Genomic DNA, 144,179 nt, shown 5'->3' with positions numbered 1-144,179 from the left:
TATCAAGCCCACCATGGTCTATCGTTTACCCTTGTAAGGTTGGCTCCACAGAGTCTCAATACATGGTTTGCCCTCACCTTCTGGGTGTTTTTTAACATTCCTAGAGAGAGAGACTAAAAGGGGATGTTTTCACAGCAAGAGAGGCATTTCCTCACAGGTTGTCCAAAATTTATTGGAAGGAGCAAAATTCATTGTGTGCCAGAAGCCTTTGGGAAATAACAGGATAGTATTGATTTTGGCCCATTTCTCTTTCAGTATGAAATGCAACACGCATTATACAGAAAGAGAATAGGAAAATTTAGATACACAGTAAACAAAAACATTTACAAAGGTCATATCTCTTTAATATGATCTAAATCCATTAGTAAAGTGATAGATTGATATATTGGAAAAAAAACTGCAGTGGTCAGGTACTGTTGCAACTGTAACAGATTGCTTCAGTGTAAGAAGGGCGAGATTGTTGTGAAAGGTGCTTCCTGCCCTGCTGAGAAGCAACAATGGGTAGTTTCCACACTAACATGGAAGTGCGCATGCCGACAGTTGCGAATATAATTATGCTCTTACCGGATCTCATAAACTGCACAGTGTTATTACCTGAGGTCGACAAATGTGTGTCTGTGTGTGTGTGTCCCAGAATCAGCTTGGGATGCTCAACCATACAGTTTAGCTTTCCAGCGAAGTAAAGTGAGTTTGTAAGATGTGCCACAAACTATGATCGGCCTTTCTGACAGTTAACCTCAGTGCACCATTCAGGCCTGATTGATGAGGTGGTGACAGAAACATGGACATTGTTGCATGACACTGAGAAGCTACGATGGATGAGCGTGTTGCGTGCCATCTGTGTGACCCCATTTACACAAAGGCAGACCGCAAGAAAGGAGGGCGGGGTGGAGAGGGTGACAGGAATTAACATAAAGATCGAGGGGTCATTAAGGTAACATGAGAGGAAGATGAAGAGAGAAAGATGGAAGGATGGAGAATGGGTCAAGGTGAGAACTTCTACTTAGGACGGTACTGACTTGTCTTCACTCATCTTAAATAAAAAAGAGATTCAAGTGTCAGAGCATCTGTCACTAACTATTATAGCCCTCCATCTTCCTCCTTCTGGCCTTTACCCTCCTTTTCCTGTGAACCAGCCCCTCATTTTCCTAAGTCCGGCCTTGCATGCTTCTTTTATTCTCTCCTCATTTCCGTATCCTTTTCCTGTCTTCTCTTCCTTCACCTTCTTTGCACCTGAAAAGGCAGTATGGCCATGGTAATGCATGAGAAACTTACGTGAGGCTAAATCAGCTGTTAAATTGAAATGAAAATGTTTATCTCCTTCAGGTAGGAAATGTTTACTTTCTAACGCTCATGTTTAAAATGAAAAACACATTTCTAGCTCATGCGTCTATCTCCATCAAGCTGTGACTCCTCTGTTAATTCCACAAACATTTCTTTACCACTACAGTTTCAAAGAGATGAGACACCTACTGCCGTTATTTGTCACTAATTTAGAGTAATAACAGTAGGAACTGTGTGATTTTAGTATTCAAGTCCTTAAGATTATTGACTCCAGTACTTTTTCCTCTAGGGAGTTAAGAGTATTATTGACGTGTGTAAGAACTTAGCCTATTTCTCAAATCGTCATTGTGTTATTTTAGAGTAATTTGAAAGACTTCTGCTATTTTATTTATTCCTTGAACTCTTTGGTCAAATATAGGTCTCCTTAACTTTACGTAGTCCTTTAAAGAACTCAGTAATTGCCACTTTTTTTCAAATTCTTTGGGTCTTTAACATTGTTCTCAAATTTACTCTTTTGGGTTCTTGACTGGCTGTCATCTTTTTATGTGATCTTCTATTTTACTGCAGGAGGCATTTATTTTCTTATAATCATTGCTTTTTACTGGTATTCTGCTTGTGCAGGTTTAGCTCAGTTTCCATGTTATATACAGTAATCTTTCTATTCAGTTTTATTTTGTGGAGCTCGCATGTTGTTGAACAGCTTCTTACAACGTCTTCCTGAGTTTTTAATGGTATAGTTTATTTATTATGTATTGCAGTTCTATTTTTAGATTATTTATTTATAAAACACAAAGCTCTTTGAGTTATGTAGAATTTTATCAAAGTATATGGTTTTAATTCTTGTTAAATCACAATGATCCACTTCATCTTGATTATAAACTGTAAACTAACTGCTTTTTTAAAGCTGCCATCTTTAGCCAGTTGATGTCCAGTGAACCAGTAGAACCAGTACTGTATGTGTGTGGAGCCTCTGCTCAACAGCAGATCAGATTTGAAGGCAGGAGGCCAGAGGAGAAATTGCCTCAGCTCCAGCTCCTGTTTTCTAAAAACAGGTCAATAAAAATAATTACACATTTCTGCTATAACCTGGTTGGGCAACGCAACCTCTCTGTATATGAGAACAGAGTCTAGTATCAAATGCAATTTGTGTTACGAGAGGAAAAGTGTTTTACCTTCTTCTAAAGTATTGTCTGTAAAATATGAACAGGTTTATGAAAAGTAGAAATGTGTAATCAATTAATATTGTAGGGTAAAATATGAAACACTGAAAACACTAAAGAACTATTGCAAAAATACTGATCAATTTCACCTAAAATCCATTTCGCTATGCTGAAATATATTGTATAAGATAACAAATACTGTCAGACAGACACGGTGGAGTAAAAAAAATTATTAAATTAATAATTTTTTGGAACAAAAATGTCAAATTTGGCCTTAGAAACTTACCAGAGAGAATATTTTTCATCCAATGTCACCCTGACTGTTATTGATTAAGTTAAGATAAATAGCTTTCGAAAATGTTGTTGAAAGAATGAGCAGATAACTTTAATCTCATAAGCCCAATTTAATGTAATTAGCCCCTGAAACTTATTTAGCCCCCAAAATAAGTTTCATGCAAACTTATTTTGCATGTCCAAAATAATAATCCTATGCAAAAATAAAGCATACTTATTAGATTCTATCAAAAAAGCGAGAGTCAGGAAAAAAACTGTAAATTAAGAATGCTACCTCCTCCTCTTTGAACCTAGCAAGTTACACAAAGAGCCTTCAGCTTCATAAAGAAAGACTCCTTGCAAATGTGCTTCATCACGGCTCAGTTTTGGACCTCAGTCACTAGAAACCTCAGGCATGTCATTAGCAATATGTTCTACAGGAGATAACTGTGCAGTGGAATGTGGACAGCGAAGAGGTGTTACACACGATAACCTTTTGGGTTGAAATTTTACCACTTTTAGTGCACTTTAAGAGCTTGATGGTAAGGCTTTCCTTGAGACCGTTTTCTGATCACTGTGTTGTTTCTCTCAGTGTTGCTGAAAAAGCATCTCTTCTTGCTCCCGAACCCAACAGCAGCTGGGCCGGGATGCCAACAGATTCCCCGCTGCTGATGTCACCCTGCTGGGCAGACACTTGTTATGTATCATGGTCACACTATTAAATTCTCACTGGAGTCTATTTAGGCTCTACTGAGCCTGATGTCTGCATCATGTTACTCACTGGGTAAAATGAGAGGACCGAGGGACTGAAGCTGGGTTTAAAAGAGAAAGCAGACAGGTGACCAGAGGGCAAAGGAGAAGGAAAACAGAGGAATGTGAGCAGTTACTTAGCCAAACAAGTCTGGCGTGTACACACACACTGAAAAAAATTTATTCAACAACAGGATCCGGGAGAGTAGACAGGAAGGTGAGATGACTGTGTTTGACTCATCTGTTTTCCCTACCCCTTACAATATTGCACGTGGTTCTCTGTAAAAAAAAAAAAAAAAGAGAAAGAAAGAAAGAAAGAAAGAAAAAACTCCTCTCATATCCGCCCATTTTGTACATGTGTGTGGAGAAGCAAGCACATTCTGGTGGTTTTAGAGAATCAGCCAAACGCGTGCAGGCTGGTTGAGTTGGCTGACACCACAGCTTATGACAAAGGAGGGGCCGTTGGATGTCAGGGAAAGACAGCAGGCTCATGGAGCAAGCTCCATGCTATCCTTCTTCATTGTGTTTTCTTTGCGGTTCAGCCGTGTTTGTAAATTCATAACCCTTCGACATCGTTCCTCACCCCCAAGGCAAACACTTTTAAGAAATCTTCATGGTCGTGCTTTGATCCTGGGACTAAAGGAAAACAAAAAGTGCAGGGATTTTCCTTATGGAGAAATACATCTTCATACCTAAACTATGACTATGACATAGGCGGATTGTACTTGTCTTGGCTACGAGTCACTAGAACAATAAATGTTTCTATGTACAAAACTAGGATGAGACAGACTATTCGGTGAGCTTATCTAATTTCTTACTCTTTTTCCTTATAACATCAGTAGCTTTCATGTAATAGGCTAATCCATTCATTCCTGTTTCACTTTGATATTTAAAGACAACATTTAGGACTAAAAATATTTGTATTCAACCAAGACGTTTGTTTCCTATAGGAAATGAGACAGGCATCTTTAAAAAGATAATAAAACAATTTAAAAGTTGGGAAAAAGAAATTCTGTTTTTATTAGTATTTTATTAGAAAACTGCTTGTCAAAAACTATTTACACCCTATAACCAGTGGAAAATGTTTTGTAGGTATTACAGCAATGAATGGTAAATGAACTGAACTTGTATAGCACCTTTCCAGTCATACAGACCACTCAAAGCACTTTACACTAGAGCCACATTCACCCAATCACACTCACTAATGCTCCCACATTCATACATTGATACACAGATTGGTAGGCAACTTGAGGTTAAGTGCCTTGCCCAGGGGGACATGGCAGGAGGAAGCTGGAATCAAACCCACAACCTTCTGATTGGAAGACAACTACTCTTTCTACAGTCACCTCTATCAATCAAGCCCTTCTTAAAACTGCTGATCAGCTTTGGTTATGATCTCCAAGTCTTTGAGGTTAAAAGGGCTCCTAGCCTTCACCTTAATTTTTAGCTCCACAGACTCTCTTTTGCATTTCTGGGCCACTCCAAATGTTAATATTATTTCCAGTCAGAAGAAACTAAATTGCTATTTTATTGCTAAAATTAAGAGATTTCTTTAAACCAAAATCTGCCAGAGGAATGATAATAATAATTAATAATAATGGGAAAAAAATACAAACAGTTAACATTGCTTACATGTTTCTGACACCAAACAGGAGTAGCAATGCTTTAAAGATTCACATATGTTTCAGTATCTTTAAAATATTTGGGATGCTGAGGAAATTAAACTCATCCCTAATAGATGAAAAGCAAACAACTCAACATTGTATTCCAGGAAGAATATTTAAATGATCTAAAAGTAAGTTACTCACAAGAACTATCTGATAATTGTGGGAAGTTATTGTAAAGAAGGTGCTTGAAAACCAACCAGTTATTTTTGAAAATAAATAAAATGTAAAAATTAGTAAACTGAAGTACATGAGGCCTATATTTCATTAAACTGTGTATTGGATTAAATACTTCTTTTATAACGATTTCACCCTGAACACATCTGTTCTCCTGTCATCTCTCATGACTTGACGATTACAATCATTTTACCATACATTTACTTTCTCCTTGTTCCTTGTTGTCATTATTAATTTAAAGAAGAAGGCAGAGGTGTGATTTAAAGGAGATCTCCAGTGGTCATGGGAGAATTGGAGCACACCCTGGACAGGCTGCCATAGGTCAACACAGAGAGACACAGGACAAACAACCATTCACACACACATTGATGCCAGAGGGCAATTTAAACAGGCATATCAACATAACAGTTATTTTTTAGAACTGTGAGAGCCTGAGTTCCTACGAATGCAAAGGGAAAATATGCAAACTCCCAGACCGAGATTCAAACGTGGAAGCTTCTTGCACAAGGCCACAGCGTTACCAACTGCGCCACAATGCAGCAGGAAATCAAATTTTAAAATTTCTTTTTTTTTTTTTTTTACTTTTATGAATCATAAATCTTCCTACACTTACAAAATGCACAGAGCTGTAAATTAGTCAAATTCACTTCTCTTCTGTAAATTGTACTATCACCCCTCTCAACAGATTTCTTCTGTATTTGCTTTTTTGTCACAGCAAAATGTTTCAGGCAGTGAAATAAAATTTTATAACAAACAAAGATGAATACAAAAGGAAATTTTCATTTCACTGCATCTCAATCAGATTACATTTCCAGACTTAGACTAGGCCACTCCAAAATGTTTATTATGGCCTTTTTGTAGCATTCAGAGGTGATCCTGCCTGTATGCTTTGAATCATCGTCCTGGGGCATTACTCAAATGGGCTTAAGGCTTAAGGACACAAACTGATGACTGGACATTGCCCTTCAAGATTTTCTGCTGGAGAACAGAACTCATGGTTCTATCAATTATGTAACTTATCCAGGTCCTGAAGGCACAAAGCAGCCCCCAACCATCACCCTACCACTGCCATGTTTAAATGTAAGCAAGCAAGAATCAGTTAAATTTATGCCAAATATTACCGGTGCACATGCCTTCCACTTTTTCTGATTAGTCCACAGAATATTAATGTCTTGTGGATCATCAAGATGTTTTTAGCACATTTCGGGCCAGGCTTTATGTTTTTTTTGGTCAGCAGTGCCTTTTACTTTAAAACTTCCCTTTGGGGGCCATTTTTGCAAAATTTCTTTCTTAGTGTTAAATCACGAACACCGCCCTTAACTGAGTTGAGGCTTGCAGTGCTTTTGATGTTGTTTTAGGTTCTTTTGTGACCTGGATGAGTTGCAAAAGTACTCCTGGAGCAATTTTGATGGGCAGGCCACCCTGGAGAAGGTTTGGTGCTGTTCCATGTAATTTCCACATGTGGATAATGTCTCCCTCTGTGGTTCACTGGAGTCCCAAAGCCTTAGAAATTACTTTGTCACCCTTTCTGTCACAGTCTGTTGTTCAACCTGCCTGTTACTAACGTTCTCTCACCCTAAGAGGCGCTGGAGCTGCAGACCGGAGTGTTGACAGGTGTACGTCGTTGCTTCATCAGCTGGAGGACTATATGAGGGTGGTTCGCTGGCTTTTCTACGCCTGAGTGTTTGCCTACCGTGGTAATGTCTACCTGGCCATTATGTGCTGAATTCTGGAAGCTCCACTTGTTTTTTGAGCCTTGATTAATTATCCGTCTTGTTTCCTTCGTCATAGGCTGTTCACGCCAAGCTGGGGTTTCCTCCTGAACCCACCTCCTGTCAAGACTGGAATCTGCTGCTGCCCTTGCGAGTCCTTCAGCTGGAGGCGCAACCTGTCCACCACTTTGTTACCTGGAACATCAGATCGCTCCAATCGTTTCTGTGCAGGCACTACCACAGCTTGAACTGGTTTCTCCCCCTGGCGGATTGATCGCCTTCCGGAAAGTGAGCATAGGTCTTTGTTTGAATATTCCAATCTGTTCCTCCGCTCACCTCTGTTCTTCTTTTGCAGTCTGTCTCCTGATCGCTCTGCCCACCTCGTTCCTGAGTCAAAAAGAAATAAAAGAAAAACTTAATTTATTCTTCTCTGTCTGAGTGTCCTCTGCATGTGGGTCAAGTCGGCCTTAAAAACTATGACACTTTCCAGACTGATTGACGTCAATAACTTTGTTCCTCTTCTTTTCTTGACTTTTTTTAGATCAGGGTGCGATCTGATGCTTTCTGAAATCATTCAGTTATCAGGGATGGGTTGATTATTCTTTCACAAAGGGCCAGTTTAGTTTGGATAGGATTTGTATTGCTTTTTGTATTTACCTTGGTTATCTTCAATGTCAGTCAGTCATTTTCTACCGCTTATTCCATAGTGGGTCACGGGGGAGCTGGTGCCTATCTCCAGCAGTCTATGGGCGAAAGGCAGGGTACACCCTGGACAGGTCGCCAGTCCATTGCAGGGCAACACACAAACAACCATGCACACACTCATTCATACACCTAAGGGCAATTTAGAGTGACCAATTAACCTAACAGTCATGTCTTTGGACTGTGGGAGGAAGCCGGAGTACCCGGTGAGAACCCACGCATGCACGGGGAGAACATGCAAACTCCATGCAGAAAGACCCTAGGCCGCGAATTGAACCCGGGACCTTCTTGCTGCAAGGCAACAGTGCTACCAACTGCACCACTGTGCAGCCCTATCTTCAATGTGAAATTTTATATTTGATTATCAAAAACACTCAAGATGGACAAAAACCTAATAATAAAAAAGAAATGTGGAAGTCTGGAATTGTGTAAATCAGAAACTTTTTGTATGTGATTGAATAGGCTACAGAGCAAAGGCGCAAGAGTGACTATATGAAATTAAGCATATTGTGACATACAGCAGCAAACCTGGCCGCAAATCAAATCCACCCCTTGTTTATACACTGACAAAAGGACAGTGGATTAACTAAATGGTCTCATGAAGTTACATTAATAGTGGTGCTTTTCTTTGCACTGACAAAAAAACATTACTATTTTTAAATGACTCTTCATACTATAAGAACAATAATTTTAGCATAGCACAGAAAGCGATGGCTATTCTAAATAAATGCATCTTAAACCTACTTAGCTACAATTGCTGTGTTCGGAATGCCTTTTATTCCAATTGTGTTAAACATTAATTTTGAGTAGACCCACACTGATGAGTTAAAGGTTAAATATTTTGGCTTTCATATTACCTAAATAAAACAAACTTGAATTTATCATGCATATCCACCCACCCTCACAGCTCCACTGTGACCATTTTACACTAAATGGTATAATGAGCATTCATAGAAAACATAGGATTATTCAATAAACCCTTGTTATTGGTGTTCCTGCATTTTTGTTGCTGTTCTCTTGAAGTCTACAGCATCATTCTTTGTAGAACATGACCACCAGTAAGTTTTGAATTACCTTCATCAGTTAGAGGGAATTACAGAAGGTTATTAGAGGTTATTACAGAACATCAAATTTAGGTTTAGTTAGACTACTAGTGACATCAGCAATTAACCTCCCTCTGAGTATGATGATTATGTGCATATAAAACCTGCAAATGATTTCATTTGTATTAACAAAATCTATAAGCCATAATATCCTGCTTTAGGCCTAAACATAACTACCCCAAACCCCATGCCCAAAATTGTAATAAAATAATGGAAAAACAACATTGCAGCTGCCTCAGGCTTCTCAGACAACTTAAAAAAAATCTTTTTTTGTTGTTGATAGAATATAATATTTGATATTAAAGAATGCATGCTAGGTTATTAAATGTGTCGCCACTGGCTGTCCAGAATTTGACCACAGAAAACTCATTGTGGACTCAGTTGGTAGTCAGTCATTAAAAGAACATTAATGGCTGTTTTTGTGTGTCCATGCATCAAAAGGAATCCCTAGTAGTGCTTCAATGGTCAGTGTTATACACAATACATCGAATCACAATCATCATCTCAATTTCAAAGTTTGTGCCATTGCAATTTTAAAGGACTGGTTGGATGCAATATTTGTTTGGATATTTTATTTCAAGTGCCATGCACTCACATGTTTTCTGGACAGCCCTTGTCAATATTGTTATATTTCCAGAGAACCTTGAAATTGTGCAATAATATATCATTGCTTATCACAATAAGACACTGTAGAAATGTAGCATATGGAAATTCTCGAAAACAAGAAAAAGTGTCTTTGATAGATTTGCGGGATATTCGGTTTACTTTTGCTCATTACATGATGGAACCATGAGCCAGTCACATGATTTTAAGCTCTTTGAATTTGCCATTCATTTGCCTTCATCTCTCTGACTCTGACAGATTTACACTCCCCTCTAACCCGCCTAAGCAGCCACAGACTATTAGAGGTCTGTGACCTCAGCAAGACTTCTCCCTCTGCTGCTCCCTGTCTAAACATCTACTCACTGAAACTGTGTGTTGCATCTTTCTTGCCACAGCCTTGGGACAGTGTGGGAGCTGTTCAGAGAGCAGGAATGCAGAAGTGCTCAGCTTCTGGAGAAGAGAGGAGAGAAAGGCTGAAGAGGGGGATTTTTCCTTGCATGAGATCATGGGTGATGGCGCTCCCATAGCGGGAGCTGAGCTTGTGGCAGACGCGCCCCTGACCTCCCTCTGCCAACACACACAACACACACACACACTCTCAGTGACGGGACCGGCAAAGCTCATGGGAGCAAAGAGATGACATCTAGTATTCATCTCTGTTCATTACACGACAGCAAATCTCAAAATCCAGATTGTCATGTCTTTATAAGCAGGCCACACACAAGAGCCGGCTTTGCAAAAGTCCCCAGTGGACCACTTTAGGGGGCTCAGCCATGCGAAAAGCTCTATTATAATCTACCCCATTACGGGCTGAGAGATGGAGGTGATTAGTAAACCATGACAATTAGCCTGCTTAGCGTGCACATGTCCTGGCACAGCTGAATCAACAGCAATATTGTCTCGTCTTGAGGAGTGATCTGATATGTGGTTCATAAAGGGATGAAGTTCATGTTCACACTGAAGCACTGAAGCAGTTAAGATGGCAGGATGATGCTTCTTGTGATTAGTCAGCCACTTCTTATCAATGTGTTAAACATGGAGACTGGCACTCGTGGCTTTGTGCCTCGGTGTGAAAAATACCTCTCTCTGCTCTCTCCAAACGTGGATTTTGGGAATTTAACAAACCACAGCCATGTCAGGGGACAATTGGGTTTCTGTCTGAATGTGACACATCGCTGTGGGAGGGATTGTTGTTTTTATACATCTCCTGATCGTTCTTCTATGAACTGAAATAGCTAGAACCAGTGTTAACAATTGATTACAGCATGACAGAGGAATAACTATGTGTCTAAACTGACACATGAAGAAGCAACAGTTTCCTCTTCAGCAATATGCTGCTGATTAGCTGCGGCTGAACATTGTCAACAGTTAGTGGGTTGTGTCTGTCACTGTGGTCAGTGGACTAGCGTTATGATGATGAATCATTTTTGACAGTGGATTTCACTGAAACGTCCAGGGTTGGATTAAGGATTGGGTCATTTTCTGTGGAACTGCTCTGTGATGCAATGCCACTTAGAACACTGGGGCAAAGCATTATATGTGGTATTAGCCAACCAAAGAAGTAAGCCATTATGCAGATGATACTGCGCTTCACCAGAAATATCCGCTCAGAACATAATATGGTGTATGCAGGGTAGTGTAAGTCCGCATATTTGTATTTTTATATGAGAAATCTAATATAATTGCTCAGCATTTTAATACATAATAATTCAATGCTTTGCAAGTTTTACTTTATCAGCTTTCAGCAAGGCTTTATGGTTCACTGCCATCCTTTGACTCAGTAATCTACAACAGTATTGCTTAATCTGTTTACTATTTTTAGCATTTTATCTATCTCCAAATCTTCTTCTGAAAAACTGTTCCCTGACAACATCAAAACAAAGCCAGCAAAAGCAGTTTAGTAAATTATTTATTTGCCAAATAAAATTTTATCTTGTCGCATATTTTTGGACGCTTTGTTTTCAATAAGGTTAAAGTCAGATCCGCACCTCTGATTGACATCATCAAGATTGGCCTTTCAGGTTTCAGTTGTAGGTAAACAGATGCTATTTTTGTTTTCAGATCCCAGGAATTTAAACCTTCTCTCACACACATTAACATCAGATTCCTACCTACGTAGCTGGCTTTGGTCTTCTTCTCTAAGACAGTGGAGTGATTGTTCGAGAATGCAGGTGTGTTGGTCACCATGTGAGTTTCCTTGCAATAAATATAGATGCCAGACTGATATCTTTATGCTAATGTCTCTTTGCTGGCAAAAAAGACATAAACTCTTCAACTGGATCCAAGAGTGTCATACGATCATTGATCATTTGCACTAAGATAAGTACAAATGAATCACTGTCTGTGTATCCGGTAGATTCATTCATGAACGGGAATTAAGGTACAAGCCTGGCTTGACTTTCTCTCTGAGGCCTGCAGAAACAAATTGTGTTCCCAATCGGAAGGAGGACAGCATCACCGTGGTAACGTGCAGTGTGGTCAGCGGACAGAACAGGCCGCCCAGCCACTGCTTTGGAGGTTAACTGGAAGCTAACCCTTTGTTCACAGAGCTTTCTTCAAACTTCATTGTCGCCCGGACAACTTTTCCTCAGCATGGGTCAGAGGTTAGGTTTGGGAAGAGTAATAGAGAAAGATTTATGATCTGAACGTTTTTCATTTTATGAGGTGTGGTTTTGTTTGTGTGAAACTCTGCTATCTTGGTGCTAGCAGGCCATCTGCAGCGCATGTGCTCAGCTTTGTGTTTTTAAAAAAAGTTAAGACAAACTTTATTTAAAGGGTGATTTTAAACACAGAAGATTGATCATAATGCGCCATCCGCGCTCATGCATTTTAACCCTTTTATTAACGGTATTTTAAAGGTGTGTGTTTGATTCTGGTGCTAAGCTATCAGCTTCTTTGTTAGCTTTAACTGCTAACGGCTTAGGACACATGCTTGTTGCTAAAGAATATTTACCCAGAAAGGTTGTTAGATTTCAAGCTAGTAAATAATAGTTCCCTAAACATTATTTTACTAAATCTGATAACTAAGTAAACACCATTAAGCCCCATTTCTCCAGAAAGATTTGGCTCTTTTCCAAATGCTACCTTAAATATTTTACCATCTCATTAATATTTCTTTGAATATTATTTTAATAAGTAAAGGCAGCTAATGAGACCCCGTTGAGAATTAGTCATCCAGAAGGTTGGTTTTATTCAGCAGATTATTCTTAAAACATTATTTTATTAAAATTATATTTTATCTGATCTTGCATTCTCTAAATGTTTGCTGATTATTGCCTAAGTTGGTTCCAAGACTAACTTCACTTCACTTCCAGATTCTTCAAGATAATCCTTGGTTCTCAAACATAAACATTGCATGGTAATGTTGCATCACTCTTTTGGTCATGATTTTCAGTCATCTTTAATCAACTTGTTTATATTGTACATAGCCCATTAGTCTTCTTTATTCTTTAATTCTGCTTGGTAGTTTAGTTGGATTGTTTTAGCATAGTAAAGAGTTTGTTGATTGAAATATGTTTGACTGTGAGTTGACTTATTTTTGTTAATAAATTCTTGTATTTTAAGAAATTGTGTGAATTCATTCCATGCGTGTGCAGAGTTTTGCTGTTCAATAATGTCAGAGCTCGTCTCACACCTTTCTATTTTGTCCTAATACCATCGCCTTACTGGGCTGGTATTCACAGGATAACCCTTAACAGACCAAAATATTATTTGATAAAATATTAAAATATTAATATTAAATATTAAATAATATTCTCAGATTCATAATCACAACAGAAACTGTGGAGCAGCTATGCGTCAGTGCAGCAAATGCCTGGGAAAGGAATGAGTTGGGTAAACCACAAAACCGCAGTCCAACTGACCTTAACATCCTTCTGCTTCTGTGTGCATAAAAATTGTGTTTTCCAGCTTATAGTGGGGTATAACATCACCCCTTTGTCTACCAACAAAGACCCCACATCAGTAAGAATAAAAGCTTGCCAGGATGTGATCCTGCCACATCAGTAGTCTTTGTTTGAGAGCGTTAGATCACCATGAACCTATTTAAACTGGAACTGAGATTAACGAGAGGGAGACTGTTACTAAGTAAGTATTGGCTACAGTCCACAACAATTTTCCTGTAACAGATAGGAACAGTGAGTGTGAGAGTCTGGTGTGATAAAGAAACTTCACTGCAACTCCTTAAATAGAGATATATAACGGGAAACTCAAAGTTTACAACGGTCAAAGTTTCTTCCCCTACTGTAATACATGAGCACAACATTATTCTCTAGTGTTTAGTGCCACTCTGCTCTGTCCATCTCTATAGTAACTACAAGCCATGCCAGGCAAGGAAAACAACATCATAAAAGCTGACTGTAGTGCTTTACAGTCATTATTGGATGCTAGAGCGAGCTGTGTGGGAGTAATTGACTGCAGATGTTAGTGAAAGAAAGTTTGTGCACGTGTCTGCCACTGTTGCTGTCCATCGCCCTCCGGAGCTCCAATATCATATTTCCAACAGTTTTTATTTTCTTGTTGATGTGATGTGGGAAATGTTGTTTTAAAAATGTTTTAGCTTACTGCAAATATATAGGATACATTTTATTGAGCCCCTTATTACCATCCCAGCAGGTCAGATGGGATTTTACATGACTTTTTGGTTTTGCCCTTAAATTTGTTAGTGCACAGTGAAAACATATAGTAAAATTAGAAAACTGTCAGATTCTGAAAATTGAAGGTGGAAAACAAGACAGACGCACTCACATTTTCTTGACAAATATACAGTCATGTAATCAAAATGATGCATTTGGTCAGGGGGGTTAACAACATGAAATGTTTTTTTAACTTTCTTTCATTGAATTTTTAGCTTTAAGTTAAACTTCCCATCTTCAAAAACTGTTCTTAAAATTTTGTGAAAACCCTTGAAAACGTTTTTCAGATCAGGATTGAGCTGGATTTTAATTGTACATGGAAATCAGTATTTCTGAGTTGCAAGTCCCAAAAATCAATTAGAAAGCATCCTGAAGTTGGAATTCCAGCTTAGAAAGGTTAGAGTTATCTCACAGGTTCACTCTTCATAATTCAAAATTATGGGCGAAATTTACTGCCAAAAATCAAGAGAACATATTCTCAATTTGAGAGAAGGATTTCATTCTGCTTGCACTCAAACTTAGTAATGCTTGCACTCAAAATGTCTGCTTTCTTTCAAATATACACTGTTCTCTTTGTTTCTGCGCTCTCATCTAATGCTTCTTGCATAGATAATTTCTCCTCCTTCTTGCTTCAACCTCCATGCACGCAAACTTGCTCTCTGCTCGGATCAAAACTGCGCTCTCAAGTTTCTTCCCTGCTCGCAAATTCTTTTTGCTCTCTCTCAGATTAAAGTCGTATCATCTCCTAGCAACCATATCAGCCAATAGAATGACAATGTGCAACTGCTAGTTCACAGGCTTGGTTGGGGTGCGCTTGTTTCCTTCTGCTGAGTGTACATGTGTTGCTTCTTCCCTGACACAGGTCATACGGAGCAAAATCTGGAAGTGTTTCTAGGCATCTGGTGCATGCCGCATTTTCATGAAATAGGTCAATCTACTTCAATGGATAGCTCAACTAGGCAATGTACAATGACAATGGATAATTCAAACTATCCTGAAGTAAGTGATTTTAAACATTCAGTAGTTTAATATGTAAGTCTGTTACTATCAACATAAACATTAAAATAAAATATGACAATCAAACACATCTTTTCATTGAAATATGTATTTTTAAAGAATTGCATTGTAAATTTGCTAATTCATCTAGTATATCAAAGAAAAAGTTAATAATTTACAATATCACTGTTGTAATAATATTTTTTGTAAAATGTTGACAAAGCTAACCTTACATTTTAAGGGTTTGGTCCTTGTTAAATTAAACACTTTCTTTTTACTTATTGGGATGGCTATTTATGATATCTGAATCATACATTTGATAAATAATAGGTTTTTCTTCATTTTCCATAATTTAAGTGCTTCACAATAAAGTAACTATAATGTTATACTTTCTACCATTGTTACAGACTCTGCTGAGGTGTCAAATTCTGGAGCAATTGCTGAGCCAAATGCAAAATGTTCTCAGTCATCAATCAACACAGGCACAGTCAGTAGAAGGAAACAAGCACACCCCAACTAAGCCTGTGATCTAGCAGTTGCACATTGTCATTCTATTGGCTGATATGGTTGCTAGGAGATGATACGACTTTAATCTGAGAGAGAGCAAAAACAATAGCGAGCAGGGAAGAAACTTGAGAGCGCAGTTTTGATCCGAGCAGAGAGCAAGTTTGCGTGCATGGAGGATGAAGCAAGCAGGAGGAGAAATTATCTATGCAAGTAGCATTAGATCAGAGCCCAGAAACAAAGATTTTAGAGAAAACAGAGTATATTTGAAAGAAGGCAGAAGTTTTGAGTGCAAGCATTACTAGTTTTGAGCGCAAGCATTACTAGTAGGTTTGAGTACAAGCAGAATGAAATCCTGCTCTCAAATTGAAAATATGTGCTCTTGATTTTTGGCAGTAAATTTCCCCCATACAAAATGTCTGCCTTGTGTTCTTCCGAATATTTTCATCTCACTTACAGAATGTCATCAGCAAACTCTATTGCTAGTGGGTTTCAATAAAAAAAATACAGAGAAATACATTTTCAGCTAATAATACAGTTAGTCTGGTCAAAGAGCCCAACAACAAACAATGGTCATTGGTTTTCAGACGTACAACTAGTAAGGTACCAAAAAGTTTCGTATGACATTCAAGTGTATCTGAGACCCAATTACTATAAAAATCCAACAGATTGAATTTCTTACATAGGTTAGAATATCTCAGTTCCACAGCTACATCATCTTAAGCCAAAGAAGACAAGTGCTTTGATCCCCTCACCTGAGTTGAAAAATTTCTGGTTCCTAATCAGCCCTGTCCTCAAAGTCAAATTTGGCTATAGTGTGTATATAAAACATGGTGATAGCTGCAGGAATAGCCTGCTGATATTAAATCCCACTCATAGAGCTTTTCAATCTCTGTTTGCTATAGCTTAATTGCATAAAGTGCAGCATAACACATTGATATCTGCTTGGGTTGCTGTTAGCGGTTAGTGTGGTCAGTGAGCACAACAGTAGCAATCCCATTTAGGTGTTAGACAAATTTATGTTTGATGTGACATCATTCCTAGATCAGAGTTGGAACTTCCTATTTAAATGGCATGCAGCTTATGTACCATTTGTACATTTCTATTTAGGCTCTTTGTTTTCTATAAAAGCATTCATCTTTTATATTTTGGATTTCACACTTATGTAAATGAGCTCTGGGGTTGTGAACATATTTGGTGAACAGCCATCTTCAAAAACACATTCACTCAGCTCTTGTCAAAGGAGCCAAATGTTGTCTTGAAAATGTTGGCTAATACTTTCGAAGACAATAAATGTTGTATTTTAGAAGGGCTAGACATATCTTTTTGCATCCTTTATTTACATGACACTTAGTTACCTAAATGGTATCATTGATTATATAAACGAACATGGATTTGCTTATTTATTAAAAACAGTAATGACATAGCTGCTATCATAAGGATACCTTCAGAGTTATTTTGTGTTTTTACTTTGCTGACATTTGCGTCACCCTTTTCCAGTTCTCGCCCTACACATTCCTACATTTTTTCTTTTCTTACAGAGTTTTCCATTCTCTTATCTTGACCTCCAGTGTGTTAAAAATAACCCTTCTGTCGAGATCATTGTGCCTATTTATGCCACAGAAAACAGTTCAACAATGTTGTCTCAATATTACCCCTTTCTTTTGCCTAAACGTTTTATTATTTTCTTCCTGGTATTTTTTGCACTTTTGCAATCTAAACCCTCCACATTGTTGCCTCTGTGCTGTAAATGACAGCAAAAAACGCACGTATGTGTATGTGATTTGGGGGCTTTTGAATTTGATGGTGGGTGGATCCTCAGGCAAAGGGAGATACGCTGTCTGCACTTAAGCAGACTCTTCCTCCTGGCTGATTACTCTGTTGTAAACGGAAACCCAGACTGGGACACCAACACACAGACAGACTGACGGCCACAACCTCACTGACGATCCACCGCTGACTCTACAAGCCCAAGAAAAGCCCGGTCTTGCATAAACACTAAGATTGTTCATTGTTTTCCTTATTTTTCCAGCCGGCCTCTCCGTCACGCACGGTATTCTTCCACTTGTCTGTCAGTCGAGTTATTTTGAGAAACTTTCTGTTAAAATGGGTGTTTGTAGCCTAGCATTTGGTGAACATGCTAAATATATAATCTTCTCAGTGAGCTCAAAATAAGCAAAAAAGGGAAGCAGAGGAAAACGAGGATGTGGAGGAACAGAAACGGATGTCTGAACATTACTCAGAATTAGTGTTAACAAGATATCATCTTGCTTTATATGCAAAGGAACACACATAGGTCACGTGAATAGAAAATGGATGATGTTTATCAATATAAAAAAATTAAAAGCTAAAATGTGTGTCATGTATTTGTACTCATTACTCTGGTACCCCTAAAAAGAATCTACTGCAACTAGTTGCCTGTAGAAGCCACCTAATGTATAACCATCTGTGTGTACTTCTTCTCAGTATAAATATAGCTGGTATGTGGATATCTCAGAGGTTTGTTGGAGAGCATAAGGAAACAAAAAGCTTCATGAAGACCAAGGAACACAGCAGACAACAAAGTTGGGAGAAGTTAAAAGGGGGATTAGGTCATGAAGCAATTTCCCAAGCATAATGGAAGAGTGGCAAGACTACAGCTGTTCTTTAAAGGTATATTATATAAAAGTGCCAATACAATATAATGAGATAGTGTAGCTGGGTAAATAAAAAGTATTTTTCTAACTATGAAGAGGTATGTCAGCATTTGCAGTTAAGTTTGTTAAGTTTTACATCCTTTATGGTGACTGCATTAAAATAACTGCTATTATATATGTTTTTGCCAAACCTTGGAGAAATTGTAAGTAGATATTGTTTTTGTCTAAATTAAATATTTGTTTAAATGGCTATTTAGAAATTATATTTTCCTCTAAGTACCAAGTACAACAATCATATTTTGACAAATATGGCATCCCTCTCTCTTCTAGCTTAAATGCCAATGAGGCTGAGAAATGAATTATGGGCCCCTTTATGAACTTTGTTTTTACTGAGGTAAGAGGCCAGTTCCTGTAAAAGTTTCAATAAAGATTTATTATCTGTAAATCTGTGCAGATTTTATCTTCCACACATTCTTTCCAGGTGCAAACAGAGGTCCGCTGCAGTTTCTGTGGTGATAATAGAATAGTTTACTCTGATATTTACATTATATAACCAAGAGTGATGCAGTGTAAAAATCTAACAGGTTAATGCAACGAGACTACCGAGAACAGTAAGTGAAGATTGAAGACTATCTTTAAAAAAATTTATCTTTTGCTATTTCAAATATCTTATAAACTACAAGACAATTTGGAAGGAGTGGTCACAATTCATAGAAAATGTATTGGTTTACACTTTTACTAAGTGCTTATTTGGCAGGATGTCATACCTTTCTCTGTATAGAGCAATGCAACTATGTAAGCTGATGTTAGCTGGTAAATTAGTCAGGCTATCTGCATGGTTAGTCAACAGGAAGTCAACTGAACAAAGATGCTGCTCATAGTTTACCAACTGTAGTTTTAAAACAGCGCCACCTTTATAAGAATGATCTCACACTGCTACAAAAGAAAAGGGGAAGGGGAAGCTTTAGACGCCTGAGAACAATATCTCAGTTGTAAAGCATGGGGGTGGCAGAATCATGTTGCGAGGGTAGACTGGTGCAGTTCCCAAAATTAATGACATCGTGAGAAATGAACATGATGGTGAAGCAACATCTTTAGACATTAGCCAGGACGTTAAAGCTTGGGCACAAACCAAGTGGACAATGACCCAAATATTGCCCCCATTAGTGACAAGATATCCCAGGGACAACAAAGTCAAAGTTTTGGAGTGGCTATCACAATACCCTGAATCACATAGAACATTTCTGAGCAGAGCTGAAAAAAGGTACTGGATACAAATTTCTGGTTTAAACTGTATTTTCAAAAATACTTAGAAACATTCTTGAAAGAGAGATGCAATTGCAGTAGCCTTCTTTCAGCCAGCGGTCAGGCAGTGTGTAGCAACAAGTGGGGGAGGGGCAGCACTGTGAAAACATATTCTGGCTGGCAGTTGAAGAAAACAATACTATCTCTAGTGGTATGATGAAAAACCTTTGCAGTTCTGAATGGGACCTTTTTCAGTGCTTTGTGACAAAAATCCAAAACATCTAAAGTTCACATTTATGTCTGTAAAGCCTTTGAGTTGTTCATTTTTGTGATATTGGTTTATAACCTGGCAGGTTTGTTCTGCCTGTGCTGTGTTTCCGTTTCAAGATTCCTCCTGGTCATGAAACTACAGGTCCTTCTCAAAATATTAGCATATTGTGATAAAGTTCATTATTTTCCATAATGTCATGATGAAAATTTAACATTCATATATTTTAGATTCATTGCACACTAACTGAAATATTTCAGGTCTTTTATTGTCTTAATACGGATGATTTTGGCATACAACTCATGAAAACCCAACATTCCTATCTCACAAAATTAGCATATTTCATCCGACCAATAAAAGAAAAGTGTTTTTAATACAAAAAACGTCATCCTTCAAATAATCATGTACAGTTATGCACTCAATACTTGGTCGGGAATCCTTTGGCATAAATGACTGCTTCAATGCGGCGTGGCATGGAGGCAATCAGCCTGTGGCACTGCTGAGGTCTTATGGAGGCCAAGGATGCTTCGATAGCGGCCTTTAGCTCATCCAGAGTGTTGGGTCTTGAGTCTCTCAACGTTCTCTTCACAATATCCCACAGATTCTCTATGGGGTTCAGGTCAGGAGAGTTGGCAGGCCAATTGAGCACAGTGATACCATGGTCAGTAAACCATTTACCAGTGGTTTTGGCACTGTGAGCAGGTGCCAGGTCATGCTGAAAAATGAAATCTTCATCTCCATAAAGCTTTTCAGCAAATGGAAGCATGAAGTGCTCCAAAATCTCCTGATAGCTAGCTGCATTGACCCTGCCCTTGATAAAACACAGTGGACCAACACCAGCAGCAGACACGGCACCCCAGACCATCACTGACTGTGGGTACTTGACACTGGACTTCTGGCATTTTGGCATTTCCTTCTCCCCAGTCTTCCTCCAGACTCTGGCACTTTGATTTCTGAATGACATGCAGAATTTGCTTTCATCCGAAAAAAGTACTTTGGACCACTGAGCAACAGTCCAGTGCTGCTTCTCTGTAGCCCAGGTCAGGCGCTTCTGCCGCTGTTTCTGGTTCAAAAGTGGCTTGACCTGGGGAATGCGGCACCTGTAGCCCATTTCCTGCACACGCCTGTGCACGGTGGCTCTGGATGTTTCTACTCCAGACTCAGTCCACTGCTTCCGCAGGTCCCCCAAGGTCTGGAATCGGCCCTTCTCCACAATCTTCCTCAGGGTCCGGTCACCTCTTCTCGTTGTGCAGCGTTTTCTGCCACACTTTTTCCTTCCCACAGACTTCCCACTGAGGTGCCTTGATACAGCACTCTGGGAACAGCCTATTCGTTCAGAAATTTCTTTCTGTGTCTTACCCTCTTGCTTGAGGGTGTCAATAGTGGCCTTTAGGACAGCAGTCAGGTCGGCAGTCTTACCCATGATTGGGGTTTTGAGTGATGAACCAGGCTGGGAGTTTTAAAGGCCTCAGGAATCTTTTGCAGGTGTTTAGAGTTAACTCGTTGATTCAGATGATTAGGTTCATAGCTCGTTTAGAGACCCTTTTAATGATATGCTAATTTTGTGAGATAGGAATTTTGGGTTTTCATGAGCTGTATGCCAAAATCATCCGTATTAAGACAATAAAAGACCTGAAATATTTCAGTTAGTGTGCAATGAATCTAAAATATGTGAATGTTAAATTTTCATCATGACATTATGGAAAATAATGAACTTTATCACAATATGCTAATATTTTGAGAAGGACCTGTACATCCTGACCAATGTTTACTGTAAACTTTCAGACTCGCTCATACTTACCTCTCAGTCAGATGAGGTGATAAACTGAATGAGGTCAGCTTCCTCTCAACTCATGACACACCAGTTACTGGATGGGAAGAGCTCAAACACCAGTTTATATCTGCAGCTTTCTTGGTTTTGCTGTACATCATTTACTAATAGTATTAAGCTTTAGTATTATACCATTCATCCTGCACAATGTATGATTTCAGACTGCAAAAAACCTTCAAAGCTGCTTCACTATGCCATCTTATGACCTACAGTACAGACTAAAAGTTTGGACACACCTTCTCATTCAAAGAGTTGTCTTTATTTTCATGACTATGAATATTGTAGCTTCACACTGAAGGCATCAAAACTATGAATTAACACGTGGAATTATATACTGAACAAAAAAGTGTGAAACAACTGAAAATATGTCTTATATTCTAGGTTCTTCAAAGTAGCCACCTTTTGCTTTGATTACTGCTCCGCACATTCTTGGCGTTCTGTTGATGAGCTTCAAGAGGTAGTCACCTGAAATGGTTTTACAACAGTCTTCTGTTCCCAGAGATGCTTAGCACTTGTTGGCCCTTTTGCCTTCACTCTGCGGTCCAGCTCACTCCAAACCATCTCGATTGGGTTCAGGTCTGGTGACTGTGGAGGTCAGGTCATCTGGCGCAGCACCCCATCACTCTCCTTATTGGTCAAATAGCCCTTACACAGCCTGGAGGTGTGTTTGGGGTCATTATCCTGTTGAAAAATAAATGATGGTCCAACTAAAGGCAATCCGGATGGAATAGCATGCCGCTGCAAGATGCTGTGGTAGCCATGCTGGTTCAATATGCCTTCAATTTTGAATAAATCCCCAACAGTGTCACCAGCAAAGCACCCCCACTCCATCACACCTCCTCCTCCATGCTTCACGGTGGGAACCAGGCATCTAGAGTCCATCCGTTCACCTCTTCTGCGCCGCACAAAGACACGGTGGTTGGAATCAAAGATCTCAAACTTGGATTCATCAGACCAAAGCACAGATTTCCACTGGTCTAATGTCCATTCCTTGTGTTCTTTAGCCCAAACAAGTCTGTTCTGCTTGTTGCCTGTCCTCAGTAGTGGTTTCCTAGCAGCTATTTTACTATGAAGGCCTGATTCACACAGTCTCCTCTTAACAGTTGTTCTACAGATGTGTCTGCTGCTAGAACTCTGTGTGACATTGACCTGTTCTCTAATCTGAGCTGCTGTTAACCTGCGATTTCTGAGGCTGGTGACTCGGATGAACTTATCGTCTGCAGCAGAGGTGACTATTGGTCTTCCTTTCCTGGGGCGGTCCTCATGTGAGCCAGTTTCTTTGTAGCACTTGATGGTTTTTTCGACTGCACTTGGGGACACTTTCAAAGTTTTCCCAATTGTTCGGACTGACTGACCTTCATTTCTTAAAGTAATGATGGCCACTCGTTTTTCTTTACTTAGCTGCTTTTTTCTTGCCATAATACAAATTCTAACAGTCTATTCAGTAGGACTATCAGCTGTGTACTGTATCCACCTCCTGCACAACACAACTGATGGTCCCAACCCCATTTATAAGGATTGAAATTCCACTTATTAAACCTGACAGGGCACACCTGTGAAGTGAAGACCATTTCAGGTGACTACCTCTTGAAGCTCATCAACAGAATGCCAAGAGTGTGCGGAGCAGTAATCAAAGCAAAAGGTGGCTACTTTGAAGAACCTAGAATATAAGACATATTTTCAGTTGTTTCACACTTTTTTGTTCAGTATATAATTCCACGTGTTAATTCATAGTTTTGATGCCTTCAGTGTGAAGCTACAATATTCATAGTCATGAAAATAAAGACAACTCTTTGAATGAGAAGGTGTGTCCAAACCTTTGGTCTGTACTGTATGTTACTCAGAAAAATGACATCTGGAAATGGAAAACACATTAACCACTTCCCTTCTTTATTTGAAGCACTGTGGTCACATCACCGTCTTGACTTCCTTTGCAGTGTTGATGCCCACAGTTGTTGCGGTTGTCTCCTTTAATTATTTTGTATTGTAATGTCAAAAGTTCCCCACTGACACATTTCTGCCCCCACAGCACTTTTTTCTCAATATTTTCAGCTTTCTTTTGCTATGTTTGAGTTTGAGTGGGAGCTCTGACTGTGTGACCGCATTCCTCCCAGGCAAGGTCATGCAATGCCCCAAAACTGCACTGAGAGGAAGAGCAGAAGGCTGAAAGTGGCCAAGATGACAAAACGGAGAGACATTAGTGGTGCGAGGGTGGCCCTGTGAGATCAACCATCCCGTGATGCCATGGGAATGTGGCAGGCCACCACGCAGGTACTGCTGGATAATTTAAACCTGTAAAAACAGATAAATGTAACACGGTTAGTGTTTATAGACTATTTGAGTTGATGGCGTGTGGTTTAAGAGGATGTGGCCTCATCATCTTCAGGCCTTCCCGGTTAGCCACGGAGAAGCTGAAATAACAGTGTTTGAAGTTTATGAGGAAGTTTGTTGTGAGGATAAAGGGGAAACTAAGAGGTGGGGGGTGGAGGCCGAGTTAGATGCTTCAGATTTTTCTCCACTGGGTTCATTTCAGAAATGTTTCTCGACTTCAATGCGCGAGTCTTGACCTTTCAAATGAATAAATGGAAAAAAAGAAACACTGTCTGGCTTCACAGTACAAAGACATGCTCAGAATGCCACAGTGGGGAGCGATTCACACTTTCACAGAATTCTCTTGGGTTTGGTCACACCTGATGGGAAGCCTTTATTTCAGCGGTTATTTCAATTTCATCTATTTTCACCAAACATACTTCCTAGTTGCTCCTGGTTTCCATAAAAAGGCTATGTCCCTCCTATACGTTTATGAGCTGGTCCTAGTTTTAAAACATGTATTGTTTTTAGCACCTGCTTTGTTTCTATGGAATGTGTGTAAAATTTCACAACAAGTTTACTGTTCTCTGACATATGCTCCCACTTCATCAGATGACATGCAAGGTCTCATGCAAGGTCTCATTTAACAGCACTGCTGTTTCAATGGGAGACATCAGGGCACCTGGCCTTTTAAACCTAGATATAAATGTTTTAGTAATGGTCTATCACTTGTGCATTTAAATGCAGTTATGGGTGTGTTTTAAAGACCGGCCAGTGGAAGAAAGTGTAATGGACACCATTAAGCAGTATCAGAAGTAACGTTGCACTCCCATTAGTGTTTCATAGCATAGATGCAAAAGTTTATTTTCATGGTCCACTTCAAAGACTGAGCCATAAATAAGAAGAAAGTATCTGAGCTTTGTTATTAATTTTTTTTCTATGACTATTAGAGCTGGGTCAGACAGAAAAGTGTATTGCTATTCAAATGGCCTAAAGGAAAAGAAACATCCAGTTCTGCTGGCCATTTAGCCACTGCTTTTAGGCAGTCTGCCCTAAAGGCAGATTTGGTCTTTTTGATCACTTAGTTTTTTTTATTTATTAAGTTGCTGGAAAGCTTGTTTTTCAGGAAATGAGGCCATTCCAGTAAAAATAACAATCAGTTGCAGAAGGGAGACTGGACTTCTCAAAAAGAGAGTAATATCCAGTCAACTAACAAACCAGTCAATCAACCAACCAAGACTTTGTGAATCTGTAGTATTTTATTTACCTAGCTAAGATATGTATCAAAATGCTTACACAAAATTCTTTAGTCAGAGAACATAGAAAAACTGTGGCTGCAAATGAGTCATATTCCAGCGCCCCCTTAAATTTAGTTAAACCTCTACATTTTCCTTGTTCATACTAAATGTTAGAGATGTTTTGTTAAGGTCGGTGAGGTTATTATCAGTAATAGTTCCCTTACTTGTCATATTGAAATGAATTTGTTGAAAAATTATTTACTCAGAATGGTGAAAGTCTAAGAAAATCAAATGGAGCCCCTGTTTTATCTTGTAACTATTTTAAACAATTCTAACTAAAACCTTTACATTAGTACAGCATGTTGTGAGGTTAAACCAACCAATGCTTGGTCTACCTGGTCAGCTGTGACTTGTCAGACTGCTCAAAGTTCTCCAAAACTGGAGTAAACATTTGAGTTTTTTGACAAATAGTAATTTGTGCAACATCACCAAAGGTGGTATGTTCTTCTGCTTTCTGATAATAAACAGAAATTATCCTGTTAGACTCACTATCAGTTATTCAGGCAGATCTGCTGATGAGGTGGACTGATTTAGCATGTCACAACTGGCATTACATTGATTATTTCAATGTTTTTTTAATGTTTGGTATCATTGCTGATCTTCCTCTACCACATAAAACAGTAGGCTTGTACGCTTCTACCTTTTGCAAACCAGATTATTAGCTTCACTGCATGTTGGAACTCTTAGAAAAACACATTGCATTTGTTTATTCTGAAAGGAAATAGCTAAAAGTATGTCAGCTTTTTGAAGTGATATTCCCTTTCATAGTAGAATAATTTATCCACCTCTCCTCATGACTTCGAACAGCTAGGGTGAAAGAGCCCTCCCTTCATCAAACCCCCTCAGTCCAAAAAGCAATATTATTCTGAGGTATAAATAAAGAAAACAACCATAGAAGTATGTAAGAAACTGACAAAATCTGACCATATGGATGAGCCAAACAGTAAAGGGAACTGTGAACTTGTAGCAAATAAAAGTTTTTCATATTTTATGACATTAGGTATTTAAATTCTTATTGAAATTTTACAGTTTACTGACATGTGGCAGTACTTTATAAAAATTGTGAAAAGCAGTGTTATCGTGGATTAAATAGCATAATGATTAAAAAGATTAAGACAGTTTATCTAAAAAATAATTTCCGAACCACATGTTGGAACATGTAATTGAGATTTCTGTAAAATAAACTTTGGACATTTATTTATCTTTTCACTCAAACTTAAGTCTGCATAGATCACTCATCATTATTCACAAAGCAAAACAATTCTCTCTGACAATGTTTGAGTTAAGGCTGCAGGTTGTGTCAGGAAAGCGCAAGATTGAGCTGAGGTATGGTGGTTGGAGAAGGGGCAGCAAGGGAAGTGTGCCAATTGTAGCCTGGGGCCAGCTGCTGCTACATGTTGTCAGGTACTGAATCGAACACGGTATGATTTACAGAAGAAGGTGTGACTCACAGATCTGACACTGTTACAAGGCTTTGTGCTCTCTATTCACTGACGGTCCAGTAGAGCTTAAGAGGCAGCTGCATGAACCTGAGCAACCTGAGTACACCTTTAAAAGGCAGCAGTGCTCAGGTAACTTCAAAGCTCCTATAACAAAGGTATCACTTTGCACTGCTGGAATGTTCCACTTCAACATACAGTAAAGGCTTTCATCAGCATTCAGTTGTAAGTTGAGTTTAATGGCTTTTTTGAAGATGACGGAGAAACGTTTGATCGCTGCTCACACACCACATTCAGGGTTTGAACGCTAACAGAAACAAAGGTCAGAATAAGAGTCTGTTGTCCATATGTTGGGCTTTACAAAGACTTGATCTCAGGGCTTATAACAATTTTACATTACATTACTCAATTTCCTTAGTTTTTATGCCATTATAGACATTTCTGTGCAAAATATTCTCTTAGTTTGGTTTTGAAATAGGTAAAACCCTGGGGGTTGAAGTAAGGATATTTTTCTCGGTTTCCATATTGAAAACTTGCTGAAAAACCTTTGGTCCAGTTTAAATTCCAGAAGTAAAACGATCTAGAGCCCCAGAACACAGTGAAATTGGCCTTTTTGATTTTTTATATCTGTGTTTATCTGTTGGTACCTTAGAAACCAAAATGATCATTAAGTTGGACAAAACTCAAGTTCCATTGTGCCAAACCAAAAATGAAGGTCGGTCGGTCGGTCGGTCCATTGTCTTCCGCTTAGCTGGGGTTGGGTCGCGGGGGCAGCTGCCTAACTCCAGTGTGGAGTTGCCCTTGGTGAGGTGGACACTGTTGGACACTCTTGCCCTTGGAAGAGTGTCCATCCGCTCTCAAGGAGATTGGTTCCAGACCCGGAGCCGTGCATCGAGGTGAGCCCAACTATTTCTAGCCGGAACCTCTCTACCTTGCACACCAACACAGGCTCCTTCCCCACCAGAGAGGAGACATTCCACGTCCCAAGAGCCAGCTTCTGCAGCCGAGGATGAGACCGCCAATGTCTCCGCCTTTGGCTCCATGGGTGAATGCCAATTCCACCAGGGGCTTGCCAGCGTGCCCCACCTCCAGGCCTGGCTCCAGAGTTGGGCTCTGGTGACCCGCGTCCAGGCGAGGGAACACTGTTTTCATCTATGGTTATCGTCATAAAGGGTCCTGTTTGCCTTGGGTGACCCTACAAGGGGCATAAAGCTCCTGACAACATAGCTCCAAAATGAAGTTGAGCTTCTAAATAAAAATCTATATAAAAGTTGTTTTTTATAACATACTCTTTTTACAAGTAAATAGGGAATTAATCCTGAAAAAGTAAGTTATAACTATCCAGACTTGAAAAATATACTTGGAAAATAAAGAGCCAGTCTAATTCCATATCATTTTAGGCTTTTCCAGATTGAAAAGGAACCATGCAATCTCACTCTATAGCACTGCTGAGTGTAGAGGAGGTCTATGGTTAAACATAACATTTACATGCATCTACTGTGAGAAACCACAGCATTTTTGATTTGAAAGGTTGGAATATTTTTGCAGGTTGACAGCATAACAGAATGCAGTATGAGCAATATGAGCTGTAAATGATCTGAATTGTTTCCAGTCTGCGTGTTTACCTTGGGCCTGTAAATGTATGTCAAAAATGACTGATATCTGCAACAGGCACAGCACTGAAACCAAATCAGTGACACTGTCTGCAAAGCCTGGTAGTCATTGCACGACAACAGGACAGAGAGTGAACATGATGCAAAGCTGTGCTACAACAGCTTTCAGTGACTTTGCACCTAAACTAATCTGATGCAACACTGAAAATATTTGATAATGTTCTGATTTCTTAAATAAACTGATGACAACAGCTCTCAAATATAATTTATTTTAGTTTTGATTGTTTATATTCAATATTTCTAGCCTTGACATTATTGAGTGTGGAATTAATTAAAATATTTGGACACCTACACAGAAATATGTGCCTGCTACTTTCCTATATCGAAAACAGTCCCTTACTTTTATAACCCCCTTTTTTTTAATCAGAAAATCCTTCTGATGACTAATAGTAAATTCCTTGCATTTGTTTTTTAAGTGAATGGAGGTCAAAGAATCATAGGTGGGAGATTCATAATGACTAGTAGGTAAGTGCTGATTTGGCAGCTGGTGCAAAAAGCTGTCTTCACCTTGTGTTTTTCAGATTACCGTTTAGGGTTGGGCCGAGCTGAGCTGGATGTCCCAGTGCTTCAGGTAACCTAAACGAATAAAACACACCTGTTCAGGAAGCATTTCTCATCATCTATACCAGTGATTTCAAAAAAGAGAATAAGCGTAGACAAAGTTATAACAGACTTTTCATTGCCTTGCCAAAGTATCCATGCTCCTTAGGCTTTTCCAGATTTGGTCACGTTACAACCCCAAACCATGTAAACACAAAATAACACATAATTGCGACGTGAGTGGGAGTAAAATGTTAAAAAGTTTGTTCTTTTGAATATCAGCCTCCTTTCATCTAACAACATTAAATAAAGTCAACTACATTCAGAAATCACATAATAAGTATATAGAATGTGCATTGTCTCTTGATAATAATCCCAGCTGTTCTGTGAAGGCCTCAGAGATTTGTTTGAGAACATTAGTAAACAAACCGCAAAATAAAGTCCAAGGAACACAGCAGACAGGTCAAAGAGAAAGTTGTGGGGAAGTTTCATTTAGGGTTAGGTTAGTAAACAATATCTATAGCTTTGAACACCTCACAGAGCTCTGTTCAATCCATCATATGAAAATATAAACAGTATGGCACATCTGCTATCCTACCAAGATTTGGCTGTCCACCTAAATTGACAGACTGAGCAAGCTAAACATTAACTATAGAAACTGCTAGAATGCTCTTGGTAACTCTGGAGGAGCTACATATATCTACAGCTCGAGTGGGAGAATGTGTCCCCATGAAAGCCAACGTAGTCCTATGTGCATTTTTCTAAAAGCCACAGGAGATACCTTAAATATGTGGAAGAGAGTGCTCTGTTCAGCAAAGGTCAACATTTTCATTTTTAGCCTACTGATAGTGGACAGAAAAAAAAGAAAAGAAGAGTCAAATAGATCAATGAGTCAAATATGAAAGAGAGAAAGATAGAGTTGGTGCAAGGGCATCTTGCTTTGCCCTCCTTGTGGTTTAGTTACTTACTAAAGGAGAAAACATCAGTTAGTAGGTCACCTCCTGACGTGCAATATGACATGAATCTCCAGTTGGATTTAGATACAATGCGTCGCACAATTACTCCTACCCATTGAAAGTTTTTAAGTTTTGCCTTCATAACAACCTAAAACTTGTATTCTACTGGATTTTCTATGATTGCTCAACAGCTCATGTAATCAATTTAGTAGGGTATTAATCACCACAATGAGTGCACAATCATAAAGTGAAAGAAAAAAATACATAGTTTTGACTTTAAAAAAAAGCAAAACTGGAAAGTGCGAGGTGCATTTGCATTCAGCTCCAAAGGCCAAAGCTTGTGGAACCTCCCTTTGCTGCCATTACAGCTAAGAATTTCTTGAGGTGTTTGGATTTTGATTTTCTTTTGTGTGTATTTGATCATTTCTTTGCCTTCAGTTCATTCCCTATTCTTTCATTATGTGTTTTGCTTATTTGTTCATTATTTTGTGTTTTACTTCCTTCTAGTGATCTTTGTACATTTGTCTGTTAGATATTTTAGCTATATCTGTGTTAATTAGTCCGCCTCCTTCAGCTGCTCGGCCTTCACTCTGCCAAAGCTGCACCACATTTCCTCTGACATATATAACATCTTGCATGTAGGCCAACAAGTTTCTTTTTGATCTTATCTGCCCAGAGCACTTTTTTCTACGCATTTGTTGTGTCCCCTACACGACTTGTAAAAGACTACCAACAATTCCTCGTTGACCAAAGTAGCCAGGTTGTGACACAAGTCTTTGTGAGAGCATTCAAGTAGATCAAAGCCATTCCATTAAACACTTTGTAGGGGTAATGTTTGCTCTTTTAGGCTGATTGAAAGACCAGACGTGTAGCTGCATTATGGACCATCTGCAGAAGTTTCTCAGCACATACTGGGAGACCAGTTAGGAGGGTGTTGTGTAGTCATGGCAGGATGACCAAAAGAGTGCACCAAGAGCTGGGTGGCATGTTTGGTTTGGTACGGCCTAATCTTTCTTATGTTCAACAATGCGAAGCAGCGCCATCAGGCAACGGAGGCAACGTGATCTTATGCCTCCTATCCACGGGTTCTGCTTGGGTCGGATCCACTCCATTCAGCCCTTTTCTGTTACTGGTTTTTCCTGTCTAGTACTGGCTTTCTTGTTCCCTTCTCAGGAGCAGGTACCATTGGGTCATTAGTGGGCCAAAATGTGACGTGAACATACTGCTGTTCACTAATTGACCAACGGACGAGAAGAAATTAGATATTTTTCACAGAGGTAGTGCAGAAAAAAGTTTGAAAAAAAACTCAAGAGTGACTACAATAATATTAAGGACCACAATGGTCAAACCAAAATATAATTTCACTATTTACAAATCATAAACCATGCATGAAGGCTGGAAGAATAGAAAAGGTTTTGCACTTTAAAGTCCGCTCACAAGCACTCAAAAATAATCAGATTACTTTAAAGTGACAATGTCACACAGCAGCGGTTAATTGTGGCACAGCACATGGCACTGGAGGCTGGAAGTGGAGATGCAACAGGTTCTGTATGGAGTAGCGCGAGGATAAGTAGAGTAGAGTAATACAGAGCCAGAACCGTCGATGGGAAAGAGGCATTAGAAGTCAACAGGTCATCGTTCATGACACCTAACATTCTGGCTACCTCCGATGGAGCAAGAGACGGGGAGATAGGCAGATATTTTGTTGTACAGTCAGATTGACTGGGAGGACAAGTAGTTCAGTTTTAGAGAGGTGTAAGTGGAGATGATGGGTTTTCATCCGTGTTGATATGTCAGAGGGACAGTCCGAGATTCGAACTGAAACAGTGTGGTTGTCAGGTGGGAATGACCGACAGAGCTGGGTATCCTTAGCATAGCAGTGGTATGAGACCGCATATGATCAGATGAGGTGGTGAGGTGGTGTATGTGGCAAAGAGCTGCCAGACCTGAGCGTTGTGGGACCCCTGTGCTTTGCGTGATGTTTAAAGCTCTGGATAGTGTTTTACAACCTGACCCTGCCTTAAACCTTTTCACAATTTTATCCCTCACCTGTTTGATGATGTTTTTTATTCACTAATATTATCTAACAAGCCTCTGAGGCCCTCACAAAAAATATTAAGATTAAATTACACACCGGTGGACCCTATTTACGAATTAGGTGACTTCTAAAGGCAATTAATGCTGCTGAATTTTATTTATGGTTATCCACTTCAGAATTATCCACTACGTTTTGGCCATCTTCCACATAAAATTCAATTAAACGTTGTGGCTGTAATGTGATAAAATGACTGCTTGGCAGTGTGTAGTCAATTTTGTTATTTCCTATAGTTTGGTAAAAATTGTGATTACGATTTACTCAAACTCTGTCTCTCTCCAATTTAATAACTACTGCAGGTCGGTCGGTCTACTGCATTTGTGACCTTCCTGATGTGATCTTGTGTCACCTTTCCAAGCTGATGGTATCAATATGATTTACTCACAGTTTCTATACTTGGAAGTTGAGTTTCAGGTCTCACAGGTCTTCCAGCCTTTCAGTCACTTTAATTGAAAGGGATAATAGGCAGTTTGTGTTTGTTGAGCATGGGTGGGCCTGTTTGAGAAGATGTGCTTTGTATAAAGGAGTCATTGTTAGACCTGTTGTCCTTGTTGTTTATCTTTGATCAGCATGCAGTCTTAAAATGATGAGAATTGATGCAGTCACTGTCCATTTAACAGCTCCATATAGAGGCACACACCCATCACATTCCTCTGGTTTCTCTGTAACAGGATCTGTCTGTTCAGTGCTTTTGGGGAAAAGGTGAGCAATGCAAGGGTAGACTTCCATATTGAAGCCTCTGCTGACCTTTCAACAATGCTGCTTTTGAAACTAAACGTCTAAGAGGAGAAGTGTATGTGTGTGCATTTATTTCAGAGTGTGTGAGGTTTAAAATGGGGAATCACTTAGACAAGGCCTTTTTAAACAAACTTAGCAATTCATTGGTGGATTTTTCCAACTTTTTCTTCTGTCAGCTGATTTCATTTACCATTTCACAACTTATTATAAAATGAGAGTATGTTCTGAGCAATGCAGCGTGCACTTGAAGAGAAGGGTGAGGAAAAAAAATATAAAATATGAGGTCGGTCAGTTTCCCTGACTGAGCACTGCTTCCCATGATGAAAGGCCTTGTTTATTTTTCTGTCACAAACTAAACTCCCATCCTACAAGGATATGCAGACGGCCATCAGCTGTGCCTCATAGATTATGTGTAAAATGCAGAGGATGTGTGGGAGACAGACATATTCTGGCTGACACTGGAAATAAAGCCAATCTGAGCAGACAGGCAGTCTTATGGCACTGCTGACACACAGGATCTGAGAAGCGAGATGACTTTTCTGAGAATGAGTGGAAGATCAGACGCCTCTCAGATCATATCAGCATTTGTATTCGTTAGTCCAGATGTGTAACTTCTCTGGCTTCAGTTTTAGTGTGTTAGATGCAGCAAGATCTCTTTCAAGCACCAAACATACAGCACACTTCTTTGTCAGAGGGAAAAGCTGGTTTGGCGTGTTTGGCACACATCTACAAACCAGAATCTCCTGGTGTTTTAACACCTTGCAGCCTAAATACAATAAGAGTTAAACAGTTGCTGCCTACCCATTAAAAATTTAATCTGCCTCAAGACATCAACTTACTTTATAGTGAAGTCAACAAAACAGCGAAAACATTAATTCCCAGCCATAAATTTTAACTCACCTATGTGCTGAATTATAACAAATCCTATTTTTTTTCAAAACTTTCTATTCCTTATTTAGTAAAACGGGGTTACAGCATGGTGAGATGAAACAATATTACAAGGCTTACATGCATTAAATCTCCAAAATGTTGGAGATTCTGGAGTACTTTTGTGATAATTTGATGTCAACTGATTTTTCTCTTTAGGCACAAAAATGGAAGAAAAAGGAAGATTTAAAGCATGACCATGCAAACAACGGAGAAAGCTAACTCAACGCAGTTGGAGAATTGCAGGATAAGGGAACTTCTACAGACTAAAGGAACAAATGCAGACAATGCACGAAATAACAAGGGGACGGAAGGACACCGTAAAGAGAACAACTGCTCTGCAAAGCAAACATGCACCCAGGCAGGCAAAAAAATCCACCTTACACAGTACCTTAGACAAAATGTTTTAAGTTGGTACAAAAATATTTCTCACGAGTTTTAGAGAGAACTTTCTGTGATTTGCATGTCCTGACTGTACATATGTTGGTTTTCTCTTAATAGAGTAAACAGCTGAGAAGCATACATGTTTATCCATTTACCTGATCATCCTGAACTCAGATTAGAAGTGAGTGTGAGCGTACATATCTATGTGTTGGATAAGTGATGGAACTCTGACGTGGCTGAGGTTTACCCTCACCTTTTTACCACTGAATGGGTTTAGTCACAGTCTGGATAAGATATGAGTTTCAGTTGTCCCTTGTTTTTTTGGAGGCAGTTTAAAAGCTAAATTGAGGCACTCCAGTCCGCCCCTCTCTTCCATGGTGTTTATCTCTTTAGAGACTGCACAGCTTTGATTACTGGATAAAGTTAAGGTAATCACCCTTGAAACTTCTTTTCACGATATCGCTATATGACAGAGCTACTGCTCACTTCCACTCTTAAAGTTTTGTTTTCTTCCCCTAAACTTTCATTTCCTTTATTTGATCTTCATTCAGGGTTAAAGTACTGTTCCCTCTTTTAGGCAACAGCGTCTTGCAAGTCTAGCATTAAACTGGCTCAAATAATAAAACTACACCACTGAAGTAGGATAATGGCAAACGTGGACTTGCCTTAAAGTTCATTATTTGGGTCCGTTGTTTATATGGTCACCATTTAATCAGTGTTTACAAGTTGCTTGAAACTTCCTGTTTGTTGTCTGTGATGCATTCATTGACAAATGGAAATTTCTTCCTCACTTGTGCACCAATCCAAAGAAAACACAGGCAAAAATTTAGATTTACAAGTCAGGAGGTGACACATTAGACATGCTACTGGTAGAGAATCATTTAATTCACATATTAAGGAAAAAAAATAATTTTCAACAAGAATCTTTCAGTTACCAGAAATGTGAAATACAAAAGCAAAAGAGTTTCAGGATCCCGTTTCTGTATTAGAGTGAATGTAGCATGAACTGAGGTCAGGGGATTAGAGATTGACATTAGTCTGCATAAATCAATGTAGTTCTCCATTATGTAGTTTTGCAATGGAACTTATGTTTTTGAGCGGAAGGATGGGAGTATATTGCAAAGGACTATTAAAAAGTATAACTAAAGGAGGAAGATAGAAAAAAAACTAATTCCATGGTTTCAAAATTACCTCTGACCCAGGGCACAATGCTGCAGAGCCCCTTGTGGTTTGGATTATTTAATGAAGGACAAAGAAAAATCAAGGACTATGTTATAGACCACCACACTTCTCTTAAAAAGGTCTCTGTGCCAGGATTTTGGTGTGAAGACAGTTTGGAGCAATTGGAGCACATTCCCCTACAAGTTTGAGATGTTTCCCTACTCCAGCAAACTTGATTTCAATTAATGGCTGATTAACAGGCTTCACCTGAATCAGATATGGTAAAGCAAGGAAACCTCTTAGACATACAGGGCAGTGGGCCTTGAGGACCAGGGCTGAAAATTACTGATATAGAGGATACAGCTAAAACATGGTAGAATCTGCTCTTGACAGATGAGAGCAAAACGGAACTTTGTGGCTTACATACAAAATGGTATATGGCAGGAAACTAAACTTGCACATCACTGTTTACGCACCATCCTCTTCTAAAACATTGTGGTGGCAGCATCATTCTGTGGGAGTGTTTCTGCCAGGACAAAGGTCAGAGTCGATGGTAAGGTGTATAGAGCTAAGCAATTCTGTAAAGACAAAAATACTGTTAAATGCAACAAAAAACTGTTTACTTTCCAGCAGGACAACGACCCTGAGCATACAGCCAGAATTGCAATAGAACAGTAATAATCAAAGAATGTGTTCAAATAGACCAGAAAAGATCTAGGCCTAATGTCAAATGAGAAACCTCAGAAAGAACAACTGCAAGAAAAACAGTGATAAACACAGGCACTCTCCTTCCTATCTGACTGGGTTTGAGCTAGTCAGATAGGACTAGCCCCCACACACACACACACACACACACACACACCCACCCTGAATGTTTGGTGAACTGTGTGTGACCAAGCATGTATAAATAAAGAGGGAGGAGTGTTAATACTTCGTAGTTTTGCACTGCAGAGTGTGACCTACCCTTGCCGCAAGTATAACTGACTCTGTGTCGTTCCTTACCTCTGAGTTGACTAAATAATACCTATCAAAAGGGCAAACAATTCAGTCTCTAGATGTGCAAAGCTGGTAGAGATATACCCCCAAATACTTTATCGTTAGAATTGTAACAAAGGGTAGTCCTACAAAGTACTGACCCAGGGGGTTGAATACAAACACATGCTAAACTTTTCAAATTTTCATTTCAATAAATGTTGAAAACCATTTGTATCTGTTTATCTTTTACTTCACTCCTATGTGCTATTCTGTCTTGGTCTATCACATAAAACCCCTATAAAACACACTGAAATTGCAATTGTAACATGACAAAGTGTGAAAACGTTCACAGAAAGAAAACTTATGCAGGCACTGTCAACCTCACATAACAAACCAGCAGGTTTCAAACTAACCATTCTCAAAGAATACAGTCATCTTGTAATCCTAACCGCGCTGGTCATGAATATGTAAATAATGGATGTGATGCTGTAAAACTCCCGATTTCTACAGTGAAGCAGCTGAATGTTATTCTAAACCGAGAGGTTGTTTTACAAATGATTCTACAGTGAACCTGGAACCAATTTAGCTGATGTGGAAGATGAAAAATTGGTCCAGCCGCATAAATAGAAAAATGGTAAGCTGAGCTTTTAGGAGTGTGCGGGAGTTTACACCTTAACCTTGGAAAAAGATCTTTTATGGTGGACAAACTGATGTAGCTTTTTTCTTAATATAGGTAACTTTAGACTAACTTTAATTAGTGGTCACAGGCTTTAGATGTGCTTCTTTCCTAACTACATCTGCAATCCTATTAAGAAACAATGTTCTTATCACACAGCGGATGTACAGAGAAAAAAATGTACCCGCCAGGTGAAGGTGTGTTTGTATCGACATCGCTCTCTGCCTGGACATGTGTATGAGCGCAGATTGTGACATCATGTTGAGGGATTACCCGCCAACACAGGCCTTCTTGTCTTCCCAGAAGCTGCTTGTGGTACTTTTCCAAAATAGAAGTGGAGTGTTATTCCAAAATAACAAACTTAATGCTCATCTTTTATTTTTACATCTCAGTTGGTTTTGTGTTGTAGCCCCGTTTCTTTTTACATTTTGGTTTTGTTGGTGGATTGTGTAGCGTCATCAATATTGCACAAACCTTACACACCTTACAGGTTACAGCTAGCAGTGCTTGGATGATTTATGGCACCTTTCAGTGTGCCACTGAATCTATTATCTCTGTGTGCAGCGCAGAGGTCATTAAACCCAGAGTGAGGAGACTGGAGCATACGTGATCCAAGTTTACTGCCTTGAATATTTGTTGTCTTGTACTTGTATCCAGGAAACACACAAAATTCAGCAATTCAGCATTCACCAGGGATCCCACACACTTTTAGGTCTGAATTTTCATACCTCTTCAGACAGAAACTAACAGATCTCTCAATCCTTTATTTGTTGAAATGTTGAATGTTAAAAGTATATATACAGAGGTTCACAGTGAATATATTAGACACATCCACAGAAATCAGGCTTTAACACAGAATATGCAACAAACAACTGTAAGGAGTTGTTTGTATGTCATTATAGATGTATGGATGGATGTATGGATGTATGGATGTATGGATGGATGAAAATAACATTTGGACAATTGAATAGTTAATAAACTGTTGTTTATTAACTATAACTGTTTATTAAATATTTCTCCATACTCTTTTTTTCATACTTATCCTGACCTGGTAAATACTGAAATCAGATTCTTCAGTTTTCCAGTCTTCAGAAAAATGCAATGAGGTATTTCAAGCAATGCACAGAGAAAGATGGCAAAGGTATGGGAATTAAAAATAGTATACAGTGCAGTCATTATGCATTGCCAGCATTCTGCCCATCCTCACTCTGTATATAGCAGCTGACGACCCCTGCACCCCAACTCCATGATAAGGATCTCCAGATCACCATGACCTCATTATCTAAGAAGGTCTTGCATCCACATGATTGGGGATGGTTGGTAGCCAACGGTGTTCATTTACAATTTTGCATGATGTCATTAAACTAGATGTAGACACAGTCTTTTCATGGTCCAATATTAACAAACATCTGTATAAGAACTGTTTTTTTATTCACAGGTAAGACAAAATTATACTTTATTGACTTTCCGTGTCCAGAGAACCTGCTTAAACCCACAGCTTTTTAAAACATAGATTGCTGTCAGTCCTTATTATTTGTTGGAGGTAGGAGTGTTTATGGGTATGTGTTATTTATACCCCAAAGGCAGTCAGATGGGGAGATTTGGGAGGCTTCTTGGGTTTCAGTATTTCTGAGCTCACAGACAAGTATCCATACATGGAGTGTTTCATCCAACATGTTAACCAAAAAGCAATCCCAGTGCACAACAGCTTAGTGCAACCTGCAGAATCCTTAGCCTGGGTAAGCATACATGGACATATACGGCAGCTGGCATGCATTGCAGATGTTGGACAAAAACTAGAAGCTGAATATAAAGTAAACATGTGTCAAGAGTTGGCTATGAATGGGTTTTAGGTCCCAAGAGAAGCCAACAATCTCAACATGGAGTGAATGACAATGGCTGTCAACCACCTCAACAATGTGGTAAACAAAGTGCCTAACCTTTGGCTGGTTTACTGAGACTAAAGTTCAATCAGCAGCAGAAAACTGCAGTTGAACTGAGTGGTTCATTGAAATGAAGTAAAACACAGAACAGTCCTTCAGATTTTCCTTAACCAAATCAATTAAATGCAACAATATTACCTCTAAATATGCACAAATGGGCAACTGGGTTAAACAGAGCTGTTGCAGCTACGTTTCATTTTGTTTTTAAGTACTTCAAAATACTGTGTGCAAAAATGTTTTTTTCAAGAGAATGCCTTTTCAATCAATGCATTCATTCAATCAATCAATATGTTGATTGAATGCATGCATGCTTTGGTTTGTTCAACTCAATACGCAACTGTTCAGTCTTGAGCAGTGATGCAGCATGTCTGTTTATCTGCCACTCCGTGACCTTGTCCATCTGTCTGTCTGCTTGAACTTGCTTGTCTGGAAAGCTATTTGCAGAAGCGGACTGTCTACGCCGGTTGTATTGATAGTTGACATGATGTCATACAGGTGCAGGGTGCCAATGCAGAAAGCCCAGGAGTCACCATCAGCTGTTTCTGCTCCTTGTTTTTCTATCTGTTGCTGGACAAACTGGACACCTGCTGCTCTGAAGATCCTGCAAGAGCTGTAAGGTGGCTTTGAGTCTTTGCTGTTTTGAGAAGATCAATTGTGTTTTTAGGGGAATTAAGAAATCTAAGCTTTAGGAATAAAGAAAATATTAGCTTCGCACAAAGCATAGTCGATGCACAAAAAATGATGCAAAAGTAATTATACCCCTTTAACCTTTTCTAACTGTATTCAATTTATTTTTGTTGAAAATGTATGTGATATGGAGCGCAGTTGGTAGCACCTTTGCCTTGCAGCAAGAAGGTCCTGGGTTCGACTCCTGGCTGGGGGGGGGGGTTTCTTTCTGCATGGAGTTTGCGTGTTCTCTTCTTGCATGCGTGAGTTCTCTCCGAGCTCTCCAGCTTTCTCCCTAACTTGACTGTTAGGTGAATTGGTCTCTCTGCATTGCCCTTAGGTGTGAATGAGTGTGTGCGTGGTTGTTCGTCCTGTGTGTGTCTGTGTTGCCCTGCGATGGACTGGCGACCTGTCCAGGGTGTACCATGCCTCCCACCCATAGACTGCTGGAGATAGGCACCAGCTTTCCTATGACCCACTACGGAAGAAGAGGTATAAATAAATTATGACTGAAATTATGTGATAGACCAGCTCAAACATATGCAGTGAATAGGTATCCAGCCCCTTTACTCTGCTACCCTTTGATAAAATCCAGTATAAACAAGTTTCTTTCCAGGATACATGCAAAATGCTATGCAATATACTAGCACTGCACATCCCCTTGAACACAGCATCCACAGGGACATATGGCGATGGCACCATCATGCTGGGGCAAGTTTTACATAAATGGTCTTGGCACAATAATTTTGCATTGCTTAGGAACATTTGCATGCATACAAATAATGTATGCAGCAAATTATAGTACAATTTTAAAGCATTTATTGTTACATGTACAGGAAAACAGTACAATTAAATTGAGCATTAGGCTGCATGGTGATTGTAATCACTGCAGTTTTGTAGCAAGAAGTTCCTGGGTTTGAATCTCAGCCAGGGCCTTTCTTGTGGTTTGCATGTTCTCCCTGTGCTTTCCCAGGTTCTGTCCAGGTACTCCAGCTTTTACCCACACTTCAAAAACATTCATGTTAGGTCAACTGGTCTCTCCTAAATGCTCTCAGGAGACAGCGTGTGTATGCATAGTTGTTAATCCTATGTGTCTCTGTGTTGTCACTGGGCGAGAGGCAGGGTGTTACCTGCCTCTCGCCCAGTGACTGCTGGAAACTTCGATGGCCACAGATCAAGCATCTAGGTGTGCAGACTGTTTTTCCAAACACTTGTGAAGAATAGGTTGCTCTTAGGAGCTCAGTGAATTCCAGCGTGGTTCTGTAATACAATGCCACCTGTGCAACCAGCCCAGTTGTGAAAGTTTCTTACCCCTAAATATTTCACTGTCACTGGTATTATAAGAAAGTGTAAGTGATTGGGAAAGACAGCAACTCAGCCACAGAATGGTATGCCACATAAACCGATGGAGCAGGGACAATGGAAGCTGACAAACAAACAAAGTGCGCAGAGGTCATTGACTTTCTGCAGAGTCCATTGTTATAGACCTCCAAACTTCAGGCCTTCAGATTAGTTCAAGAACAGTGCGTAGAGAGCTTCATGGAATGGGGTTCCGTGGCCAAGCAGCTGCATCCAAGCCATACATAATTAAGTGCAATGCAAAGCGTTGGATGCAGGGATAATGTCGCGGCGTTGTTTATCAGGAGCTGGGCTTGGCCCCTTAGTTCCAGTGAAAGGAACTCTAAATACTTCAGAGTACCAAAAGATTTTGGTCAAATCTATGCTCCCAACTTTGTGGGAACAGTTTGGAAATGGCTCCTTCCTCTTCCAACATGACTATGCACCAGTGCACAAAGCAAGGTCCATAAAAACATGAATGAGAGAGATTGATGTGGATGAGCTTGACTGGCCTGCACGGAGTCCTGACCTCAACCAGATAAAACACCTTTGGGATTAATTAGAGTGGAGATTGAGAACCAGGCCTTCTCATTCATCATCACTCTATGACATCACAACTGTCCCTCTGGAAGAATGGTAAAAAAATCCCCATGAACACACTTCTAAACCTTGTGGACAGCCTTCCCAGAAGAGTTGAAGCTGTTATATGTGCAAAGGGTGAACCAACATCACTATGGATTAAGAATGGGATGTTACTTAAGTTTATATGCAAGTCAAAACTGGTGAGAAAAGACTTTTTGCCATATACTGAATTTGTTTTTTTTTATTGTTTTTGCAACCATATTTTCAGCAAGGACATCTTGCTGCTTTCCACCATGCATGAGGAGTGTGTGTACAGATATGCCGAGCTGCAGGGTGAAATGATGCAGATATTTAATACTGAGCTGTGGGTCGACTGGTACAGCATGATCTCTTGCACTGTTGTGGCTAAATTGTGTGGGGTTTTAAATAAGCAACCCCTGAGATTGGACTGTGGTGACGGATTGGCTACACGTTCCCTTCCTCGCTCTCTGGCTGTCTGTGTGCTTTCACACCACCGTGATGGATACCCATCCCTCTGTAAATATAGCCCTACCCTAGCTAGTTAGCATGCCTGGCATGCTCCAGGCCTGTGGTCACTAGCTAAATTTACATCCAAAAATATATACTTCCAGATTCGATTCTCAACTGTTGTTTAGACTGGCTGTTGCATAAATCTCAAATAAAAGGAGCAAAATAACAATTTAGAATGAAGCAAAACTCATGGACCAATGCTGCAAAACCACCAAGCGATGGAGTTTTAGAGGCCATTGGAGGGGATCATGGTGGTTCTGTAAAAGCCGACTGATGCTTTGCCCAGTGCTGTGGTGACTGAGGTGGCGAGTCACTGCTGCGGTCACAAGTCATTGCCATGGTTTCCGTCCAAACTTCATTTTTTTCCACTTCAGATGCATTGATACAGTAGCGTGGATGGTGTGGTTGTGCAAATGAAGCAGCCAGCATGCAGTAAACCACACTCAGTGACGCAAATCCTGAGACCATGGTGTTTGTTTCTCAGTATAGTTTTCATTCAGGTATGATGCACTAAACAGAAATGGACAACCACAACTCAGAAAGTTGCCACATGATGCTGAAACAATTATGACAAAAACTAAATGTAACAGTTAAAAAATGCTATAACATTTATCCAAAGGTTTGTCTTGTTTAAACCATAAACTTTGATCTATTCTACTGGGACTTTGTATGTTAGAGCTCCACAAAGAGCTGCATAATCATGAATTGAAATGAAAATGAAACACGGTTTTCAAAATATTTTACAAATAAAAACCTAAACAGTGTGGTGTACATTAGCCCCCCTGAGTCAACACTTTGTAGAACCACCTTTTGCTGCAATTTTAGCTGCAAGTCTTTTGCGGTTTGTCTCTACCAGCTTTGCAAATTGAGAGGCCAAATTTGTTTGCCCAATTCTTCTTTATTAAATAGCTCAAGCTTAGTCTGGTTGGATGAAGGGAGTCTGTGAGGAGTAATCTTCAAGCTTGTGGCTGATTCTCAATTGGATTCAGGTCTGGAGTTTTGGGCCATTCAAACAGATGAATATACTTTGATCTAAATTATTCTAATACAGAGCTGTATTAGAATAATTTAGATCAAAGTGGCTGGTGTGTATGACAATTGTCCTGCTGGAAGGTGAACCCCTGTCAGATGTAAAGGCAGAAAGAAAAGCCATGATTAGAACAAAGTGGCTAGGAGATGTGGGTTTCAGTGTATAATTCAGCATCATCTGAAAATGTTTGTGTCTTGATTAAGCTAACTAATGGGTCACATACACAAGGGGAGCAATAATTGTCTCTTAATGGAATGACAAAGACAGTGATGTGATGGATAAAGTTTTCTCGAACTGAGCCTCATAACAGCAGTGCTATAAAATCTACAAAGACATATTACATTTGCCTGCTGTCAGCGGTGGAGCATGATCACCTCCACAACAGCTGTTTCTGTATTGTGAAGTAACTGGATAATCTGTCGACACAGATTCCCATCACATCAAACTGCAGTCTCTGCATTTCATTCACAGGCCTGGGACACTGTGCCTCCATCGGCTCTGTGAAAGCACGCCATCGGGAAATAATTTCAATCTCAGAGAACAGGACAACAGATTCTTTGAGATTGGTTCGGAGGAAGCTTTTCAGAGCGCTGAGTCTGTGACCACAGTGGTAGGATGGAAACTGCCAGAATGAGACTTACTATTCTCTGCTCAACAATAGAAGCCCTTCTCCGCCTGCTAACTCCAGGCTGACACTCTGAGCTCTAATCATCCAAGCATGACCTCTGTGCTTCACCCCTGTGGGTTTTTACAAAAGTTTTACATGAATCATTATGAATACTTGATGTAGTCTCTATAATTCCTATTTCTACAGTATCTCAATAGTTCATCTTGTGTCTGGTCATGTATTTCTGTGCCCATGACCCAATGACAACTCCATTTTGGTTGTTAGGTACAGTCCAGCAGATTTTTTCTAATAATATTTTAAGTATTTCAAAGAGTTTTGTCACACTCTAAGGTTTCTAGGGCTGTTATGATCTGTTGGACTTTAACTGTAGTTATCTGAGTGGTGAGGTGTACCTTGGGTTTATGTTAGTTGTTTGGTGCACTGTTTTTTAATCCAGGTCCTTAGAGTCCACTGTCCTGCGTATTTTAGGTGTTCCCCTGCTGACACACAACTGACTTAAATGAATGGATGCTAAACAGTCTTGTGGAGCACTTGAAAACTTACTGAGAAGGTAATGCATTCATTTAAGCCAGGAGTGCTGGAGCAGAGGCACATTTGAAACGTAAAGGACAATGGGCACTGAGGACCAAAACTGAGAACCATAGGTTTGTGCATTGCTTTTATAAGGTACTTACCTGATCCTTGTTCCAGTAACCACTGTGCCTGTGTATATGTTCCATCCTGGCCCTTTCTGTCCTTGCCAGATCCTACAGTATTTACAATATACCTCAGCTTAAGTCCAAATTTTATACTTCAGCTCCAAGACTTTTGGGATATGTTTCTACCAACTTTGCACATCAATAGACTGAGATCATTGCACATTGTTCTTTAAAAAAAAATCTCTAGAACATATATTTTTAAGTCTTGCAACAGATTCTTGATTGGATTTACGTCTAGGCCATTACACAACACATGAATATAGTTTGATCTAAACCATTCCATTGTTCTTCTGATTTTTTTAGGGTTGTTGAACCCATCTGCAGCCTGTATTTAGCTCCATGCATCTTCCCATCAACTCTGACCAGCTGTCCTGTCCCTGCTGAAAAACAACATAACCACCATGCCACAATCATACTTAATAGGTTGTGTTAATTCCTTCAGGGTGTTGGTTATAAGTCACGCCTAATTTTTTGCAGGCTAAAAAGTTTGATTTTAGTGTTATCTCACTAGCGAACCTTCTTCCACATGTTTGCTGTGTTCCTTACATTGTTAGGGGCAAGCAGTTAAAGAATCTTTTCATTCTTTCTATTTTCAGATGATGGATGAACAAAACTCTTGATGATGCTCAAAGATTGAGATATTGTTTTATAACCTAACCTTGCTTTAAACTTCAGCACTTGTTTGCAATGTATTATATTTAGGGGTGAAGAGGTACAATATGCTGAATTAAGGGACTCCTCATTTTTCAGATTTTTTATTTTAAAAACATTTATGAACTATTTGTGTTGGTCTGTTAATAAAATTCCATAAATACGGCCCAGTATTTGTAAAATGATATTATGTGAATGATTTAAATTATAGGTGGTTTATGTTCTGTTCATATTTTGTGTTTGGCGTGATAATTCTAATCTAGTTGGTTGAAATAAAAGAATTATGGGTGTTTTGGGGCAACCCTCTGATTAAAGAGGAGACACATGAAGATATCTCATACGGATTTTACCACTACATTTGTTTCAAGCTCCACTGTCAGTGGAAATATTATTCCTTCAATCATTTGTAGATTTCTCTTCAGATTAAGTTTCAGCCAGCAACAATCAATTATTGCATTTAGTCTGATATAACTGTTCTGCTGTAAATTTGCTGTCTTAAAGTCTTAAAACCTGAACTATCTTTGGAATTTGACTCATGAACTGCTGCTGAAGTCTTTAAACCTTCACCTATATAATCGCCAAATCCCACAAATACAAAGTCCACGGCTAGTGCTTACCTCACCTGTTAATATTTGCATGATAATATATCACCATGTGTTTCTACTGCTGTGTTTGACATCTCTTTGAAGTTGACCAGGTAACAATGAGGGGCTTTTCATGCCTTTTTCAGCCTGATCTGGGCTGTCTTGGCAATGAGATTCTATAGACAGGGTGACATAAACAGTAATGAGGCTCATTAGGGGTGAAAGATAAAAAACAGAAAAATCATTTAGCAATGTGAAAAAATTTGGAGAGTGATATATCAAATTTACAGACTCTTATGTTAAAGGTTTAATGACCAGTGTCTGTGTGAGCAGGGCTGTCCTAATTTGACTTTTAGGTTTACATCATGCCAGAGGAATTCAGTGACCCATGCATAAAACCTCACAGCAAACACGTGCGCTCAAAAAAAACTTAAGACGGATTCTCTGGAGAATCCCTCCTGTTAATGTTTGCCAGACCTCTCCGCAGCCGACCTGAGCCCTTGTTGGGCTATCCGTCAAAAATGAAGAGAATAGCTGACATGGTATGGTATCAAGAAGAATGCAGACATGTCATCAGCTCTGGGTGATTCAGGATTGGAGACGACGAAGAACCTGATTCCACAAACACAAACACACACACACACACACACACACACACACACACACACACACACACACACACACACACACTCAGACGCCTGTCATTCCTTCCGTTCCTCATTGATCTGGAGTCCAGCTCCTCTGAGGAAGAGGTAAAAGAGGAGGGCAGATAATCAGCCTATGACATCACTCTCAGTCTACTTAATTATTATTGGCATAAATTGTACTTCCTCCTTCATGAAGATGAGGGCAGACTCATACTATAAGCAACAGTTTCCTGCTCAGACATGAGGGGTCCTGGGACACACAGAGAATTAGTCAGGTCTAGATGAATACTTTCCACTATAAACAAAAAAATCTTTCTGGGCTGGATTCAAGCTTTCTTCATTTTGCTAAACCAGAGAAAAATTATCTTGCGTTTCTGTGTATGATTTAGCACCTGGCATAGATCAGTAACCAATTAAAACCATACTGATTTCTAAATGGATGAGTCAAGCTAGGTTTGATCACTGCTGCCGGGTGAAAAGGATTTGCCCTTCAGTGAAGCAATCACCAGGCGTGACAGGTAGACCCACACCACCTGGTGGAGAGAAGGAAGTTTGTATGACACACACAGGTGTAAACATGGTTGTAAGGCTTTCTACAACCTGAAGTCATTATTTTGCCGTGGATTGCTAGGCAACAAAATGAATGCCGATAGGCATGGCTTCACGTGTTCCCTCATGTCTCAGATAGCTTCTCCTTTCTCTTATCATTGATCTTGTTGCTTACACGTTAACTGACCGTCATAATTAGCTCCCCCACACACTTTACCTGTCCACTTCCGCCTGAGTTGGAAGGAAAGCCTTTTAAGGACATGGGTGTAAGTATGCAGGTAACTTCACAAAAGGAGCGGGTGACCTGTTCTCCTGTTTTAGTTCTTTAACATACACCTTCACCAAAGTTTACGAGGTTTAAGTGGGAGTGACAGAAGAAAACCAAAAAAGAAAGCCTGCTCAAATCCTAAAAGCATTATGATATATATATATAGTCAGTCAGTCATTTTCTACCGCTTATTCCATAGTGGGTCACGGGGGAGCTGGTGCCTATCTCCAGCAGTCTATGGGCGAGAGGCAGGGTACACCCTGGACAGGTCGCCAGTCCATCGCAGGGCAACACACAAACAACCATGCACACACTCATTTATACACCTTTTAACTCTGATATAGAATAATATGCAGTGCAAACAACTAACTTGTTTAGCAAAAAGACTCCAACAGAGTGTGATTTAATCTTGGTATAAATATAGCAGTTGTGTGAGGCACTCAAAGGTTTATTTACAGAACATTAGTGAACCAACAGCATAATAAAGAAAAGAAACACATCAGACGGGTTAGAAATGAGAAATTTGTGGATACGTTTAAAGCAGTGTTAGATGAGAAAACAAAATCCAAACCACCATCTAAATGGAAAGGCTGGGCAAATAAAGTATTAATTAGAGAAGCAGCCAGGAAGCCCAACATAACTCTGGAGGAGGTGCAGGGAGCAATAGCTCAGGTAGAAGTACCTGGTCTGATAGGACAAATATTTGTTTTGCATTCCACAAATCTGGCCTTTGTTATCCCTCAGTATATTAGTTGGTTTTGTGTCATTGTTTGGGGTGGTTCCTTGTGTTTGTCATACCCCTTTCTCAACCCACGTATTCGTGCTGAGTTTTTTCCATGTGCCTGCAGAACCTCTTGTAATTTTTGGGATCAGGACTTTGTTTGTATCTGCAGTGCCTTGTTTGGTTTCTTTTGAAAACCTCTGGAAATAAAGCTAAAACCTTTTACGACATGTTGCTGCCCAGCTCTTGTCTGCACTTTGGTCCCCCATCAAATCACACTGTGACAAGTTGGACTAATGTATATATATATATTTTTTTATTTGGGATAAACAGTAGGCAGCGGTGGTTTTGAACTCAGTCAGCATGGTCAGAATAAACCTTTTTATTGTAAAAGAGTTGTTTTATATTAAGATTAGGAGGGAGTGTAGATTTATCTTTTTGAACCACTCAGAATGTTTGAAATCGAACTACTGGTGTTCTTAGATAACTCAAACTTTCTTGGAATACTCCCAGGGAAGGAGACCATTCAGACAGGGGTTATGACCACTAATGTCCGGCTAGGGGGTTAGATATGCCCTCATGATCTAACTTCTTCCCCTTTTACATCACCTGCATTCACTGATAGTCATAGGAGAATCAAATTTTCCCATTTACATCTCTCTAAAGAAGCAATAAAGTCATCATGACCAACAGCTTTAATTTTATAAACAATTGAGGTCTAATATCAGTCAGAACAAGCAGAGAGAATTCCCTGGAAAATCTAAGGAAGCATATATAACAGCTCATTTTTACCTAAAAGTTTGTCTCTTATCTGCCAGGCCCATGCCACCCACTCTTCCTTTTCAATGTCCCTGATAGCAGACAATGCAGAGAGAACATTTTCCAGTAAATAATCAGCTGTGCAGTTGGTCCACATCAAACGTGGCTCCAGGGTCGAACTCACCCACACACTCTTGGGTGTGCCACGCCTGACAGACCTCCTGGGGTCGACACCTTGCAATACAAAGAACAGATCACAGAACCACAGTAAAAAAAAAAAAACAGGCGCCTATGGAGAGAGAGACCACTGGCCAACTGATGATCTCATAGTGACCTTTTGTGTGCTTGTTTGAGATTTTTTGGAATGAAACGTGATGGGGAGGATGAGTCTTAAGATTATGGATTAGTTTTCACAGAAAGGCTTAAAAACACTCTAATCTAATAAACATTACTGTTGCTAAAAATATTTTGAGAAAATATTAGGTTCTTTTACTAGGTTCACAAACTTTGATTGTTCCAAGAAAAAAAGCATTTGTTGAATTATCTGCAGAGCAGGTTGTTTCAGTCCAGATTTAAGCAGATTCATAGAAATACCACACAATAAAAACTAATGGGGCAGATCAAAGGCACATGGAAATATGTAGATTTGTCTGATAGTCATTTTGAAAAAGGTGTGTCGGGAGGTTTAAAACGGATTAATGTGTTTTCCTAAGGTGTGTATTTAGTCATTCTCTAGGTTGTGAAAATGTAGGTGTATGACAAAAACTTAAACTTTCATCGACGCTGCCAAGTTAGAAGATGACAGTCTGTTCCCCTGTTTGCTTTCTGTAAATGATTAATGTATATTTTGAATGTTGCTATGTAGTCATAACATGCTGCTTAGTTTCCCAGGCAACTTTTAAAGCTTGTCACATTTACACAATGTTTAGTTTATTTAAATGCTTTGTAGTGATAAGGGGAGTCATGTATAGAAGCATCTCAGTGTTACTTTTCTGGTTCATATATCATAAATGATTAAGCAGATTAATATATTATTTCTTTTCCGCATAGGAATGTGCATGCTTTTAAGCTTATTTCCCTCCCATCTGGCACTCATATGTACTAATACACCAAAAGCCACCTCCAGCTCATAAACTTTACCAGCAAGTGAGCTCCTGGACATAGTTTATGAGAGAAGGTTTAAGAAAAGACGTTATACAACTGTCTTCATGTGGTTGGTTCTCCTTACACGAAGTAAGAAGTTTCAATTGCAAGTCCCTTCTGTGAATATTTTTCCAGCTCTGGTCAGGGGGTCCCCCTCGTGGTCATAAATGATGTTCTGCAGAAGCACAATGTACTCCCATTGTGCTTCTGCAGAACATCATTTATGTATATTTTTCTGTGTTTAAATAAAACGTAACTCTGTTTAAATAAAACGCAACTTAAAATGATAGTCTACTTTGAATAACAAATACATTATTTTACCTTGTGGCTTGAAATTATTACCCCTCCTGTAAGCACGGTAACATTGAGCTGTAATTTGGTGTTGCACAGCGACCCCTAGAGGTTACAAAGAAATATATTTTATATCAACAGAAATCAATAACGTTTTAAGTTGGTGAAGAGAAGTTTCCACTTTCAGTCCCAAAGGACGAAGCACAGGTAATCAGCACATTATATCTATCTATCTATCTATCTATCTATCTATCTATCTATCTATCTATCTATCTATCTATCTATCTATCTATCTATCTATCTATCTATCTATCTATCTATCTATCTATCTATCTATCTATCTATCTATCTATCTATCTATCTATCTATCTATCTATCTATCTATCTATCTATCTATCTATCTATCTATCTATCTATCTATCTATCTATCTATCTATCTATCTATCTATCTATCTATCTATCTATCTATCTATCTATCTATCTATCTATCTATCTATCTATCTATCTATCTATCTATCTATCTATCTATCTATCTATCTATCTATCTATCTATCTATCTATCTATCTATCTATCTATCTATCTATCTATCTGTCTGTATCGTGTGGCGTGATTAAGATGGGGCTTGAGAATCCCATTATCTTTAATGTTTAAAAAGACATACACATCCTCTTATCGCTGCTTATTACATCACTTTTCATGTAGATAAGTGCAAATAATTAGGGAAAAAAGTATAGAGAAAGGAAATTGACATGAATTTGAAATTTTATTGAAAGTGCTGCATTGAGTTGAAAACATCCCAACAACTCACTCAACCCATGTTGATGCATTATTAATATAAATATCAAGTCTTTTCATATTGCATTTTCAAGTGTCTGCGGCCATTAACAGAGGAAAAACACATCAGTAAATCAATAAACCAACAGATGTCATGCTCCAGTGCATCACTTTACATATAAAAGTTTAGATAATAGTCTATAGAGCGACTCATAGAAAATCCCCACAAAATGTATTTTCAAGGCCACCAACCTAAAAATCTTTTTGTAAAAGCAGCTCAGCAAAAAATATGGCAGCATCAGCAAATAAACAACAACCAAAGATTTGCTTTCTTCTGTAGTAATGTTAAAACTCAAATAACATCAAACTAACATTAGGTACAACATTTATACACAGTGTATTTTAAACTCTACAGGCTCCAGGAAGGCGGCCTCTTCCCTCTATTTCAGGACCTTTTCCCCCCAGTCGGGGGTAAGTTAGAAGGATGCCTGTGGTAATAGTCAGGTGGGGTGGTATTTGGGCTTGCATTTATCATACTTGGGACATAATACATATTCTCCAGGTACCTTTGGTCCAATGGTGGGTGGTTTTTGGGCTCTGTCTTAGATCCCTGTCCTGATGCATTCCTGTAGCTTACCCCACCTGGATGCATTGGAGGTGCAGCAGAGGCCTCGGAATACTGGGCTGGTTGAGACTGAGTCTGAGGGTGGGCTAATGGAGGAGGAGCAGCACAGGGCATATACTGAGTAGCTGGGGCATAAATGTTGGGGTTGTGGAGAGGTGGGAACGGGGCTGCAGCGGGAGGATACAGGCCTGAATGTGACATTGCTTGCTGCGGGATGAGCACTTCCACATACTGGCCAGTCTCTGGGTCAAACAACATTTTCCTAAGAGGCTGCACAGGCACCTCAATATAAAAATACTTTCCTGTTTCAGGATCCAGGAGCACTCTACGTGGTGGATGTGCATAGCTACTTTCTGAATATAGACTAGAGCTATCGGCACCGTAATCTGAACCATAGGAGGGCCCCATGCTTTGGGGGCCACATAGGTATTGAGGATCCATAGGAGGTAGGCCAGGAGAGTGATTGTGTCCTGGATCGCTGTAAGGAGCCCCGGTTAGGCTTGGTGGCTGCTGATGGGGAGACCTGTGGACAGGCGGCCGTCGAGGTCCAATATGCTGCTGTGGTGGCAGTGAGCGATCAACAGAGCAGGCCTGAATGAGTGAGGGATGGGAAGTGCAGGCAGCAGAGTGATGGTGAGCCTGGTACATTGAGGATGGTTGGTTTGTGCCAAGAGGGGTTGATTTGGGAGATCTTGGTTGGTAACCCATTGGCTGAGGTTCAGGTCTAAAGTGGTGGGGTTGGAGAGGGGGCTGAGCCACTTGGTAAGGTAATGCCGGGCCTGGGGAGTGTGGCGGGCCAGGTGGAGTGAGGTTATGGGGGCTGCAGTGATGGTGAGAAGAGGTAGGACCATAGTGAGAGGGGTAGCCAGTTGTACAGGAACAGGGAGGATGGGATGAAGGTTGATACTGATTTAACCTGACTGAAGTCAAATCGGGGAGCAAGAGTGGACTAAAGCTCTCTCTTTCATCATAGCTTGGTGGGTCATCTGAGGCATAAAAATGTTGCTCATCGATCCTCTGAACATGCTCACTTGAGACTGTTTTACTGTATGGTTGACGAATGTTCCTTTGTGTTGTGGAAACAGAAGGCAGTTGTTTTACATTGTTAGAAGTTACAGGCATAGTTTGCTCATGAACACATGTCACCCTGGAATACTGCAGTTGACCGTCTGGATCTACTGAAGTCGACTGGTCGGCTTCAGGTAGGGTAGATCCAGTGTTTTGGTTTGGATTTGGTTTTGGAACAAGTCGCGGGGCTACACCTAAACCAGTGTCTGATGTTGTAGTTAGGGATCCAGGTTTGTGTGCATGCATGGAGCTTTGAGGAGATGCAGATTGTTGGTGCTGACCTCTCTCAGTAACTGCCTCTGTGTCTGAAGATGCTGTTGAAATGTTAGAGAGACTGGAGACAGTGGCTGCTGTTCTGTGGGGTGGTGGTTTAAGGCTTGACACAGCAGATACAGCAAGTTTTCTTGATGCTGAAACAGACTCACTGGAAATCTTCCTGTAGACTGTAGGCGAGCTCACAATAATTGTCTGAGGTCTCTCCTCAGTTCGTTGTTTTCCAGCAGATGAGGTTGCTGCGGTTCTCTGTGCTTCATTTACCACGTTTCCTAAATCTCCAGGCTTAAATTTGCAGCTTGGTTTTGGAGGCACCACTGGTTTTTGAGCGTTTTTAGCTATAGATTTCACTTCAATCATTTGAGGTCTATGGTTTCCCAAAGATGGTGTGGGGATTTCTTTTTTCTCAGTTTCTTTTGATGGTGACCTGGTCTCACCTGGCTGTGGTTTGAATCTCCGTGCAGCAGGGGACCTTGGGGGGAAAGTGGGATCTAGTCTTTTGACTGCTTCAAAATCTCCTATGGTGTCTTTTTGTTTGGTGGGTACTGGTGCTTGCTCCTGAGTGTCTCTTTTTGTTGTTTCAGTTTCTTTTTTTGGAGGCTTAATGCTAACTCCCTCCTTTTCTATGGGCTTTTTAAGAATGTCTACACTTTCTGTCATTGCTGAGGTGCCAGAGGTGGCAGATGAGGAGGAGAATGTTCTCACTCTTTGAGATTCAGGAAAACCCCTTTCTGAAAGAGGGATGGTCTGAAGAGGGATCTCCAGAGAGTTCACATGCTTACAGGGAACTGCGTTAGCCCCAGCGGAGTTCTGACTGTCGCCCACCACTGCTCCAATGTCAGCTTGATAACCTTTCTCCTTTAAAAGCATTGAAACTGAGTGGCCACCACTTCCACCAGATGCACCGCCAGAGACAGAGGGCCCCGGTGAGAGAGAAGCAGGAGCTTTGATTTGAGCAGAAGTCTCCTCATGGGTTAAAGATGCAGACATGTTGGATTTATTTGACCTCTCTCTTATTAAAACTACAGCAGTGGACACTTCTCTCTCCTTACTTGGCAGTTTAGGGAGGCATCCAAGCATGTTGGGTATGTCCTCACTCTTTGGCACTTTAAGGATTTCTGTGACAGTCTCTTCCTTTTCTGCTGAGATGCTGATATCACATTCATCTAGCTTTTGGGCCATCTTCTCTTCCATTGTGTGTTTCAGTGTGCTTGCTATTGAGTTTGCATCTGGGGAAGACGCTGAGGAGCCTCTGGGTTTATCACCCAAGTCTTTCTTGTTGCTTGACATTTTATGTTTGTCATCTTTCCAGCAGACAGCCTTGTATTCGATTTGCATTGGTTGTGGACCAGACGGAGAATTTATTTTGTTCTGCGCTGAATGAAGTAATATTGGAGTCTTTGAATCTTTTGCCTCCTCTTTATCTTCATGTGTTTTCTCCATCCTGAGTTCTTCCCTTTCCTCTCTCATCTCTTTTCTGCTTACCTCCTGTGATACATTTCTTTCCTCCTCTACTGACGCCTCCTGCCTTGTTTCCTCATTGCAGTTTTCTTCATTGACAACTGGTTGGTTAACAGGACTAACTGCCTTGAAGGACAGGTTATACGTATTTTTTACAAGCCGCCTTACATCTCTAACTTTGTGAATGGGAACCTTAACTTTGTCATCCTCTTGCCCTTCATCCTGTATTTTGTCTTCCGCTTTGGTCTCAGTCTTTTCTTCCTGCTCTCTGGCAGATGCAACTGATGGAAAGGATTTGCTTTCTGTCTCTGGTGTGAGACAGACATTTAGTGAGGCCTTCTTCTTTTCCACAGCTTTGAGAGTGATCTCCTGTGTTTTAGATGTGTAGTCATTCTTGTCTTCCTGCAGCAGTTGTCTTTGTTGCTGTTTGTTTTCACATTCCTGGTCTCTGTTTGTCACTCTTGCCTGCATGTTGCTGGCAGCATGTGCTGTGGGAGCTCCTGTGTCCCAAGCAGGAGCTCTTACTGATTCAGCTACCACCCTTTCATGTGTTTTCCAGCACTGTAAACCACCTCTTTTACTTTCAAAAGGTACATTGAATTTGGGTTTCATCTCTGCACCTGACGATTTAGTACTTCTAGTTTGGGAATCAGTTTCTTCGTTGTCAGTCTGAGAAAAGGTAACACCTCTGCCACTGCTGGATGAACTTGGCCTATAACTAGATTTCACTCCATAGTCCTTGGACAGGGTGGCTTGATCCTTCATGTCTGATTCTCCCCTCAATGAAAGTTGCTCAGATGAAAGGCTCTGATCTGACTGAAGAATTGAACTCAGATTACTAGAGTCAAATTTCAGTGACTCTTTAGAAGGTGCCATCTCACTCTCTGTTGGTGGGCTCACTTCTTCAGTTGCTTGCTCATCTGGCTGTCTGTCACCACTTTGCATCTTCTTTGACAACACACTCTTGATGAGGCATGAAGCAATCTTAGTTTTAGAGCATGTCTCGTCCATAGAAGCAGATTTCTGGAGTTTGGACTGTCTTTCCTTTTCCAAAGAGAGCTCAGAGCTGCTCTCAGAAGGGGGAGTTTTTTGCATTGCTGCAGGTGTACTGTGTTGTCTCACAAAGGTCCCTCTTGGGTGAGTCTCGTGAGAGGGGCTTTCCAGCATCATTGGTAGCCCAGGACTGCTATTTTCACTGCTCTCATCCTGCTTCCCTTCTGTATTAGTTCTTCTCTTTAGCTGGATCTGTCTTTTGGGCACTCCTCTTCTCACGTTTCTGCAGTCCTCTCTTTCCACAGCAACATCTATGCATTCAAAGCTTCCTAACTCACATCTTCTAAACGGATCTAGGCCATTTAAACTATGAGAATATTGCTTTTGAGAGGAAAGTTCATCAAGGTTGAGCTTTGACGCAGAACCTCTGAAGTCAACGTAGGACAGGCAGGCAGCATTAACCCCAGCTGGGCTGCCGTGGGTAGATGGTTGAGAAATGTTTGTAGATGAACAGTGGCTGGAGTTGTACATTTCGAGGTAATCTACTTCAGGACTTGACAAGCTGCGGAAAGCCACATCTGTAAGCCACTTCACCTCGTGGTCTGCTTCATCAAGTTCACTACCCATACTGGAGCTGGAGCTCTGACACGACCTGTTTGTGGCCACACATCGAGGCGCACTTCTCCTGTCCTGGGATGTGGGAGGTCTAAGTCTTCTGCTGCCGGTGCAACCACTGGGCTCTGGCTGTGCTGCAAGTTTAAGCAGACTCTGTTGTTGGTGTAGCTGCCTTGTCGCAAGGAGACTCTCTGAATAAGAATGTGCCGTTGGCAGTCCCTGGCGGGTCTCTCTGGTTGTGGGAGCTGCACTGCGACTCACAGGTCCTTTTCTATTCCTGGCATTGAATGACAGCTCAACCTGTTCCCCTCTGTAACTGGCAACCCCCTGCCACCCCTCCCCTCTTTCAGGAGCTTGCTCCTCCCTCCTTCTCTCTCTGTCTATCTCCCTATCCATTTGGCTCTCCATACCTACATCCCTCTCCTGCTCCACTGGCATTTCCCTGTCCATCTCCAATTGCTTTCCAATTCTGACCCTGTAGGCCTGGCTATTATTGTAAACAGGCTCAACATTGGGGCTTTCCCTATTTGTTGTTGCTTCCTTTAAGTTACCATTCAGTGAGGATGCTAAAACTTGAGAGGGGCTTTTGCTTCTGTTCTGCCACTTTCTTTGTGGTTTCTGAGGGGCTATAATGTGAACAGGTGTAAATCTAGTGAGAGGTGGAGAAGGAGTACGCCGTCTGTTTACATGACGGGACATGTCCCCTGCAAACCTCTCTCTGTCGTCTTTTATAACTTTGGGTAACAGCTGTCTTCTTGAGTTCTGAGGTGTGCAAGTACAATTTGGTGGATAAATATCACGGTCAAAATTCAGGGAGTGGGAAGGGACCATAGGATGGAGAGGTTCTTGTCGTTGCACAGGTTCCTTAGATGCAGCTCTGTGAACAGCTGTGTGGCTTCTAATATCGCAGGAAGTAGACTTGATTTCTTCTTCCTCAGAAAAGGGGGTATGAGTGTTGCGTTTTTCTTGAGTGGAGATGACCACACTTGAACTTTCTTGACAGTATTCTTCCTTTTTTGCTTCTTCTCTTTCTGTGATGTGTTGTATCTGTGAGTTGTGTGAATTTTTATCTGATAAGGCCGATATACCTGTACAAACGTCCACCACTGATGAGTTACTTTTAAATTCAACAGCTCCTGTTTCCTCTCTCCTTTCTAATTCAAATGAAGATGTCACTGCTCCCAGATGTGGAGGTGATGGTATTTCTGTGATACCTGCAGTAATAGAATCTGTCAGAAACTCAGATGGACTTCTTATATTAACGTGTTTTAGATGCAGGGGGATAAATTCTGTTGAAAGTGCTGTTGGTGATTGCTGGTATCTCTGCCCTGGAAATGGAGTTTCAGGTGATGGATGCTTGGGCTGAGACGAAGGGCTTTGAAACTCGTCTGGTGATTGGGTTTGATATCTTGGTTCAGGTGAAGGCGTGAGATAGTTTGGCTGAGGAGAAGGTGTTTGGTCTCTGGGCTGAGACAGTGAGGCAGAACTTTTGATGTCTGAGAAATTAGGTGAATTTCTTTGGCTACCAGTGGACTCTCCTACACTAGTGTCTACACTGACTTTACCAAACTCAGAGGACACAATAAACAAGTTTGACTCTGTTGCGGAGATATGAGAAAGTTCAGGAAATGGAGAACCGGTCCTTTCCTCGGGCTGAACAACAGAATAGGAGAATCCTGCAATATATGGGGAGGAAGTGAAGCTTCTTGGTATGGAAGAACCAAAGTTTGACTCTAAGAGAGGAGACTCTGATACTGCATTTGCTTGAAAGGGCTGCTCTTTCCTAAGGAGAATTGAAGAGGATGCAACAATAGCTATCTCAGGTGATGGAGAAGTGCATATTTCCTCTAAAGGTGAGTTGTTCTGCTCTAGTGCAGGAGATGGAGTTACTTGAGAGTGTTGCGCTTTCCTACTGAGCTCTGGAGAGAAGGATACAATCCTTATCTCAGGTGATGGTGTAGTGTATCCTTCCTCTAAAGGTGAGCTGTTCTGCTGCACTCCAGGTGATGGAGATAAACTATTACTAACCACAGATGAAGGCACCGGACTACTGATCTCAGAAAGTGTTGAATTGTTTTGTATTGTAGGTGAGGGAGCAGGGGATGGACTTTTTGACCCAGTGTTGGCTGGAAAGGCAGGACTAACCAAGTGAGAAGAGGCTCTTGTGGTCCTTATTTCAGCTGAAACTGTATCCTCTACAAACTCAGGAAATGTGGCTGCTAAAATAACAGGAGAAGGGGGTGTATACCGAGGGTCAGGTGTGGAAACAGATCTGTCTGGTCCAGTTGATAATCCTGTGGTCTGGCTCTGAGGAGAAGTTGTGGTGTCTCTTCCAGCAATAGAAATGTCTGAAAAAAGTTCAGTGGTGGGGGTAGAATCTTTTATATCAGGTGTTGACCCTCTGCTAAAGAGATCAGGTACATAGACCCTCCCTCTTAACTCAGAGAAAGGAGATGATGTTTGAGTGGTGGGGGAAGAAGAACTATTTCTGAGCTCAGGGGAGACTTGCTGTCCTTCTGAGGGAGATTCTGAATATAAACCACAGGGTATGGAAGATGAAAAGTTGTTTGTAGATTTAATGTCTATATAATCCTGAGAAAATAGGCTGTGGGTCTCGGGAGATGAACTGCTGTTTTGATTTAACTGGCTGGCTCCCAGCTCAAACAAATCTTGCGGAAGTGAATGACCCAAAGACTGAATTGATGGACCACTCTTTCTGTCTTTGAATGAAGGGGTTATTGCTCTGGGTTCAGTTTCTGTGTGGACTTCCTGAACACCAGGTGATAAAGGTGAAAGTCTATTTTCAGCTGAAGAAGAAGATGACAGCCTTCCTTCTGGATTGAAGGTACTGGGGCTGGTATATCCAGGAGATGGTGTCGTCTCACCACTGTTGAAGCCTTGGGACGATGGGGTGACTGATAATGGGGTGCTTGTATTATGCTGAAGTGCTACTGGGGTTGTGCTTTTTGTCTCAAAATTTAAAATGCTATCCTCAGAAACAGGTGGATGTTCTGAGTTTAGTCCTTTTTCATCTGACTGCCTCCCATCTAAAGACTCTTTTTGCCAGACAGGGCTGTAATACCTTTCTCTTGAATCATCAAAGCCCTCCTCTCCCTCACTTGAACCAGGCGCAGTGTGATAGCTGCCAGAAGAATCGTTCAAATCATCCACCTGCGGTGATGCAGCAGCTCTTTGTTCCACGTCTGTCTGGGAAGGGACAAAGGGCCCCGTGGCAGGACTGCTTGAAAGAGATGCTGACTCACAGTCGTCTCCAAAGATTTCACACAGGCAGTTGGTCTCAGAGATTACGCTCCGCTGAGTGGGGATGTTGATGATGTCAAAGATTTCAACGTGGTTAGGGGTACCCTCACGATGGCACAGGGAAAATGTGCGGGGTGCACTGCGCATGAAGGAGTAGCTGTCCCCCTGGAGAGTCCAACTGTCCATCGCTAGGACCAGGAGCTCAAAAAGTTCACTGTGGCCAGTCCTGCCTGCTCCTCTATTGGTCTTTTGGCTGGGTTCCTGCAAAAAGATATGGTCACCTGGAGGGCGTGTAGCACATCCATTCTACTATAAGTTGCATTAGATAAAATAACTAAGTTAATAATTTGCATAACCTAAGTTTAATTTGGCTTTAAAATGTAATGATCAAATAAAACTAAAAAAGTCCTTATTTCCTAAAAAGCCATATCACTCAGCTTCATCTAATCCAAAAAATATTTAATATATAGTTTAATGCCATTTACAAAATCTACATTTGCTTAAAAGCTATTTGAATTAGTCCAATAAAATCATCCAGAGTTATTTTATATAAATAAAATATGTAAAAGAGGAACCTTTACCTAGTCTCACCTGTAGTGATGACCAAAGAAAGACACATGCTTCGTGTTCATGCTTCATACTATTCAAGAGGATAAACTCTAAATGACTTGTACTGTACCTTTGGTCACTGATGGAGGTTTTCTGATGGCTCTGAGTTCTTTAGTGGTGCAAAATCTGCCCCATATTCATCAAACTGTCTCCCAAGTCTGCAAAAAACACCAAGGTAAAAAGACCCTGTTCGCCTCCAGGACCAAGCAGCTTTACATGACAGGCTAACAGAGTCAGGCTGACTGGCTAACTTCAGAATATTGAAGGCACTGCCATCTATTAGACTTGAATAGAAAAAGAAAAGAGGAGGAACCTTCTCAGACATATTACATCCACTAATACTGTCAACTCCATTTCTGCCCCTCCCCTCTGAGCTGGCAGCAGGGAAAGCGCTCACAGCGAGTAGCTCAAATCAATTTTTTTTCTTCTCCAGACTAAGGTTTGCATGGGCATTGGCTTTCCAGTGTAAGCTGGGGTGGGGTACCTCATGGGGTGGGTGAGTTTATAGTTAGCAGCAGATGCTGATCAGGCCAGGACCAACGAGCGCGTCTGGAATCTGACACTTGCAGCCAGCTCAGTCACATTGCTTCTCTATATATAGACTCACATTATCAGTGCCAGAAAGACATAGCTTTAGTTCTTTGGCTGGGTGTGCTGGTGAGAAAAGAAAGGGTAAATACTGTGCTCGAAGAATAGCACATTCATTGTTCTCTTTGCCACAGCTTTTAATGGTGTGTTTAACACTGAGGTGCAGTAAATCTAATATTGTGTATACTCATATATGAGCACCTGCTGACGAGTGGCTTTGGAGGGGGGTCAAAGGTTGACACACACCATCCGACATGAAACACTCACTGCTTAGCTGGCAACACTTGCATGGTAAGGTGAACTGATATATTTTAAGCCACTTTTTATGCTACAACGTATGCAAATTGTAATTTTCCAAACTACATAATTCAATAAATTTCCAGTGTAAAATCATGATCTAATGAAGCAACCCCACCCAAAACAGCTCATGATATAATTTTACTGTACCTATCCAGCAGTGCTACAATAGCAAGGCCTGATCAGCTATGCTGAGAGAGTCTAGACATGTATGACGGGGGTGGTTAAATAAGCCCCCTATTCCTAATATAATACCTCATGTCATTACCAATTATTCTCAGGTTATTAAGTCATTGATTAGCAGCTAGTGGAAAATCTCTTTGAACAAAAGGCTCCAGTTTATTATATCTAACTGGGAAATGAACATGCTATTTTTACTGTCCATGATGACCTTCAAAATGTATGCTTAATATAAACTGTCCATGTAGACCTGCTAAATTGTCCTCTAATAACTGTGGAGGTCTACGTTTTGACTTTTGCTGGTGTTCATAGTTACCAAATGTGATATAAAATGTATGATGTATTTTATATTTTCCTAGAAGATCGATCGAGTAATTAGGTTGAAGGTTGAATTCTCACTGCTGTACAGTGTTGGTTTCTGGTTGAAACTTCACATTCTTATTTTAACACAATAGAACATTGAGAAGATCTAACCAGGTCTTACATAAAAGTCGAGATAAACACAATTTTGTAAAATTTCATTCTTAAAATAATATTTTGCTTCATGTTTATTTTAATACAAAACTGACAATCAAGGTGTGAAAAACAGGACTGAAATCTACATGCCCAATACATGAGGCAGTGGCTATCTGCCTCATGTATTTGTTCTAGATCTGGTTCTAGACCAAATTTATCAGGGGGGCCCAGGCGGGGCCGATATTTTTTCAAAGGGGCACAGAGCAGAAGAATGAAACAAAAAAACATGGCAATATTTTATTATTTCATATATTAGGTGAGCCACAGAGCCACTTGCGACTCTGGAGCTGCAGGTTGCAGTCCCCTGAACTAGCAGATGAAAACAGTGATCCTATCTCAATACGGCTGAGCAACACCTTCATTTTTAATTCATTGTTAAAATAAATATGTAAAGGTAAATGTTAGAGTTAGAAAGCTGATAAACACAGACAAGTGTATGAATAAGGGACAGATTAACCAAGTAAGTTTGACTTGCAAGTATGAGATAGTCCTCTGCCGCACAGTGACTTCCTTCTCACACAGAATAAATCCTTGCACCAGCCTTTTATTTACAACTCACATTCTTACAAGCAAAAAGCGGGAATCGGTTCAGCAAATTCTTACGGAGATTAAAACATAAAAAGCAGTCATTCCCATATATGGTATGAGCATGTCATGTCCAGAGAGTGATCCACTCCAGGCCACATTCCTTAAGTTTCCACTCCCTTTGTCCCCACTAAAACCAATCACAGGAATCATCTTCACTATAGTAGAAAGTCAAACATAAACATTGTTTAAACTAAACAATGATAATTTTTATAAATTTTTCCAACAGTAAAAAATGGAATTGGTCCAAGAGACAGTTTTTGTGCCAGCACATATCATCATAAGAAAATCATTTAGTGTTATGTCTTCAGTACAGGGGCCATAACAGGACTATTTCTACAGGGGCACTGGGCCCTGTTGGCCCCTGTCTAGAACCGCCCATGAAATGAGGTTTTATAACAATAAAACTGTTGAACATAAAAACATCAACCCTGTTTGTTTAGGATATGTGTGCTCTGTATAAGAACATTTTATCAACTTAGATGTAAAGAAATTCAATTCCATTTGAGTCTCTGAGGTAAAAGCCAAGACAGTAGACTTGTTTAAAACCCAGGAGTAAAGAATGATAAACACCTAAGTAATATGGTGTAATTTGTCACTGGCGCAAGCTCAAATACAAAGACATTCCTCAACATGACGGTCAAATAAGATCTCCATAAACACATGTAAACATATCCTGTTGGAATTATAACAACAGTAGAAAAGACATGACTGAGATATTGATGTTCAGTGTCTGGACCTAACAAATTGGAAATACTGCCTGCTACATTGCTTCTGTTTGCTATACGATGAAATCTGTGATTTTCATCATTCATCTAAGACACGTTAACTTGTACTATAGGAATAAGTTACAATGGAAGGATTCTGTCTTGTTAAAGTTTCTTTACATGCGAGGAAAAATATGAACTTAAAATAGCACATATTGTTTTTAAACTTAGTTGTTCCATTAATTTAATTATTATTAAATTATTCTGAAACATTTGTACAGCTTGCATTCTTGATATCAGCTGGAGCTTTAATCATCACTGTTTTCCCTTTTGTTGCTTTTCTTGAATGACTTTTATTTATTTATTATGCAGATTGCTTTAAGCTGTGTTTGTTTAAACTGCTTAAAACTTCAGTTATTTTGAAATCTCCCATATGATACTCTGCTAACTTCAGTGAAAGCAAAAAATGTTAAAAGGTTAGGGCTAAAAATAAAATATTTTTTTACAGGTCCTTCTCAAAATATTAGCATATTGTGATAAAGTTCATTATTTTCCATAATGTCATGATGAAAATTTAACATTCATATATTTTAGATTCATTGCACACTAACTGAAATATTTCAGGTCTTTTATTGTCTTAATACGGATGATTTTGGCATACAGCTCATGAAAACCCAACATTCCTATCTCACAAAATTAGCATATTTCATCCGATCAATAAAAGAAAAGTGTTTTTAATACAAAAAACGTCAACCTTTAAATAATCATGTACAGTTATGCACTCAATACTTGGTCAGGAATCCTTTTGCAGAAATGACTGCTTCAATGCGGCGTGGCATGGAGGCAATCAGCCTGTGGCACTGCTGAGGTCTTATGGAGGCCCAGGATGCTTCGATAGCGGCCTTTAGCTCATCCAGAGTGTTGGGTCTTTAGTCTCTCAACGTTCTCTTCACAATATCCCACAGATTCTCTATGGGGTTCAGGTCAGGAGAGTTGGCAGGCCAATTGAGCACAGTGATACCATGGTCAGTAAACCATTTACCAGTGGTTTTGGCACTGTGAGCAGGTGCCAGGTCGTGCTGAAAAATGAAATCTTCATCTCCATAAAGCTTTTCAGCAGATGGAAGCATGAAGTGCTCCAAAATCTCCTGATAGCTAGCTGCATTGACCCTGTCCTTGATAAAACACAGTGGACCAACACCAGCAGCTGACACGGCACCCCAGACCATCACTGACTGTGGGTACTTGACACTGGACTTCTGGCATTTTGGCATTTCCTTCTTCCCAGTCTTCCTCCAGACTCTGGCACCTTGATTTCCGAATGACATGCAGAATTTGCTTTCATCCGAAAAAAGTACTTTGGACCACTGAGCAACAGTCCAGTGCTGCTTCTCTGTAGCCCAGGTCAAGCGCTTCTGCTGCTGTTTCTGGTTCAAAAGTGGCTTGACCTGTGGAATGCGGCACCTGTAGCCCATTTCCTGCACACACCTGTGCACGGTGGCTCTGGATGTTTCTACTCCAGACTCAGTCCACTGCTTCCGCAGGTCCCCCAAGGTCTGGAATCGGCCCTTCTCCACAATCTTCCTCAGGGTCCGGTCACCTCTTCTCGTTGTGCAGCGTTTTCTGCCACATTTTTCCTTCCCACAGACTTCCCACTGAGGTGCCTTGATACAGCACTCTGGGAACAGCCTATTCGTTCAGAAATTTCTTTCTGTGTCTTACCCTCTTGCTTGAGGTGTCAATAGTGGCCTTCTGGACAGCAGTTAGGTCGGCAGTCTTACCCATGATTGGGGTTTTGAGTGATGAACCAGGCTGGGAGTTTTAAAGGCCTCAGGAATCTTTTGCAGGTGTTTAGAGTTAACTCGTTGATTCAGATGATTAGGTTCATAGCTCGTTTAGAGACCCTTTTAATGATATGCTAATTTTGTGAGATAGGAATTTTGGGTTTTCATGAGCTGTATGCCAAAATCATCCGTATTAAGAGAATAAAAGACCTGAAATATTTCAGTTAGTGTGCAATGAATCTAAAATATATGAATGTTAAATTTTCATCATGACATTATGGAAAATAATGAACTTGATCACAATATGCTAATATTTTGAGAAGGACCTGTATCTCCCTTTTGGTCTTTAATAAAAACTAGTAACCTTGATGATTTATATTCCATTTTTAGGACAATACTAGATGTTTTGCTCATGTCAGTGAAACTGCTGTCTACCCCATCATTACAGGGCAATTGACTCTTTAGGAAATTGAATATGGCAGTAGAGTGTGTTAGTTGGATATTGTCAATGTCAACCTGGTGAAATATTACATCATGTAAAAGCTGTCAAAAATCAAAATGTATTTGATAAACAGCATACAGTCATCTTCAACAATGAAGCGTTTTGCTAGCTGAAGGCCCACCATGTACTCCACTGTCATTGTTCATTTTGTCATAGATATTTCTATGACATGATGGAGAAGTCAACAGTTTTTACTGCATTCTGATAACTTTTCACATATTATAACTGTTTTAAACCTATATAACAAAAAACAGTAAATGCCCTACTGTGCCGTAGTAGAGGTTTGCTACATTGACATTTTGGTGATCATTGGGATCAGCAGTTTTGATCAAAACTTTATACATTTCTGAAGAAGTGCATTAATATGTTAACTTATGTTATTTTTTCTAATCATGAATAGTTTCCTGTTGTCATTATGTGATTTCCTTAATAAAAACCAAATTAGAGCCAAGTAGTTTTTGTTTAAGGTTTCACTAAATATACTGGTAATGTGTTTTATATAGAAAAAGAGGGCAACAATTACCGTTTTAAAGGGAAAAATATTTTACAGTCACTTTGGCATCATCATAATTCTTTCCCTATGGTCTAATACATATTATAATCAAAGGGGCAAAATGTCTCTATAAAAATTTATGTTTTAAAACCCCTGTGCATTAAAACTTTATTTGTTCTAGTTTTGACATATTTTGTTATTTACCTTATTAGGACTCCTCAAGGACTTTAGCTTGACCGACACACATTTCTCACACCCTCTGCTCTATTTAACAGAAAGCACATACAGGTAAAAAAAAAATAAAACCTTTTTCTGTTTTTGGAAATTATGAAGTTCCAAAGATACTAGGTACGAAAAACACAAAATTCAGAATTAAAAGTACAGGCGATCCTGTTTTGTGCTTAAGGGAGAACAGTTTATAGTACGGATTTGATAACAAGCCTAGCTGCCAGTTAATACAGCTTTTGATCAAAATTAGACCTTTATTATGAAATCTGCAACTAACGCAGAATGCGGCGCCGGAAGTTCCGCATTACGACTGCGGATGAAGATAACGGACAAGTGGCTAAGGCTAATGCTTGCTAACTAATTAGCAGGATAGGTGAGTGTTTTTAGCTCAAACCTGTCCTCTCTGTTGATTTGACCTGTTATATGCGTTTTGAGTGTTGTATCGATGCCAAACTATGAAGACCAGCGTGTTGTCATTGTGTTCCCGGGTTGTTTGGGCCTTGTCAGTTGGCAGCAAGCTAACACCGAACAGTAGCGGCGGTTCTACCGTTTGTTTACGTTAGCTCGGCGTCTGGTTATTTTTCTAAGTTGGCCCACAAAATTGAAAAACATGTTTCCTGTGTTGTGGCACTTTAAATACAAATTATTAAATAATTAAGGCTTAATTTGAGATTCGCTATTTTTGTCTATATGTAGCTAAATGTCCGTTCGAGGTTTTGTAGCTGGCTAGCTATTAACCATAGGTGGACATTTTCTGTACTCTGCTTTTATGCCGTGAGCAACAGCAAATATACACCTATCAAGCAAATTTTCATTGAACACATTTCTACATATACACTATATCAGTCGTTAGAATAAAAATCCCAACATAGATGGTAAACCACGGGTAACTTCTTATCCGCTGATTTAATTTCTCTGCTTTTATGTGTTTGTTTCGTTAGTAAACAGAAGGCCGCGGAATGCTCTGGCTCCTTTTAGGATTGTTCGGGCCTTGTTTGCTATCAGCAGTACTACACTAGGTCATACTTTTAAGTTGGGCGGCCCCGGCGATAAAAACAAAAACAACCGACCAATATATATATATATATATATATATATATATGTAACTTTCTTCATGATAAAACATTTAGTGAAAAACAGGACAATGTTCCAGAGCTGTCCTTCCCTGCACCACTGGAAGTCTACAAATATAGTCAAGTCCTCCAGCATATTGCTTAAGTGTATTTGCACATGTTCAACTGTGAGACTTCCAACATTTCCTAATCCAGCATGACACATATATTTAACTATTCAAAAGTAGGAAACAGAGCAGATCTGCTGTAATATATTCTGATTGCTGTTTTCTTATTGTCATTTAACTCCTTGTTCAAAAGTAGCGGTCTAAAGGAAAAGCCAACATGTCTGCATAGAAAACTCGGTTTGCTTTAATTTCCTGTTTAAGGAAAACTATTTAACTCTTCATCTGACATTTTCATTATCAAAAACCTTTCTAATACTAAAAATAAGCTAAGTTTGGGGTTTCTTTATAATTAACAACTACAAAATCCAAGTGTAAAATGTCAACTCTCGTTTTATGGTGCGTTCACTGATTGAAAAAAGGATCAGCTTTTCAGTTTGCGACAGGCTGATAACCGATCATGGCTGGTCAAGTGTAAAATTGTCGGATTCTGGTCACCAGAAGATTCCCTTGTGCAGCTCTAACCTCTGTATGCAAATTCCTTGATCTTGTTTACAAAGACTTGGTATCACAGAAAACCTTTCCGTTGACTGTTTAGCTTGTCATCAGTTATGACCACTGAATAATAATTGTCTTTTTTCTTAGAATTCATTACTTTTTATTATTATTTATTACATTTTTTTTCTGAGAGAACAAACCTGTCAGAGCAGTAAATAAGCCAGAATTGTACAAAAAATATAAACATTTTGCATTTAAGATGGAAAACCTTGTCTGTAAATATGCTCTATCCAGAACTCCTTAAATAGCATAGTTTTACCCTACCTGGTTCAAATTCTGTAAAAAATCTCCTATTAAGCATCTTTTGCTATCCGGTTAATTAATTAATCAAAAAAATAGTCAAAAGATGAATTTATTAGCAAAATAATCGTTAGTTGCAGCCCTAAAAGGAAAGCAGTACCATAGTTCTATATCTAATCTTTTGATTTTTCAGGTAGAATTGTAACTCTTGCACTGAAATTAAAACATACTCCAAACACACAGACTTTGGATTAATTATTTGTGATTCTGTTCCTCTTAAATCCAGGTTTTTTTCCATCGTGTGTGTGTGTGTGTGTGTGTTCCCGCCTCAAGCATGGAACAGTGTGCATGTGTGGAGCGGGAGCTGGAGAAAGTGCTCCATCGTTTTGTAATGTATGGCCACCAGTCTGAGGAGAGGCTAGATGAACTCCTACGCAGTGTCTGTGAGATACGTGCACAACTAGTTGCTTTTGGTGAGGAAAAAAACATTTCTGAGAATCTATAGGTTAAACAGGAAATTCAGTTCTGATTTATCCTTACTCATCATGTATGATATAAACCTGCACTCTGATCTGTTTTCTTTTTCTGTCCAGCAGGAGTACAGGATGCAGACTTATCAGTCCTCTCCCAGAATATGACCCAGTGTTGTAAGAATATCAAAGAAACAGTGCAGATGCTGGCATCCCGACATAAAGACATTCATGGCAGCGTGTCAAAAGTTGGCAAAGCCATCGACAGGGTAAGGAAAGAAAACAGTATTTTCTAAGAATAATGGGTTGGCATACATTTGTTTCAATTTTTCTCAATGCTTCTGTAGAATTTTGATGCTGAGATCAGCGCAGTGGTGGCAGAGACAGTGTGGGATACTGCAGAAAGACAGAAATACTTGAGTGAGTCCATTGTGGAGCACTTGTACCGGCAAGGAATGCTCAGTGTTGCAGAGGACCTTTGCCAGGTAATTGAAAATTTGCAAAACATTGCCTCTGTTGTTGCTTGAAGGTCTTTGAGATGTTTCTTTTATCAAATGATTTAATTAAGAGAAAATATAGTTAAGAGAAAATATAGTTTTCCAATCTGCTGGTTTTCTCCTAATTTTGTTAAAAATCACTTGATTTATTGTTGAAAATAAAGATAGATTTAGGAAGGCCAATGGATTTCTTTAAAGAAAGACGCCGGTAGTGGCACTGTTGTCGCATTACGTTATTTTCAGCTCAGGATACTTTATATCCAGGTCAGGTCACATGTGAGGATAAATCAAAAAATGCTGCAGTGAGCTGCCCTTAAATCTGGAGACAATCTTTAATTTCCTTTTAATAAAAAAAATTTTATAAATCGAGGGTAAAATTCACATGTTTAGTTAAAAACGTTGGTAGATAACCATCTACAGACTACTATAGTTTAAACTGGTACACTGTATAACAAACAGTTACACAGTGGTGTGGCACTGTGTAAGTTACACAGTGCCACACCACTGCCGACAGCGTGTGTGTTTTTGTTTGGCTTCTTTATGTTTTTGCTTTGTTTTCTAAAGGGGGGTCCCGGTCATTTCACTCTTTTCCCATTTCATACATTTTCATTATTGGTTATTCAAAATGTAAACTTCTCCTACCGAGCCGCTTCGAACCAACCATCTGTCTATTTGTACCCACCAGAGGGGCGTTTTGTAACCGCTTTCACAACCAATGATTTATTGTAATTTTCTATAATTTGCTCATAGTTCACTGTAGAAAGTCTGGTTGTTTGACTGCCAGTAAATATTATTTACCAGCAAAAGGTCACATTACTTTGTCTTTAGCCTTTCATAAGAGTCGACTGGCCTGAACAGCAATCAGAATCATAAACAAGTACACTGTAATATAAAGTTTGCGATAAATAAAGTTTAATTCAGAATTTTTAAGAACATTTATCTCCATAATTCATAAAAAAGAAAAAAACTTAGCCAAGAGAAATGAACCTATATGCATAAATAAGTACACGAGTACAGAATAGTTTGCTTATGGGAATGTGATGAACCTGAAGCTGGGGAAGAAAGAGAGATTGTTAATGTTGTTTCTTACGTTTGTTATAACGGGAAACAAATGGGTATTACTGATAATTACCAAATATCCAAGAAAGACGGTTGCTACTGGTCAATATTAAATGAAGTTGTTACTTTTTAATAATTTAATTATAATAAATAGGTTACAAATAATTGATTTTAAGGAAATATGTTCTATTCTATTATTTGTTTAAACTCTGTTTATTTACAGCTGTGTCTGCATTAGTCCAATTTTACAAAAAAAGCATCATCGTTGAGGTAAAAACTAAATTAGAAAATACTTTGTTCTTATGAATTAAAAAAACATAGAAGAAATGCAGTGAACATTACAGCCACCTTAAGGATGCTGCATGAATATGAATGATTTGTGTCAGTTGTTTGCATTATGAAATAACTGCAATAGAATAAAGGTCATTTTGACTAAAAATAATCTAAAGTTAAAAAAAAAGTTCATAAGTTTATTGTGTTTAGTTAATGAGAGTTTTTGTAATAACTTGTGTGTTTTTCAGGAGTCCGGTGTAGTTATCGACATGAGTATGAAGCAGCCTTTTCTGGAGTTAAACAGGATCCTTGAAGCTCTGAGGATGCAGGACCTTAGGCCGGCGTTAGAGTATGGAAACTCCACTCAGATACACAGGTTCCCATCATTCCCCGTTACGTACCTTACTTAACTATGCTGTGTGTGTTCCTCTAGGTGGGCCGTTTCAAATCGCCAGCGTCTTCTGGAACTGAACAGCAGTTTAGAGTTCAAGTTGCACCGTTTGTACTTCATAAGTTTGCTTAGTGGAGGAATCGGCAACCAGATGGAGGCCCTGCAGTATGCCAGGCACTTCCAACCGTTCGCATCCCAACACCAGAGAGGTCTGTGGTACAGCCGCTGGAAGAAAATACGCAGTATTAGCTTTTGCAAGATGTTGTTTTACCTTTTATTTAAACAACTGAAAGTGGCTTTGAAGCCATAAACAGAAACATAAACATGTTTTCTGTTATGGGTTCTATAAAATCAACATGAACCTGTAGATGACACAGTTTCCAAAGTAGTTTAGTTGTTTTTCCTATACTCAATTGGATTTTTGGTGTAATTATATTTTTTTAGTAAAATTAATATATAAATTCCTCTTTTTGGCTATTATCCTCAACTTAATTGCAGATATCCAGATCTTGATGGGCAGCCTGGTCTATCTACGTCATGGTATTGAAAACTCTCCGTATCGCAGTCTGTTGGAGACCAATCAGTGGGCCGAGATCTGTAACATCTTCACCAGGGATGCCTGTGCTCTGCTGGGCCTCTCTGTAGAGTCTCCACTAAGTGTCAGGTTAGTGGCCATCCTAGCACACCTAGATCTCTTTTTTTTCCTTTTAGTAAATTTGAAGTACTGCAGCATTGAAATCTTAGCTGCGTCCTTCTTGCAGCAATAACATTTTAATAGGGTGACAGTAAAGGCAGTGTGTTCTTAGTTTTTTTTTTTTGTGTGTGTGTGTTTAACTATATTGTGTCATTCAAGTTTGTATATTCAAGATTTTATCAATATTTTTCATTTTAGTTTTGCATCAGGATGCATGGCCCTACCGGTGCTGATGAACATCAAACAGGTGATCGAACAGAGACAATGCAGTGGAGTGTGGACGCACAAAGATGAGCTCCCTGTAAGCCCTTCTTTTAATTTTAGTTTATCACCCCCTCTTCATTCTGCGTGAACGTTTAGTTATTTCTCTCTTTGTCTGCACGTGGAGATCGAGATTGACCTGGGGAAGAAGTGCTGGTACCACTCTGTGTTCGCCTGCCCGATTCTTCGGCAGCAGACCTCCGAGAGCAATCCTCCCATGAAGCTCATCTGTGGCCATGTCATCTCCAGAGATGCACTCAACAAACTCACCAATGCTGGGAAGTAAGTTGAAAAGGCCTTTCAAAATAATTATTTGTGCATAATTAGAAGAAAAAGTTTTTATTTTTTAAATAAAAGCAAGAGAAGTGTTGCATGGATTTGTACTATTCTCTCCTCAGTGAGTACATCGTAGAACCACTATTTGCTAGATTTACAGCTTCTAATGAAAATCCTCTTGTTGCATGATGCAGCCTCCCCCATGTTTCTCCTTGGTGACAGCTTGTTCAGGCTGATGTTACTTTCTACCTCACATAGTTTTTTTTTTCCCATAGGCCAATAAGTTCAGTTTTGCTCTCATTTGTCCAGAGCACCTTCTGCCCAAGTCTTCTGTATGGCGGTTTGAAAACAGGCAACTGGTACTCTCCTATGGCTTTTTCTCAACAATAACTTTCCTCTTGCCACTCGTCCATAAAGTCAGTTTTTTTGGAGTTAATCCTACTTGAGCTGCTCTGCTCCTTCAGTGGTTACTATGGACCTCTTGGATGGTTCTCTGATTAATGCCCCCATTGCTCACTCGGCCATTTTTTAAGGTGGATGATCCATGTCTGCAGATGTTTCATTGAACAAGGCTTTGGTGAATGTTCAAAGTTTGAGAACTTTTTTTTATAACCTAACCCTGCTTTAAACTTCTGAACAAGGTTCTCCCTGACCTGTCTGCTGTGTATCTTGGTCTTCATGATGCTGTTTGTTCATTAATGTTATCTAACAAAACCTCAGAGGGCTTCACAGAACAGCTTGATTTGTATTCGGATTAAATTACAGGCAGGTGGACACTGTTCACTTTCTAAGGGACTACTGAGACAGTTTGTTGCAATGGATTTTATTAAGGGGCATCAGAGTTAATGAAACCCCTTTTTCAGATTTGTAAAAAAAAAAAAATAGAAAAACATCAAACTTTTTCCTTCTACCTCACAATTATGCACAACTTGTTGGTTTATTACTTACGATCTCAATAAAATACAATGAATTTTGAGGTTGTAATGTGACAAAATGTGTGAGAGTCCTTCAGGGCGTGAGTATTTTTGCAGGGCATTCTAACTTGCTTGAAAAGATGGTGTGAAGGTCACCACCGAGCAGTAATTAAACATTCTCTTCTGGTTCCCCTCCTCTGCAGGTTGAAATGCCCTTACTGCCCCATGGAGCAGAACCCGTCACATGCCAAGCAGATCTACTTTTGATACCATACACTCTCCTCGTCAAGGATGAAGTTACCTGGAGCTCTTTGAATGTCCAGAACCCTTTGCTCTGGCCCCTGTCCTGTGTCCCTGGCCTCTCGGCCTGTTTATCGTAAGCATTAAGGTTTTATCCCAGTGCTCCTCTGGACGGCCTCGGCAGTCCTGCAACCCACCTCGGACCCTCCAACTTTGCATAGCATACAAGTCCTGCACGGTTGGTTGAACGACAGCTTGTAGTAGAGAGAAGAGCCGATCAGATCGTCTTCACAAAGAAGCTCCTCTGAGAAAGGATCCCTTGTTGAAATTCATTTGCGAATGCCTGCAGAGTTATAGGCTTATCGTAGGTATTACTTTATATTGTTTAGGTTATTTTTTTTTTATTTTTGTCTTTTTGAGTTGGAACAAGCTTTACTTTTTATTTTAAAAGCAGTGGGATAATTATAAATGGGTGTAGTGTTTTGAGTAAATGGTATAGATGGGCAGGGTCTGTATTCTGGACACTGTAAGCTTCTATTACTTATGAGATAACCCACCGAGTAGCAAACTCCACTGAAGGCTTATTATTTCCTGGTAGGGGGGGTAAAAGTGTGGCGATCTCCCTTTAATTGAACTCTTGATGGTGGCTCCTTTTTGTTGTACTAAAGGTCTCACATAGCCTGAAAGCCACTGCTGGTTGATGAGTAAAACAATGAATTCCTCAGCGCGTGGAACAGCTTCCTTGTTTTTGATTTTCCTTCTTTGACTGATTGCACCAGCAAGATTTTCCTCATTTTAGAAGCCATTTGTCTTGTTCTGTGTGTGTATTTAACAAAAGTGACAAAAAGCAAACAAAAAATATACAGTGTACTACTGTGAAACGTGTTCGGTTCCTATTTTTCTTCACCACCACCTCATGTAAAGTAGTTACCTTGCACAGCAACACACTTAATCAGCACTATTGTGTAACTTTAAAGATATAGTGACTCAAAAGCTTGATCGCTTCAGTCTGTGTATCCTAAGCTAGCACGCCATGTGATTTGGAGATGTAAATTGGTGTGATGGTAGCCTTATAGTATGACTCTCGGTGACTGTGGGCTTGTGAAGTTTTACTTGTGGTGGGTGGGTAGGTCTTCTGGTCATTGTGGCTGTTGTTTTATATATATACTCAAGAATGCCTCTGTTTGAGTCAGGACAGCAACAGTAAGATCTTCACATTTCCTCAGGGTTCCTGGTAATAACTCATACAACACCTTACACTTATTATTTAAGATGTACATTTATATAAGGAGTCATATATTACATTTTACAGAGTTGAAGGTAATAGTTGTGGGAGTTTCTGGAGTTTGTACATATTCAGTCTTTCATGTGTCAGGATGCATTTGGAGGAGGTGTGAAGGCAGCTGGATGTACAGCACAGTTTGTGCAGAGCTGATGCAGGTTCCCGACATCCTCCTGGATGTGCTGATGTCACCTCACGGTCCATGTGAGGCAAGTTTTTTCAGCAAACCACTGCACCAGCATCTTTCACCCTAATGATGCACCATTAAATGAACTTTTTGTCTTGTTTTTGTTTTATTTTTTCCCCCTCACTTTGGTTGACAATCATTCGCCTCTTTTTTCAGGGTCCCTCCACATAGAATGCGAGTCTGTTGTATAGTCCTGTCCTCTAATTTTTGCTAAATGTTTTTGCATTTCCAGCGTTTGTGTGTTATGCAACCTTTACTGTAAATATTTATCCGCTAACATGTTTCATATATTTGCATCTGATATTCAAAAATAAACAAAAAATATACTCCAGTCAGTTTTGGAGGACTGCTTCTACAGTGAAATGCTATAAACTACCTTCTTTTTTAATCACCGCTTGGTGGCGCTGGTGCTTCATTTTTAAACTTTTCTTCAAAAATTGTCTTGAAATTTGAGGGATTCGGGACTTCAACTGGAGTAGGACTACTTATGCTGATGAAAAATCTTCGCAAAGATTCGACCATCAGTTTAGTTTTCAGATAAACAGCAGTGATGGAATCCGACACAGCAACACTCCCACAGAGTGAAAAACATGTGAGATAAGAGTCTTTTCTCATCCCACTTCAGCAAATCACTCAGCCTCTCTGGAGCTGTGCAGTTATATTAATCCCCAGTTTATATAATGCTTTAAATGTCGGGCTAAGGGCCACGTGAGTCAGCGGAGCTTGTATCTGTTCAGATTACGACCCTGCATAAAACAAACCTGCATTACCAACCCGCTCATGCTCCTTTCTACTATTTTTATTTGCCCTCACTTCTGTTCTCATCCGCAGCACATTTTATAAAAAAAAAAAAAAAAAGTCTTAAACCTTTATTTCTCCCAAGATTTCTGTGGCATTAGGCTGTTTATTTGCAATAAGAATTAGTTTTTTTTTTGTTTGCCTCAGACAAATGGGATTCTTCAACCTTTCCATTTCAACTGACATTACACCTCTGCACGCACTTTCTACCAGGAGATGCCATGTGAGAAAATGAAGAAATCATCCTCGGTCATTATTTAACCCATTCCTTATAGGGACCAGTGGGCTGCCATTGTGCAGTGCCCAGGGAGCATTCTGGGGCTAAGGGTCTTGCTCAGGGACCCAGAGTGGCAATCTGTGGGATTTGAACCAGGCCCCTTGTGTCCCCTCTGGAATGCAAACCTCCTGTTCTAACCACTAGGCCATCACTCTAAGAAACAACCTGGGACATATCCTCTAAAAGCTACGTTTAGTCCAAAATACTAACAATTATCACCCATAAGCTCCTCTGGACTTTAACAATACTCTAAAGATTAGATTAAACACCCTAACCAGAATCTTAACCCTGATTCCTAGCAGATAAATTCAGACTAACCTCTCCACAAAGAATGCAAAACAAAGGTTAATTTATTCGGTACAGTTTTAATTCCAGTAAATCGACATCACAGTATATTCAAAGATCAACAGACAGCTGGCTTGTGAATATTTCTAATTAAAAGAACATAGTTTGACTTCAGTCATGCATTTGGGAGGACTAATGTAATCATTACTAACAGCTAGCACTTGCTTTTACTGCAATCAGACGATGTGGAAGTCGACAGATTTCAAGGATTTAAGACAACAGTCTCTTTGGAGTACAAATTAAAAGTGCAGGTATGTACAACATTTGTAAATCTCACTTGAAAGGAGACATAATGAGGAAAATATGTTCAAAAGATGTGCACCAGATATATTTTTTTCTCCAAATCAAACTCAGAAACGCAGAGTTTTTACATGAACTCAGCTGAAAGACAAGTACACTGATCCATCTGCACACAGTAACAGGCTCAGAATCACACGTAGAGATGGACCAATCACAGATTTGTCTGGTTTTTGTAAACCTTTGACCACTGATAAAGACTTTTAGACTGTTCCAATTTATTTTAAGAACCATAACTGAATTAGAGATATTCCTGCTGTGAGCGGCCCTAATTTATATTAAGAGCAGAGATAAGGTCCCACTGTTGGTGTAAGAGCAGTGGCTGTAAACCAGGGTTTTACTAATCTAATCATAACTAGTTTTAACTCAGTATTATTCACTAAACCAATGGTTCTCAAACTATTACAAGTCCAACCTCTTGACAGACATTTAAAAATATTGCCACAGGACTTTAACATTATTAATTTGTTGTTTTATAAAAACAAATCCATAAAACCCAATCTTATGCATTAGCACTGCTTGAAGGATGCATTTCAATTCTGTTTTGGCCAAGAAGGTAAAAATTTCAAGCTTGTAATTTGATATTTTAACAGAAAGGTTCCTTGAATCCAACATGGCTGCCATGCATATAAACCTAGTGACAGCCACAGTAACGATTGATTATTTGTACCCCTGAAGACTTAAATGCTATTAAAACTTTCTTGAACACATTGCAGTTTATACTGGGAGTTTGTCGTTTTGGTGCCAGTTAGCACTACATCACGCCTAAATCATTCTTTTATTTTTTGCTTGCAAATAATTATGACAAAGATTGCTTGAGTTCCTCTAAATGAGGCCAAGTACCACATGGTCCTATGTTCTATTACAGAAGTTGAAAAGCTCAAAAGGACACAACCGATCAACTTTGCTAGAATCAATTTGCTCCTTCATCGGTTGAACAAATCGTCCCCAAGGTGACTACGGCAGACGGGCTCGTTTTGCTAAATGAAAAAGTTGAGTATGAAACAACTAAAACTGCAGAAGTAGGAGGTAGAGAAGGAGTGAACTGACAACTCTGATCCTGAAAATAGTTAGAGCCTTTTTCTCTCAGTAACAACTTCCACACTACAGATTGGACATTTTAGTCCAACCAGCCAGTCAAGGTAATTCTGGTCAACAGCAAGTTACTTGGTGCATTTCCAGGGACCTCATTAAATGAAGGCTTTGGTTATGGTCAAGATCTGCCAACGAGTCAACTTGGAAGGAAAACAGTCACCATTAAGCTCATTCAAATAAGTCTTAGGCAGTGCTTTTCCTGTGATTTTACAGTTTGCATTATTCTGCTGAGGATACGTGTGGCGCTGACAAGCTTTGGCGTGAACATGTCCAGAAGGATGTTAAAGGTCCAGTCTTTTGCAGGAAAATGGCAACAATACAATCAAGGTGCAGAAGCAAAGGGGACCAGACAGCATGAAGCATTTTTATACCAGGAAAATACTAAAAATACATGAGAAAATATGAGATAATAGGTACCATTTTAAGATTTAGTTAAGGTTTTCACATTGGCATGTTCTTTTGTTCTAACTAAGCTATTATTTTTTGTTTTTAAGTTTAACCCATCTTTCCTTTACTTTTCTTTTACAAAGTACAAGTTATTTTTTGGTAAATCAAAAAATAATTTGTACTTGAAAGCACATTTCAAACACTTCTGTTGTAAAACGGTGACGAAAAATGTTATGTTCTGGTTATTCTTCATTGCTTTGGGCTCCAATAAGGGTCAAAGGTTTACCAAACTTTTGTTATTTTTCTTTGACCTTTTCTTTAGATCCTTTGTGTGTGCTATCTAAATCACTTCTATCACATGGCACTACACATAAATCCTGCAGGTGAGCATTATCCTTTACAGAATTTTGGTAAATTGTTTAGAATTTTGACCTGGTAAATATTGTTTTTCAGTCTCCAGATTTCTATTTTTGTTTAATTTTTTGGGGGTTTATTCCAGGCAGACTTCATAGGTCCATGCTTTAGGAGAAAACAGTTTGCATTGCAAACAAGTGTGTCACATTCAAATTTCAGATGATTCAATCCTCTCTATCCAAGGCAGACTCGAGGAAGGTGTTTCCTCTGGATTTCCTGCTGCTCTCTCAGCTGTCAGCTCCGGTGCCTCCCTATCCAACGTCCCATCTCTGCTCTCCCCTCCTTCTCCTGTTCCCCTTCCTTCTCGTGTCCCGCCTGCCCTCAGCTGCTGCAGCTCCTTCTCGAGGGCTTCGTTGCGGTGGTACATCTCCAAGTAGCTGGCCTGCAGCTCTTTCTGGTAGCGGATGACCTTATCTTTCTCCGTCTGCCACGTGTGCCTCTCCTCCTCAAAGGCCATGGTCAGGGCCTCGCTCTGGCGTCGCTCCAGTAGCAGCTCTGCACGCAGACGCTCTTCTGTGGGGCCACCAGAGCCTCCTGCAAAGGAAAAGTTCATGCGGATTCAGCTGGAACTCAAAGAAACCACAAATGGAAGATCATGAAAGATACTGGCTTCTGGTAAATGCACCGTACTCCTGACCTGGTTACACAGCTAGAACCTGATTTTGGATCTAAAATTGGAAACATAAAGGTATTATTTGAGCGACAGATACCCGTTGCCCCCACTGATGGACTCTCTTCAGCTTCTTTCATACTTTCCCCGGCTGAGGAACACCTGCCGCGCTGCGTCCCCTGCAGGATGAGCTTCAGAGCATCTATTTGGGCTTCCCTGTTGCGTAGCTCCATCCGTGTTTCCCGTAGCTGTGTCTTCAGCTTGAAGATTTCGCTCAGCTTCTGGGTCACTTCTGCCTGGGAGTCCCTCAGCTGCTGCTTTAGCAACGAGATCTCCCCTGACTTCTGACAAACCTGAGACATACAACAATGGAAAATAAGAGCACTGTTTAAAAGTTTCTGGAAATTGTTTTAATTCAAAAATTGGATCTTGCCTTTCTATGTAATATTAATGAAGCAGGAAAGGATACATGATTTGCATGTAACCTTTAAACCGCAAACAAATCTGTGTGGCACGCATTGTAACACTTCGTATCACCCTGAACACACCATCCTCACTGTGAAACATGGTGCTGGGAGTATTATGCTGCAGGATTGTTTTCTTGCACTCTTACTTCCCACTGTGTCTCCTCCAGTGTCGGACTAGTCGGCTTAGGCACGGCTGTGGCTTCTTGGCTTTTCAGACTGTCGAGCTCCTCCTGCAGGTGATTCTTCTCCTGCTGGGACCTAAACAGCTCCAACTGCAAGCTGCGCTGGGACCGCTGGGCGTGCTGAGAGACCTGACGCAGCTTAGCGGCGTACAGTCGCTTAAGCTCCTCCACCTCCTTCTCCCACAGACGCTGCTTCCCTTCAAAAACCTGCACGTGGCGAGCAGATGGGAGTCAGTACAGAGAAATGACATGATGTTTGGACTGATGGCAGAAAATGAGATTCACCTGAGCGATGGCGCCCTCGCTCTCGTCCAAGTTCCTTTTCACCTGCTTGAGTTCATGCTCTTTCTCCACCAGGCGCTCCTCCAGATCCCGCACCTGGACAAGACAGTAGCATTAGCAGCTTACAGAGCCTTGCACAAATATTTATACCCCTAAAACATTTTCAGATTTTGTCATGTTGCAAGTTCTATGCATTTCTTTGTAATGTTAGAAAAGAAAAGGATTGATATTTTGTTTTTACAAATAAAACAAACAATGGTGCATTTCTTTTTTGTGAAGTAGGTCAGACTCAGACCAATCTGTGAATTTCAGTTTTCAGGTCTTGCTGCAGATTCTAAGTTGGATTGAGGTTCATGCTTTGACCTAAACAGTTCAATTGTAGCTCTGGTTGTTTGTTTAGAGCTGGGAACCTCTGCCATAATCTCAGATTTTGCAGCCTCTAACATGTTTTCTTTCAGGATTGTGCTGCCATCTTCTTAACTACTATACTCTAACCAGTTACCCTGTTCCTGCTGAAGAGAGGCTTCCCCGCAGAATGAGGTGGCCACCATCATGTTTTATGGTGGGGAAACATTTCTTCAGAGTGATGTGCAGGATTTCTTTTCCACCAGTGATTGTGTTTTGCACAAAGGCTAAATGGTTGTGTTCGCTACATGGTTTATGGAAGACTTTAAACTTATTTTGCTTTTTGCCACTTTGCCATAAAGGACAGATTTGTAGAGTGAATGAATAGTTTTGTATCGGTCGGTCAGTCATTCAGACTGCTTATTTCCCCTTCCAGTCATCCTTTAGCTCTGCCCTCACCACGTCCTCCACCGAGAGGGACAGCATCCATTCGTAAGGAGGCGGAGCCTCGCTGCCGTAGGGAGTCAGACGGTTCAGAGTGGCCATGCTTCGACATGCTACCTCCCCCATAGCCACGCCCCCTGACCCTGCGGCCTTCAGGCCCTGAGACGTTCGATCCAAGGAGCCAATGGTGTTGATGTGGCCCATGGATGCGCTAGGCAAATGAGTGGAAACCACAGAAGCTATTAAAATCTTTTTTTTGTTTTCAAGACCCACACAGTTAGAAAAACAAAGAAAATGTGAGTTTTTGAACATAAATAACAGTGAAGACATTGATGTAGAAGCTGACCTGATGTGAGACAAATGTGGGCGGAAGGGAGGGCGGTATGGCGGCAGGCTGCTCATTGAGTTATGACCCGAGTCTGAGAGGTTGTCTTCCTCGTGGCTCATCACTGGCACGGAGGAGATGGCCTGCAAAGTCATAATTATACAGCTATTTAACTTAAACAGAGATATATTCTAGTTTTTTATAGAAATGTTTAAAAATAAAAAGGTACATTTTGTGTAAAACGTTTTTTGCATTTCTAATTAATTGCATAACACGCCTGGATCCTGCATCTAATGAAATGGCCCAAGTAATTAATTAAGCAAAATTCCAGGTAATAACAGTCCATAGAGACAAATTACCAAAATGCGTAATTCCTCAGGTAATAAGGCTGGATCGGGATACCTTGTTACCACATGATGTTGATCCTCCATGACGGGAGGGTGAGGAAGAAGAAGAAGAGGTGGAGACTGTTTTAGCGATGTGGCCGTATGCTCTGTGCAATCCATTTGAAAGGCCGTGGTCCATATCCTCCAACTTGGAAGAGGGATAGAGGTTTTGCATGGAGCTGAAGTTTTTCGGGGTGACGGGCTTGAATGCAGAAGACCTGAACCGAACCTAAAAAAAAAAAGCAAAGATAGTGGAAAGAGATGTGAAGAGTAAGCGATCCCTCGCAGCAATAATGGCTGGGTTATGTAACATAAATGTTCCTATGAAATCAATGCTACTACATCGTTGTCCAATGAGCTAACCCCTCCCTCCTACTTCCCTATTTCTAAAGCTCCAGCTCTCCATCCAACGGGTCCGGACTTCCCTAAACCTGGAAGGTCTTACTAAGCAGGTTTACTGAAAATCTGTTTAAGCCTAACCGCTAACAGCCTATCTTTTCCAGACGTGGCTTGGACAACTGAGTAGCCCACAGCAGTCATCCACTCCTCGACAGTCACTTCTGTTAATGGCTGCTCATTCCCTGTTTTACAACTTGCAATTGGTATATGGGTTAGGTTGATTTTAGTGCCTCGGCACGAGCCCCAAGGGCATCGTTTTAACAAGTTGGCTTAAGGCAACCCATAAAAACCTCCTAAAATCATTTGGAACCAGGCAATGAGACTTTTTTTACCACCAACGAAAAACCCAAAAATAAGGTGACTCGAATAATTGACTGTCCAAAATAAATCTAGAATTTTATATGCTTCCTTTAATTAGTAATGCTTTTGCAGGAGTCAGTAACAGCTTAAAAATCAGCAAAGCTTAATAATTTGAATAATAGAAATAAATCAGTCAACTTAACCTATCTTTCCCTAATGCTGAAACTGGTGAGGCTGAAGAGGCTTTGGAGACGGAGGCTCACCATGGATCCGAACGGAATGATTTCTTCAGTAGGCAACGAGTGATTTTCTTCTTGGGTGAAAGGCAAATCTTCAGTTTTCTTCCTCTAAGTGGACAGGCGCTGATGCTCGGGGTTTCAATGGTCAAGTTGGAAAAAAATTTAAAATAATTTAAAAAACAGAAACTTTGTTGGCATATGTTTCAAAAGTCGGTAGCTTCCAGAGGCTGAATAGTTGAAGCACTTCCTTCAACTTGGTTCAGGACTTCCAGTAGCCTGAAACTTAGAGCAATCAGTTGTTCACTGACCAAGTTCACTTCAGTTGTCTTGGTAAAAAGGCAGCAGATGAAATTCTGATTCTTAATTTTGAGTTGCGGCTCTTCTCATAGCACACGGGTTGATCCTCTTAATAATGCAGAATTGTCAGCGGGGCTGCGTCTCCAGTCTTCTGATTCATCTGTAGCTTCTTTCTCCGTTCAATCTTGTTCGCTGGTCTTCTGCGAGGAAACAACCCCGTTTCTTTCTTTGGCACAGTTTTTATATTGAAGATAGCCTCACTGCTCATCCCTGTTGCTGGACAAACTTTCCCATCATTGAGTCACGCGGTTACCGGTACTTTTCGGTGCTGTCGTAAACAGCCCCCAGCTGGCTAAGTCTTTTTTGTGTTGATCAATTCAGGCAGAAAAAAGAGATTCTTGATCAATGCAATAAATTCACTATAAGTGACAGCATTTCAATCTGTGCAGCTGAGGTGAACAACATTTGAGGCTGATTTATGCTGCTGAAAGGAGTGGGGTGTTGCATGATGTTGCTGGAGATATATGAAAGTGTTACAGATCAATTTACCACAACCCCAACAGCCTTTTCACTGGCTGTAAATCATCCATACAAAGAGCACTTCCAGGTAAATTGATAATATTTTTTATGAGGCTGCACAAGACTTGAAACTGGGGCAGAGGTTTACCTTTCAGCAGGACATGCACTAGGCCAAATACATGAACTTTGGCCTAGTTAAAGTCTAGATCTAAATCTAACAGAGAATTTACGACAAGACTTAAAAGTGTAGACCGATACAATTTAACTGAGCTCCAGTGAAAAATGTTGAGATTTGCACTTGTAATGTGAGAAAAAGCTTTATGAACTCTAATGCAAGGCACCATATTATAACACAACTGATGTTAAAAATATAATGTAAATTCTCTTACATTCACCTTTTCATACTTGCCCCCACTTGGCAGTGAGTTTTTAGTCAGGTCTATTTCAGTACCATCTTTACTGTAGACTTTGGCATAAGCTTCATCCTCTTCCCGGCCTCCGATAATGTCCCTTTTGCTGTCGCTGCTTGAACCTGCTTTGGGCTCTTTTCTGTTCGAAAGCACAGGAGGTCAGAAGACATCTCATGAAACATTCTAAAAAAGTATCTGCTGATCTGTAGCAGTTCCTACCTGGTAATGTTGAGGTAGTTCAGTAGTTCTCTCTGGGTCAGGCCTTTCTTCAGCAAGCCATTGGTCTGTCTGGGTCTCACCTGGGGCACCGCGCGGTTACCTTTAGTCGGAGACACATCTGACTTCTCCACCAGACTCCCTACACTTCCCATGCCGCAGTGTGAGGAGAGGGGGGAGGTGGGGAAAGGGCTGCGGAAGTTCTGGCTGGGGCCACGCGTCAGAGGAAGAGTCTGGACTGAGGCTGCCATTGATTACAAGACACTGAAGGTAGGTAAAGAGATCTGTGAAAGAAGACAGAAACAGGCTGATCACAGGAATAGGTGGGACTGGTAAAGGTGAAAAATAAGACCATGATGACGCTTGATTTAACAATAACTTCCTGCTGAGGAAGTGCATGCCTTGTGTTTGATGATTTAGAACATTGCAGATCTGCAGTAGATTATAAGCAGTAAAGAAAACATTCAAACAGGAATCTATTTGTTGGGTAAGAACTTCGCAGACAAAACTTAAATCCCATTATTAGAATTTATAATTTTCTCAACCAGACATTGGCATCACCCAATTTTCCTTTCATCAACTGTGATCAAATTAAGTACAACCATCATTTTCAGTCTATGAACACAAAAATCTCAAACCCAATAAGGTTGCCACATCAAGAAAATACCTAACTAGTTGCAGTAAGGAGTGTTTATTTGCACAGATTTCATCATCAACATTCAGATAACTATTTGTTAGTGGCTTGCATTGCTAAGATCATTTAGCGCAACAATTAGCTAACTGATGTTCTGTCTTGTTACAGGAAGACAGTTGGACTAGTTATTACTTTTTTTCTTTCTTTGAAAATGTTGCTCCTTTTTGTGTTCTTGCTTTGTATGGTAATGTGATGTTTGTTTGATTTTTACGCTATCCCTGCCTTCTGGTGTTACACGGCTAATTTTTCTGTTCTGTTACAACTCCAACAAAATGCTCCACGTACAAATCCAATTTTCCATCAAACCGTTCCTACAGATTTTAGGCCTTTTAATGGGATGCCAGAGATAGCGCCTGGAGTGACTGCAGTTGTCCCCTGCTGTATGGTGCAAAGACTAATGCAGTCCTGCCCCTCTTCCACCTGATGTTGTGCACTGCCAGTCAGCAGGCTGAAAGGAGGCTTCTACACTTTCCCTCCCACTTACAACAAACACAAATTTGGCTTTTTGGAGACATTTCTAAGCATGCAACACACAGAGTTGCGGTGTGAACACTTAAGGATTGCTGACCATCCCACTTATCAGATTATGCTTTTTAAAATATGGCAAACTACAAGCTGTATATCTGCTAAGGAGCCAAGCCAACAACAGGCAAGCAAAAAGTCGTTACCTGGCTAATTTGAGCTTGTTAGACTTGTGTTAATAAGCAGTACTAAATTTAGTGGACCATTCATGTCCATATTTTGATCTTATGCATGAAAATACCAGTAACTTAATTTGATAGAAATACCTCCAATCAGTATTTTACAACGTTTTTGAAGCTCTGGGAATTATTGTTGCGTTTCTGTTCTAAATAAAAGCAGTTAGATCAAGGTATATGTTTTTGTTTGAACTGTATGTGTAAATACCATGAAGCATTAGCGCCATCTTATTTCTTCAGTTAAGTGTAGTTTCAGAAATCAGCAACAGTACCCAAATGACAACAACAGTAGTAAACAGAGTAAATGTGGAAGTTCATAAAAGCAATGGAAATATTTTTAAGCAATCTAAAAAGTTATGAAACACCACAACAAAACAGATATTATTCCTTCTTTCTCTGGTGAATTAAACTCCTCTTCTTACCCCTTTAATAGTATGTGTGGACGTCTGTCCCTGGAGGACAAAGGTGAGCTGACATATGTTTCCTCAGCTGTGTTTGTCTCTGCTGACAGCTGTCTCACAGCACACCAAGAACAAGGTTGGTAAAACCAACTCACACATCCTGACCGCCATGCAAATGCCACAATGGAACAACAATAAATGCAAATCACGTCTTTATACAGAGACAGGACATCAAACAAGTATGATGTAGTCACAATGCTAAAAGAGCCTTTTTTTGTGAAGGCTATTGCTATTTTTGCTTCTGGAAAATCAAAAAAGACCACAGGATCATGTGAGCCAGGGGCACTGAAGGGTCATGTTGTTTTTTCATGATAAAGCTGTTACGTAACTCTGATCCAACTAGGTTACTACAACTCATTTCCCTCAAGGAGAAAACCCAACATTTTAATCAAGCACTGCAGCAGGGTTTTCTAACGTCTTTGTTGAGAAATCATTCAGCATGTCTCAAGAAGTCTAGTTGGGCATCACTAAAGTTTCGGCTGAATGTTAACATTTTGCAAACGAAAAATGAGCAATTTCTGCTGAATTTTATGAAACTAAACCAGCTGCCAAGTGATTTAAACACCCACCTGAAAGCCCTAAGAGCCTCTTCACGCCCCACACACCATGCATTGTTTCTTCCCATCACCCCTTTGTTCCTCTCACCATTGGTTTTCTGATCACCCACACATCCCCGCCTTCCCTTTCTTTTCAGACAACCTCATTAAGGTGCACTATTGATTTCAACCTCCTGACCCTTTCTGTTCCCGTGCATAAACACCACCAGCAGTCATAAACCATTGGAGACCATAAAACACGCACAGGCACACCGCAGTATTTCCGACTATAAATATGACTGAGGGGAAACAAAGGTCTTCGTTCAGGTTCGGCCTGCTGGTGTGGCGCCCATAGAGCAGCCGTGGCTTAAACTATGTTGTGTCCTCTTCCCTCAGCTTTGGGTGGATTCTTCCCCTAAACCTGAAATACCAATTGTTCCATAATCCTGATGCAAACGTGTTGAGACATTGTTTTTGGTGGGTGAGGAGAAATGTAGCTTTTAGTTTTCCGTTTACAGGAATAGATTGTTACAGGAAATGTTGGAAAAAGAACAGAGGAATGACATGAAGCAAGCAGTAACTCTCCACTGTGCGCCATGTGTTTTGTGCCCTGTGCAGCTGTTTTAACCAGGAATAATGACCATGTGCGTTTCAGGGATTCATGCATTTGCATGCTTTGTTGAAAGTGTAATCAAACCAAATACTTTACTTGATGCATAAGAAATTAATAGCCCCTGTAATGTTTGGAAACCAGTTTGCAGCAAAAACATACATTAAGAACTTCTTAAAAATGGTCAAGAATGCTTAGGTCGGTTTTTCTGTGCATCAGAGATCATAAGTGGGCTCATCTCAAGCAATGAGCGGACTATCCTGCTGCCCGCCTGAAGGTTTTCTTTTCAATGAACACAAACTAACAACACACACGCTTCATTAAAGCATTTCTAACACACAAAGCTCTTGTTTTGGATCCACTCTGGTATCTCCTCTCACTTACAGCACAATCCACTTTTATTGAGCATCTCACACTGCTGGCCAGAACAGTTATAACAATTATGTAAATGGTTAAAATAGGCAGAACGAGAGAGAGAAAGAGAGTTGTGCAATGGCAACTCCAGCCCACTCTATTCACGGCTCTCAGCCAGGCTCAGATCAAAGCAGCCCAAGCTGCTCATGTTTATATTCATGAGGTCCCATTTCCTCCCCAATATGAAACTTTCCACTGAAGCATCCGGCTACTAATAAGCCGGTATAAAAGAGACCAAGCCCAAAAATCAATGATTATATATATAAAAAAATATTATATGACACTTAGGGAACAAGAGCTTTTTCAGTGCAGTTGGTTTACGAAATCCTTTTGCGTTTAAATACGTATTAAAAGTAAGTGTGGTCAGATCATGCTGAGTGTACAAGAATCAATGTGTTTGATTTTACATAAATAAATAACGAGCGTGCAACGCCTAATGGCCTCTGGTCAAGGTTTGGACGTAGTATATTTAGTCTCATTTCTTTACTAAGTCTGTCCAATGAGCAAAACACACAGAAAGCCAATCGATGCTCGACGGGAAGCTGAGCTGGGAGCTGAGGTGGGTGCTATTCGTTTTGGGTATAGACAGGGCAGCAATCCATTTAGGCTGCAACCACAAATCCTGCGGGACTAAGGAAATCTTGCATCCCGCTTGTTTTCCATAATTGCCTTCAAACTTATGGTCCCAGAGAAAACCCGGAGACGCAGCAAGATTTACAGCCCCGGCCCAGACTAGCCATGGGGCCCCGAGATGCAACACTCCTCCTTAAATCAAGCACACACACACAAATAGTACATGCACAGATCAAAGCAATGCCAGCCTTGAACAGCTACGGTCTAATTGAAATGTGTTCTGTTTTATGATTTATTCCTCCTTCACAGCTCTGATGAGCTAATTTAGAAGTGAGAGCAGCTTTTTGAACCGTGCACCGTTACCTGCATCCGCTGAAAAATATGTTAAAAACTTTACTATTGCAATTTTGATGAATATTGAGCAGGCCAACAAGCTTTCAGTCAGACTCCTATCCTAACTCCTCTCCCAAGTTGCCAAACCACTACTTAACTTAAGCATACAAGATAAACAAAGCCCTCAGTCTCTATATATTGTAATCAGGTCTCTCATTGTGAAAGAAAACCTTTCAGTAAAACACTATAGAGTGAAGAGGGAACATTTACAACCCTTATGGAAACCCAGTGCAGGACCAAGACTGAGACAGAGACATGGACGGAGAAACCAAATTCCAAAGACACCTGACAGGAGTACAAGCTCTGGCTTGTCGCTTTTTGATGCTCGAAATACTGCCACTCCCACGGACGCTTGCTCGCATTTGTGAGGAGCTGGTCACTCAACACCGTTCTGATAAAAAGCATGTTCACAGATAGCAGCACCTGATCCTGTGCTCCACTGCTTCAGAGCTCCCTCACCCTCCCGCTGCTCAATCAAAGTTTGTTTACCACTGTAGGATACTTTACAGGTTACATCTAACGCTCCCACACAGCAGTGCTCGCTGTTACATTACATAAGCTCGATGAAAGACTGGCTCACTGGGTTTTCACAGCTGCTAGCTGTGGAAAACACTAATGTGTTGTTGCCAAATTTTAAGCTCCTAAACTACAGAAATGCAATTGACACTAAATCTCATTGGAGGGCCACCTGGCATTTCCTTACATAGACCTACAAGTTTAGTATAAATAGACATTACAGTCATTAGTAGAGCTGCACAATGTAATGAAGCAAAATCGTTATCAGTGTGGACATTGTAGGATTTTTAGATTCAATATTGGGTAGGAAATAATTTGGCCAGCTGAATGGACCCCAGCTTCCCCTTAATGCCCACACCAGGTGTAGTTTCTTACTGGCTGAGTTGCTAAAAGCTCAGGTAGAGTGGTGGGGTCATTATGCAAAGACAAAAAAAGTAAGGTGTCCTTAAAATGATGGTTCATAGTTACTGAAATCACAGTTTTTAGCTATAGTATTGCAGTAAGTAAGCAATCAACTTAACAGAACCACATGGCATGATGCTGCCACCACCATGGTTAACAGTTTTGTTTGAAAGTCTCACCATGACTCCTCCAAATGCACTGCTGATCAATGAGGCCAAAGAAAATCAGAATCAGCTTTATTGCCAAGTTCGTGCATACAAACAAGGAATTTGCCTCCGGTACACTTTGCTCTTTTGTTCTGTTTTTGCATTACAGAATATACAAATTTACAATTTACAATATACACATATCTAATAAAAAAGGTGCATTTGCAACATTTGTATGCTGTTGTTCTGTACTCTATTGAATGTTCATCAGAGAAACAGCCTGGGGGAAGAAACTGTCTCTGTGGCGGCTGGTTTTAGTAAACAGTGCTCTGTAGCGGCGGCCTGAAGGTAAAACTCTAAACAGTTTATGTGCAGGGTGTGTGGGGTCTGCAGAGATTTTGGCAGCTCTTTTCTTGACCCTAGACCTGTATAAGTCCTGGATGGAGGGAAGGTCAGCCCCGATTATTCTCTCTGCATTCCTGATTATTCGTTGCAGTCTGGACTTGTCCTGTTTTGTGGATGAGCCAAACCACACTGAGATGGATGAAGACAGGACAGACTGAATGACGGCAATGTAGAAGATGACCAACAGCTCCTGTGGAAGGTTGAACTTCTTGAGTTGCCTCATAAAGTACAGTCTCTGCTGGGCCTTCTTTCAAACAGTGTATATGTGTGAAGACCATCTCAGGTCCTCAGAGATGGTGGTTCCTAAGAACCTGAAGTGGTCCACGGCCGATACAGTGTTGTTGAGGATGGTGAGGGGGGTGTATGGGGGTGGTGTTCTCCGAAGGTCCACCACCATTTCCACAGTCTTGAGTGGGTTCAGTTCAAGGTAGTTCTGACCGCACCAGTGTACCAGCCGATCCACCTGCTGTCTGTATGCAGACTCATCACCGTCCTGGATCAGTCCAATGACAGTGGCGTCGTCTGCAAACTTAAGGAGTTTCACGGACGAGTCCGATGAGGTGCAGTCATTTGTGTACATAGAAAAGAGGAGTGGGGATAGAACACATCAATGGGGGGCACCAGTACTTATTGATCTGGATCGGGAGAAGATGATCCCCAGTCTCACCTGCTGCTGTCGGTCCGTCAGGAAGCTGTTGATCCACTGACAGGTGGAGGCTGGGACGTTGAGCTGGGTGAGCTTCTGGTGGAGGATGTCTGGTATGATGGTGTTGAAGGCCGAGCTGAAGTCTACAAACAGGATCCTGGCGTACGTCCCTGGATGGTCGAGGTGTTGCAGGGTGCAGTGTAGACCTAAGTTAACAGCATCAGCTGCTGACCTGTTTGCTCGGTAAGCAAATTGCAAGGGGTCCAGCAGGGGGCCTGTGATGTCTTTCAGGTGCTTCAACACCAGCCGCTCAAAGGATTTCATGATCACAGACGTCAGGGCTACAGGCCTGTAGTCATTTAATCCTAGGATGGTGGGTTTCTTGGGAACCGGGACGATGGTGGATCGTTTGAGGCAGGAGGGGACCTCACATTTCTCCAGTGATTTGTTGAAGATCCTTGTGAAGATCGGAGCGAGTTGATTTGCACAGGCATTCAGGCATGATGGGGAGACGTTATCAGGTCCTCCAGCTTTCTTTGTTTTCATGCGCTGAAAGAGCCTGTTTACCTCTTTCTCGGAGATCTTTAGTGCAGGCAGAGGATCTGATGGTGGGGGGTTGGTTGCTTTATGGGAGGAATTTGTTCCTGAATGGGATGTAGAGGAGATGATTTGAGGTGTGAATGGCTTCTTGTCATGTCTGCAGTAGAAGCCATTCAGACGGTTGGTCAGGAGACGGCTCTGTTCAGGATGGGTGGAGGGGCTCTTGTAGGCAGTCAGGTTTCTCAGACCGGTCCATACAGCTGAAGTGTCACCAGTAGAAAGGCTGTTCTTAAGCTTCTCACTGTAGCGTCTCTTGGCTGCTTTGATCTCTTTTGTTAGTCTGTTCCTGGCCTGCCTGTACCGCGCCCAATCTCCACTGCTGTGAGCTTCTTTCTTTTCCCTGCGCAGATTCCTGAGGTGTGGAGTAAACCATGGCTTATTGTTCCCAAAGGTGCAGAAGGTCTTGGTCTGCACACACATGTCCTCACAGAAACTGATGTATGATGTCACCACATCAGTTAGTTGGTTTAGGTCAGTGGCTGAAGTTTCAAAAACAGTCCAGTCTGTGCATTCAAAGCAGGCCTGTAGCATCTGCTTTGATTCCTCAGTCCACTTCTTAACAGTGTGAACTGCGGGTTTGGAAGCTCTTAGTCTCTGTCTGTAGGTTGGGATGAGGTGGATTAGATAATGATCCGAGAAACCCAGAGCAGCCCTGGTAACAGCATGATATGAGTCCTTTAAAGCTGTGTAACAATGGTCCAGTGTGTTTTTGTCTCTGGTGGGACACTTAATATGCTGTCTGTATTTGGGGAGTTCATTTGAGAGGTTTGCTCTGTTAAAATCTCCCAGTATTATGATGAAAGAGTCAGGGTATTTTTTCTCCAGGTCTGTAATCAGCTCAGCAAGATGTTTTTCCGCGGCAGAAGTGCAGCCATGCGGTGGAAAATATGAGCCAATTATTATAAACGAGGAAAACTCTCTCGGTGAATAAAACGGCTTACAGATTATGGAAAATGACTCCAGATCCGGACTACATGTTTTTCCCAGCTCTTTTACGTCTCTGCACCAACCTTCATTTATATAAAAGCAGATTCCGCCTCCTCGCCTCTTCCCCGATAGCTCCGCGCTGCGATCCGCTCTGAGCAGCTGGAAGTCCGGCAACAGCAGTGCACGGTCCGGGATGTTTTCACTCAGCCATGTCTCGGTGAAGCAGAGAACCGCTGATCCGCGGAGGTCCGTGTTTTTACCGGTGAGAAGAAGCAGCTCGTCCATCTTGTTGTTGAGAGAGCGGACATTTGCCAGGTGGATTGAAGGCAGTGGTGTGCGAAGTCCTCTTTTGCGGAGCTTTACCAGCGCGCCAGCACGCTTTCTCCTCCGCCGCCATCTTGTTTAGAGCTCAATCTTTATTACATTTAACAAACAATTAATTACAATAAGCTTTGGAAATATTTCTTCAATCCCGTTTTGTTCATTCCGAAGGTTTATATTTTTATTTTGAAGGTGATAATGTAAAAAAAAATCATTTAGAATTCAGAATCAGTGAAGCAGACATCAGCATGACGTTTGAAGCATAAAATATGTTTTGCACATCCTACATTGACAGAGGTTGAAACTATTGTTGAGGTCCTTTTTCTTCCTGTTTAAAATCCATACGACGCTTCAATTACAAGCCATGTGGTCGTTTCTCCATGATGTCGAAAGGGTAGGGAATAAATACATATATGTGTGTGTAAATGTTGACAGTCTCGCAAAGAAATAGTGTCAAAGGATTTCCAACGGAAAACCACCATGTTAGGGAATCAGCTGGTACATGATTCTATTATTGAGAGCACAAAATAAGAGTAAATACAACTTTCCTTTGATGTGACTGAGCTTTAAGCGTCTGAGCAAGTTAATCTGTGCCTGAGGCTGACCAAGAGGGATCTTCACTACATTTAAGTCAAAGGAGAGCTCCACTCAGTTACCCTTCATGTCAGGATGTAAGGAGTGGAAGTGTCTGTGGCTGCAGGGCACGGCAGCAGCAGACGAGAGCTGTTTGTAATTGTTAGCAGGTTATTTATTATGGAAGGGAGGGCATGAGGCAGACTCTTAACAAATCCTGAGGCCAAGCAGAGAAGAGAAACATGTTGAAATCGGGGTCATTAAGTGCTGCTTCTTCTGCATCTCTGACATTTATCTTCGTATATCAGTAAAGCCAGGCTGGATTCAAGTTAAACACAAACACAGGTACTTTGTCATTGCTTTTCTGTGAATTCTTGCCTTCTGTTTGTCGACTGAGAGAGCACACAGAACTTTCAACGCTCCCTGAAAGGTCAACTTTCATTTTATGGCACATGAGAGGACGGGCAGCGTTCCAGTGAGAAATGCGCCATATTTCAGTGGCGGCTGGACATGGTGGCGATATGGCTGAAAGGGCAGTGTTCAGCCTCACACTGTCTCCATTGATAATGACTACTCCAGACTTTATGGAGGTTGAAGGTTATATTTAGTCAGAGCTGCAGATACAGAGTGCCATTGAGTAGACAGACAGAGCAGAGGCTTCACTCCAGAAGTTCTGACAATACTAAGCAATTTAATCCATTTATACCTCATTACCCCCAGACTGCATGCTTCCATGTTAGATGAATAAGGCTGAATCTCAGTTAGCAAGAAAACTGTCCTATTTTTCATGATTGACATTTTAGATGTCATAAATACTTTCTTTTTTTTTTTGTGCATTTTTCATAGACAAGAACACTTTAAACAGCAGCTTAAAGAACAAGACCAGTGATTAGTTCTGGGCATCTCTAAGTACAGCTGGTACAATAAAACGAAAAATATGAAAAATAAACACCTATAACAATACAAACAAAAAACATTTTTAAAAAGTGAAAGTACAGGTAAAAACAACTATTATGAAACTATTATTTCTTAAACAGGGCTGCATGGTGGTGCAGTTGGTAGCACTGTTGCCTTGCAGCAAGAAGGTCTTGGGTTCAATTCCTGGCCTGGGGTCTTTCTGCATTGAGTTTGCATGTTCTCCCCGTGCATGCGTGGGTTCTCATCACCGGGTACTCCGGCTTCCTCCCACAGTCCAAAGACATGCCTGTTTGGTTAATTGGTCACTCTAAATTGCCCTTATGTGTGAAAATGAGTGTGTGCATGGTTGTTTGTGTGTTGCCCTGCAATGGACTGGCGACCTGTCCAGGGTGTACCCTGCCTCTCGCCCATAGACTGCTGGAGGTAGGCACCAGCTCCCCCGCGACCCACTATGGAATAAGCGGTAGAAAATGACTGACTGATTATTTCTTAAACATAATAACAGGTAAAAATTTGTACTGTATTCTAACCTTACAGGAAATCACTGTAGAGAAGCTAGACCAAGAAAAATATACATATCTTCTTATCAGAAAATCAAATTATTACGTGACAGCAATGTGGCTGCAGCATTCTGGATCATCTTTTAAAAAATGTCTTAAATTTGAACACCCAATTAAATAGCATCTCAATAGTTTTATCCAAGATGTGAAAAAAGCATAATTGTGAAAAATGTCTACATTGGAGGCCTGTTTAGAAAAGGAGTTGAAAGATGAACTTTAATTGAAATTTGTTTTGAGATGCTTTCCAGTGGGATAAGAAGCCAAGGCATTCAGCCTCCAGCTGTATTATTTTTTATGATCAAATTCAAAGGATTTGGTTTTGCCAGAATTTATAAGTAAAATATTCCGAAGAAAAGCCAACCAACAGAAATGGACTTATTCCAAACCGTGAGGAACACCAGTGTGCTGCTAAGAGAGAATTATGATTTTTTTCTTTACCTTACATAAGGGAATCTGTCAGATATTTTTTCTGATTGATGATTATTATGGTACGTTTATTTTCCTATAAAGCACCATGAACTACCTTGTGTATGAAAGCTGCTATAGAAATAAAATGACCTTGCATTGCCTTGCTTTGATAGATCTGACTGAAACCAACCGAAAACAGTAACTGTGATCCTCAGTTACCGTTTCAGTAAATGTAGTTTAATTTTGAGGTAAATGGTGATAAATTCCTAAATTAAACCATAAATAACCACAAAGGTCTCCAGTAGGTATCATTTGATTACTGGTATCAAGGTTTGCCAACGTTTTTAAGAGTAGCATACAAAGAACTGTAAAGAGGTTTAATAATTGACATAATAAGCATTTAAGAACATTTAGCAGCTGTTTACGGTAATCTCAGTTTTAGCTTAAAGTTTGTGTATCAACATTAAACTAATACTTGTTATTAATAATATTATTATACCTGCAATAATCAATGTTGTATTATGTTAGCGCCAGTATGAGCAGCTGTTCAGATCATGTTGTATATTTTCTTTTTCAGATTTTGCGCAAATACAGGGAAGCCGTACTATTTCCAATCAACCTTACCAAACTGAGACCTTCCATTGCTGGCCATGCCTTGTTTTCTGTGTGAATGTATTGACTTTATGGTAGTGCCTAATGTTAAGATAAACTGATCACTATCAGTAAACTAGCAGGGTCATGTTAGGAGTACCTCAGCATGTTGCTTTAATGCACACTTCTATGGTCAGAAAATAAATTTTTAATCAACCATGGACATCGTTTAAGTTTTATTTTACCAGGACAGTGTTTTGTTGGAGAGTTGGATTAGCTTTAGCACTCCCATTAACTGCCCAGCTCGCCTAAATTTTAAAAGTAAAAACTATTTTGTCGGTATGATCTGTGCAGTTGTGTTCAGAAGTCTCTTCATTATGACCGGCTGTCTTTTCCTTGAACTTGTCTCTTTAAACCAGCTGTCGAGAAATTCCTCTGAGGCAGAGGAGCTGAGGTGAACTTCCTCACTTTGCATTTGGGAAATTGGAGCTGTATGTTTAGGCTTTTACTGCCCCTGTTGACTGTACAGTATTGTATTCCTGCCCAGTATTCAATTACTGGCTCTGATTAGTGTAGCCAGAGGTTATCTGGATTGACTGGTTGCACTGCCGCTTCATGAAACCTCATTGATCTGGATCTGACTGATGTTACGTAAGACTGCTTCGTTATAGGAAGACAGCACCCAGGGGAGAGCATTCACAGGCCCTTCTCTTTCACTTAAATGTATCGTCAGGGTTTTTTTCTGAACATATTCTTTTTATAATTATTAAAAAACAATACTTCCGTATTGTCCGTTCATAAAAAAAAAAAAATTCACTGAAAAGATGATGCTTGATTTGAATATTCCAAATCTGTCATGTGCAGCAGATTAGTGGAACAATCTCAAACTTTGTATAGATTAATGCCTGTGTTGATCCCTCGGTCAGGTTACGAGTTCAGCCTCTGTGAGCGGGTTTGTGTGCATGTGTGAGATAAAGAGGGAGATTAGTACTAGCAGCATGGATATGTGCCTGACCATAGTGTTGTTTTAAGTTAAATCCCTTTGCTCTCTAATTGCTTCACACACAGAGACGCACAAGGTCATACACATGAACACACAAACACATTGTAATAATCTATTAGATTTATACCTAATCTGATCTGAGGGCTGCACGGTGGCGCAGTTGGTAGCACTGTTGCCTTGCAGCAAGAAGGTCCTGGGTTCGATTCCTGGCCTGGGGTCTTTCTGCATGGAGTTTGCATGTTCTCCCCGTGCATGCGTGGGTTCTCACCGGGTACTCCGGCTTCCTCCCACAGTCCAAAGACATGCCTGTTAGGTTAATTGGTCACTCTAAATTGACCTTAGGTGTATGAATGAGTGTGTGCATGGTTGTTTGTGTGTTGCCCTGCGATGGACTGGCGATCTGTCCAGGGTGTACCCTGCCTCTTGCCCATAGACTGCTGGAGATAGGCACCAGCTCCCCCGCGACCCACTATGGAATAAGCGGTAGAAAATGACTGACTGACTGATCTGAATATCATAAAAATGTGCCTCTGGTGATTTTTTTAAGCAACCGGCTCAAATTGTTTCTCAACGTGACTTTTAAAGTCTTTTACCTACTGACTGATTGATGATTTTATTGGGGAGTAAGAAATTAAATTCTTTTTTTACAATAAAAATACTCTTGCACATCCCTACAAAAACTTAGATGTTATTACAATAATGTACCCCATTAAGAACATGCAAATCTATCAATATACAAAGAAGGCCAAGCTTTCCACACTGCAGCTGAGCCAGGGAAAAGCTGCATGCCTACTGGCAGCTCTGTTCAAACACTGCAAAGCTACATTACACAATGGTATAAAGTATGATGTTAGGATTAGTAAAACCAGTTGTGAAGAGGAACAAGAAGAAAAAAACGTACTTTAAGTTGAATCCATTTCAACCCAGTAAAGCAAATCAGTGTAAAAACTTAATTATATTAAGTTAGTAATATCGTTTTAATTTAAAGCTTTGTGTTGAATTTTCCACCACTTTACTTTTTTATTAGATACATGTTTCATACTCTGTACGTTTTTAACACAAGAAGATCACTGGTGGTGCAGCGCCTCCTTCCGCCATTTCCCATTCAAATAATTACCGGCTTCTCTGTACATAATCATCTCATGCAAACATAGCAGTGGCAGAAAGGTTAATCAAATACTGTTGTCAAAAACCACTGTCGTTTTCAAGACTGGAGCTGTTTCAAGACAGTAGACGTCAGCTTAGGCCTTGGCCCCTCTCATGCCCCTTTTCCACTGGCTCTATTTAGCCCGGCTCCACTCCACTCAGCCCGCTTTGCGAGCGTTTCCATTAGTGTTTTTTTCCAACCCGGTACCTAGTTTTTTGGTCCCCGCTCCTGAGCAGGTACAACCGGAGCTGAGTCGGGACTACATGTGACGTGAACAGACTGCTGCTCTCTGATTGGCCATGGGACCAGGAGAAATGAGGTTTGTGCAGGGAAATAAAACTCAAGAGCAACTACAAAAATATTAAGGACCAGAAAGGCCAGAGTGGATCAAATCCAAATCTAATTTGATTATTTACAGATTATAAACCATGCCTGAAAGCTGAAAGAAAAGAAAAAGGACAACATGAGCTTTCTGAATTTCATGCAGGTGGGGCACTGTATTTAATAACATCCTAAATCAGCTGATCACACATATAATTAACTGATCAGACCCACACCCATTTCCCCCACAACACACAAAACAATACCACCGTGAAACAGGTTCGGTTTGGTTCGGAAATTTATTGACGGTCCTTAAGCGAACCAGCATCTGGAGGAGGAGGGTGCAGGCAGAGAGCAGCTGTCCGTAATCAGACTGCCTATATCAGATCAAATGCGAGCACTGCGCTGAATCCGCAGAACACAAATATCCAATATCCAACCTTAAACTAACTTCACCGCGTGGTTTGGCGATTTGTCCGTGGTTTTGCGATTTAAAGTCCTCGTCTTCATTATGGCCATAGATAAGAAACAACTTCCACATAAAGCCCAAAATTGTAACTTCTTCAGGCAAACTCTGAAGCTTCTCCAGTCCAGACAGCAGCATCTCTCTTCTCTGATTCTCCTGCCACACCCCCCTTACATCAGAACCCCTGAGCTTTATTTTAGAAGTTCTGGCTGGACTGTGGTCCAATAATAATTATCCCAATGGATCATTTTATATATGAAAAAACATATAAAAAACACTCTTTCAAATACAATTATAAATATTATTTGTATTTTGTTTCTTTTTTCATTTATTTATTCATTTATTTATTCCTTTTATCGTTTCACACAGATAACTTAATGTCTCTCAGTAATGTTAATAGTGGCACAGCGCATTACACTGGTGACTGGAGGTGGTTTTTATTATAACAATGACCATCAGTGGGACCCTTTGTGAGGTGCCTTGAGACGACATTGTTGTAAATAAGCGTTGTTTAACTAAATAATCTGAACTGAAACTATCTGTGTAGTTATGCTGCTATAGGCTTAGGCTGCTGGAGGACATAATGACCACTTTCCCCCTCTTCGCTACATTCTCACACTACTCTCCAATTTTGCATTATTTGCTGTTGTTTCAGCTTTTAACTTTGTTCTCTCTTTTCTCTTCCTAGAAGCTACACCTGGCCTGACTCTGTGTCTACCTGTGACACCTTTCTGGAGAGGGGCATCATCCAAGCTTCTGCTGGCAACAACTTAATGCTCACCCTCTACCGATGATCCACATGGCCCTGTCTTTCAGTGTTTAACCCTTTCTCTCTCCTAGACATGGAAATTGACTGAGCTTTTACTGTGACTAATTATATGTGCTCTTTTTCAGACTCTAACCTTGAAAACTGGCTCGGAGTTTATCAGTGCTTTCTTTCTAGGTGAAACAACTAAAGGAGCTACATCCATTAACACTTACTTTTCCTTCCCGTAGAAAGTACTCCTGGATCAGTGCTTCTTTGTTCTCAATGTGTCTCTGCTCTGTTCTCTCAAGCCCCCAGTCGGTCGTGGCAGATGGCCGCTCACACTGATCCTGGTTCTGCTGGAGGTTTCTTCCTGTTAAAAGGGAGTTTTTTCTCTCCACTATCGCTACATGCATGCTCAGTATGAGGGATTGCTGCAAAGTCAACGCCAGGGACTGTCCACTGTCTCTACATGCTCATCTGGGAGGAGTGAATGCTGCAAGTCACTGACTGGATGCAAATCTGCTGGGTTTTCTTAGACAGAAAAACTTTTTATCTAATTTGAATAAATAACTGAATCTGACTGCACTGTTCAATGGTTAGGATTAATTGGAATGTATGTACCTGACTTTTGTGAAGTGCCTCGAGACAACATGTGTTGTGAATTGGCGCAATTTAAATAAAACTGAAGTATTGCTTGACTGTTCTCTCTGAGATCTGCAGAAGCGAACTGTTCCCAAAGAGTTCCCAGCACGACGACGAGTGCAGCTGTTCCCCAACGAGGACAAAGGAGGCCGCATCACCGTGTTAACGTGCAGTGTGGTTGGCGGACACAACGAGCCGTCTTTCATCCACAGCTACGGAGGTTAGCTGGAAGCTAACCCCTTTTGTGCACACAACGAGCCGCACCTTCAAACCCCTCCGCAGCTAAGGAGGATAGCTGTAGCTAACCATTGTTCACTGTGGATACCTTCTTCCAACTTCGTCGTCACCCGGACAACTCCTCAGCATGGTTAGAGGTTAGGTTTGGGCAGAGCAGAATAATACAGAGGTGATTTAGATTGAAATGATCTAAACGTTTTTCATTTTATGAAGTTTGGTTTTGTTTGTGTTGAACTCAGCTATCTGCAGCACACGTGTTCCGTTTTGTGTTATTTGTCTGTGTGTTTTAAGGTTAAAACCAACTTTATTTAAAGGGTGATTTTAAACACAGAAGATTGGCCATAACATGCCGTCCGCGCTTATCCATTTTAACCCTTATATTAACCGAGGTATTTTAAAGGTATGTGTTTGTTTCTGGTGCTAAGCTATCAGCTTCTTTTGTTAGCTCAACGGCTAACTGGTAAGAACACGTGCTTGCTACTAAAGAGTATTTAACAGAAAGGTTGTTAGTTTTCAAGCTAGTGAATAATAGTCCCTGAACATCATTTACTAGATTTGATAACTAAGTAAACACCATTTAGCCCCATTTCTCCAGAAAGATTTGGCTCTTTTCCAAAATACTCCCTTAATAATATTTCTTAAAATATTATTTCAATAAATAAAGGCAGTTAATTAGACACTGTTGAGAAATAGTCATCCAGAAGGTTGGTTTTATTCAGCAGATCATTATTTAAAACATTATTTTATTAAAATAATATTTTATCTGATCTTGCATTGTGAGTGGTTGTCTAAACGTTTGCTGATCATTGCCTAAATTGGTTCCAAGACTAACTTAACTTCATTTCCAGATTCTTCAAGATAATCCTTGGTTCTCAAACATAAATAACATTGCATGGTAATGTTGCTTCACTCCTTCAGTCATGGTTTCAATCATCTTTAATCAACTTGTTTATATTGTACATAGCCCATTAATCTTCCCTATTCTTTAATTCTGCTTGGTAGTTTAGTTGGATTGTTTTAGCATAGTAAAGAGTTTGTTGACCTAAATATGTTTGACTTTGAGTTGACTTATTTTTGTTAATAAATTCTTGTATTTTAAGAAATTGTGTGAATTCATTCCATGCGTGTACAGAGTTTTGCTGTTCAATAATGTCAGAGCTCGTCTCACATCTTTCTATTTTGTCCTAATACCATCGCCTTACTGGGCTGGTATTCACAGGACAACCCTTAACAGACCAAAATATTATTTGATAAAATATTAAAATTAAATATTAAATAATATTCTCAGATTCATAATCCCAACACAAGAGGACCTCTATTCTGAACTATTCCTTTAAGATAGAAATAAATGAGTCATGATATCATTGACTGATTATCTTGAACTAATAAAAAAACGCACGTTACCTTGACTTAAACAGAAGATTTATTTGCGATGAATAAATCACCTAAACAATTTTCGTCATCCTGCTTTCTTATAAAGCGGGACGTCTATAGATCTTTACAAGGTGTAATTTATTAGCATGTAGATTTTTTTTACAGTGTGGAAAATAATTAGAACTTTGACTGACTGGATTAGATTTTAGTAAGTTTAATGTATTTAACGTGTGTAGTAGGAAACTATGTTTCTGTGGACAAAACTATGGACAAAGATGCACATATCAGATTCAGACTTGGTGTCTGCTGATACTTCATCTTAAATGCCTCAGATCAGTATCTGAAAACATCTTGAATAAATAATTAAAATAGGCAGCAAACTGTTAACTAAGGTCCTGTACTATGAGAAGGCACCACCCACCTACAAAATGTGTGTAAAACAAAACAAGGATTTCCACCAGTGTGCGTTGTGGTTGTTACAGAGAATTTGTGTCTAAGATCATGTTGGACCAGCAGGCTAACTTTTGGTTTTTTTCTGCAATATATGAAGGTAACCCCATGCTGAAAATTCTCCCTACATAACTTTACAGGAATTTGTGAGAAAAGCAAACAGCTAAATGTCATTCTGTGCACCTTGTTAGTAGGCGAAGCCTGCAAAGTGTTTGCCAGCTGCTGCTATCAGCAGAGCTGAAGTTCAGCAAGAGCCATGTGAGGAAACACACATTCCTTGTATTTCTCACTGGGTAATTATTAATGTTTCATCACATAACGCATGTCAACCTGACAAGCTCTGGTAAAGCTCAAGTGGAACGGTTCACTCTTCTGCAGGACCCGATGTGCTGTAAGACAGCTTTTTGTCCATTAGTTCCCATGAGAACCTCCCAGAGAACAATGTAATGACTGATCATAGCTTAGCATAGCCACATAATCTGAGTGTTGGTCACAACGGTAGTAAACTGAGCCTGTGAAAACCAACAGCACAAGAAAGCCAGCTTCTTATTAAATTCTTTACAGCCTGTGGTGTTCAGTTCATCACATACTTTCTTGTTCCTGGAGCATTTAATGTCAGACTCACCGCTGTGTGATTACACAACTTCCCACATCGATCCTTAACTGAACAGATTCCCCTGAACATCTCCGGTGAGTGTCCATGCATCCATCCAAACATGCCGTCAACCCCAAACTCAGCACAAACTGCACAGAACCCAACATCGATTAGGATTCAGCAGCAGACACCGCATGCATCGACCATTCACAGTACATATTTAAAAACAATAATGCTTTTCAGGTCAGATTAGAATAAAGAGCGCACACCAGATGCTTAAGTGATTACAACCCAGACAGCCTTTGTTTGGTTGTGTTTGAAGCATAAAGAGCAGGAAGCGATCAGGCAGAATGTCTGGTGCTAAACTCCGACACTGACGCATGCTGATGCCTTGTCAGATGATCAGCACTTTTCTCCTCCTCTAGTTTCAGTATAAACACAAAGATTGTTTGTTGTTCCTTGGAAAGTCAGCGTGTTCAGTCAAGAGTTTCAGTTTAGCTGCATAGAGCTAACAAATCCAATAAAGGAAGAAGAAATTCCAGTGAAATGTTGCTAGCATTTGGTCTTGAAGTCAGCTTAATGAAATTACTGCTTGGAAAGGAAAAAGCATGAACAGTCTTCAGGGGGAATTCCTGTACCACAATCAGGCCAAATATTAAATGCAAAAGAAAAACAACTTAGTGAACAAATCAAAATACACAGCTAAGTGTTAACATGGGCTGCTATTAGGGCAAACTGAGATTTTAAAAAGTTACATTTTCAAAACTGCTAACAGTTTCCCCCTTACTATTTAAAGTTCATTTAATGAGATGCCAGAGAAAGTGACAGTTTTATTTGATCGTATGAAGGATAGAGCAGTGCCGCCCCTCTTTCACCTGTTGCTGTACACACTGCCGGTCAGCTGGCTGAAAAAGGGCCACTACACTTTTCTCTCGTTTAGAGGAAAAACAAACTAATTTGTATGAAAATATTTCCGGTCATAAAAAAACACAGACAGTCACAGTATGGAAACTAAAGAAACCCATGACTCTTATTAATGTAGCAATGCTTTAAAAGTAAAGCCAGTAAGATACGAGCGTCATATTTGCTAAGTAGCCGACTAATTAATCAGCTAATATCAGTTTGTTTTACCTTTGCTAGCAGAACAGAAAATATTTGTTTTTGTTTAGGCCTACGCATATAAATCAAAATAACAACAAAGAAACATTATAGATAACATTATTATAGATGTAATTGTTTGTTACAGTAAGATTTATTGTTGCTTTTTAGTTTTATGGTAAAGCAATTAAATCATGCAATGCATTTTTCCTACAAAACTCAGGGGAATCAGACCTTGAGAATCTCATTCTGGCCCATGAATAGGTTAGTGGAACAAATATTTAAGGAACTTGTTATGAGAGAACCATGAAGATTTAATATGAAACATAATAATTTACCTATTTTTTCTACATTGGAGGAATGTTGAGTAGCTGAGGCTGCTAAACAACAGTTAGAACGAGCGTTCCTCTAGTGGAGTAATTACAAGTCAGGCTGCTTTCCTCCTTTCTCTGCAGTTGAAGATGGTCTTTGAAAATGCTGCTATAAATCACATTAGGTTCAGAGTATATTGATCTACTTAGCATGTTGATACGTGAAACTTTCCCCCAAGAAAGCACATAGATGAGAATCACATTGTAATCTCTACTCTTGAGGGCAAATTCAAAAACATGAACAGAGCTGAAAAGGTAAATCTACACACCACTTAAAAAAAGTCTTGACAGAAAAGGTCTCTACCTGTGTTTTTCCACCTGAGAATTTAATTCTCCTCCTCTGATCTCATCCTTGTTGAACTTCTCAGTCCTTCTGACTCACACTCGTGCTACATATGATCAAACCGCATGGCTTCCTGTTTCTCGGTATTTCACGTCAGCTAGGAGGTGCGTGGATGAAGAGGAAACTCCCTAAACAACTGACCTGCAGGATGACTTTGTTGTGATTTGAAAAAAGGTTAAGCCAATATAATACTTTTGTTGCATTGTTCAAGAGTTATAAAGAAACTAGGAGAAGGCACTTCCCTGTCCTCCTAAGCAAGTTTGGACTCATCTGGGGACAGTTTTACATCGTCTGCTCATCTTTTTGTGTACTCTAAGCTCACTTTCAGGGGCCGGTGTGGCTCAACTCGTTCCTCCAGTTCAAAATGCACAATGCCCTCCATGTGAACCAGTGTTGAAGGATTTGGTTCAGACCCTACAATGAAGCACAAAGAGCCAGCTTCAGGTAACAAACACAAGAGCAACGCAGTGCGCCCTGTTTGCTCGCAGGTAAGAGCACACTAACCAGAGGAGGCTGGGGTTAAAATGCAGACAGCAAGAAAGCAGAAAAGAAGGATGAGGGATAGAAAAACAAGCAAGAGTGAAGGAGGAAGAAATAGAAAACACAGACAAGCAGGGGCTGAGTGAAAGTCTCTACCCGCGACTGGGTTAGTGGACGGTTTCTGCACCATATCCAATTACATAATTCAAACAGGAGACGTTAGCATCTGAGGAGGGAAAAGAGAGAGGACATTGTTCTCTGCTCTGCAACTAGAAGAGAGTGACTCCTTTCTCCAGATGTCACCACGTGATGGCCCACTGCTGAGCAGAGGGACGTCAAGGACTCCTTAAGGCTGGCACCGACGGGTGGGCACCCAAAAATCCCATCTAATAAAACACCTTGCCAGTCACAGGTGCACTATGTGGAGACTGGCAAGCTATTAAAGGCATTCCAGAGCAAGAATGTAGCATTGCCCTTTGGGCTCGTTGTTAGAGTTGGAAGAAAATAAGCTAAAAAAATGAAAAGAGGGAATAACCTCATCAAAGCTACACAGCCTAGTTAGCAGGTGCCACTTTCCCCTTGTTATTATGTCTGGGCCCCTCAGGCATTTCCAATCTCAGGTTCCACTGAAATGTGCTCTGAGAGTCTCCGGGCTAGCCTAGAAACAGCTTCAATAGCTATTCCAGAAGAGACTGGAGATGTGGATACGATGAGAAAAAATGAAGATACAACAGGAGATTATCAAAGACATATGAAACTGGGTCCACTTAAAGTTACTGAACCTGTACAACTAGACAGGACAACATTTCAAGCTAGACTCATTTCCTCTCCCTAAGCTCCTCTGGACAATAACATTACAGGAAACAACTATGACTGGCATTCTAGCTGTCTGGTGAAACGCCGTGATCCTGTGTTAGACAGCCCCATGATCTCAACTGGATTTCTTGAAGAAAAATTTTAATCGCCATTTTGTCATTCTGTTATAAGAATTTACAGTGCCTTGCAAAAGTATCAATACAGCTTCAACTTAAAATTTTACATTACAACCCAACATGTTTTACTGCATATTTATTTTCATGATAAACAAACATAAAGTAGTGTATTATTTTGAAGTTAAACTTTTTCTGATAAAAAACAGCTCGCCTGAGTCAATACTTTGTAGTACTTATGCTGCAGTTACAACAGCCTTTAGGGTTATGACTCCACCAGCTTTTAACATGTACAGACTACATTTTAGTCCATTTTTATTACCAAAATAACTTCAGTCAAATCAGTCAAATTGGATGGATATCATTTATGAACAGAAATGCTCAAGCTCTGTCAAAGCTGTTCAGTTGGATTTTGGTGTGGACTTTGACTAGGCCATTCTAACACCTGACTAAACGTTGATGTAAACCATTCAACTGTAGCTCTGGTTGAATGTTCAGGGTTGTTTACCTGCCGGAATCTCATGCCCCAATCTCATGTCTTTTGAGACCTCTAACATGAGTTGAGAAACTGGGTTGGGGAAGGACTATTGTCCTGCATGAGGTGTGACAAATTCCAAAAGGGATTACTTTTAGCTTTCTTTCATCGATTGCTTTCTTCTTGCCACTCTACATAAAGGCCTGAACTGTTGAGTGCATTACTAAAATCTGTACAAATCTTTTCCGCTATTTAAAAACGCACCATAAATAAGAAAATGAAGAGTGTGTTAAACTGCGTGCTGCAGCTCAGACTGTGAAGTCTTCCCAGCCTCCTGCACCAAAACAAACCACGTTACAAAACTCATACACCTGTGCATGAGAGAAAAAGTGGTGCGAGATTACTAAAGCTGTTAATTGCGCAGCTGTGCTTTTTGTTTTGTTATGATGGAAAAGAGCACAAGAGCACATTTTATTTGAAGAAGATTATTATTTTAATATTTGGCAGTAGATTGTTTTTCAGCCATTTCTTATGTACACCTACAGCTGTTTAATAAATGTGTCTGCATCTAGTACAAAGCTTTGACTCAGAAGTATACTAAAATATATATATATATATATATATATATATATATATATCGTATTTCGCCATTCAGCTTAAATATATCAAGATATTATTTTTGGTTCATATCGCCCAGCCCTATGAACAGGCTCTGTCATCTGAACTGGGGATCTCTGCAGATCCTCCTGAGTTACCATGGACCTCTTTGCGGCTTCTCTGATTAATGCTCTCCTTGCCTGACCTATCTGTTTAGATGGTCAGCCATGTCTTGGTTGGTTTGAAGTTCCAGTATACAGTTTTCAGATGGCATATTGAACAGTGTGATGTGAGATGTTCAAAGCTTGGGATTTTATTTCTTAGGCTTCATGATGTTCTTTGTTCTTTCTAATGCCTTTTTACAGAGCAGTCCAGATGTATTTCCCTGTTCCCATCTTTGAGTCTGCATGTCTTTTTCTTTGTTGGCAAAAAAATCAGCAGTAAATGTTTAACCACTGTTTCCGTATTCCACTTGTGTGACCTGAAAGCGCCACAGGCAGGTCGCATTCATTGAGTCTAACCTTTAAAATCACCATAAAAGTTTCAGAGAAAAGCACAGGATGTGACAGCAAACTGAAACACTGCTGTAGAGAACAGAGTTGCTAAAAATACAACAGTGCCCACTCATAGAGGAGGGTGTTGATTCCTGGCCTTTTGTTCTGCAACACTACAACTTGTCCGACTAAATAAAAGAGACAAGGGCCAGATACACCATGTGCGCGCACAAACACACACACACACACACGCACAAACACGCACGCACACACACACACACATGCGCACGCACACACACGCACGCACACACACACACACGCACACACACACATCCGTGTTTTACTATCTTTATGAGGACTTTTCGGTTACTTCCATTGACTTCCATTCATTTTCCTTGATTTTTAGTGCCTAACCCTGACCCTAACACTCACCCTAACCAGTTAATACCTAACCCTAACAATAACTCAATTCATACCCTAGTCCTAAATCTAACTCCTGTCTCAAGTACGGAATTTGAAAAAGTGAGGACCAGGAAAATGTCCTCACTTTGTCAAAACGTCCTCACTTTGTGATAAAAATACGAAAAATGGTAACCAAAAATACTCAGCAACAGGTACAAGAACACACACACACACACACACACACACAGTTGGTTCCCACTGCTGCCAATATCTATAAAAAGGCAGGGTGAGTGCAGGCGGTCGTTGCAGGAAGATAAGCCCGATCAATAAAACGCGAGGAAAGGATAAGGTTGAGATCAGGTGAATACAACAAAGTTGAATCATTCACGTTTGTTACCAAAACAAAAAAATCCCAGGATGAGATAATGACACGGTTAGCAGCACACAATAGCTTTTTGTGGGGGCTACCTGACTTGGTAACATTTGACGCAGGATGATGTCCGTTCTGCACCAGACGTATTCAGATGTTTCCCCTGTAAAGGACAGAGGGCGCCTTCTGTCTCATACAGCTGAAGAACAGTGTTTCCGCAAACATGAGAAGTGGCAGTTCAACACCACTAGTCTATAAGATATCTGGTATGACAGACATTTCATGATTGACAGAAATGAGTGTGTGGGCCATAGAGCCACCTCCTCACCATGACAAATCCACCCATGCTCGCTCACACACGCACTTAAACCTGTTACACATCATGAATCTCTGATGTTCGGACCTTTAAATTAACCATGCTGTGAAAACTGCGAGAGAGAACATGTCAGAAAATCTTGGCTGACTTTGAACTTAATGTTTAGTTTTTAATGCAGGTTACCGTTAAATGCAGAGGAAGGGAAAGCTGAAGTGTATAACATTCCAGAGCAATGTTCTTCTCAATAAAGAACATTGCAGCCTTGTGGAGATGCCGTGTTGCTTTGAAACAGTCCCCCCACTCAAACATTCTTGCAGCTCAGTCCCTCCCCCCCCATCAGTCATGGCACTCCCTCACAGAGTTCAACACTTAGTAAAAGGGAACAATTAAAAGAAAACAACAAAGGGCTGAAGATGTTTACCTGCTCCCCAAACTCCCCCAGCATGCAACCCTTAAGAGCCAAATCCCACAAGGACCCAGATCTGTTACCAACCCTCTTGTGCGAATGTTCTTTGTCCATATCATAGGTGGAGATTAGCACCCTCCATAGGCCAGATGAGCCTACATGAAGTGGAGGGTGGGGCTGCACAATATATCGCAACTAGATTGTCATAGCAATATGAGTGTGTGCTAAAACTGATGTGGCAAAGCACTGTTTGGAATGCAATTAAATTGGTTTCGTATTGCAAGTGTGGGGATTAAAAGTTTAACATGTGAATACTGTATTTGGCCTGTTGGATGGAGCTTCACTAAAGTAGATGCCCACACTTGAGACAGATAATAGTGCCCTTAGGGGACAACAGTAACAGGGAGAGTTGAATGCATCTAATAAAATATGACAAAGAGAGGCGTAAGGAAAATGTAGATTTATTGCAACCAATATTGTCATTGCAATAGTTTTAAGCATTTTATAAGGGTAGGATATTCTGATAATTTGTTTTAGCCCATCAATACGTGTTACTCATGTATTTAATAAAGGAAGAAAATTCTGATATTGATTTAAAGCATGTAATTTGGGCTATATGACATTTCCAAACCCTTTATCAGTATTACAATAGAATTAAACAGTTTGTAATCCTATAGAATGTTTCAATACTATCTAAAATCCCTGCACTTCCAATTACTGTAGTTTCTTGTACCTTATGAAAGTAAATTTCGATAGAGTAGCACAGACTGATAGATGCAGCCTTCGAGATGCCCTGGAGAAAAATTCAACAATGTAAAGGAGATCGCCTGGACACTGGGGCTGCTAGGAACATGTTCCTGCAGGTACTGGTATGTTTAAGTAAACATGCATGCTATGTATTGTTACATTTCTTTTACAGTACAGTATTTTTTACAGAATTATGGATAAGTAACCATGCATTTCTTCTAGGAAAAACTATAATTTGATGTATTCGTTTGTGTTTCTTAAGAAACAGAAAAAAAAACCATCACATAAATGTGCGTTTGGAATAAATAGTGGGCTGTAAAAGTTGCAAGTAAATTATTAAGTGGAATATTATCCTTTCAGGTGACATTTTTTCCTTTTTGTTTGTTTGCTTCCTGCTTCCTCACAGCCAGATGCATCAAAGTACATCAATCAGATGCCAAGAGATTTTTACAGTAGCCTGATCAGTGTGGGTCAGACCTTTGTTTTGGGTCCCAGATTCTACAAAAACTTGAGTTTGGTCACAAAATAGTTGCTAACTTTTAAACAGAGTACCAATTCAGCAGTACTACTTACTGAGAGTAATTTAAACAATGTACTTCATCTTTGCAATTTCAAAGGTTTCATGCTTATCTTGTAATTGGCCTGCTGAGACAGAAATATTGACATAGTGTTGACAATAACCTTAAAATGAGGAAACAATGCCACTTGTGGGTAATGATTAACTTGGGTGTGTTAATTGTTTGGAAATAACCTAGTTCGTGCTTGGAAGTTCACCCTACATCAACAAGAATATGGAGCTCAGTGCCTTGCAGAAGTAATTATAACCCTTCAGACATTTTGTTACGTTGGAAACAAAAACCTCAACATATTAGGTTGGAATCTTAGGTGATAGTCTAAACAAGAAGTAGGGCATTAATGTGTACAGAAAATGATACATGACTTATAAATTGTTTTGAACTAAAAAACAAACAAAAGAAAAAGGTTTCGTTTACACTAAGCCTCCTTTAGTCTTATATCCTTAAATAAAATACCAGTACAATGAAGTGCTTTAAGAAATCATGTTATTACTTTGTTGTTACCTGTGTGTAATTTAATCTCTGTATAAATCAGAATCAGAATCAGAAAAGCTTTATTGCCAAGTACGTTTTTGGACATACAAGGAATTTGTTTTGGCGTAGTCGGTGCAATACAATACAAATTAAACAGTATAAACATATCTACAATATAATATAAATATATGTGCACAGTTTTAAGTGAGTGAGAGTAAATATAGAGCAGTATAAGATGCAAGAGCAATACAACAGTGCAGATGATCATTGTGCAAGTATGGCAGTGCAAGTAAAGCAGGAGTCCATGCTGAGCGTTAATGTAACGCATAGAGTTACAGGTTACAGGTGTCCTGTCAGCAAAAAAAAGGGGGGGTGTGGGTGAAAGGGAGAGTGTCAGGGTGGTTTCCGGGCTTTGTTAACCAGGCTGGTGGCAGATGGGAAAAAACTGTTCTTGTGGCGTGAGGTTTTGGTCCGGATGGACCGCAGCCTCCTGCCAGAGGGGAGAGTCTCAAAGAGTCTGTGACCGGGGTGGGAGGGATCAGCCAGAATCTTCCCTGCCCGCTTCAGGGTCCTGGAGGTGTACAGTTCCTGGAGCGACAGTAGACTGCAGCCAATCACCTTCTCAGCAGACCGAATGACACGCTGCAGCCTGCCCTTATCCTTGGCTGTAGCAGCGGCGTACCAGATGGTGATGGAGGAGGTGAGGATGGACTCAATGATGGCTGTGTAGAAGTGCACCAGCTGTAAATCCAGCTGTATGTGAAGGTTTCAGAGGTCTATCAGAGAACATTGGAGGACAAACAGCTCCATGAAGACAAAGAACCACAGCAGACCGGTCAGAAAGAAAGTTGTGGAAAGGCTTAAAGCAGTTATCTTTTAAAAGAATATCCCAACCTGTGAACACCCACAGAGAACTGTTCAATCCAACATCTGAAAATGGAAAGGCGATGGCAATTGTGACATGACTGGGTAAGGACAGCATTAATCAGAGGAGCAGCCAAGAGGCTCGTGGTAACTCTGGAGGAGCTGCAGGGATCCGCAGCTAAGGTGGGGGATTGTTTGACAGGACAACTATTAGTCATGCACTCCACAAATGTGGAGTTCTTGTAAGATGGCAAGAAAAGTTTAAGATAATCGACTGAACAATAATTAAACATCTCTTCAGCTCTTGCAAGAAAATATCAGACAAATAAATCCTAAAATGCACAAAGCAGTTAGCTAAAATTAGTGACACACATACATAGCAAGTACATATGCCCAAACATACACATGTAGATGCAGGCACGGATCTGTTCATGTATAAAAAACTGTTGTCTTCCACACATTTCGGTGAGAGTGAAACATTTTTCGGTATTTCCTTACAGCTAAGAAATAAAACGTTTCCTATAGCATTTATGTATCATGTTAATGCAACTTCAAGCCTTCAGCCAGATGGCCATAACTGAAACAGTGTGTGAAGATGGTGAAATGAGTCAATGTAGACCTGGGTGGCTTTCTGATCCACAAATGACAAACTGATTTAGTTTATTCGATATTTAACAGAAATTTTACTGTACCAAGATGTTATTTTAAAGTAGACAACACTCAGTAAACTACGTATAAACCACGGTCGGCGTGTGTTTACTGGCATTAAAGCTTCCCAATTTCCTCAAAAGAAAGAGCTGTTGTCTTGACCTTTTATACGGGTATTTAGTGTGAAAGTGGGAAGAAAGAAAAACATACAAAGTTCTATCTGCAGTTAGCCACAAGCCATGTGGGGTCCAGCAAACATGTGGAAGGATGTGCTCTGGTCAGAAGGTAGATAAAATTAACTCTCTGGCCTTCATGCAAAATGCAAAATGTGGTGGAAAACTAGCCTTACACACCACCTTAAACACACAATCCCCACTGTGAAACACAGTGGTGGCAGAATCATGCTGTGGGTATGTTTTTTTTCATCAGGGACAGCGAAGCTGATCAGACTAGATGGTAAGATGGATTAAACCAATTACAGCCCAATACTGGTAGCCTGAGCTACAATGAAAGAGTTTAAATCAAAGCTTTAGCCACTTTTTAAAGAAGAATACGAACAAGATGTGACCAGAAAGACTTGCAGCTGTAATTGTAGTGAACAGTAGTTCTTCACAGTATTAACTCAGGGAATACCAATGCCTACCACTTGATGCAAAACATTTGAAAAACATTTGAAAACTCTGCATCCTTGAAGCTTGTGGTTAGCCTTTGACAAAACATGAAAAAGTTCAAGGCGTATGAATTGTTTTCCAATACATTGTTTCGTTTATCTGGACTACTTCAAGACATTTCTCCTTGATGATGCTGAAAATAAACCACTACAAAATGTTGCTCTTTGCATTAAAAGTACAGAGCTGTTAACAGCTGCACGCCTGGCCAAGTTCCTCCCTGATTTTCTTAACCCAGCCTGGCTGTAATCAGAGCAGCAGATGGCTCAGAGTGGAGCAGCCTGGCCACATGATGAGTAAAGGCAAAGAGTTTAAGTGTGAGACCATGACACCTTCTCCTTAGAGCAACCAGGCATGGTCTTAACTACAGTATAAAGTCAGTGAGAAGGGAAAGAGAGAATATGGTAAAAGAAGAGCTAATGATTCTAGGTATTAAGGAAAACTGCACGAAAGTCGAGCAAGACAGACTTTAGGAGCCCAAAAGCAAACAGTTAATTGTATAAATGCTCTTGAGTGATTGATTGGATGGTTGACCTGAAGGGTTATGTCTGTCAAGGAGCACAGCGTTGTTACAAATGTGCTCTTCCCACTACACCATCTGTTACATTGGGTATGCATGACCGGCCTGCAGCAGAAGACAGTAGATGGAGATTTAACATGTTATTGTTTGACGTATTTATCTCACACTGAGCCCAACATTTAGCAGCATCTGCAGGCTTTGCTTTAAACAAAATGTGCAGGCAGATAAGGGGATTACAGCGACATGCAAAATGCTAGAACAAGATAGGCTGCTGAGTTTTGAGAATTTGAAGAGAAAATTTGGACTGGGTGATCATGATCAATATCAATATTTACAGATAAGAGACTACTTTGAGAAAGAGGTAAAAACTAAAATAAGTACAATAATTGGAATATTTCAGAAGGCTTATGAAGGGAAGAAATGTAGAGTTATTTGGGTACTGTATCAGGGGTTGACGGGAGGCAGGGAAACATCTACTGTATATATTAAAGAAAAACGGAAAAAGGAACTGCAGGAACATATAAGTGAGGAAGAATGGTTTAAAATCTGTAAAACGCAGTGTACAGCCACTTGCTCCAAAGTTTGGAAAGAATTCAATTGGAAAAATATTATCAGATTTTTTATAACCCCAAAGATTAGAAGGATGGTAACCAGCTCCCAGCAGTGCTGGAGACTGCGGTCAGATGAATGTAGGCCATACCACATATTTTGGTCCTGCCGAAGGTTAATTGGATACTGGGATAACTGGGATATGTGTTATTTTGAAAAACATACTCGGATATGGAATGCCCAGATCATGTAAGACTCTCTATTTGGGGTGTCTTGCACACAACATAATTCAAAAAGAAGATGAATACCTGGTAAAAATCTTGCTTTCTGCAACTAAGAAACCCATCACAAGATTATGGTACAAAGACAAACCACCAACTGTGGAGCAGTGGCTGGGCATTGTGGAGGAGATCTATGTGATGGAAAGACTCGCTTATAAACTGAGACTGCAAGAAGACCAATTTGTTGCAAAATGGAAAACATGGAGTGAATATAAAAACAAGGATGATACCACTTTCACAACAAGCCAAAATGAACATTGATACGGAACAAATGTATATGGATGTATATATGTTGATACATCTCTACTGTAACTGTTTAAAGAAAGGTTCACTAAAAAATAAGTAAAAAACAAAAAGACAAAATGTGCAGCAGCAAGACAGTGGGCTTCAATCAACATCACAGAGCTTGATGCACCAGAATGTGTGTGCCCTAATCTTTGGGCTAGGCAACACTAAGCAAATGGTCAGCAGACAGCTGAAGGTCAGCAGAATTAGTGTTTCATCAGCTGCCAGGATTTTAAGGACACATCCACATACACTCACTTAGGAGAGAGTCAACCCCCGGATGGCTCAAACAGCTGAACGAAGACATCACATCAGCCGTCAGGCCGACTCCGCTGAGAGAAATAGACAGACTGGGCTAACACTGTAGCTTAATAACCTTACACAGCAGGCATTCGGGTCCCAAACTGTAGATTTCCAAGAACAAAGCTAAGATTTGTTGGCAATAATGTCATTTATCCTAAATCATTTAAAAAACACTAGACAGTATTTAAGGAATAGGTTGAAATTTTTACTTTCTCTGTTAGTTGGATGTTATAGGGCTAACATAAGCTATTGACGTTGAACACAAAATTAGGACAAAGTCATGATCTCTAATTCATTTTTGCATAAAGTAACAGATTCAGCAAGTCAGTGACTTGATGCAGTCAGCTGGGTTGCCTTGTTTTATTATTAGGATCAAATTGGACTGAATTTTTTGAATTTCAGTCTGTTTATATAACTGGACTGTACTGAATTGATTGGCATATATATATTTCTTGATAACCACATGTGGATTGGTCCAGTTTTTCTTATCAAGTGCCTTGAGACCACATTTGTTGTGAATTGACAATATATCAATAACTGTTTTCTTACTGTTTTCTAATAAATTGAACCTAAAACAGTATTATTATTATAAAACAGTATGATTATTTCCACATTTTGAGCACCCTTTGAAGTCTACAGACTTTAGGCTACAATCTTCTGCTGAATTATGATTATTTTCCATTTCCCTTTAAGCTACATTTCCAGGTCTTTGTTGATGATCCCACCAGTTGCTGCTTGTTTGTGGGAAATATTGCCTTCAGGGTTGTCTTCCGTAATTGAAAAGTGTGCTCTTTTCATTTTATGACTGTAAAACATTCCCTTTTTCTTTTCAATTGAGAATTATTCAGGCCCACACCATCATTCTACCTTCATCACCATATTTGATACATGATGCTGGATCTCTTTTTTTATTTCTATAAATACATTTATTCAAATAATCCTTTTTCAAATTAAACTAGTTTTATTGTTCTTGAACTTTACCAGTGGTTTTTATCTGTATTTATATATGTAAGCATGTGTCTGTTCACAGTCTTCCAAATGTTTTGTTTCAGCTGAACTCATCCTAAATTGCCTTCTAGTCACAAGCATACCAATATATGCAGTTATCTCTTCCAAGGTTTCTGCTATCTGATGGGTCTGTTTTGTTTCCCCATCAAATGACAGTCTCATTGTCTTACCTCAGCTCATCTTGGATTGCACCCTGAGTTCAAGCTAAAAAAATTACAAACGTAACATTCCAGAACGATTTTGGACTTTTTATCTCTTGCAATACTTTCTTAAGCAAATAATCTAGCAATGCATGGCCAGTGCCCTGATTAAAGAACTAATTTAACATACCAAAAAGTTTGTTTCAAAAACAAAATGGGAAGTGGGTGGAGTCTCTGTTTGTTAAAGTCACAATCAAGCTTCTACCAAGTCAGGTATACAAAGCAAAACCAGTCCAGTAAATAGGAGCCAGTCTGCAGATTTTAACCCAGACAACAAGATTCAAGCAGATTTGTTGCAGGGTGCAGACTAATACTTGCTATTTTTCAGACAGACTCTTTGTTTCAGATGAGCTCACAAGTAAAGAACCGCATTCAAGTTTACGCACTGCCTTGCAAAAGTATTGCCTTTAACCTCTTCACCTATTTTGTCAGGTTACAACCATAAACTTATATGTAATTTCTTTTAGTTTTTATGTGCTAGACCAACACAAAGTAGTAAATAACTGAAGTGGGAGGAAAATGATACATGATTTTAATTTTATTTTAACAAATAAAATTCTGAAACATTTGGGGTGTATTTGCAGTCAGCCTTCCTTACTCCGATAACCTTTTATCTGCGATCAGGTGGCGGGGATAATGGGTCTCAAAGGGAAACTCAGAAATCCCTCTCCCCGGCGGCATTCTCCAGTTTATTCTGGGGGCCAGAAGATATATTTACCCCCTTCAGCAAGTTCTAGACCTGCCCCAGTGTCTCCTCCCCAGGATATCCTCTCTGGGGCAGCGAGTGGGGCGTGCCAAGATAAGCCAGAGCAGTACACACAATACTGCAGATGAAGTCCTAATCCATCTGTCCATCTTTAGCTCCATCCTACCAACCTTTCTGAACAAGACTCTGAGATACTTGAACTCCTTTGTTTGAGGCTCCCTCTCAGGAGGGAGAAGTCCACCTTTTTTTGGTTGAGAGCCATGTCCTTGGAGTTAGAGGAACTGACTCTCAACAAAAACAAATAAATTCAGTACAAACAATTATCTTCAGAATTACCCAATTAGTGACTTAGGGCTCCACAATATTTTTACAAATTTGTCGTTAATGCAATATGCATATTGTAAAGAAATGCCTAGACTGGAATATGTTTTAGCTCTATGCTAGTAATATATCTGGTGAGACTTGCTTAATGCAGTATACAAGGTTATTAGAAACAACAGTAGTTGTTTTAATTGCAAAACAAATTATCCAGGCCAAAAGCTACTTTTTTCAATAAAACTTGTTGTGGAAATATTGAATATTGATGTTTGCTATAAATCAAAAGCAGAAAGACAATAACACTTTTTAATATTTTTTTATTTATCGAATTCACCAGTATGGTCGCATATCACATGTTTTTCTAAAATCATGCAGCCCTATACTTAATGGATTCTACTTGTGTGTAATTTAATCTCAGGCTAGGTGAGGATTATTAAGAGAAGCACGGCAATGGTAACCCTCCAGTACCTGCAGAGATCCCCAGTGCAGGTGGAAAAATCTGTTAAAAGCACAACTATTAGTCAGGCGCTCCAAAAATCTCAGCTTTATGGAAAAGTGGCAAGAAGAAAACCATAGGATGTCCTGTTAGAGGTTTCCCACAAGCCATGTCGGGAACACAACAAACCTGTAAGCCAAATATTGAAATTTTTGGCTTACATGCAAAACACTGTTTGGCAGAAAATGAACACTACACATGAACCTAAACACGCCATCACCTCTGCGAAATTGGTGGTGGCAGCATCATTCTGTAGGGATGCTTCTCTTCAACAGAGACAGTGAAGCTCGTCTCTGTTGAGGCGGAAGGCAAGAGGCATGAAGCCAAACACATGACCAATCCTGGAAGAAAACCCATCAGAACCAACTAAGCATCTCTCCATGACTGAGTGTGAGCTATTCTAGAAAAAAAGAAAAACGGCCCACATTTCCTTCTCTAGGCTGATAGTTGCAAGTGTTACTGCACCAAAAGGAGGTTCTTCGTAATATTGACTGAGGGCTGCTGAATACAATTACAATTGTTTTTCATTTTCCTTCCACTTCCCAATTATGCTCAACATTGTGTTGGTTAGTCGCATAAAATCCCAATAAAATACACTGAATTGTGACCAAATGTGAAAAAAAGTTTAAGGGGTATGAATACTTTTGCTTGGCACTGTCAACTACGAGAACTGGGTTACATTTTAAGTGCAAAGTCTATTTAAACAAGTAAGTGTGGGTTAGACATGTTAAGTTGTTAGAGGTGTTAGAAGAAGAGGTGTTATGTAGAGAGAGAGACGAAGAGATGAAAGTGTTTAATATTAATATCAGGGGCAGATAGATGTCAAAATCCACAAATTCAAAGAAGCTGCAAGTGACTTTTTAAAAACAGAAAGAGGATTTTTCCAAACAGCGAACCTTAACTCACTTTGATTTGTTTGGCAAACATTTGTCAGTAAAACCTTTGCAACAAACTGAGCTGCTCCAATCTCACCTCCTATCCTGCATTTGTTGTATGAGGTGGATGTCATGGAAAAGTGCATTTTTGTGGAGTGACTTTAACTTAAAGCAATATTTAAGATGTCTTTGTGATTGTAGTGCAGTAAGAAGCACTCACTCACTGCAGCAGAGTTAGAGGTATCATCTGACAATCAGCACCTCTGCGCTTCTCCATTCCTAAATTACTGGAACAGCTGCAGGACAGTCCACAAGTGGCTGCATCCATTGTCTCTCTGTTGTCAGATCTGCTCCAACACTTGCATCAGCAGACGCTCTTGTCCACTGCACTCAAAGGAGTCTTGCTGCAATGCTCCATTGGTCCTCAGGTCAGAGGTCACCTGTGGCCTCTGGTCTCCAGGGCGACCCTCACCACCCTCTTCCCTCACACAAATACTGGGAAGCAGCTTTTGTCCCCAAACTCTCCTGAGCACCTAAAGGAGTGTACGTTTCAGCCCAAACATTTTTACAGCCAAACTCCTTTCAGGGAGAGCAGAAGACCACCAGAGCTGCAGCGTGACCTGGGCTGAAAGCCAAATCCAAACTGTTTAATGTCGTTCTCAGATAAACGTGTTTGCCACACTTTTTTATTTCAAAATACACTGCCCCCCTAAGAGCATCGCTGTGAATATGGTAAAAACTCTGTGCTCCAGTCTGCATAAAGTTACCAGACCCCAACACCAAGCACCAACACCCCATCTGCTGCAGAGCTGCATGTGGTGGGAGATCAGGAAAAACTCACCATGCTCTCTGTGCAGGACATCTTCTTGTTCAACGCTGGCACTCTGCTGCAGTTTCCTGTGCTCCCTGCTTGTATCACACACAATAAAATAAAAAACGTAGTCGACGGGGCTGCGCGGGATATTTTCCCCCGGACTTCAGGACCGATCGGCGGACTGCGATCAGCGTGTGAGCCGAGAGAAAGAGTAGCAGACAAGGGCTGTTTCTTTTCCCTCCCGGACGTTTGAAATGAAGGGAGAGAGGAAAGATAGGAGGCAGTCTATCCCCCCAGTTAACTGCGCAGACACGCTTAGAAATAACAGGAACTACAGCGACATCTTTCGACTGGTGAAGAAAGTGCGCAGGTTTAGTTTCTACAGACTACATTTTCAGCGCCCTGATAAAATGTTTTACATAAGTTATTTAAATCGAAATAGACAGTTACAGTTTAATATATTGAAAAAAGGTGATTTAAAACTAAAACATGAAAACCAGAGGTGCGGTGCTGTTTACCAGGAGTGAAAATATAATTATAACTCATTGATGTTCTTGCAACCAGTTATAGTGTGCATGAGATGTTTTCCCAACTCAGATAGAACAAGCAGAAATTACTAAATTATCTATAAATAATGGCTTTGTGAGCACATCTTCTAAACGATATAGCTGTACAACTAGTGAATTTGCCATTTCATCTTATATAAGGGTTTTTTGTGGATTGAAGCTGCCATAAGTGCTCTAGTCGTTCTTCTAGATGTGCCTCATAATTTTCATCTCAGGGTGCTTCTCTTTCCTTTAAGGATTTCCTAAGGACTTACGGGTGTTTTTTCCTTTTCTGAAGTGTTTTTTAATTTTTGCCTGTGTCCTTTATGTGCATTCTGAGCTGAGTGCCTGAACAAAACTTATTATGGGTTCATAATGACAAACATTATTGATTCTTTGGGCCCCAAAATCAGCAGATGTTCCTAAGCAGTTGAAAAAAAAATCACTTATTTATTGGGACAGCAACTTACATTTCCATAATACAATTTAAACTTTTAAAAACCCAACTTCAGAATTCCATGTTGTGACTGCAGTAGTCAAATGTTTTTTTTAACAAGGAGTGTGGATACATCTTATTCTCTTCCATACTCTTCCATAAATCAGATAAATAACATAGCATAACATATTTAACTCAACAGCCAGAAAGAAAAAAGCCCAAATAAAGAGTTAGATATTCATTAATTTGGCTCTAAATGTAAAAGAGCCATAAAACAAAAAATGTAAATGCTGCAGATTTGCATTTTTGGTTGTTGCAATGTAAGCCTCAGCCTGTAATGCTGTGCCCCTAAATATTTGCCTTTCTACCCATACATACAGTTTTCTATAGAACTAGATTTGACCCCATTTTCTGATCCAAAATATCAAATTTCTCAACTTTTACATTTTTACACTTTAAAATTTTAATTGTAGGATTAAACCTTAATCATAATTCAGTTCAGAGCTTAAATGTTCAATTCGAACATATTCTGCATATCAATCTAAAATAAGACATGTTTTAAAAGCAAAGAAGAGCATCATTTAAAAAAAACTAAAGCTTAGAGGTGTGCATATGTTAGTAATATGTTCATTTGGATGTGTGTTTTTGTATACAATAGAACCTCATTGTGTTATAAAAACATAACAAATGTTAATATTCTACATGCATCAAAGCTCTGTGCGTATGGAGAACTTAGATGCAACAGAGTAAATTATAAAAGCTATAAAAGTTTCAGAAATTATAAGTTGTGCTGACATGAGAACTTTTCTTTTTTTTTTTTTTTACTTTTGTGATGCTAATCTGTGCTACATTTGTATACATAAGCAAGAAATTAGGAAAATGGACACTAATTTTTTGATAAAACTTTTATTATCCAACTTTGAGCATCTGACATTCATCTTAAAATATCTTTGCTATGTTGCAGCATGATTTCATCACTCACAGTTACCAAAGTAGAACCTGGTAATTTGTTGTATTTGTCTGTATTTGACTGATTTACTTCTCATATTGTGACAAAGTGAAAGACTGCTCTGATTCACCTCCTGTCTCTTTCCCTTCATTGATGCTGTCCAGCGGAGGGTTACACTCGCAGTTTCTTAGCCTTGACTTTGGAGACCACTTTAACAGTGGTGGACACCAACTTGGCTCCCTGGAGGTTCTGGGCAGTGCAGGTGTACGTTCCCTGGTCTACGTCCCTCACCTCATCCACCTGGAGAACAGACTGAAACTGCTGCCGAGATGCTTCTCCACTGACCGGGATCATCGTCTCCTCTGTGTACAGAGGCCTCCCAATCTGTAACCACGGTAAACACTCCATTCAGCAAGAACCATGAACAAAGACTCTCCATCAAACTGAGTTACATGACCTTAAAGGGTCACTACTAATATGAGACGGACCAAGAGATGAGATGATCAAACCATGCATATGGCAAAAGTGTTTTCTGTAGCTATATGTTTTTGTGTAGTAAAGAACAAATAAATAAAATGCTTTTGTAGAAGATTTTATAGAATTTCATAACTAAATACATATTAATTTATGGAATCAGTCATGTTACAGTGTTCCCTCTGGCCACTCTTGTCCCATTGGTGCTTGACATCGATTATACTTGTCATCTGTTCTCAGTGGGGTTAAGACTTTTACTTGATCACATGTCCAAAGGTTTAATGTTCTCATCTTTGAGCCACTTGGTTCAATTTTGTCTTGTGACATGGTGCGGCAGATCATTCCAAAATAGTACTTGAATTGTTGGAAGAAGTTGCTCTTGGAAGGTATTTCAATCACGTTTATTACCTTATATTTATAACAGTGTTCTTGGACAGAATAGAAAGAAATTCTACTCCCTTGGATGGGAAATAACTCCACACCTGGACTGTATCGAGATGCTTCACTATAGGTATAAAACAGGAATCAGGGTGCTGGGCATTTTTTTTTCTCTGGACAAATTACCTCCAAGATGTCTCCAGCAATCAGTCTTCTACTTCAGTCTGTCCTTTATTTGACAGAAGTGCCTTCTTTACTGCCCTTGTCTAATAGTCTTGGTCTAATTGTACGTAGATGCACTCACACCAACCTGCTACCAATGGAAGCTCTGCGCTGGTAGCAACATAATACTGCAGGTTACTCCTCAAGAGAACATCACCCTGGTACTTCCTGAACTTCCTTGGATGTTATAAAACCTTCTTCTCTCCAACTGAATAATATTCTTTTCACCAATTACCTTACATCTGATTTAGTTTTGATGTACAGTTATGATGGGTTCATGCTTCTATTTTGGAGGTAACCCATCCTAACCTATGAAGACAATGATTTTATGAACACATCTGCCTCTGTTTTACAGCAACTAGTCCCTTAATTAAATTGATGATCCCAGTTGGACTCTTTCATTATTTAACTTGTGCTTATAATATACCAATGGTAGAACTAAACTGCTTGTACAAGTACCGTAAAATACTTTTTTAATATAAGGACAACTTTTTAAGCTCATGCAGCCTTCTCAGTGAATTATTTCTTTGATTAATATGCACAGTAATTGTAAAAAAAAAACTGTTACCACAAACAATTAAAGGAACAACGTTTGTGATAAATAACCTTTGTATCTCTAGCAAATCGTTTTTGCCCCAACCGTACATAGTGTAGGCTAGTTTAAAGTCTTTAAAGCAGATCTCCTGACCTGCTGTGCTGGATATTCCCAGTTGAACTCCATGTACACGTCCCGTTCCCCCAATGCAGCGCAGGTGACACGCAGGTTGTCCCCCACAGCCACCGAGCTTGATGATGCCTGGATAACTGGAACAGGGGGAGCCATGGGATCTAATGGTAGGGAGAGAAAATTTACCATTTTCTCATAATGTTAATGTAATATAATAATCCAGACTTATTTTCTGAGAGAGAGAATAAATCTTTTGCTCTAAATATAATTTCTGACAGGTTCATGATGTGGTGTATGGTGTATATGGTGAAGGTAAAAGTCAGGGCAGAGGTGTAAGATTAGATGATCAGATCCAGCAGTGTCAGTTGTCATGGAAACCCTGACACCCACCCCAGTTTGGTTCGTTTATAATTGATAAACAGACAAAATGAACAAAGGATTAACCAGTATATAGGGATCATTCTTAAACAGCAAATAAATATTCAAAGTAAAAGTCAGAGCTGTTGTTGATTAGTGCACCTTTCAAACACATACTGACATGAACCCATCAGTGGTACTCACAGTTTACATAGCTGAGGATGTACTTGGTGGAGCTCTGCATCAGGTTTCCCAGATTAGCCACACATTGCAACACTCCGGCATGATGAGGCTGCGGTCGATAGATGGTGAAGCCCTTCCTGTTGTTAAAGGAGATCTCTGTCCCGTCCACCGCCACCTCCTCCGGTGGGAACTCACGGTGCAGAGTGACTTTTGCTTCAGGCGATGTCACCTGACAAGGGAGGACTGCCGGCCAGTTGCTTCTCAGTTGGATCATTTCATAGTGGCTGGACGATGGAATGAATAATTCTCGTGGGTCTGGTTTGTGAATTGTAAATGAAGACGTGAGAGGTTGATGATATAAGTCAGATGCAGTCAAAAAATCTGCATGAATACAGTGCACTCCCCTCTTATTAGCGCCTTTGGTGAAGATGTGTGACGCTTTTTCATTGCAGAAGCATCATTTCAGACTGTAAAGTTCAGACAAATCCTAGTTTTAATTTAAGAACATTTATTTAGTGAGCAACTTTAGGAGGTATTTTGACCTGAAATTGTGTGCTCCCAAAACTCTTTAGATCATCCAGAGTCCTCTGTTATGCCTTCTTCCCTTTTGCTCACCCCACTAGTTTTCCTTAAGATTTACACCCAGGGACTGAGATAGTCTGGGAAGGTTGATCATTATCCGGTTAAAAAAAATAATAGCTAACTTTTTTCACCTTTCTGGGAGAGCCCACTGTTTCTTTTTAAAATGTCCCGGTATTTCAAACAGCTTCTGTTTCCATACACTTTCCCAAGTCTCCAGAGCCTTTAGAAGAAAAACAGGCCCTAAGCATCACACATCCTCCAACATACTTAAAAGTGATCTTGAGACACTTTCTTCCACATGTTCAGCTTTCGTGTAACCCCAGATCCTCATTGAATGCAGTCAAAAAGCTAAATCCTAGTCTTATCTGACCAAAGCACACGGTTTTAGCTGAAGACCCAGCGGAGTTGATCAAACTCCACAAGTCCATGCTTGTGATGGCAAGACAGAAAATGTATTTTCCTGGCATCACTCCCACATAACCAGTTGGCTTGTAAGCATCAAATGGTTGCTGTGGAGACTTGGTACGCTAAGATGCCACTCTTTGCTTCAGTAAATAGTAAACTTAAGAGATCTTTTTACCTTCCAGTTGTAATTGTTTTACATTTTTGCTGTGACTGTTGAATTATGACCGGTTAAGGCAAGTAGCTCTTTACATGTAGCAATTTGTTCGACCTATAAAGATCAACACAAATCAAATTACTTGCATGTTTTCTTGTCTTTCCTATTTCGAAGCATTGGCTTAGGAAAATGGGTTAATGGGTTAATCGTTAAAAGTTAATGATCCAGCACGGCGCTGATGGTGTAGGGGCAAAAGCGCACAACCATGTGCAGTGGCAATAGTCCTCAAAGCAGCTGTCCTGGGTTTGAGTCCCAGACCTGGCTACATTTGCCCCTCTCTCTACCCCTCTTTCCTGTCTGCCTACTGTCAAAGAAAAATACAAAATAAAGGCCACTAGTGCTGAAAACATATCTTTAAATAAAAAAAGTTAAAGATCCACTTAGAAAAGTAAAGAAGAAATCAAAAAAATAATTCAGTTTCATGTATTTTATAATAATTACTAAGGCTCAAAATAAGTGTGGGACTTGTGATTTTGAGAGTCATATTTTTTTCTGCTGAATAAAGTTACTCAAATTAAAGGCTGAGTGCTTCAAAAATATATTCTTGTGGGATCATGGTACTCCAATCAAACTGGATTCATTTCCAGGATTCTTACAAATATTTAACAGGGAAGCAATGCCTAGATATGAAGGCACTTTTCCATTGCACCTGGAAAGAAGATGAACACGTTGGTAGCTTTGTTGTACTCCCTCCTGCAGTCTCTGTCTTCACAATTCATTGGATAGCAGGTATACTCTCCTGTGTCTGCAACAGTTGTGTTGACTAATGTCAGGAGGCTGAATCGTTCTTGTTGGACAATCCTGCAGATTGAAAACAATGACATAAAGAATGAACCGACTTGAGCATATTCTGTTGTCCACTTCATCATCAAGCATGATACAAGTTTATGAAGACGAATCTTACATAAGCCTTCCTTCATCCTCCTCCACCAAAGGGGGGAAGCTCCACTGCACAGGTTTTCCCCTGCACCTAAGGCTCAGCGTATCTCCTGTCTGCACACTTAAGGTTTCTCCCACCTTCTTAAACACACCTCTGCCAAGAACCTTAATGGAATAAATACTTAGTAGTAACTTTAAAAAAAGGAACATTTTAACAGCATAAGCGAGATGCACAGGTCCATCAGTAAGTTAGTGTTTTCTACCTGTGTAAGAGATGTCTTGGTCTGAGCTGCAGCGGAAGGTTTTATCTTTGGTTTAACCATCTCAACTCTTTGCCTTTTATTTGTTGTTCTACCAAGTTTGGGTTTCTTTAATGTGGAAGTTCTTCCAGGAGTCATTTTCTGTTCGTTGGCATCTTTTTAACAATGGAAAACACAGTGTACAAGCAAAATAAGTTCATACAGATAAAACTGCTTGATTTCATGAATGCATGGTTTAATTATGTGCCAGCTTCTGAAGTGGGCCAACAGAAATCTTGCATTCTTGCTGTTTCCTGAAAAACATGTTTACAGAAGAGCACAGCGAAAGAATGAATTCACCTACCTAACTCAAAGATTGCCGCACAAACAAAGAGAGCGCTCAGCACCAGACTCCACTTCGACACAGATAACTTCAGCAAATGCATGATTGATCTGTTGACGACCAAAGAGATCTGTAAACTCTTAGTTCAGGCAGTTCAGCACAGAGAAATTTCTGCAATAACCAGAAGCAGAAAATTAGAAGAGAGGAGAGGAGGCGAGCTGAAACAGACAAATTCCTTCGACTGAGAGTGGAGTATTAGAACCACAAATTCCTCAGGAGTCCCCTGACCAATAAGGGCCCAGAGCCTGTTTGTTTAGCTGCCGGACCGGAAGATTGCACTGGCAGCAAAAGTGCGGCCCTTTACAAATGCTGCCCAGAAAAACAACTGTGGGTGCACAGTTAAAAACATTTGGTGCCCGTTAAACCTTAAAAACGCAAGTAATATTTTTTTTGTATATTTTTAACATGTAATTTATGACTTTTGATTGTTTTTAATAATTTAAGCAATAATTCAGCTGTTTTTGAAACTCTGACATTATCATGTATTTCCAGTTTGATGGCATTCTATGAAACTAATGAGGTATGTCAGCTGCACACATACCCTGTGTGCATTACTGCGCACACAGTGTCTACATTTGTTAATTACTTCACAATATTAGCCGTAATTTACCTTTTTTTAAAAATATTATTTAAAAATTTTTTTTATTTCCTTGAACTGATACACATTTAAATCTCACGTCTATCAAAAAGAAATGAAACTTTTTAATGGCACTGTTTCTGTTTCAGGTAATACAGTTGATCAAAAATACAGAAAATAACTTGCATTATTTTTAAACATTTGTAATTTTTTATTTTTTATTCTGGCACATAAGCACAGATTTGTAGACTTCTTTTTCTTCTTATAGCATTATATATTATTCTAAAATATGTTTTTGGAAGTTTAACAACTGGATTTATTCCCTGGATATATTCATTACCAATATTACACCTTTTATTATCCCATACCTATACATTTTGTTTTAAAACTTTTGAATTCAACAACATTTAACTTCAGTGGTGCATCAAAAGATCCCTATTACTGCCAAACACCAGAAATTTAGTTTGATCTTTATTAATCAATAACGTATTAATATGAAAGCATTTTAGTGTGATATTTAACACACCTAACCCTGAACAAATCTGCAGCTCATCTGTCATCTACAAACATTGTAGGTTTTAATAGCCTTTGAACATCATGTAAATATAACCTTGGTCCCAGTATTAAACTTTGTGGAACCCAATAAGTTATTTTCTTTATAAGTGTCTGTGGGTTTTCCCTTAAACAGCTTTTGAGCCAGTGGTTTAAAACACCTCATACTTCCTATTATCAGCATTGTTCAATGATTAGCAAATGATCAACAGTCTCCATGTTTCTTAACAACAGCTATTGCTATGTTTTCTACAATTTTCAATGCATCTAAAAATCTTGATAGATTTTTAAGCCAAATTGATGGTGTCCAAGTAAGTCATATGTCTTTAAATAGTTATCAAGTGATTTCTACAAATAATTTTCAAGAACCTTAAAAAACGAAGGAAACGATCATAAATGTATAATTTGAGAAAGATTGCTTATCTGCACTTTTGTTGATAGGGGAAACATTTCCCACTTTCCTTTTTTTTTTTTTTTAGAAAAATACCAGTTGGATTATACAGGTCCTTCTCAAAATATTAGCATATTGTGATAAAGTTCATTATTTTCCATAATGTCATGATGAAAATTTAACATTCATATATTTTAGATTCATTGCACACTAACTGAAATATTTCAGGTCTTTTATTGTCTTAATACGGATGATTTTGGCATACAGCTCATGAAAACCCAAAATTCCTATCTCACAAAATTAGCATATCATTAAAAGGGTCTCTAAACGAGCTATGAACCTAATCATCTGAATCAACGAGTTAACTCTAAACACCTGCAAAAGATTCCTGAGACCTTTAAAACTCCCAGCCTGGTTCATCACTCAAAACCCCAATCATGGGTAAGACTGCCGACCTGACTGCTGTCCAGAAGGCCACTATTGACACCCTCAAGCAAGAGGGTAAGACACAGAAAGAAATTTCTGAACGAATAGGCTGTTCCCAGAGTGCTGTATCAAGGCACCTCAGTGGGAAGTCTGTGGGAAGGAAAAAGTGTGGCAGAAAACGCTGCACAACGAGAAGAGGTGACTGGACCCTGAGGAAGATTGTGGAGAAGGGCCGATTCCAGACCTTGGGGGACCTGCGGAAGCAGTGGACTGAGTCTGGAGTAGAAACATCCAGAGCCACCGTGCACAGGCGTGTGCAGGAAATGGGCTACAGGTGCCGCATTCCCCAGGTCAAGCCACTTTTGAACCAGAAACAGCGGCAGAAGCGCCTAACCTGGGCTACAGAGAAGCAGCACTGGACTTTTGCTCAGTGGTCCAAAGTACTTTTTTCGGATGAAAGCAAATTCTGCATGTTATTCGGAAATCAAGGTGCCAGAGTCTGGAGGAAGACTGGGGAGAAGGAAATGCCAAATGCCAGAAGTCCAGTGTCAAGTACCCACAGTCAGTGATGGTCTGGGGTGCCGTGTCAGCTGCTGGTGTTGGTCCACTGTGTTTTATCAAGGGCAGGGTCAATGCAGCTAGCTATCAGGAGATTTTGGAGCACTTCATGCTTCCATCTGCTGAAAAGCTTTATGGAGATGAAGATTTCATTTTTCAGCACGACCTGGCACCTGCTCACAGTGCCAAAACCACTGGTAAATGGTTTACTGACCATGGTATCACTGTGCTCAATTGGCCGGCCAACTCTCCTGACCTGAACCCCATAGAGAATCTGTGGGATATTGTGAAGAGAACGTTGAGAGACTCAAGACCCAACACTCTGGATGAGCTAAAGGCCGCTATCGAAGCATCCTGGGTCTCCATAAGACCTCAGCAGTGCCACAGGCTGATTGCCTCCATGCCACGCCGCATTGAAGCAGTCACTTCTGCAAAAGGATTCCTGACCAAGTATTGAGTGCATAACTGTACATGATTATTTGAAGGTTGACGTTTTTTGTATTAAAGACACTTTTCTTTTTTTGGTCGGATGAAATATGCTAATTTTGTGAGATAGGAATTTTGGGTTTTGATGAGCTGTATGCCAAAATCATCCGTATTAAGACAATAAAAGACCTGAAATATTTCAGTTAGTGTGCAATGAATCTAAAATATATGAATGTTAAATTTTCATCATTACATTATGGAAAATAATTAACTTTATCACAATATGCTAATATTTTGAGAAGGACCTGTATATGAAATACAGGTCTTTCCAATAGAAAAAGAATTACGAGAAAATCTTTTTTTTTCTCCAAACCAATGCTGTCTGCGGTTCGTTTCATTATAAATCACATTGTTATTTCAGCGTGTGTGTATTCTTCTAAATTTTACAACAAAAAACAAAGAAAAACATCCAGTAAATGTGATATTGGCACAGAAGAGGCTTTGCTGTTCTTTTTTACCACTTTGACAGTCCTGATGGGGGTAAAAAAAAAACACACAAAGCCAGTTCATCATTGCATATTCAGTAAAATTTCTTTCGTGCAGTTTTGTTGGTTGCACGCTGTGTGACTTATTTACATCTTTCCTTGAGGCTAACAGCTAAGCTAAGCTGGGATCTTGAACATTAAAAAGACAAGCTGCCCTAAAAGTCCTTTTGTTCTCTATAAACTGTGATTAAAAAACGTTTCTGAAAAACTGTAGAGATATTTATTTATTCATTTATTTATTTTACTTTCAGTCAACCTGCGACAAAAGTAACTCCAGATTACAATTGAAACTTGATTTTTTGTTCTTTTTAAATTAAGAAGTACATTTATAGCAAATATGTATAATTACCATATTTACATGTAAAAACACAAAGCAATTTTAAACAGTTATATTTAAACGTATTAACAAAAAAGGACTAAACAACTATGATGTACACAAAATGGCATTTTGTAAATAGACCATCTTTCTCTGCATAACACTATAAGTTAATGAAGCAAAACAAAAAGCGAATAAAACAGACATACCACTTATAATAATCATTACAATTACATAATGAGACCAATTTAAACATTTTACTGTTGATATTAAAAGGGTAAACCTTTTAATAAAACATTATTTTTACTATTTAAAAATGTTAAATATCCACAGAATATTGGTCAAATTATTTATTATTTATTAGCCTATTATATTTATTGTCTTTTCATTTTATAGCAATTTTGTGAGAAGCAACATAAATATGTTAAATAATTCATTTTACTTTAAAATATTAGTCAAAGTTTCACTCCAAAGCCTTTTAGGAAGTACAATATATTTTGTCTGATTCTAAACATGCTGAATGTGCAGTGGTGTGCTATACGGTACAAATATTTAAGTGTTTCTAACTGAGAGGATGTAATAAAGTTGCAGTGAATGAAATGTTTTACAGCAAGGGCATATCTTGTTCCTGTAAACCTGTTTACTGGCACTTTTGGGCATTAAACACCACAAATGTAGATAGTAGTTGATGCATGTAGAACAGTAGTTACACAGTTAAAGCAGTTACTCTTTGTAGCATCTCAGGGTATTTGTCTTCACTCCCTCTGGGCTCAGAAACTCTCCTCTTTAATTATGTTCATGTCTGTTTTGCTGCTGACTGTTTCGATGTTGTTCTTGTCGAGCCTGAGCCGCTTCCTCTGAACACTGTTTCGGATTCCGTAGCCAAAATAGATAACTAACCCTGCAGAAAGAGGGGGAGGGTTGTTAGAGATCAACAGCAGGGATGATGACGGTTTTTAATGATTAAAACCAATCACAGATCTTACCAATTAACATCCAGATAGCATATCGTAGCCATGTGGCGGGGCTTAGCTGCACCATCAGGTAGACATTGATGAGTGTGCTCAGTAAAGGTAGAACTGGAAGAAATGGCACCTAAGATAAAAAAAAAAGTGAAATTCCAGATGCTTTCAATGGTGCTCTTTACAAAGAGTACTTGAATTCAAACCTGAGCCTGCATGAGATTCTCATGGTATTATAACCTTGAGAAAAGATGCTACAGTTTCACAGTTGTACACTACGTACTAATCTACTGGAAAGCATGAGCTAATTTGTTTTTATTAAAAACGGAAAATCAAAAATGATTCCAACTGCCTCTAAAAAAACATAACATGTTGATTACATAGTTATGTAAACATTGTTTAATTTGACCCACACTGGACAATTTTCATTAATGATCAGCCCGTTTAAGGTCATTCCACATCATCTCAATCAGATTTAAGCCTTGATTTTGACTAGGCCATTCAAAAGTCCTTCAGAAGTGAGGGGACTTGCTGGTTTGTTTTGGGCCATTGTCCTGCAAAACATGAGTGCATTTGAGTTCAAGGTCATGAACTTATAGCTGGCATTTCTTCTTCAGGAGGAGTTATTTTTGGCCTTGGAAACCTCACATGGATTCAGTGATCCCTGTTGTACTTTAGACATTGGTCTGGGTTGTTTTATGACCTCCTGGGTTTGTCTGTGTGGGCTCTTAATTTTTTTCCCCCAGGTCTTCCACTCCTGGGAAGGGTCACCACTGATACATGTTTTGTCCATTTTTGGAAAATGGCTCTTCCTGTGGTTTGCTGGACCCCAAAGCCTTACAAATGACTTTATAGCAGTTTTAAGAGTGATAGATTTAACTGACCTTTCTCATTTCATAGACTGGGAGGTGATTCATTGAGTGGTTTAGAAATCATTCTGCTGGTTTGGCATAAATCAAATGTGGCTAGTGAAATTGCACTTAACTTTCCAAAAATGTTATTAAAGCTGCAGTAGGTAACTTTTGTAAAAATGTATTTGTTAAAACTGTCACGTCCTGACAGTAGAATATGAGACTCAAAAAAATCAAGCTCCTCTGGCACCTCCCACTGGTCCCACTGCCAATTGCAGAAATACACCACTCCCAGTCAGCAACAACAGAGCCAGGAGGAATGTCTTAGCACATTGTCATTCCTAGACACATTGTGTTGTACCTAGCAATGATGGTATACGTTGTGCCTAGCATACTGTCATTCAAGCTCAAGATTGCTGGTGTCCTGCAGCTGTGCTAATGGTTTAGAAACAACATAACGTTACAGGAAAACTACCAGTGAATGTACCATAGCTGGTAATCTGCCGTCATCGGTGGCCATACTTAATTACTCCGTGGTGGGGGAGGAGCTCATAAGGGAGGGCTGCAGCACAGCAGAGAGCAAATTTTCAGGCTAAGTCCACAATTTTTTCAGAACTCCCTACTGCAGCTTTAATTACAGTTAATCCATAATTTAACAAGTGGGGCGATTACTTTTACCCATAGCGCCAGGTTCGTTTGGATAGCTTTAACTTTATCTCTGTCTGGTATTAAAATGTCTTTGATTATTTCCTTTTTCGCAGTGGCGCAAAAAAAATATTTTTTGTGTTTTTAATTTTGATGCATCAGCCAAAGCCAATAATATAAAATAAACACCCACAAAAGTATTTTTCATTAGTAGCATTTGTCAAATGCTTATTGTGCAAAATGTATCTTTTTTGCTGTAAAGCTCTTGATTGAGTAACACAAGTCTAATGAGGTGATATTGCTAGCGGTGGCAGGTTGTTCATTGGGGGCGCTAGGGCCCCGTCCCTATCAAACTTAGAAAAAAGCCTAGACACAGTAAACATAAATTACAATATCAATAGCAATTTTCAAATGTTCACTCATAAAATCTGTCTGAGCTTTGATCTCTCAGCATTCACATTCCATTTTGGGTTTATTTGGGTTCAATAGCAAGAGGCTCTGGCCAAATGAGTCTGCATGTATGTTTTAAAACTGTTGGGCTTTTAAATGACTTCATGCTTGTCTCTAATTTGCTACTTAAAAATTCTCAACTGGGTAAAGCTCTCTGCTTTTTGTTTTATCACTAGCCGTCGTTAGCTGGTGAACTAATCTAGCTATCTACTAGCCTGCAGTCTGCAGTTTAAGAGACAAGCCACTTGTACCTAATGAACTCCACTTAGCAGTTGCAGTTGCTGCTCTAGCTTAGTAAGATTGATGGGTGGCAAAGTGGAAAGTGTGGTGTCCCTCTTTTAGCCACATGACTAGCAGTGCTCAGCAACAGGTTGAGGAGTGGCAGCATTGCCTTCCTCTATGATCCATACAAATGAAAGAAAACCCCTGGTCCACCAGTCATGTTCCCTGGTAGTCTGAAACGTTAACCTTCAACCAATACGATGAAAGCTGTAACCAATCTATACCAACTTGAATTTACTCTTACCATAAATGCTGCCTTTAAGGGATTCTGCGGGTGAATCCAGATAAATGTTAAAATGAGTAGCAGGATGAAGGAAAAGATGCAAACAAGCACCACGCTCCATGCCTCTACATTGACCAGGGCGTCAATGGCTTGAGTCAGGGTGACGCAGAGTGCAATCACACACACAACTGCACAGAAACAAATTAAGAGAAACGATCAAACTGTGAACCAGAAAGCGATACTCCTGACAAAAACTTATCAAAACAACTGCTTTCGGCATCTCTTACCAGAACTTATAGTAAGAATTGTGACTCTTTGTGACGTGACAGAGTTGGGAGATGATGGAGGCTTCAGGAATCCAAGCTTGGAGTTGGATTCCTTGATCTGTAGGTCGCTGTCTTCAGATGGACATGCCTGGTACCTTATAAAGGAGACAGTTTTAATATTTGTTTTTTAGGTATTAAGATTTACAAATTGCAGATGCAGAGATGGACAGAAAAATTGTCTGGTTACCTAAATCAGATGATTATTTGCTTAATCCCTCCTAACCAATAACTGGCAGATTGAAAACTAAAAAATCCAATCTAGTGAATGCACTATACATTAGGCTGTCCTAGATTGCAACAACAACATTTGGTGTGGAAGTTAGTTATTTTCAGTATCAGTAAGGTGTTCAAAAACTAAGCCAGGGATGTGAAAGGCTACCTAAAAAAAGATATTTTCTAAGGCATTTCGAGAAATATCTGTGGTTCATTCAGGTCATGAGAGTGAGAGAGCAGAACTTTTGGCAGATACCAAAAGTCGAGTTCAGAAAGGCTAAACATAGGACAACAAAGTTGCTCTGTTTTATTCGTCTGAGCTTTTTTTGCCCACATTATCTTTATTGGGTTTCCAAAAACAAACAAAACACACAAGGGGAAGAAAACCCCCAAAACACCCCAAAACAAAACAACATTCAGAACAGCAAAAGTTTTCTCTGTTTTATTGAGGGTTAGCCCAAATTATTTCATTTTTATGTTCGATTCAAAGAATACAATCTCAAATGCATAGTTCACACAGAATAAGAAAATACAATATCCAAAGAAAGCAGATTATTTTAGAATAGGATAGGATACTGAAGAGGATCACCAGTAACTACACCTCATCTGCTCCACTCCCTTCAACCTCCAGACCCACATTCTCTAAATAATCCATAAAATGTATTGAAACAGTGATAGTTTCCCCTTTATAATGTAAGTAATCTTTTCCATAGGTAAAGTTTTGGAGACTTCATTAATCCAGTCAATGAAATTTGGCTTACTGGTACTCTTCCATGACAGTGCTATGACTCTTTTTGCAAGTCCATGGCAGTGAATATTTTCCTCGACAGATGATGTCTATCAGGGTATAGACCTAAAAAGAACAATTTAAAGTCAAACGCTAATTTTATACCTAGAATATCCCCCAACGCCTGTTTAATCTCCCTCCAGAATTGTTGAACTACATTCAATTCAAAAATACTAAATATTATTTAATTATTTAATTGTTCAATTATTACTCAACAATATTTAGTTCTGTAATATTTAATTCTTGTGCTATTATGGGCTTTACGGTGGCGCAGTTGGTAGCACTGTTGCCTTACAGCAAGAAGGTCCTTGGTTCAATTCCCGGCCAGGGGACTTTCTGCATGGAATTTGCCTGTTCTCCCCATGCATGCGTGGGTTCTTACCAGGTACTCCAGCTTCCTCCCACAGTCCAAAGACTGTGTTAGGTTAATTGGTCTCTCTAAATTGCCCTTAGGTGTATGAGTGTGTGCATGGTTGTTTGTGTGTTGCCCTGCAATGGACTGGCAACCTGTCCATGATGTACCCCACCTCTCGCCAATAGACTGCTGGAGATAGGCACCAGCTTCCCTGTGACCCATTATGGAATAAGCAGTAGAAAATGAATGAATTAAATTATTATTATCAAATATTGCATCTCCACTCCACATCTGATACACAAATCTGGAATGGCACCGTTATACTAATTAAGCTTATCTGGTATCACATATGTCCTCATTAGCCAGTTATATTGCTGTACTTTGAGGCGTGTATTCGTAGTTTGTGTTTGTGCTTCAACACACACCTTTTCCCAATGCTCGGATGACAAGTTGTCCTGTAAATCCTCCCTCCAGGCTTCAAGTTTCCCTAAAAAAGACTCGGAGGAGCCCTCTGCTAACATGTTATATAATCTGGAGATAATTCCTTTTCCAGAGGGGTCCTTCTTCATTTTGATTTATCTGAGATTTTAACCTCTGTCTGTCTTGTGACATGATGAATATAGAAATGTTGTCAGTGGAAACTTCCGAGTTAAGGTAAGGATCTACATTTTATAGAGAAAACACAAAGAGACTAGTAATACTTTTCTGACCAATACAAGATGGTCAAACCAATTTACAAACAAGGTATTACATCACCTTTTTCCCCAATTAAAAAAATTAATGACGACTTCCAATGAGAAAGCTTATTTTTTCAGTGCTGTTCTTATGTTTACCCTTCTATTATTGTTCTTAAAGAGAAATCAGAATCAGCTAAATTTCCAAGGGTTTTTGCAATCAGACCTTGAAAATTGGCAAAAAAAAAAGAATCTGATTGTTGCATTTCTGGTCAAAAATAAATAAATGTACCTCAGTATCAAGATGCATATTGCCACAAGTGTGTAGGCAAACAGTGTACCAATGGACATCATTTCCACCAGGGCATCCAGGTTGAACAGGAGAGCCATGATGGCTGAAGATATAAAAGTAAAGAGAAACATAACCTCATTCTGAGTTCAGGTCATACACCACTGTACAAACAAAGAACAGCCAGACTTTCAGTACCTGCCACAATTCCAGATGATATGGTAGCTATTGCAGGACTGCCCTTAGCAGTGACTTTGGTCAAAGGCTTGAAAAGAAGCCCATCTCTTGCCATGGCGAAGAGCACCCGAGGCATTGGGAACATGGAGCCCAGCAGGCTGCAGAAGAAAGTTCAATCAGGGTCAAACAACAACGCCATTATGATTGTTTATGCCTCACAAACAGGCTAATAGAAAGACTGATTGTTCCCACTGATTTTGCTTGATTTGAATAAAAGTTCCTTAGTCAGCAATCCAATGCACAAAGTTGTTTTTAGCACTCATGTTTCTATCATTTCTCTAGCATCTTCTTTCATATTTTTTGACTGTTAGTGGTGGCCCCAAAAACCCAATATTTGAATAAACTGTCAATACAAATGTAGGAGTCTTATTTTTCTTGGCCTCATGTATGCATACTATTTATGCCTGACCCACCAAAACAAATAGTACACTCCATATGTCTTCAGAAATCAGAATTCTATGTTTGAGTCCAGCCCAAAGTTCATGTACTATACATTTCTACCAAACTTTTGCAGACAACCCTCAGAAAAGTGTTTTTCTATTCTCACTTGCATGAACACCACATCTGTCTAGTTTGATTGCTGACAACACATGACCTCAGTTGTATTTCTTAGTGAGGTTTTATACCTGGTGGACAGAGCACACAGTGACCCCACAGCCACGGCATATTTGGCGGGTCCCCAGTCGACGTATTCAAAGGCCACGGGCAGAGGGCTCTTCTTGTTGAGCATGTAGTAGGGCATCATCAAGGTGAGGGCAGCAGATACCGCAAAGTAGGCCAGGAAGCATATCAGAAGTGAAGCCACAATGCCCACAGGAATAGATTTCTGAGGGTTCTTCACCTCCTCACCTAAAAAAGGAAGAAGAGATGTGCTCTTTGACAGATACAGAAGCTTCATAACTACTGCATCAATCCTTACTTCCAAGTTATCTTTTGTAAATTGAACAGGTAACTACAGTGCACTTTAAAATTCTTTATAGTTTAAATATGCTGTAAAACCACTGTATAATCATGAAGGTCTACTAAAATATAATTTAGTGCACCTTATCACAGTTTCACCAGAGAGTTTTGCTCATATATTTTATTGCCTTGTTTGTTTAACCTTACCTCATTCAAAATGTGTCCGCAGTGGTTATGGTATTTGTAATGCTTTGTTTTTTTGTGTTAAAAATGAATTTTTTTGTGTTTTACATTTTGATTACCTAATGTTCTGATTATATGGTTGTAAAATCGTCCGTTTACCTGTTGTAGCAATGCAGTCAAATCCAACAAAAGCATAGAAACATGTTGCAGCTCCTGCCACGGTGCCGCCGAAGCCAAAAGGAAAAAATCCCCCCACTCCATATTTGCTTGTTACATTGATGGTATCGCTCAGGTTGCTGCATGAAGAGAAGGCATTATTTTATGTTTACTTACAGTCAGATAACCAGGAAGGCAATTCTGCTGTATTTACAAAGTAGTGCAATATTCTTGACTCATCAATTATTTCTTCGAAGTCAGCCTGGCTTCTTGGATTTGTTAAAAGTGTTCTTGATCAATGTATCTTCATTCTTTTCATTCCTGTGGACTATAGTCGCTTTCCCCTTATTTTCAGTCCAGTATTTTCATTTATTTATTTATTATTATTATTTATATATTTTGCTTCTTAAACGTATTAATTCAGACATATAAATGATTTAAGAAAGAAAAGGCGCCTAAACCTAAAGGGTAGGACAACTTTACAAAGAGACAGTTTTTACATTAGATCTATTGTTATGATCATTAAGTGTGTTGGGCTTCTTTTGTGTCTCTGTTTTTATCATTTCCCTGTTGTTCTTGTCCTCTGCTTTATTGGTATATTAGTTCATGGGTTTGTGTTTAGTTTTCTAGTTTATATTTCTGTTCTTTGTGCATTTAGAATTATTCCTGTTAGATCCTGTTAGTTGTTTTTCCCATGTTCCTTTGTATCTCTGTTCAGCCCCTCTGTGTTAATTAGTCTCCCTCCCCCAGTCTCCCTTACTTACCTTCCATGGAGAGCTGTTTCATTTTAAATTAAATAAATAAATAAATACTGCTATTGATAAATTATTAATAAATATTCCATGAAATAAATAAATATCCCCGTGAAATAAAACAAAATAATTATGTTAAAGGAAATTTTTATCTTGTTTTATTTAATTCATTTCAAGATTTATTTAATTTACTGAAATATTTATTTAATTTACTTAAAGATTTATTTAATTTACTTAAAGATTTATTTATTTATTAAATTTTTATTTCATAATGCAGTTTTATTTTGTGACACTTTTATTTTGTAAATCTACTTTACGTATTTCAGTGACTTTTACTTTTTAACCCCGTTTTTCATTTTAAGCTCGTCGTAGAAGCCTGCCACGGCGGTTGCCGCTGTTTTTGTGGAAGCTATTTGTGCAATAAGTCTTTGTCATCCTTTTAGCACGTCATACACACACATAGTGCTAATTATTTTCCATCTCAAGTAATCCCAGCCACCTGTGGGACCTACGGGTCTATCGCTGTTTATTAAATAAAAACCAATAACGACATCATCATTTAAAAGTAACAGCCTATAACAATAATGACATCCCATTTGCCGATAATCAGCATTGGTTTCCACAAAAACAGCGGCAACTGCCGTGGCAGGCTTTTACGGCCGGTCTGGCACCAGGGGACCCTGGTGATTCCTCGCAGAATCACCTGGGTCCCTCCGGCATGCTGTCTTCTGGCAGGCAGCGGCATGCTTCATGTGCATTAAATAAAATAAGATGAACATTTCTTTTAACATAATTATTTTGTTTTATTTCATGGGGATATGTATTTATTTCATGGAATATTTATTAATAATGTATCAATAGCAGTATTTATTTATTTAATTTTGAATGAAACGGCTCTCCATAACCTTCCGCTTCTGCGACTCCACATTATCTCCTTATTTAAACACCAGTGTCCCATGTCATTCTCCACACCTCCCTCTGCATATAAACTCTCTGTTGGTCATTGTTCTTGGCTAGATCCTTCCATTACACTTCCTGTCACACTGGCCGTAAAACACTGTTTCTATCCCCGGTATTCTGCCTGTTACTTCCCGTGTTCCTTGTCCAATTTTCCTTGTGCCCTTCTGTAAGTTCTCTATTCTTATTTAAAAAATATCACCATGTTTATCCAACACTCCTGTCTGCGCTTCGGTTCAACTTCAAACACATGTTACATGACGCCTATAGGTATTTTGTCACAAGCATCCTGCTATAAAGCCAAAATACATTCATGTTTCTTTAACTTAACCTTTAAAATTGTGCTCTGACAAAGAGCTACCAGTGTCAATATCTGTAAACAGTTTAATTAAATGTTGATGCTGGTCCAATGTCAGGTTTGTCCCAGACATTTTGTAGATTATTTTTGAAGGCCTGATTGGAAGTAACCCTTCATCTCCTGTAAAATATGTTTATAGGTCAAAAACGTCCTTTATGTCCCAATGTGCCCACTTTTCAATTTTTCCAAGCACAGACAATATGTTGTTACAGTCATGCAAAACAACTGGACTAAAAATGAGTAGAAAATGCAGCCACTGTCCAAAATAAACTGTGAAAGATGCTAGAAAACCCACAGAACTATTGATCAACAACCTTCGAAAATATTATGTTTCACAAACATTATGGTGTTTTGAAACATCGGCACAGTCACATACTGTATATACACACAAAATCTACTGGGTTATTTCTTCAGTCAAAACGCTTCAGATTTATAATTTTAGGACAGAAGTTGTGTGGTTTGAACCAAATATTGGGTTAAAGGTTGTGACTTTGTTGCGTTACAGGAATGTCTAGAGGGAGCCTAATCTTTCTTCACAGGCAGCCATTTTAAACAATTTATAACAACCTGATCAGATTCCACAAAATAACTTAAGGAATGGTAAGTCAGCATATTATGCTTTATAATAATGTTAATGTCAGTCCTCGTGTTGATACTAAACACATTTGTTCATTTAGGAAGACATTAGCCTTTGTCCATACCAGGTAGTTAGCTCAAGCTTAAGCTATTGTTAACATTCACACTTTAACCAAAGAATTGGTCATAACGTCAATATAGACAGGGACCTATTAGACTTATTATTAGACATTATTGGCTGCTATTCATTTTGCCATTTCAATCATTTTGTCCCTAAATTTTTAAGGTATGAAATAAGGCTGTCTGTGATGGGAAGCTTAGTACTAATCATGCATAAAGGGGTCATTTCACATCCTCTTTGGCAAGCAATGATTTATAGTTATCGTCTGATGTAACCAAATGTGATTATATGACTCCAAAAAATATTATCTACAAGTTTGTTGTTGTGGGTGTTACTTTGATTAGGGATTCTCGTCATAAAATAATAATTGATAGGACAACTGGTCTATCAGATCACAACAACAATCAATAGAATTGAGATTGAGATCTGAAAATACTTAACTAAAAAGCAAACATAAATTAATGCACCTTAGTTGAAGAGTAGTGTAGTAATGGTTTATTGACAATTCTGAAATAGATATGGATATACAACATGGCAATGCATGGATGCGGGATAGGGTACTTCAAGCTTACTCTTTGTTGTTTTTTATCAAATTATTTGTTATGAAGACTACAAGTAACTAAAAACATTAATTCATTCATTTAATCCAAATTTTACTTGTTTAGTAATCCAGATTATGTATTACTCTCGTTAACCTCTTAAATGACCTCTTTGGTAGCTTTAACAATTTAACCCGTTGTTTGAGTTGAAACCTTAACTCAGTATGCTGAGTCAAACTTATAACCCCATACTGTTGTGTACAGTGAAATCGAATGACTATTGGACCTAATTGACCCAGGACTGAGTTAGAAAATAACCAAAATTGTGTTCTTCTCAACCCAGCAGTTTGTAAGAGGTCAGATCTGGATACCAACCAAAGCCATAATGGGATTGAAGTGTTTTTTGCTCTTACTCAAACTGTGCTGTGGCATTTATCAGAGCCTCTTCACTGATCTGCCAGTTGGAGATGTTCCCTTTGATAAATCCAGAGATTATCACAAACAGCAGCACCAAGATATTGATCACCGTGAAGATCTTGTTGATAATTGTTGACTCTTTCACCCCAAATGCCAACACGCCTTTAGACAAAGCACATTTATTTTTATTATTTTATAACCAATGTAAAATGTTCGTGTTCTAATTGAGCATCATCAGTTTGTACCTGAGAGCAACAAGATGAGACCAGCTGCAAAGACATCTGGATAAGCTGCCAAGCCAGGAAGGTCCATGGCTGCATTTTCCTCAAAGTACTTGGACATGACACCCCCAATCAGGTCATCAAACGTCCCACTCCACGCCAGTGCAACACTTGATGTTCCTGAGCAGAAACGGGGCCATAAAATAATAATCCTGAGTCATCATTTTAGTGCTGTCATAAACAGAACATTTGGAAAGGAACATTTCCTTCCAGCTGTTGCAATAAAGCATTGCTACTTAGTCAAGTGGAAAAAAAAAAATCTTTTTTCTGTTTGATGAGCTTTTAAGAATTCGCTTCAGAGGCAGTGAAGGGTCAAAGAGCAACACTACATAGCCTCCTTGTTTATCATTTATTGGTTTAAGAGTTCATAGAGATTGCATAAAAAAATGATCATCTGTTTTTCAAGTTAAGTAGTGTTGATAATAATCCCAAGTTTGATCCCAAGTTTGATCATCTAGATTAACATTGACTTGTACAGCAATAATTTAAATAAAGAGTATAATACTTGCCTATGACATAGGAGAGCAGCAGATTCCAGCCGGTGATAAAAGCCAGCAGCTCTCCAACAGTCACATAGCTGTAAAGGTAAGCAGAGCCTGTTTTGGGAACCCTGGATCCAAACTCTGCATAGCACAGTCCGGCAAATATAGAAGCCAAAGCTGCGATGAAGAAAGAAATGATAATGCTGGGTCCTGCTGTCTCTCTGGCCACCTCTCCGGAGAGCACGTAGACCCCAGCACCCAGGGTGCTCCCAACACCCAGGGCGATCAGGTCCAGGGTGGTCAGGCATCGGTTAAATGTAGACTCTTCCCCATCGGGCTCAATGGGCTTCCTCTGAGAAAGGCTCACCAGAAAGGACTTGACCACACCGCACGGCATTCTTCAGCCTGGGGTTTGGAGAGCAGGTTCATTTTGTTGAAACAGGCAGAGAAAATTTGAGGGGAGAAGAGCGGTATAGGAAGGGCAGATCAGAGGATGGGGCAGCAAATGATTATCAGGTCAGCTCTTTCTAACAATAAGCAACACTGGTTTAGGTACATGAACTATTCCTTTATTGGAAAAATGTGGGGTTAATCCAAAAAAGCATAAAAGATGTAAAAATAAGTAAAAAACAAGTAAAAAAAGTTTTCTGAGAACACCAATAACAGATAAATTCTTTACAGGACATATAATGTGCATCAGCGAATAAAAGATAGAAAACAATACACTCACGTCTTGGTAGTTTTCTGCCGGTGTGCTCAATGGACACAGCAGGATCAGTCATTCCCTCAAAATTATTTATCTCCTTTTTATGTGACCGCCTTTATCTCCCGGAGATACTATAGTGCTGATGCCTGGAGTTTCTTTTGCTGTCCACAGGACAGAAAACAACGCCCGTTCACCGATTGTCCTTTAATAAGTCATTGGTTATATGCACTATTACTTCGACGAGTAGCTTTAAAAAACTGCTGCCGTCTTGCAAAGTGGGCTCCCTTCCTCGTGCAGTTATCATGTGAGAAATAGTGTAGCTGCTCAGGTCACTGTTTCAGGTGCTGATTAATCACTGCTGAAAAACAAATGAGGAAAAACAAGTAAACAAATGCAAACAGAGTTAAAAACAGGCCTAATTCATGCATTTTCATTAGATTTCTATAGGTGTTGGAGTAAATCACTTATAAATGGCTATCTCTAAGTGTTGAAAACGTCAGGAGAAATGTGATTAAAATGTTACATCAGAACATATCTAGTTGTCAAACACCCATTTTCACTTGAATACGCAGGGTTAAACATGAAGAATTTAAATTAGATTAAAACGATTAAACTGAGTAAGAACTATCACTTTATCTAATGTGGGATAATCAAAAAAGGGTGGCAATTTTTACCTGTTTCCTGTTGGGTATTTATAGTTATACTGTTATTACGATTTGCAGGAATTAATAAACTTCTGATGATAATGTCTTCCAGATAACTCAGTACTTCCAAGGTCCACATTTTTGTAAGACTCTGACGTTTGTCTCCCTGGAAAAGAACTAGAAACTTGTGAAGGAACAGCACATTCCCGGCGTTCACCTTCCTTGATTAGATCTGCAAACCTATTTTGTATTTTCTGAGCTTCTTGTTTGCTTCTTGCCTCTCAGGATCTGTGCTTCCATCTCTAATCTACAGAAAGCGAGCATGCCAGCTTTTAGCCTCTAGAGTTTTTTTTGTTTTTTGTGGAGAACAAAGCAGCTTTCATAGCTATGTATGCGGCAGGCTGCAGAGCTGCTCTCTGAGAGGAAGCATTTACTTTCTCGTCTCCCATCATGGGATTTCAGCTCACCTAATCCCTCCTGGCATCCACTTCAACAGGTAGAGAGGAGGCGAGCAGGAAGGCAGCCGGCACGGATGGTCAAAGTACCTGTGACCAAATCTGCGCTCAGGCGGATCTCTCCAGCTGAGACACCCTTTCCAGAGAGACAAGGGGTAATGCCTAACTAAATAACAGCATATACACACGTGATATGCAGCTTTATGATCACAGGGGTTAATCACAACCCCGTTGAACCTCAACTAATGTTCTCTAATGCAAAATTTATGACTCTTTCTTGTGCATTAAAGGAAAATTAGACAGAACTCTTATCAGATAATGTTTACCAGTAAGATGCACTAATTCATATTAAGGCACAGGTTTTAAATCTGACTTCCTCTGCAGACACACAAGCTCTTTACCTGTATCTCCAGTTCTACGAGGAGCAACCAGTGGTCTGTGTTGGCGCGACAAAGACAACACAGATTTCCGTGCTGGTGGCTCGAAAGAAGGAAACATTGCTACCATATATACAAGACTGGCCTGCGTGACTCTCCCACTCAGTAGAGTTACTCACAAAGTAGCCTTTCTGACTCCAGACCAGTTTGGATCATAATGTGCTTATTATTGCACGGAGGCAGAGAGAGAACCGTGAACCTCAAATCCTGTTCAGAAGAATACTGTTTGAGAGTCTATAGCTTCATGTCTTATTTTCTTCAGAGGTCAGGACATTAGGCAAATATCAAGGATTTAATCTCTTTTAACTGCTCACATGATACAGCTGATGTCCATATTTATTATGAAATAAACTAAACTTAAAGATATGTAACAAAACAAAAAAAAGTCTGAGGCACATTTAAAACTTTTAAGGGTATTCAATAACATTGCTTGTCTTTAACTTGAATTCTAAATATGATTTCAAACTTTCCTCAAATTGCATTTTTTATTTTTCAACAGCTGGCATAATTGTGCGCATGTTCTTTTGTTTCAAGTGCAGTGCAGTTTGAAAGCAGAAGAGGTCAGTATACAACAAAAGCTTTTCACCTCCATAGCTTTCCTGCCTCAGTCAGTATTTTTTTTACACCACTGAACAGAACATTTAAATATCCCTCAGAAAAAAAACTACAGACCAGAAACATAATCAAAGACCATATTTAAAGTCTGTTAAATATTTTTCCTTTGCCTTCCTAGCCAGCATTTATTTTTGGGGTCCATTAGGGTAGGGAATAGACCGACTAATGGTTCCTACTTGGATTTGTCCATTGTTACCTAATTTTCTCCCCTGTTAATTCCCTGTATGAGTTTGATGTTGGATATCTGGGTAAAACGTGGGATAGGGGGGCCACAATAACATGGTAGCTGAGTTTGTATTGTCTGATCATGTGTTTTGTCTTGTGAGCAAATTATTTTGTTTATACTTTTATCTTCAGCTTTTAAAAAAAAATTTATTATGTTTCTGCTTCACAACAAGAAGGTCTGAGGATGTGTTGAAGAATTAGGCTAAAATTTTATTTTTAAGATTTTTACTTGCTGTATTTTACCATGTGAATGCCTTGTGTTGTGTTGTAATATATTGCTGAACCAAATCCACATTTCTGTGACAGTATTAAAGGGGAATCACATAAATTGCTTGTATACCACCATGTGCCCAAAGATCTGATCAAAATGTAAAGAAAATTAGTCATCAGGATGAAAATGGCAACTCAAAATTAAATAACAATGTAAGAGCGTCAAGGTGGGATACATTTGTTTAAAAAACTGAACACTTATTTAAGAATGCAATACATTGGGTGGCACAGGGGTAGAACACGT

General features: G+C 39.8%; 5 protein-coding genes and 3 long non-coding RNA genes across 14 annotated transcripts; 4 read left to right on the top strand and 4 right to left on the bottom strand.

The window, feature by feature from the left end:
• The first annotated feature begins 4,692 nt into the window (after positions 1–4,692).
• Positions 4,693–7,731, top strand: LOC124860875. The gene is made up of 3 exons (XR_007036476.1): positions 4,693–7,005; positions 7,100–7,308; positions 7,376–7,731. It is a non-coding gene; the product is annotated as an uncharacterized LOC124860875 (long non-coding RNA).
• Positions 7,732–18,680: 10,949 nt separating this feature from the next.
• On the top strand, positions 18,681–36,016 carry LOC124860873. The gene is made up of 3 exons (XR_007036475.1): positions 18,681–18,809; positions 23,657–23,813; positions 33,678–36,016. It is a non-coding gene; the product is annotated as an uncharacterized LOC124860873 (long non-coding RNA).
• Positions 36,017–39,679: 3,663 nt separating this feature from the next.
• On the top strand, positions 39,680–45,308 carry LOC124860042. The gene is made up of 2 exons (XR_007036262.1): positions 39,680–41,443; positions 44,434–45,308. It is a non-coding gene; the product is annotated as an uncharacterized LOC124860042 (long non-coding RNA).
• Positions 45,309–50,494: 5,186 nt separating this feature from the next.
• Positions 50,495–59,686, bottom strand: si:ch73-43g23.1. The gene is made up of 2 exons (XM_047352634.1): positions 59,494–59,686; positions 50,495–59,075 (listed from the first exon to the last, which is right to left on the bottom strand). The coding sequence occupies exon 2, from the start codon at positions 58,998–59,000 to the stop codon at positions 50,964–50,966; it is 8,037 nt and encodes a 2,678-aa protein (XP_047208590.1). The 5' UTR covers positions 59,001–59,075; positions 59,494–59,686; the 3' UTR covers positions 50,495–50,963.
• Positions 59,687–65,557: 5,871 nt separating this feature from the next.
• Positions 65,558–74,153, top strand: rmnd5b (required for meiotic nuclear division 5 homolog B). 2 transcript variants are annotated; one of them, XM_047353399.1, is made up of 10 exons: positions 65,558–65,677; positions 67,567–67,751; positions 67,875–68,017; positions 68,096–68,233; positions 69,826–69,926; positions 70,011–70,177; positions 70,467–70,632; positions 70,861–70,963; positions 71,051–71,205; positions 72,317–74,153. In XM_047353399.1, exons 2-10 carry the CDS (start codon positions 67,613–67,615, stop codon positions 72,378–72,380), a joined length of 1,176 nt encoding a protein of 391 aa, XP_047209355.1. In that variant the 5' UTR covers positions 65,558–65,677; positions 67,567–67,612; the 3' UTR covers positions 72,381–74,153. The 2 variants fall into 2 exon arrangements, with proteins under 2 accessions (XP_047209355.1, XP_047209354.1); XM_047353398.1 differs by having other exon boundaries at positions 67,872–68,017.
• Positions 74,154–75,242: 1,089 nt separating this feature from the next.
• Positions 75,243–118,131, bottom strand: n4bp3 (NEDD4 binding protein 3). Of its 2 annotated transcripts, none has more exons than XM_047353396.1 (10): positions 117,871–118,131; positions 82,860–83,140; positions 82,626–82,779; positions 80,493–80,705; positions 80,112–80,233; positions 79,781–79,976; positions 78,980–79,072; positions 78,659–78,901; positions 78,146–78,398; positions 75,243–77,969 (listed from the first exon to the last, which is right to left on the bottom strand). In XM_047353396.1, exons 2-10 carry the CDS (start codon positions 83,105–83,107, stop codon positions 77,584–77,586), a joined length of 1,908 nt encoding a protein of 635 aa, XP_047209352.1. In that variant the 5' UTR covers positions 83,108–83,140; positions 117,871–118,131; the 3' UTR covers positions 75,243–77,583. The 2 variants fall into 2 exon arrangements, with proteins under 2 accessions (XP_047209352.1, XP_047209353.1); XM_047353397.1 differs by lacking the exon at positions 117,871–118,131 and adding an exon at positions 103,005–103,115.
• Positions 118,132–119,703: 1,572 nt separating this feature from the next.
• Positions 119,704–124,974, bottom strand: LOC124860557 (platelet-derived growth factor receptor-like protein). Its single transcript, XM_047353964.1, has 7 exons — positions 124,738–124,974; positions 124,398–124,549; positions 124,160–124,299; positions 123,905–124,056; positions 122,076–122,369; positions 121,536–121,675; positions 119,704–120,157 (listed from the first exon to the last, which is right to left on the bottom strand). Exons 1-7 carry the CDS (start codon positions 124,817–124,819, stop codon positions 119,945–119,947), a joined length of 1,173 nt encoding a protein of 390 aa, XP_047209920.1. The 5' UTR covers positions 124,820–124,974; the 3' UTR covers positions 119,704–119,944.
• Positions 124,975–128,468: 3,494 nt separating this feature from the next.
• On the bottom strand, positions 128,469–142,926 carry LOC124859800 (cationic amino acid transporter 2-like). Of its 5 annotated transcripts, none has more exons than XM_047352639.1 (14): positions 142,790–142,926; positions 142,401–142,524; positions 141,314–141,647; positions 140,611–140,988; positions 140,066–140,221; positions 139,817–139,982; positions 136,104–136,240; positions 135,488–135,710; positions 134,823–134,959; positions 134,628–134,730; positions 132,268–132,401; positions 132,002–132,168; positions 129,554–129,662; positions 128,469–129,468 (listed from the first exon to the last, which is right to left on the bottom strand). In XM_047352639.1, exons 4-14 carry the CDS (start codon positions 140,978–140,980, stop codon positions 129,338–129,340), a joined length of 1,833 nt encoding a protein of 610 aa, XP_047208595.1. In that variant the 5' UTR covers positions 140,981–140,988; positions 141,314–141,647; positions 142,401–142,524; positions 142,790–142,926; the 3' UTR covers positions 128,469–129,337. The 5 variants fall into 5 exon arrangements, with proteins under 5 accessions (XP_047208595.1, XP_047208597.1, XP_047208596.1 ...); XM_047352641.1 differs by having other exon boundaries at positions 141,314–141,644; XM_047352640.1 differs by lacking the exon at positions 142,401–142,524 and having other exon boundaries at positions 142,790–142,898.
• Positions 142,927–144,179: the final 1,253 nt, after the last annotated feature.

The sequence above is a fragment of the Girardinichthys multiradiatus genome, chromosome 23, assembly GCF_021462225.1.
Source record: "Girardinichthys multiradiatus isolate DD_20200921_A chromosome 23, DD_fGirMul_XY1, whole genome shotgun sequence".
Classification (NCBI taxonomy): domain Eukaryota; kingdom Metazoa; phylum Chordata; class Actinopteri; order Cyprinodontiformes; family Goodeidae; genus Girardinichthys; species Girardinichthys multiradiatus.
Note: the sequence above shows the minus strand (reverse complement) of the source record. Positions and strands in the feature narration are given on the sequence as shown.

Excerpts from the sequence above, each read along its gene's own strand:
- si:ch73-43g23.1 (XM_047352634.1), bottom strand. The coding sequence starts at position 59,000 with ATGGACAGTTGGACTCTCCAGGGGGACAGCTACTCCTTCATGCGCAGT.
- rmnd5b (XM_047353398.1), top strand. The coding sequence starts at position 67,613 with ATGGAACAGTGTGCATGTGTGGAGCGGGAGCTGGAGAAAGTGCTCCAT. Across the intron at positions 68,234-69,825 it reads TTGCAGAGGACCTTTGCCAG|GAGTCCGGTGTAGTTATCGA; the intron begins GTAATTGAAAAT and ends TGTGTTTTTCAG. Across the intron at positions 69,927-70,010 it reads GACCTTAGGCCGGCGTTAGA|GTGGGCCGTTTCAAATCGCC; the intron begins GTATGGAAACTC and ends GTGTTCCTCTAG.
- n4bp3 (XM_047353396.1), bottom strand. The coding sequence starts at position 83,107 with ATGGCAGCCTCAGTCCAGACTCTTCCTCTGACGCGTGGCCCCAGCCAG. Across the intron at positions 78,399-78,658 it reads TGGAGGAGACACAGTGGGAA|GTTTGTCAGAAGTCAGGGGA; the intron begins GTAAGAGTGCAA and ends TGTATGTCTCAG. Across the intron at positions 77,970-78,145 it reads TCCATCAGTGGGGGCAACGG|GAGGCTCTGGTGGCCCCACA; the intron begins GTATCTGTCGCT and ends TTTCCTTTGCAG.
- LOC124860557 (XM_047353964.1), bottom strand. The coding sequence starts at position 124,819 with ATGCATTTGCTGAAGTTATCTGTGTCGAAGTGGAGTCTGGTGCTGAGC. Across the intron at positions 122,370-123,904 it reads CGTGTTCATCTTCTTTCCAG|ACCCACGAGAATTATTCATT; the intron begins GTGCAATGGAAA and ends TTCACAAACCAG. Across the intron at positions 120,158-121,535 it reads GGGAATATCCAGCACAGCAG|ATTGGGAGGCCTCTGTACAC; the intron begins GTCAGGAGATCT and ends CCGTGGTTACAG.
- LOC124859800 (XM_047352639.1), bottom strand. The coding sequence starts at position 140,980 with ATGCCGTGCGGTGTGGTCAAGTCCTTTCTGGTGAGCCTTTCTCAGAGG. Across the intron at positions 139,983-140,065 it reads TCTCATCTTGTTGCTCTCAG|GCGTGTTGGCATTTGGGGTG; the intron begins GTACAAACTGAT and ends CTTTGTCTAAAG. Across the intron at positions 135,711-136,103 it reads TGACTGCATTGCTACAACAG|GTGAGGAGGTGAAGAACCCT; the intron begins GTAAACGGACGA and ends TTCCTTTTTTAG.